The 124520-nt window shown below is 42.5% G+C and overlaps 4 protein-coding genes and 2 non-coding genes across 9 annotated transcripts in view; 4 read left to right on the top strand and 2 right to left on the bottom strand.

Annotated features, from left to right (window-relative positions):
• The window catches only part of IFI6 (interferon alpha inducible protein 6), a 3262-nt gene extending 264 nt beyond the window's left edge, over nt 1-2998 (bottom strand). Inside the window, exons 1-5 of one of the 3 annotated variants that reach the window (XM_047728428.1) lie at nt 2890-2998; nt 1835-2004; nt 1406-1489; nt 1174-1323; nt 1-66 (exon numbers count right to left, since the gene is read on the bottom strand). The exon at nt 1-66 is cut by the window's left edge and continues 264 nt beyond it. In XM_047728428.1, coding sequence (XP_047584384.1) covers nt 1-66; nt 1174-1323; nt 1406-1489; nt 1835-1904 — 370 coding nt within the window. In that variant the 5' untranslated portion in view covers nt 1905-2004; nt 2890-2998. The remainder of the gene's footprint in view (nt 67-1173; nt 1324-1405; nt 1490-1834; nt 2005-2889) is intronic. The other 2 variants (XM_047728430.1, XM_047728429.1) reach the window with 2 other exon arrangements.
• Nucleotides 2999-24734: 21736 nt separating this feature from the next.
• Nucleotides 24735-51176, top strand: FAM76A (family with sequence similarity 76 member A). Of its 2 annotated transcripts, XM_047727146.1 has the most exons (9): nt 24740-25182; nt 26417-26481; nt 30975-31029; nt 31754-31906; nt 34959-35116; nt 38431-38517; nt 45003-45138; nt 48225-48326; nt 48844-51176. In XM_047727146.1, the coding sequence occupies exons 1-9, from the start codon at nt 25102-25104 to the stop codon at nt 48928-48930; spliced, it is 924 nt and encodes a 307-aa protein (XP_047583102.1). In that variant the 5' UTR covers nt 24740-25101; the 3' UTR covers nt 48931-51176. The 2 variants fall into 2 exon arrangements, with proteins under 2 accessions (XP_047583103.1, XP_047583102.1); XM_047727147.1 differs by lacking the exon at nt 48844-51176 and having other exon boundaries at nt 24735-25182; nt 45003-45180; nt 48225-48312.
• Nucleotides 51177-59715: 8539 nt separating this feature from the next.
• STX12 (syntaxin 12) lies at nt 59716-97528 on the top strand. Its single transcript, XM_047726945.1, has 9 exons — nt 59716-59953; nt 74679-74748; nt 76276-76375; nt 81718-81855; nt 87837-87880; nt 89427-89532; nt 93427-93499; nt 94428-94510; nt 96011-97528. Exons 1-9 carry the CDS (start codon nt 59836-59838, stop codon nt 96101-96103), a joined length of 825 nt encoding a protein of 274 aa, XP_047582901.1. The 5' UTR covers nt 59716-59835; the 3' UTR covers nt 96104-97528.
• Nucleotides 74082-74225, bottom strand: LOC125099422 (U4 spliceosomal RNA). Its single transcript, XR_007127155.1, has one exon. It is a non-coding gene; the product is annotated as a U4 spliceosomal RNA (small nuclear RNA).
• Nucleotides 97529-105484: 7956 nt separating the features above from the next.
• Nucleotides 105485-124189, top strand: PPP1R8 (protein phosphatase 1 regulatory subunit 8). Its single transcript, XM_047727208.1, has 7 exons — nt 105485-105628; nt 107496-107556; nt 112711-112864; nt 114175-114395; nt 115983-116127; nt 119854-119918; nt 122734-124189. The coding sequence occupies exons 1-7, from the start codon at nt 105573-105575 to the stop codon at nt 123085-123087; spliced, it is 1056 nt and encodes a 351-aa protein (XP_047583164.1). The 5' UTR covers nt 105485-105572; the 3' UTR covers nt 123088-124189.
• Nucleotides 109019-109184, top strand: LOC125099568 (small Cajal body-specific RNA 1). Its single transcript, XR_007127278.1, has one exon. It is a non-coding gene; the product is annotated as a small Cajal body-specific RNA 1 (non-coding RNA).
• Nucleotides 124190-124520: the final 331 nt, after the last annotated feature.

The raw sequence follows: 124520 nt of genomic DNA, 5'->3' as shown, positions 1-124520 counted from the left end.
GTCTGTGGACGGTGTAGCCCAGAAAGGCACCAATCTTGCCCATGAGGGCACTGCCACCACTGGCCCCTAGGAAGCAAACATCACCAGGTCACTTGGGGCCCAGGCACCAAACCTGGGAATCCAAATGCCAGGAGACCATTAGTGAAGTCCAACCTCTTCGTTTCCAGTTCGAGAAACAGGGGCCCCGAGCCCAGACAGGACTTCTGCAAAGTGAATCCTAGTTCCCCCTTGACTTGCCATCTCAAATCAGAGATGTTTCAGAGATGGAAAATACACAAATAACAGCTCATTCCCTCCACATCTGCAGTGAGCACACTGTGTTACTAATAATGCTAACAACAGCCACCTCAGTGGAGACCTCCCTGTGGGGACTGGGGGTTCACTAGTAAGGGATTTCATCCTCCTCACAAGCCTGTGGCATGTACAAGCATCTTACAGCAGCACAGGGCTGTTCCTAGCTTTGCCCACACCCTTCACCTCCCACAGCTGGGGTGTGGCCTGATCTGTGTCTTCTCTTCTGCCCCCTCCGAGAAGGACTCCATTCTCTTTTGGGCTGGTTCTTTGAGCTTTTGTCATCCAGAATTGAGAGCAGATGGAAGATTCGGGAAGGCAGAGGGGAGTCTGCCAGGGGCAACTTTTCTCTAGGATTTTGGAGGCCTCAGAGAGTGAGTGAGGGAAAGAAAAAGAAAGAGTGAGCAGCGAATGTATTTTTTTTTAATTAAAAAATTAAAAAATTTTTTTTCAGTATAATCTCTGTGCTCAACATGGGGCTTGAACTCACAACCGAGAGATCAAAAGTCACATGCTCTACCAACTGAACCAGCCAGGCACCCCTCTCCACCACCTTTCTTTGCCAATCTGGTTCCCTGATTGAGCAGATTCATAAAATGTTATATTGAGGATGGTCATCCCTGTTAACAGATGAGGAAACTGAGGCTTGTTGTGACTTGGCCAAAGCATCAGTGAGGCACCTGGCCTTCGTGGTTAAAAGCGAGGCATAAGACGAGGTTCGAATCCTGGCTCTGGTGCTAATTCACTGGGAGAACTCAAGTAAATTACTCAGTCCCTCGGTGCCTCAGTTTCCCCACTGCAGGATGGAGATTGTAAGAACACCCGACTCCTAGAATTACCGGGCTCTGGCATCCCCACAGGAGGGCCCCGCGCCCCACTCACCGAGGCTCTGCAGCGTGGCTACCAGCCCCCCGGCGGGCACACCGCCTCCGTTTGCCACGGCCGACCAACTCATCAGGGAGGCGGCCACCGAGTTGGCGGCAATGCCAGTGCTCAGGAAGCCCAGCGCGGGCAGCCCTGCCGCCAGGAGGCCTGGAGGAAGAAGAGGTGATGAGAGATCGCCCGCGGCAGGGGTGCGCCCCACCTTCCCGGGCTTTGCGCCCTCCGGACCCACCTCCTCCGACAGCCATGCAGGTCAGCGCGCCCCATAACCCGGAGCCTTCGCCTTCCGAATCGTCTTTTTTCCGTTGTCGTTTGCCTATCGGGAGGGGACAAGGTGGAATGGGGAGCAGGGTTCCCTACTCTGTGCCGGAAGCTCAAAACCACCCCCATCCTTCCATTTCAGGGAGCATCCCTGAAGGGAAGAGACCTCCCCCGAGGCTCCGTGCCTGGCGCAGAACTGGCACCGAAGGTACCTTTCGGTGGAACGGAGGAATTGACAGGTGGGGATTCGAATCTGGGACCCTGGCTACAGCGACCCGGAGCTGGCCATCGTAATGGCCCTTCTCGTCTGGGAACCAGGGATCCTGAGACTCTCTGCCGGGACTCCGAAACTCTGTGGGCTTCTTTATCCCACAGCCCTCCCAGGTGCGGGGATCCTTACCTGCCTCCACCCCGCCGCAGGCACAGAGCAGCAGATAGCACAGGAAGAGCGATACCGCCTCTTGCCGCATGGTGGCGCCACGCGTAGACTTTGTCACTGGCCTGGAGGAGGGGGAGAGGGACCAGACGGTTTCCAGAGTCCTTTTGGACCTGCTCGGTGGTTTCCCCGTTCTATTGGGGCGAATCCATAAAAAGCAGCGATTTGCTCTGGATTGAGCCCAGGACCCTTCTAAGGAGCCGCGAGCTTTTAATCTCCTCGTGGCAACAACACAGCAAACTGTACAGCCTAGACACACACTCAAGACTGTCAGAATTCAAACATTATAGCACAGAATAGGAAAATACATATGCCCCCCCACACTCACCTCTAATGTGATCTTTGTCAGCTCAATGAATTTTCCTTCAATTAAAAACGAATAAACTCTCATATATTGAGGACTTAGCACTTTATGGCACAAGGTCATTTATACCCATAACAACCCCATGGGGCAGATACCATTGTTCTCAATCATGTGTTATAGATAAGGAAGCTGAAACTGGGAGAGGTTAAGTAATATTCCTAAGACTGCCCAGCTAGGAAGTGGCAGTTGGATTTAAACCCACAGTTGACTGATGCCCAAACCCATACTTTTAACAACCACTCCGGGTAACTTCATCTATCCTCAAAGATGAACTCACTGTCACCTTAGATCCTACATTAAAAGGGGTTTCAGGAATCGTCCAGTCCTTCGGGCAGGTAAGGTAGCTTGGTCTCCATTTTACAGATGACCAACTAAAGCCAAAGAAGTGAAGTGCCAGGGTTAATTAAGGCCACAGATTGCTGAGTTGGTACCTATGACCTAAGTCTCGTGCCTCTTAGGGTTTTGTACCCCAAGCCCCTAAAAGCCCCCAACCCATCTCCTGGGACCAGTCCTAGCCCATGGCACTACAAGGGACCCAGGGACATAGCCTCCTTGAGGAATGGGTGTCCTGGCTCTTGGGGCATGAGGCTCACAGGCAGGGAGCCTCGCAGAGTTAGGCAGCTGGATATTCACACTTCCTAGCTTCTGGGTTTACCTTGGAGGGGAAGAAGGTGAATCTTCCTTTCTTTCCCAGAGCCCGACGTTAGATGGGAACAGCAGTGAGGCAACAGCTCTCCAGCTGAAGGCTGGCTTTTTATAATCACATTTGGACTGCCTCCTCCCCCGGGCAACCAACCAATCCCAGTCCGAGTTTCCATTTCCTGGCCTCATCCTCGGTTTTCTTTTTCCTTTTCCTCCAGCTCTGTTTGCTCAGTGACGGCATCTCTGCGATATCCACAGCATCTCTGCGATATCCACGGGCAGAAACATGTAATTGAAGCCAGGGAATTTCTGAATAGCTAAGAGTGTTCAAAGCAGATTGTGCTACCGTGGGATCCACGACCCCGTTGGGCCTCATGAAGCCCAACCACTAGCTCCTCTTGGGATGCAGAAGCCTTTCACAATTCAGTACATAATAATGCCTACCCATTTATCGAGCACTTTCTGCATAGCAGGGCCTATGTAAAATACCTTATGCACATGATCTCTTTCCTGTCCCACAACAGTCCTGCAAAATATCATCTATCGTTTATAATCTTCACTCTGCAGAGCAGATTTAAGCTTGTGGAAATGAAGTCATTCGATTGCATGTTTTCTCAGGCTGGCTGCTTCCGGGTGATGGGTGTATGGTAAGACTGGCGCAGGCCATGTGCATGAGGCCATTGGCACACAACCTTTGTCATAAAATGGGTCCTCTGGTTCTGGTAATAGATTGAGAATTCTTTAAACCTTTGGATAGTAATACTTGCAGAAGCACAATGGGTAAGAAATGCAATCCATGTTTGGAGTACACAGCAGTTCTAACAAGGATGAATCATTCCCTTCTCCAAAGCGGAAGGGGGCTGGTGTAACTGACCTGCTACCAGGTGGCTGGTCATTCTCCCCGACCTATGCAGCCTACAGTTAACTGCAGCCTACTGTTCCCTGCTGGGTTATTTCTTGGCAATTGCTGGATTAACTTTGGTGAGAGGGAGCCCAAGTTTTGGGATCCATTCATAGCCTCCGTCTTTGCCACCATGGCCATTTTAAAATGGATCTTTTGCAAAGTAATAGAGTTGCTAAGTTCAGAACCTAGTTGACATCCACAATATGGGACATATTGGCTGGACAGCCTCCAGCCACATTGTCTCTGCAGGATCATGTAATCTATTGGATTTAGGCTAAACTCCATCTATCACCTGGCCTCTGTTAGTCCCCACTCTAACTGGAAAGCGATGTTGGTCTTAGTTTCTGTGTCAGGTCAGACTCCATTTCTTTAATAATCTTTTGAAAATGGTGAATATTCTTCTCTTTCCAATGCACAGTTACCCCAGCAAACAACAACAGATCCCTTTGGGAAAGGATAGGAGGAATATTTACTATATGTAACTATGGTATCACTCACTGCAGAATTGTTCCTTAATGGGGCATGACCTCTACTGCAGTCAAGGTGTTCCGTTCTGTGAACTTAGATCTCAGATCTGGATGAGGGACTGTGACTTTCCATTGTGGCAACTAATGTCAGTCTTCCACTTATCAACTCTTGATTTTTTAAAAAGATTTTATTATTTATTTGACACAGAGAGAGAGAGCACAAGCAGGTGGAGTTTCAGGCAGAAGGAGAAGCAGGCTCTCCACTGAGCCGAGAGCCCCATGCAGGACTTGATACCAGGACCCTGGGATCACGACCTGAGCCAAAGACAGACGCTTAACCAACTGAGCCACCCAGGTGTCTTTTGATTTTTTTTTAATGATATAAAAGTTGAGAGGGGGCACCTGGCAAGGAACATGTGACTATTAGTCTTGGGGTTATAAATTCAAGCTCCACGATGGGTATAGAGATTACTTACAAATAAAATCTTTTAAGCTTTTTTCTAAAAAATATTTTATTTGAAAGAGAGAGTGCACTCATGAGAGTGGGGGGAGGGAGGAGCAGAAGGAGAGAATCTCAAGCCGACTCCATGCTAAGCATAGAGCCCAATGGGGGGCTTGATCTTATGACCCTGAGATCATGACCTGAGCTGAATCCAAGAGTTGCTTAACCAACTGAGCCAGTCAGGCACCCCAAAATAAAATCTTTTAAATCAATCAATCAATCAATCAATCAAAATTGAGAATTACCCAGTCAGCTGTTCATCCATCCCATCTCCATAGTCAACTTGCCATAGATCCCTGCAGAGCAAGGCACCCTCATTTTCACTTTGGCCTTGCTGCCCATGACAGTAATCATAGTCACCTGGCCTTGGATGCCACCTCTGCCATTCTGGAATCCCAACATTACTGTTCATATTGGGAATGCCAGTTCCATGGCCACATCTTTTACTCTTCATCTCAGCCTACCAAAGACAGACACCACTAAGCTACTCAGAGATGCTGAGGTCCATTTCTCAGTGAATCCCTCATTGCTTCGGTAAAGAGAGTATCCTCTGGGCCCCTCTTAGAGAACATAGTTAGGTGCTGAGTTCTTGGATCTTATATTTCCACCTCCTCAAACTTTCTGACCCCTTCTTAAATACTCTACCATGGAAATTCTAGGATCTTGACCGGATTTATTGTAGGCCACCATCCTGCTTTAAAGAACCATCCTTGGGGCGCCTGGGTGGCTCAGTGGGTTAAGCCGCTGCCTTCAGCTCAGGTCATGATCTCAGGGTCCTGGGATCGAGTCCTGCATCGGGCTCTCTGCTCAGCGGGAAGCCTGCTTCCCTCTCTCTCTCTCTCTCTCTCTCTGCCTGCCTCTCTGTCTACTTGTGATCTCTCTCTGTCAAATAAACAAATAAAATCTTAAAAAAAAAAAAAGAACCATCCTTGCAAAGTATTAAGACCATATTTCAATTATTTATTGCTGAGTAACAACCCTCCCCCCCCAAAAAACTTAAAGGTTTCAAACAACAATTATTTAATCAAACAAATAATCAAACAATTTATTATTTCTCACAATTCTGCAATCTGGGCTAGGCTTAGTTGGGTGTCCATATGCTTCGTGTGGTATTTACAGGTGTTTTTAGGAGAAGAAATATCCAAGATGTCCTTTTCACGTACATAAATGGCACTTCAGCTGGGATGGATGGAACCCCTGTGGACTGGTCAGTCATCCTTCTTGTTTTTTAAAAAAAGATTTTATTTATTTATTTGACAGACAGAGATCACAAGTAGGCAGAGAAGCGGGCAGAGAGAGAGGAGGAAGCACGCTCCCTGCTGAGCAGAGAGCCAGATTTGGGGCTTGATCCCAGGACCCTGAGATCATGGCCTGAGCTGAAGGCAGAGGTTAACCCACTGAGCCACCCAGGTGCCCCCAGTCATCTCTTTTTGAGAAAGATTTATGTATTTGAGAGAGAGAGAGAGAGAGAGAGAAGGTGCAGAGGGAGCAGGGGCAGAGGGAGAAGGAGAGAGAATCCCAAATAGACTCCATGCTGAGCATGGAGCCCAGTGTGAGGCTTGATCTCATGACCCTGAGATCATGACCTGAGTTGAAACCAAGAGTTGGATTTGAATGATTAACTGACTGTGCCACACAGTTGCCCCAGTTATCTTGTAATATGGTGTCTCAACATGGCTAAATTGTACTTCCTCACAGTAAGAGGGTCTCAGTGTGGGTCTTACATGGTGGCTGGCTTCCAAGAGGGAGGAAATGGAAGCTGCCAGTCTTCATGAAGTTTAGGTCTGGAACTGGAACGGTGTCCTTCTACCATATTCTGTTAGTTAAGGCAAGTCACAGGACCAGTCCAGATTCAAGGAGAAGAGGAAAACAGACTCCGTCTTGCTGTGAAGTGTGGCACATATATAGAGGAAGGGAAGGAATTGATGGTGACCATCTTTGGAAACTATCTACCAGCAACAAGGTCTAGCTATCCCTTTTTCCCCTTTTCCCTTTTTTTTTTGTTGTTGTTGTTGTTGTTTAAAGATTCTATTTATTTATTTGAGAGAGAGAGAGAAGGAGAGAGAGCACAAATGGGGTGAGGGGCAGAGGGAGAAGCAGACTCCTCGCTGGGCAGGGAGCCCCATGTAGGGTTCAATTCTGGGACCCCAGGATCACGACCTGACCTGAAGGCAGATGCTTAACCAACTGAGCCACCCAGGCGCCCCTGAGATCTAGCTATCCTTGCAAGAATATTGAAGACTGTGGGGTGCCTGTCTGGCTCAGTCAGTGGAACATGAACTTTTCATCTTGGAGTTCTGGGTTTGAGCCCCACATTGGGTGTAGAGATTACTCAAAAATAAAATCTTTTTTTTTTTAAAGATTTTATTTATTTATTTGACAGAGAGAAATCACAAGTAGGCAGAGAGGCAGGCAGAGAGAGAGGAGGAAGCAGACTCCCTGCTGAGCAGAAAGCCCGATGTGGGGCTTGAACCCAGGACCTGGGATCATGACCTGAGCCGAAGGCAGCGGCTTAACCCACTGAGCCACCCAGGCGCCCTAAAAAGATTTATTTATTTATTTATTTCACAGACAGATCACAAGTAGGCAGAGAGGCAGAGAGAGATGAGGAAGCAGGCTCCCTGCTGAGCAGAGATTCCCGACTCGGGGCTCGATCCCAGGACCCTCCCTGGGCCGGAGCCGAAGGCAGAGGCTTCAACCCACTGAGCCACCCACACCCCCCTCAAAAATAAAATCTCAAAAAAAAATAATTTTGAAGCCTGAACTATGGGACAGTGGTCCACGATGATGAGATCCCTATTAGCCAGTCTTACGTTCTGCCATACCTGACCCCTCACAACCATTTCTAAAACCCCCAAGATCTCTCCCATATATATTAACTCTCCCATATGTATTAACTATATATTTTTTGATTCCTTTGATGTGTAGCTTATTTTTCCAGTTCAGGACTTAAATTTCCCCACTCAGGATTTGCTGAAAACTGACCCCGGTTATTTGAGGAGGTGATGGAAGCAGGTCTTGAGGAGAATAAATGTCATCTTATGAGGCATCTGCTTCATGTAAGATTATTGCACAGTGTGGGAAAATTGTTCTTCCTTGGCAAGAGGGTGGGATCTGCTCTACCCCCCAGGAAAACTCAGGAGAATTTGAGAGATAAAGATTCTTAGGTTTGTCTGCCCTAATGTCTCTATCCCAGGTCTCAGGGTCCAATTCTTTCCCTGTCAGGATTTTGACTCTGACATAGGAGACCTACTAAAGTTACAAATTCAGAGTCATTTCGGGGACTCCTGGGGGGCTCAGTCATTGAGATTTGCCTTCGGCTCAGGTCGTGATCCTAGGGTCCTGGGCTGGAGCCCCAAGCTGGAAGCCTGCTTCTCCCTCTCCCACTCCCCCTGCTTGTGTTCCCTCTCTGGCTGTCTCTCTCTCTCTCTCTGTCAAATAAATAAATAAAACCTTGAAAAAAAAATAGAGTCCTTTGCAACTGTGCCACTTACAATCTACCTGATCCTGGATGTGGTTTTTTGTGGGTTTTTATTTTGGTTTTGGGGTGTTTTGTTTTGTTTTTGTTTTTTTAGTCTTCCCTTCAACAGAAGAGAAAGGTTTCATCATTGTTGACAACCAAAGGCCAAGGTTATCAATCCATTTGCTACCAGCAATGAGATCCCTATTGCCTCCACATACATGAGAAAAACTATCACAGAATCATACCCTGAAGGTCTGTTTTCTAGGACCTCTTCTGGAACTAAATATCAGTATCTGTTCCCTAGAAAACGGAGCCCGAATCTAAGGGTGTATGATAATGCTTTCTCGGGAATTGCGATCCCCACAGCTAGGGAAAAAGAGAAGTGAAACAGAGAACGAAGGAAAGATACAAGCTAGTGCATTACTTTGCTGGCCAGAGTCCCACAAAAATCAAAGCCAGTTGCTCAGTCACATGGGATCGCTTCAGAGAGGTCACACAGAGCCACTGTGTCTCAGAATAGTCCATAAGAAGGATGAGGCATGAGGAATTTATCTCTCAGCAATTTTTCACTCTCTGGTCTCATGGCACCAACAGGGTCTTAACAGTCTGCATTTTGGAATTGTGTGAATTCGTTCCACTGGGCTGTTTCTGGGCAAGGCAGAGCCTTCATGGGTCCACTTGGGTCAGACATGAGTGCCAAAGCTTCTGTGCTTCCCACTACAGCAGGCTTCATTGAATTCATGCCGAGGACTAGCATTTGCCTCCTCCCCACGATGCTGAGGCATCTGGTAATGTCTGGAGATGAGGCAAGGATAGGGACTGCTGGAAGACACCCAAACTGAGTCTGGGACAGTGAGAATAAAGACTGGCATTTATGGAGTGCCTGGGTGGCTCAGTTGGTGAAGCGTCTGCTTTTGGCTCAGATCATGATCCCAGGGTCCTAGGATTGAGTCCACACCAGGCTCCTTGCTCAGCAGGGGGCCTGCTTCTCCCTCTCCCTCTGCGGCTCCCCCTGCTTGTACTCTTACTCTTCCTGTCAAATAAAAATCTTAAAAAAAAAAAAAAAAAGACTGGCATTTTCTTAGATTGAGGTGGGAAGCTTCTGGAAGGATTTGACCAGAGTGACATGGTTCTAGCAGGATTAATCTGGCTGTCCAGAAGTCGATTGCAAAAGGCCAGGTGTATCAATCGAGGTTCTATCAGAGAAACAGAACCATTAGGATCAGTATAAAATGAGGGATTTATTATAGGTATTTAACTTGATACAATTACGAGGGCTGGTTAAACAGATGACACAGGCTGCTGCTTGTGTATTTGGTGCTGGGCTAGGAGTCAACAAGACAGATCCAAGACATGGGTGTTCTGAAAGATGGACATGAAGTGGTGGATGTCAAGGTCAAACTGGACCTCTGAAGGTGAACTGGAACCAACAAGGACAAATTAGATCTCTTCTTGGTCTTTCCACACCTCCAAGCCTCCAATTTTGAGGAGTAGCAATAGAAGCTGATGCCCTTCATCGATACACACACTTCAACTTGTAGTTGGAGAAGCAGAAGGCAGAGAACCGGGGGTTGCTGGAGGAGTTGTGGGTCTGGCTACTGCCTTACACGGACAAGGGGAGAGAGCAGATCAGGGAAAACAAGCATGAGCTACAGCAGCATCTGACTCTGTATCAGCCTTCCAAGACTAGGCATGGCTACAGTCTTTCTTCTGCCAAATCCTGCCTAAATCTTCCTCTCTGGCAAATTCTCTCCCAAAGCTACACAAGAAAGGGAATTCTGGGAAACATATTTCCGGCTTGGCTAAATTGACAGAATACAAATTCCACCACACCAAGTAAGAAATTAGGGTGGCTTGACCCAGAGTATTGGCAACAGGGATGGGAGAAGGGCTTGAACTCTGGAGGTATCTTGAATATCCCTTTTCTCTGAATCTGTTTCTAAGCCTGGGTGGTGAGTTCTGATGCAAAAGTAGCATGAGTTAAGTGAAAACCATATGCCCACCACGCACATCTATAGAGCTTAGGACAAAGGTATAAATAGAGGTGCACCTATTACATCTAAATATTTTATTTTATTTTATTTTATTTTTAAGATTTTATTTATTTGACAGAGAGATCACAAGCAGGCAGAGAGGCAGGCAGAGAGAGAGGAGGAAGCAGGCTCCCTGCTGAGCGGAGAGCCCGATGCTGGGCTCGATCCCAGGACTCTGAGATCATGACCTGAGCCGAAGGCAGCGGCTTAACCCACTGAGCCACCCAGGCGCCCCACATCTAAATATTTTAAAACTCTAAATGAAGACACAGCATATAATTTAAAATATATTCTAGCTTGGGGCACCTGGGTGGCTCAGTTGGTTGGGCGTTCGGGTCTTGATCTCAGGTTCGTGGATTCAAGCCCCATCTTGGGCTCCACGTTGGACATGGACCCTACTTAAAATTAACTAAATAATAAAATAAAATATATTCTCTCTCTATACCAAAATGACAAAATAAAAAATATGTGTAGACTTATAACTTTTATGGGACCGAAAGTCTATCACAATGAAGGCATTTCATGATCACATTACATATCTGGGTGTTCTGTGATGGACTGGAAATATTTAGACAAGGGATACAAAAATATACATAATTAATAAATTGTTATATATTTATTCCATATAAAAGAGTGAGAAAAAAGGGCTGACCTGTAACTCACAGTTAGACCACATTACTGAACATAAATGATCTCACAGAATACCAATACTCAACTGGTTACATGTTTATTCTGAGACCATGATAACATTAGACAAAACAAGGACACTTCATACGTTCTTGTAGCACAGATAGCAACAAGATCACTGTGCTTCCCTCAGAATATCAAGCTACCCTTTCCCCCTTAGCTAAAATGAGTGACTGCTACTTTTTTTTTTTTTTTAAGATTTTACTTATTTATTTGACAGAGAGAGAGATCACACGTAGGCGGGGGGCGGCGGGGGCGGGGAAGCAGGCTTCCTGCTGAGCAGAGAGCGCAATGTGAGGCTCAGTCCCAGGACCCTGAGATCATGACCTGAGCCAAAGGCAGAGGCTTTAACCCACTGAGCCACCCAGGCACCCCATGACTGCTACTTCTTAACAATTAGTTTTACCCTCGTGCTAGTCTTGTCTCCCTATGGATAAGATTTGTGTATTGAGGGGCGCCTGGGTGGCTCAGTGGGTTAAAACCTCTGCCTTCGGCTCGGGTCATGATCTCGGGGTCCTGGGATCGAGCCCCCCATTGGGCTTTCTGCTCAGCAGGGAGCCTGCTTCCTCCTCTCTCTCTGCCTGCCCCTCTGCCTACTTGTGATCTCTGTCCGTCAAGTAAATAAATAAAATCTTAAAAAAAAAAGATTTGTGTATTGAGATTCCCAATCATAGAACTGCCCTTGCCTTCTGACACCCACAGAGTGAGAGCTACCCCTCATTATCTTACACTTTCCCCAAGTCATTCAACCCTAGTCCAGATCTTATAAAAGGATCTGTTTGTAACATCCATGTTTCCCCATGTGTCTATTCTCCCCCATCGCAATGGGTGATAAATCCCAATTTATTTATCTATAGGTGTGATTCCAGTGGTCTTTGGCTGAAGAGCATTAACACACTTAGAATATATTTTTCTTCACTTTTTTCACCAAAATTACTAATCTTTTTTTTTAAGATTGTATTTAAATTCCAATTAGTTCATGTACAGTGTAGTTGCACCTTTCATGCTCATGCTCAGCTCCTGTAAGGCCCCTTGCAGCCTTTCCTATTCTGTTAGCCCTTAGAGCTGGCTTTGAACGTGTGGCTGTTAATCTTCTGGGGAGGTTCCCAGGCTATGGCCGGCATCTGCTCTGGACCTTCTCTGTCACTCCTAACTGCCTAACATTAGTTTCAGGGATAAAAGATACTGATTCAGTACTTCCATACAACACCTGGTGCTCATCACAAGTGCACTCTAATATTTCTTTCTTTTTTAAAGTATTTTATTTATTTATTTGAGAGAGAGAGTGCGTGTGAGCACAAGCGGGGGAGAGGCAGAGGGAAAAGCAAGACTCCCCGCTCTCCAAAATACTTAAATCATCTATTAAAAATAAAAAGCAAATATACACATTAATATGACTTTTAAAATGAAAATTTAGGGGTGCCTGGGTGACTCAGCAGGTTAAAGCCTCTGCCTTCGGCTCAGGTCATGCTCTCGGGGTCCTGGGATAGAGCCCCGCATGGGCTCTCTGCTCAGTGGGGAGTCTGCTTCCGCCTCTCTCTTTGTCTGCCTGCCTCTCTGCCTACTTGTGATCTCTATCTGTCAAATGAATAAATAAAATCTTAAAAAAAAAATGAAAATTTAAGGGACTCCTGGGTGGCTCAGTCAGTCGAGCACCTGACTCTTGATTTTGGCTAAGGTCATGATCTCAGGGTCATGGCATCCAGCCCCGCATCCAGCTCTACACTCAGCATGGAGTCTGATTCTGCTTCGGATTCTCTCTCTCCCTCTGCCCCTCCCCACACTTGTGCTCTAAATAAATAAATAAATACCTTTTAAAAAAAAGATTTTATTTATTTATCTGACAGACAGAGACACATCGAGAGAGGGACCAAAAGCAGGGGGAGTGGGAGAGGGAGAAGCAGGCTTCCTGTGGAGCAGGGAGCCCGATGTGGGGTTTGATCACGACCTAAGCAGAAGGCAGACGCCCAACGACTGAGCCACCCAAGCGCCCCTAAATAAATACTTTAAAAAATAAAATGATAAAGTTGATACATTTTTGTTTTGAAAATTCTATCAAGTCTTACTAATTTTTTTAAAATAAAACTTTCTGCCCTTTTAGTGTTTAATATCCGTCTAGATGCCAATAGAAAGAATTGGTACTATGCCTCACACATGTTACATCTAGATCTATGCATACCCAGATGAGTAATAAGATTTGTTCAATTGGAAAACATCCCTCAGCTGCCATGTGTAACTGTTGTGAATGCCAAGGTAATTTATGAGTACCTCCCATTTGGAATTGAAACTGGAAGAGAAACAAGAAAATGGACGCTGGGCACTACTGGAAAATGATACTTTGGTGTGCCATAATTTATTACTTCATGCCATCAGAGAGGAAAGCTTTGGCAAGGCAATGAATTTGTCAGCTCCTTTGCCTGAGCTGGTTCTTTCAGCCTTCTGCAGACTCTGAAGCAGTGTCTGTTTTCTGATGTTGGCAGTGACACCACCTGTAAACTTTTACAGCGATCAACACAATTCACTTTTGTTTTGGGAACACACGACCCAAGAGTTTAGGATCATTCCCTGGGACATGAACTGTGCTAGTCCTAGATGTTTATGATTTCGGGCTGTGCTGTGCTAGCGCTGAACTTCCAAATCCTGAAGCACGGATGTATGTGGTGATGCGGGGTTCTCTAAAACACAGGGCTTGGATCTAAGCATGGTGGTAGTGTCAGGTCTCCGATATTGAAGGATATTTCAAAAATTTTATTTGTGTCTCTTCGGTTTCTGAGTTTAGATAACAGGAGTTCAACTAGTGAGTTGTTATTTCAATATTTCAACCTGTTATTTCAATAATAGAACCAATCAATAGCATTTATGGACCGACCAGAGGTGAGATATGAGGGAAAGAGAGAAGTCAAGGTTGACACTAAGATTTTTCAGCCAAACAACTGGGAAAATGGAGCTGTTGTTAATGGAAAGGGAGAGGACTGCAGAAGGAGCTGGATATTTTTTTGGGGATACCAAGTTTGAGATGCTTTCTAGACATCCAAAGAGATACTGAGACACCTAGGAGAAGGACTTAGCATAAATCGCACCATTTTTGTAAAAAGTGGGCATTTCGTAACACAGTCATGTTACTGTACCCATGTTATTGGAACCTTAGCAGAAAAAAACACAAAATACTCCAGATAAAACAATTCCCGGAAATGTACCCCTACCTTAGATATCTGCTTACCCCAGCATTTTTGCTTCTGTACTGAGCTTGGCAATTTTTAGAAACTGGCAACAGGATGTGGTTTATGCCTTTATAAGTCTACCCCTGAGCTCATTCGAGGCTGCAAGATTTTTTTTTTTAAAGATTTTATTTATTTATTTGACAGAGAGAAATCACAAGTAGGCAGAGAGGCAGGCAGAGAGAGAGGAGGAAGCAGGCTCCCCGCCGAGCAGAAAGCCCGATGTGGGGCTCGAACCCAGGACCTGGGATCATGACCTGAGCCGAAGGCAGCGGCTTAACCCACTGAGCCACCCAGGCGCCCCGAGGCTGCAAGATTTTGGAATGCATGAGTCCCCTTGCAGCCGCCGGCTTTTTAATAAAGACTCCTCAATTTGGCCTACTGAATGTGGTGTCCATCTGTACAACTCGCTGCTCTAGATATAACAACATGTCAAGTTCAGGGGAGAGGCTGCACTAAAGACAAATTTCTTTTCTTTTCTTTTCTTTTTTTTTTTTTTAAAGATCTTATTTATTTATTTGACAAAGAGAGAGACAGAGAGAGGGAACATGAGCAGGGGGAATGGGAGAGGGAGAAGCAGGCTTTGCTCAGAACAGGGAGCCCGATAGGGGGCTTGATCCCAGGACACTGGGATCATGACCTGAGCCAAAGCAGCTGCGTAACAAATGAGCCACCCAGGCGCCCCTAGAGACAAATTTCAAAGTCATCGGTGGTAAAAAAGCCAAGAGCTACATGAGATCTCATAGGATGAGTGGAGAAAGAGAAAAAAGTCCAAGGACTTTTTACATTCCCTACCAGTTGTACCCTGCATGAATTAGCCTCAACCAGGCCGGCAGTGAAGGAACTCACTGGAAGAAATCTGGGTGCCTGGATGACAACATGGAACATTAGTCCTTCGACCATTATTGTCATTTTCAGCTGCTGTAACAGAATACCATAGACTGGGTGGCTTATAAACAACAGAAATGTATTTCTCACAGTTCTAAACTGGAGAGTCCAAGATCAAGGTACCGGCTGGTTCGGTGTTTGGTGAGAACTAGCTTCCTGGTTGCTGTCCTCCCACCATGTCCTCACTTGGTGGATGGGAAGGGAGCTCTCGAGGACCTCTTTTATGAGGGCACTAATCCTATTCATGAAGGCTCAGCCCTTATGAGCTAATCATGTCTGAGCCTCCACCTCAAAATACTATCACATTCAGGATTAGGTTTCAACATGTGAATTTCAGGAGGACATAAACTTTGTGCATTGCAATTACAATAGAGAAAAATAGACATCTGTCTTGGTCGAGCCATACTGATCATTCTTGTTGCTACAGCAGCCTAGTCTTACCCTAGGTGGCAAAGCTCATGAAGGTCCCTACCCCCAACATAGTCCAGGAGCAGAAGACAGGAATGGTTAAAGGGTGTGGCTCCTCATGCTGGAGGGTGGTTCAGGGAGCAATGGAACATTTCCTTCAATCGCCTTGAGCAAAGCAGGTATGGCATGCACAGCTGGCAGACATGAAGGGGACTTATGGTCTAGTTGAGGAGGACATGGCAGCGAGACACATGGGCCAATGACTTGACACCAGATGGGAAAGAGGACATCAGTATGGACAGATGACGAAGACTAGATAATCCTTACCCTGCTCCAACCCACATGTGTTGCAGCTCAAAAACTTCCCAGAACTTAGGTATAGCTCCTGCCACTACTGTTCACAGCAACTTTCAACTTGTATCCTGGATCTCATCCCTACTCACCTACTCAAAGGCTTTGTTCCTTGAACATCCTCACACACCATCAAGTTTCCCTTTTACTGTAATAGCCCCCTTTGAGGAAATAAAAAGGTAAATCTTCTCTTGCCTCTCACAATCTTTTAAAATTATCCTTTGTTGTTGTGTTCCAAACCCTCTAAATGCTTCTCTCTATGCACTGACTCCATTTCCTCACCTCCCATTCTCTCCTTTTTTTTTCCCCTGCCCCATCTGTCTTGAACTTAGATCTCAGTCAGGCTTTTCCTCCTGCCAACCCCATGCAATTGCTCTTGTCCATCCTGCCAAAGCTCTTATAAGCCTTTACCACCAATGATCACAGCTTTATTTTTTTCCCCTTACAAGTTTACTTATTTATTCAAGCAATTTCTCCACCCAACGGGGGGCTTGAACTCACAACCCTGAGATCAAAGAGTTGTGTGCTCTTCCAACTGAGCCAGACAGGGGCCTCAGTGATCACTTCTTTCTTGAAGACCTTTCTTCACTTGGCTCCTGAGACTCAGCACTCTCCTGAGTTTCCTCCTAACCTCACTGGCTGTACCTTTCCAGTCTCCTGTTTGCTGGAAGACCCCTCCCTCCCTCCTCCACCCCATCCTTCACTCAAGTGCCCGCTGACATGCCTCCTCCTGAGGCACATTCCTGACAATTCCATTGAAAATAGAGCCTCTCCCATTATTCTCTCTCAGTTTGCCCTGCTTTATTTTTTTTATCTGAGCACTTAGCATCCCCTGAAATTATATTATACGCTTGTTTACTCCTGTATCAGTTGTCTCCCCAGCCCCTACAATGGAAGCTTCATGACAGCAGGGGACTTGGTTGTATTGGTTGCTGTACTTTTTTAAAAGTAATCTCCACGCCCAACATGGGGCTCAAATTCACAACCCCAAGATCAAGAGTTGCACACTCTACCAAATATGCCAGCCAGGCATCCCTGTGGCTGTACTTTTAAGGCCTAGCCCTGCACCTGATACTTTCTAGATGGTCAGTGCATGTTGATTGGATAAATAATAGAAATTAGATCCAGTTATATGTCACTATATCTCAATAGTCAGACAAATAATTTTTTTAAAAAGAAATTAGTTTTTAGAAGTTTTATTTCTGAATTTCTTTTTTTAAAAGATTTTATTTATTTATTTGACAGAGAGAGAGATCACAAGCAGGCAGGCAGACAGAAGGGGGGAAGCAGGCTCCCTGACGAGCAGAGAGCTCGATGTGGGGCTCCATCCCAGGATCCTGAGACCATAACGCAAGCTGAAGGCAGAGGCTCAACCCACTGAGCCACCCAGGCGCCCCTATTTCTGAATTTCTATACCGAATTCATATATGTGATAGAAGCCAGTTTTAACTTTTATCAACTCCCCTTTCTCCACCCCAGACCTCAACCATCCTTAACATGAAGATTTTCTGGAGTTGGTGGATGGGAGGTAAGCAATGACACTCTGGGAGAGCTGACCCAGTTGAAGCTAAGTGTCCCCTCTCTGGACTTCCTAAGCACAACACAATTTATTCATCCATTATTCTGTCAATAGTTATTTCTTTTTTCCCCCCTTTCCTTTTGATACTATGAACAATACTGCTAGAAAATTGTCTTCTCCTGCTCCCTCAGGGACACACCCTGCTGCTGCCAAAGACATGTGGAGGAAGCCTTGATAAGGGAAGAGGGACACACTTTGACAGGACAGACATCCAGCAAACACAGGTGTGTGTCCAGGTCAGTTCAGGAAACATCCATCATTGTCCTCACTTCAGTCCCCCAGCAGCTGATGACACTATTGACTAATGTCTCCCGCTGCTTTTCTCTCGGCTTCTGTGAAACCACTCTCTCCTCTCTGCACTCTCTTGCTCTTGGCTCCTCTGTAGACAACCCCTCCTGACTAGAGCTTTGTATTGGATGCACTTCCTTTTGATTCAGGAAGGGGGCTCTGCTCTCCTCGCTCTATGGGCTTCCGAGGTAAAAATAATACCCAGTTTGAGGGCATTAAATACTACGTATATACTGATAATGTCCCCCAAACTCTATCTTTGTCCCAGACCTCTTCTATAAGACATATACAGACTATGGCCCACTGCCTGCATAATGTCTCCCACTGGATGTCCCATAGGCATCTAGAACTTAATACATGCTCACCTTGGAGACATTGTCAGTTGGGTTCCAGACCTCCACAATAAAGCGAATATCACAATGAAGTGACTGAGATGAATTTTTTTGGTTTCCCAGTGCATTTAAAAGTTCTGTGTATACTGTGCCATAGTCTATTAAGTACATAATGGCATTATATCTAAAAATACAATGTACTTAACTTAATAAAAATATTTTGTTGCTAAAAAATGCTAACAATTGTCTGATGTTTCAGTGCGATGTAATCTTTTTGCTGGTGGAGGGTCTTGCCTTGATTTTTGTTTTAGTCTCTTATAATTTATTAAATTTTCCCTGTTTCAATAGTTATTTACCCGTTCTCACTTCCTTTTTTTTTTAAGTGAAGTATAGTCAACATACAATGTTATATTAGTTTCAGGTGTACAACATGGCAATTTGACAATTCTGTACATTACGCTCTGCTCACCACAATAAATGTTGTTACCACCTGTCACCATATTATTGTAATATTATATAATATATATTATTACAGTATTATTGACTATATTCTCTATGCTGTACCCTTCATCTCCATGATTTACTTATAACTGGAAGTTTGTACCTCTCAATCCCCTTCATCTATGTTGCCCATTCCCCTCACCCCTTCCCCTCTGGCAACAACTAGTTTGTTCTCTGAATTTGTGATTGTGTTTCTTTCTGTTTGTTTATTTGTTTTTTCTGATTCCACATATCGGTGAAATCATATGGCATTTGTCTTTCTCTGTCTAACTTATTTTACTTAGCGCAGTACCCTCTAGGTCTATCCATGTAGTCCCCAATGGTCTTGCCTTGATGTTAATAGCTGCTGACTGATCAGGACGGTGGGTGCTGAAGGTCGGGGTGGCTGTGGCAATTTCTAAAACAACGAAGTTTGCCAAATCAATTGCCTCTTCCTTTTACAGATGACTTCTCTGGAACATACGATGCTATTTGATAGCATTTTACTCACAGTAGAACTTCTTTCAAAATTGAAGTCATTTCTCTCAAAACTTACCACTGTCTTATGAACTCAGTTTCTGTACCATTCTAAACCCTTTGTATATTTCCACCGTCTTACAACAGGAGTAGACTCCATCCCTGGAGACCGTTTTCTCTGGTCATCCATAAGTATCCAGAAGTGTCTCCTCCTCTCTTCAAGTTGTACCATGAGACTATGGCCATTCAGTCCCATCTTCAGGCTCCACTTCTCATTTTACCTCTCTTACTGTTCCCACCACATCTGCACCTACTTCCCCCACTGAAGTCTTGAACCCTCAGTCATCCATGAGGGTGGGAATCAGCTTTTTTTTTTTTAAGTTTTTATTTATTTGAGAGAGACAGAGATAGAGAGAGAGCATGAGCAATGGGGAGAGGGGGAAGCTGGCTTCCCACTGGGAGCCTGATGAAGGACTCCATCCCAGGACCCTGGGACCATGACCCGAGCCAAAGGCAGACAGTTAACAGACTGAGCCACCCAGGTGCCCTGAGGGAATCAACTTTTTCTAAACTCCTATCAAAGTTGATATTTTGACTTCTTCCCCTGAATCATGAATGTTCTTAATGGCATGTAGAGAGGTGAATCCTTTCCTGAAGGTTTTCAACTTTCCCAGATCCACCAAAGGAATTACTCTCTAAGGTGGCTATACCCTTAATAAATTTATTTCTTAAATAATAACATCTGGAAGTTGAAATTACTCCTTGATCGATGGGCTGCAGCATAAAATGATATGGTAGCAGGCATGAAAACAACAATAATCTCGAAGTACATCTCCATCAGAGCTCATGGGTGACCAGGTGCATTGTCAGTGAGCAGTAATATTTGGAAAGGAATCTTATATCTAAGCAGTAGGTCTCAACCAGTGGGCTTAAAATATTCAGTAAACCACATTGTAAACTGGCATGCTTTCATTTAGGCTTTGTTTTTCCATTTATAGAGCACAGGCAGAGTAGATTTGGCATTGTTTTTAGGGAGTTTTGGAATGGAAATGAGCATTGGCTTTGACTTAAAATCACCAGCTGCTCTAGCCCCTAAGGAGAGAGTCAACCTGTCCTTTGAAGCTTTGAAGCCAGGCATTGACTTCTCCTCGCCAGCTATGGAAGTCCTGGATGGCATCTTCTTCCAGTAGAAAGCTGTTTCATCTACACTGAAAATCTGTTGTTTAGTGTAGTCACCTTCATCACTGATCTGAGCCAGATCTTCTGGAGAACTTTCTACAGCTTCTACATCAGCACCTGCTCCTTCCCCTTGCACTTTTATGCTATGGAGATGCCTTCTTTCCTTAAACCTCATGAACCAATCTCTGCTAGCTTCAGACTTTCCTTCTGCAGCTTCCTCCCCTCTCTCAGCCTTCACAGAACTGAAGAGAGTTAGGGCCTTGCTCTGCATTAGGCTTTGGCTTAAAGGAATGTTGTGACGGCTTTTATCATTTATCCAGAGCACTTGAACTTTATATCAGCAATAAGACTATTTTGCTTTCTTATTATTCATGTGTTCATTGGAGTAGCACTATTAATTTCCTTTAAGAACTGAAACTTTGGGGCACCTGGGTGGCTCGGTCTTTAGGCATCTGCCTTTGACTCTGGTCCTGATCCCAGAGTAGTGGGATCGAGCCCCAAGTCGAGCTCCCTGCTCAGGCAGGAAGTCTGCTTCTCCCCCTCCCATTTCCTCTGCTTGTGTTCCTGCTCTCGCTCTCTCTCTCTCTCTGTCAAACAAATAAATAAAATCTTAAAAAAAAAAAAAAGAACTGAAACTTGCATTTACATTTGCAACCTGGCTCTCTGGCACAAGAGGCTAGCTTTCAGCCTGTTTCAGCTTTTGACATGCCTTCCTCACTAAGCTCAATAATTTCTAGCTTTTGATTTAAAGTGAGAGACATTTGGCTCTTCCTTTCACTTGAACACTTAGAGGCCATTGTAGGGTTATAAATTGGACAATTCCAACATTGTTCTCTGTGTCTCAGGGAACGGGGAGGCCTTAAGAGAGGATGAGGGAACAGCCGGTTCATAGTGTAGTCAGAACACACATTTATTGGGGTCCTTGGGTGGTTCAGTCGGTTAAGTGTCTGACTCTGATCTTAGCTCAAGTCTTGATCTCAGAGTCACAGGTTGAAACTCTGCATGGGGTTCCATGCTGGGTATGGAGCCTACTTAAAAAAAAAAAAAAAAAAAAAAAAAAAAACAGGGGCACCTAGATGGCTCAGTGGGTTATGCCTCTGCCTTCAGCTTGGGTCCTAATCTCAGGGTCCTGGGACCGAGCCCCAAGTTGGACTCTCTGCTCAGGGGGGAGCCTGCTTCCCCCTCTCTCTCTGCCTGCTTCTCTGCCTACTTGTGATCTCTCTCTCTCTCTCTCTGTGTCAAAAAAATAAATAAAATCTTAAAACACACACACACACACACGGGCCACCAGGGTGGCTCAGTTGGTTAAGTGTCTGCCTCTGCTCAGGTCATGATCCCAGTGTTCTGGGATCGAGTTCCACATGGGGCTCCTTGCTCAGCGGGGAGCCTTCTTCTCACTCTGCCTGATGCTCCCTCTGCTTGTGCTCACTCTCTCTCTGACAAATAAATAAAAATCTTAAAAAAAAATCACACTTGCGTTTATTAATCAAATTTACCCTCTTATATGAATGTCATTTGTGGCACCCAAAACAATTACAATAATAACATCAAAGATTGCTGATCACAGACCACTGTAACAAGTATAATAATGAAAAGATTTGAAATATTGTGAGAATTACCGAAATGTGACACAGAGACGAGAAGTAAACAAATGTTGGAAAAATGGTGCATACAGACTTGCTTGACAAAGTGTTGCCATAAACGTTCAATTTGCAAAAATGCAATATCGGCAAAGTGCAATAAAGCCAAGCTCAATAAAATGATGCATGCCTGTATGTCAAAAATAAAACGCTTCATTTTGTCTCTGAAACCTGTCCCTCTTATCTTCCCTTTTGCTGGAAATGATACCACCATCCACATAACTGGGTACATTGATCATCATTTCTTCCTTTCCCTTACCACCTCCTAAATCCAATCCATCCCTAAATCCTGTTGACTCTTTCTCCAAAATATATCTTGTATTTCTCCACTTCTCTCACTGCAACATTTTAATCGCCACCTCTCACCTGGATGACTGCAATAGCCTCCTCCCGTCTCTAGGCATTTATGTTGGCCCCCCTACAGTCTATTTTCCTCATAGCAGCCAGCCCAAATCTTAAAAAATACAAATCTGTCCCTTGTGTGCTTAAAACTGCCAATGGCTTATTCCCCATTATACTCCAGACATTGTGCTTTGAAAAAAAAATCCATGTCCATATCAGGGTCTACAGATTCTATACATCTGGCCCCAGCCAAGCCCTGCCGACCTCTTTACTTGCCTCCGTCCCACTAAGCTCCAGGTATAGTGGCTTCTTCATTCTTGTACAGGCCCAGCTCTATTCTACCGCGAGATCTTCACCTTTCCCTCTGCCCAGATCTTTCTTGGCTAAGTCAAATGGCTAAGGTGTTCCTGACCTTCATGTCTTGGTACCTCCTCAGAAAATTATCCCCTGATCTTCTCTACTCAGGTGATTCCCCTTACCTTCTCCCCTATCCTAACACTCTTCTCTATCCCTGCGGTACGCCTCATCATGCAGTCCTTGCTGTTCAGCTGTCTTTGTTATTAGGCTTTCAGCTTCACAAGGACAGGATTCACATTGGTTTTCCACACCAGTGCATCCCCAATGCCTAAGCCAGAGCCTGGTACATAGTGAACACTGAATAAAGATCTGTTGGAAGAATGGATTAATTCACCCTGGCACTGGATAAAGAGGATACAGAAATGACCTAGATATGGTCCTTATATTCCATAATGCCATAGTCTGGTGGATGAAAAATGTGTAAATAGGCAATTAGAAAGCTGGTAAGTAATACACTGGAGACCAGAACTGGAACACAGAGAGACTCATACTCCAGTGTGGGGTTATAGATGTGAGTAAAAGGGAGGCTGTATTTACATGATCCAAGGCACCAGCGTCTCCCTAGTAAGAAACAGTTTTTTTCTTCTAATAATGAACATTTACCTAGTGTACCAAGTTCCATCTACTGTTTTCACTGCTTCTTGTTTTGTTTATTTTGTGTTTAATATGCCCAAAATAATACAGCTTCTAAGTGATAGAGCTGGGATTCAAAGCCACACAGTCTATCTCCCAAACCTACATCTTTTTTTTTTAATGATTTGAGGTGAAATTCACATAATATAAAATCTGCCATTTTAAAGTTGCGAAGTTTTCTTTTTTTTTTTTTAAAGATTTTTATTTATTGGACAGAGAGATCACAAGTAGGCAGAGAGGCAGGTGGAGGGGGCGGGGAGCAGGCTCCCTGCTGAGCAGAGAGCCGATGTCCACTAGATCCCAGGACCCTGAGATCATGACCTGAGCAGTGGCTTAACCCACTGAGCCACCCAGGTGTCCCAAAACCTGCCATTTTAAAGTGAACAATTCAAGGGCAGTAGTACATTCACAGTGTTATGCAGCCGCTACCTCTACCTAGTTCCAAAATATTTCCATCATTCCAAAGTAAAACTCCTTACTTACTACGTAGTTTCCCCCATTATCCTCCATGTACTGTTCTGTACTGTTTCTGATCCTCATAATGTTCCAGCTGTACAGCTGGGGAAAGTGACGTTCTGAGAAGTTCAGTGATAAATCCAAGGTCACATCACATAGCTAGGAAATGTGGAACAGTAATTTTGAACCCTAGCGTTCTGACCCCAGAGCCTAAACCTTTGATTAACACACATCTTTGGGTAAACTCCCAAGAAGGGGGCTGGATTTGGGTTTAAGAGGTTAATTTTGTTGGGCCAGGAATGTAGAAACCCTAAGGGCATCCTCAATTATAAAAAAGGCACGTTGAAATAAAGCTGCGATTAGGACTGTATATTATATAGGTGGTTGGCAGAATCTGAAATAATCTAAAGCCAAGAGCAGCTATAGGGCAGGAACTTGGAAAGGTTAGCACTGCAGGACACTTTGCCAAAGTGTCAAGAACAAGAAGTTCATATTTCCTTGGGGGCCCCTATATGTGCCAAGCTGAGAACTGAAGAGAGGCCGAGTATCCAGGAGGATGTGGCTCGCCTTGGGGTGGGGGGGGCAAGGTCAGCCAGGAGACCTCAGGTTGTTGCAAGAGAAGCTGGGGGTGCAACTGGGGAACACAAAGTAGGAAATAGGCCTCAGGCCAAATGTATCCCACTCTGAGGGAGGCCACCAGAGCAGGAGGTTTCTGAGGGGCAGAGGGCCTCGCCTTAGTATTCTTCTACAACGTCCTGTAGGGGCTGTCATCACTCTAGCAGCCTTCTTCCTCCACACAGGGGTCCTCTTTCTGAGGTTTCCCGCGTTCTCTCGGAGGTCAAGGATCCCCGAGTTACCCCCCTTTTAGGGATCTCTGACAGAGGACACTCCTCTTAGGTTGTCTCTCATGGTTTCCTCTTTTCTCTCCCTGTGTGGGCCCCTCCTGTCCCGACGATGGTGGTGTTCTTTCACAAGCCCCCCCACCTTTTTCAGGCTCGGGATCTTGTGCGAGTTCTAGTTCAACAATGCCCCGCTCTTAGCCCAACCGCGCCCCTCCTGCTCCCAGAAGGCAGCTCCATGGAAACCAAACATCACAACTCCGCAGAGATATCGCGAGAGGCGCCGTTGCCACCGCGGCCGGGGAGAGGCGGAGCGAGGGCGGGAACAAAGAGCGAAGTAGGAGGGGTCTGGGCACTTCCGAGGTCCCGGGCGGGAGATGGTACCTCCTAGTGGCGCCCCCGCGTGACTGCGCTTTACATAATCGAGGCCACGAGCGTCATAAGTGGCGTACTCCAGTCCAGACCGAATCAGAGTTGTCATAAGCTCTGTGTTCCGCCCCTTCGTGCTTGATGGACGTCGACATGAACCAGTGAACGGGCGACCAGCGCCGCCACGCCCGCCTTGATCCGCCCGCACTCGCCGGCCCTCCCGCCTTGCGCAGCCCGTAGCCTGCTGCCGCCGCCGCTGCCAGCTTGTCCCTCAGACTGTCAGATAAAGCGGCGGGCCGGGCCGGCTGGCCGGTGAGCACGGCCGGGCCGGACATGGCGGCGCTCTACGCCTGCACCAAGTGCCACCAGCGCTTCCCCTTCGAGGCGCTGTCTCAGGGGCAGCAGCTGTGCAAGGTGCGCGGGCTGGGGCGGCGGCCGGGAACTGGGACGCTAGAGGCGCGGCCCGGAGCCCCCTGTTCTGCGGGGCCGCTCGACGGGGTCCGCCGGGCAGGGCGTGGCAGGCCCGCCCAGCCGAGGCGCCTCACCCCCTCCGCTGGGCGCCAGCGGGGCACGTGGGGGAGTCCCGGGCTCAGTCCAGGCCCCCGCGGCCGGCGTGTCCGGGTGCTTAGCAACCGCGAGGGATTGTTCTCGGACCCCTTGAGGTCAGGGGAGGGGACAGTGGGTCCTCTGCTTGCCCCCAACCAGACGCACCGACACCGAGATCCCTCCTAGGCTGGCTTCCCCGCCGTTGGTTGCAGACTGAGGGACCCCCTGCCCCGCCTGGGACTGAACTCCAGAGTTGGGTGCTGCCTGTGAGGAGAGTCTCCCAACTCCGGGCGCCTCACGGGCACTTTCCAGCCAGTCTGAAAGTCGGAGGTGGCGCGCGGCTTTATAGAAAAGCCCTACAATTAAGCGCAGGAAGCAAAAGGATTTTTCAGCACTCAGTTGGTGACCTTCGGTCCCGGCCCTAACCAGCTACTGTTCAGTTTTTACTCCTGAAGTTCCAAGTTCTTTTTTTCGTTTGAGTTGCTTCATCTGCTTTGCCTATTTAAGTTAATAGAAGTGCTGTGAGGTGACAGTTAAAAGTCACCAAGCTGGCCTGGGACGGATTTTGCGATATTCCCAGATAATTAAGTTTGTGCCTCTAATATGGGTAACTCATAACTGTATGTCGCCGTTGCCTCAAATGGCCATGACTTGTCACTCTGTTTACTCTGTAGGAAAGAGCTCAGATGTTTGAGATATTTATATACATATATATCTTTTAAGGAAGTTTCATATAGGTAAGCAATAATGATTTTAATTTAGCATTTTCATTTTCCAAGTGAACCTGCTCGAAAATTAAACGGTGGAAGTAGCAGAACTAGAACCAGAATCCAGGGCTTTCGATTTCCAGTCTGAGCCTTATTCATACATACTTTGTTTTACAATTTATGACTAGTTCCTTATAAATTCCTTCTTAATTCTCACATCAATGCAGGCCAGTGATGCCAGTATTACAGAAGAGAAAAATAAGGCCCAGAAAGTTCAAGTGACTCACTCAAGCACAGTGGCTATGCTGGGAATAGTACCTAGGTCTTCTGCCTCCTACTGAAGGCTATTTCCATTTCTGACTGCCTTTTAAAATTATATCCTCATTTCATTTCAGGAATGTCGGATTGCACACCCTGTTGTGAAGTGCACCTACTGTAGAACTGAGTACCAGCAGGAGAGGTACAGTTTTTGTTGACCGTGGAAGATGTTGAATAGGCTTTTTCCTCTTAAAATCGACAGTTAATTGCTTTTCACGTTACAGATCTGTAATTGAGTGCATTATACACGGATTCTGTGTTTTTTTTTATAACACATTGACAAATACAAAACATACGTATCATTCCCTAGTTAGCCATTGATTGCTTAAATTTTTAAAGTTACTTTTTTTTTCAGATCCTTGGTCATTTTATATTGGGTTTGTAAATCTTTATGACACGAAGAAACCACAACAGTAAAACAATGAACCTCGTGTTTCAGTATGTTTGTATTCAGAGTGTCAAGAATTTATAATCCAAAAGAAGATACTTTTGGAAATGTGATAATTCTGATAAGGGTTTATTAGCCCTAGTCACATTTGAAACTCACTTGCCTTATGTAAATCTCATTTTTTTTTAAATGTGAAAAACATTTAGGTGTCAGTAAACACACATTTTTGGGAGACTTTCAATAGTAGCAAAGTAGTTTATTGGTGTAAGTTCTGTGGGACTATAGCTGTAATAGTTTCTTCAAGCAGGGTGGGGTCTGTTTGCAAGCTCACACATAGACCTAGAAACCTAATTTTAATCAGTCTTATTTCAGTTCTAGGAACATTTTCCCCAATATTTTATTATGGATATTTCCAAACCAGAAATGGTTGAAAGAATTAGATAGTAAACACTCATATATCCACCACTTGGATTCTACAATTTACATTTACTGTATTTGCATCTATGATCCATCTTACTTTAAAGTTGTGGACATCACTATATTTGATCCTAAACAGTTAAGCAGGCATATTGTTAACAAAGTTCAACATTTGTTTACGGTCCTTTATTTTTTAGAGGTAAATTTTGTGTACACTGAATGCTTGAATCTTAAGGACATCATTTGATGAGTTTTGCAAACTATGTACATCTGTATAACCCCAAACCCCTTGCAAAATATAGAACATTACCATCACCACAGAGAGTCCTCTCATGCCTCATCCTGCTCAGTCCCTACTCTTTTTGTCTCCCGCACACTACTGTTTTGATTTTCCTTTCCACCACTGATCTGTGGAAACAGATCATAGAAATAGAAGTAGAAATGGAAACATATAAAACATTCTCCGGAAGCATTATGTTTTAGCTTTTACATTTGGGTCTATGATCCATCTTGAATTATTCAAGATGGGTGTGGGGGGGAGATAATGAAGTTTGACCCTTCATTCGCACCACACATAAAAATGGATTGAAGATGGGGATGCCTGCTTGACTTAGTCTGTGGAGCATGTGACTCTTGATCTTGGGGTTGTAAATTCAAACCCCATGTTGGATGTAGAGATTACTTAAAAAAATTAAATCTAGGGGCGCCTGGGTGGCTCAGTGGGTTAAGCCGCTGCCTTCGGCTCAGGTCATGATCTCAGGGTCCTGGGATCGAGGCCCGCATCGGGCTCTCTGCTCAGCGGGGAGCCTGCTTCCCTCTCTCTCTCTCTCTCTGCCTGCCTCTCTGTCTACTTGTGATCTCTCTCTGTCAAATAAATAAATAAAATCTTTAAAAAAAAAATTAAAAAAAAATTAAAAAAAATTAAATCTAAAAAAAAATTGATTGAGGGGCACCTGGGTGGCTCAGTTGGTTGAGTGTCTGCCTTTGACTTGGGTCATGATCCCTAAGTCCTGGGATCAAGATCTGCATCGGACCCTGAGCTTAGTGGGGAATCTGCTTCTCCCTCTGCCTCTTACCCTCCTCGTGCTTTTTCTCTCTTTCTCAAATAAATAAATCTTTTAAAAAAATTGATTCAAGATGGATCATAGAAATAGTATGTTTTCTAAGTTGTCAGGAACATGTGTGTGTGTGTGTGTGTATGTGTGTGTGTGTATCCATCCCACTTCTTCAGTAATAAATCTAAACATAAACCAAAATGTTCAGTATTATAGAATTGCTGATGTGAAGCCTCTTTCTGAAAAAGTTTCCTTTAAATGCACCTTACCGGGACGCCTGGGTGGCTCAGGTGGTTAAGCAGCTGCCTTCGGCTCAGGTCATGATCCCAGCGTCCTGGGATCGAGTCCCACATTGGGCTCCTTGCTCGGCAGGGAGCCTGCTTCTCCCTCTCCCTCTGCCTGCCACTCTGTCTGCCTGTGCTCGCTCTCTCTCCCTCTCTCTCTCTGACAAATAAATAAATAAAATCTCACTTTTTTTTTTTTAAGATTTTATTTATTTATTTGACAGAAAGAGATCACAAGTAGGCAGAGAGGCAGGCAGAAAGAGAGAGGAAGGGAAGCAGCCTCCTTGCTGAGCAGAGAGCCCCATGCAGGGCTCAATCCCAGGACCCTGGGATCCTGACCTGAGCCAAAGGCAGAGGCTTTAACCCACTGAGCCACCCAGGTGCCCTTCACCTCACTTCTTGTACTGCCTCTTTAAAACGGCAGAAAATTGCCCTGGAAAATATTTTGTTTGAATATTCCATTTTTATTTTTTATTTTTTAATTTTTTATTTATTTATTTTTTATTTTTTATTTTTTTTTAAAGATTTTATTTATTTATTTGACAGACAGAGATCACAAGCAGGCAGAGAGGCAGGCAGAGAGAGAGGAAGGGAAGCAGGCTCCCCGCTGAGCAGAGAGCCCTAAGCAGGACTCGATCCCAGGACCCTGAGATCACGACCCGAGCCGAAGGCAGCGGCTCAACCCACTGAGCCACCCAGGCGCCCCCTGAATATTCCATTTTTAATTTAAATGTTTTCTACTTTGAGACTTCTCTTTATTTTAACTTTATGGTCACTTTTGTAGGACTCTATGAGAAAATAATCACAAAGGCTAATAGGCTGGATTTTTTTTTTTTTTTTAAAGATTTCATTTTTTTTTTGACAGAGAACACGAGCAGGAGGAGCAGCAAGCAGAGGGAGAGAGAGAAGTAGGCTCCCTGCTGAGCAGGGAGTGCAATGTGGGGCTTGATCCCAGGATTCTGGGATCATGACCTGAGCCGAAGGCAGCCACTTAACTGACTGAGACACCCAGGTGCCCCTAGGCTGGATTTTTATGTGATTTTATTTTCAGCCCCAGAATATAGTTTATTCTTCCACATCAAGCATTTGTTTGTACCTCCCTTTGTGAAGAATTAAACTTTATTTGAAGATGGTTTTATTCCCCCATGGTAGTTTATCAGTTTAGATATTTAGGTAATATTATGACCTCTGGACCTTCACGAGACAGAAGATGTTTTTATTTTTGTCAGTGCTTAGTTCTTAGAGAAATTGGAAGTGTTGATAAAATATTTGGTCATGGGTGCCTGGGTGGCTCAGTTGGTTAAGCAACTGCCTTCAGCTCCTGTCATGATCCCAGAGTCCCGGGATTGAGTCCCGCATTGGGCTCCCAGCTCCACAGGGAGTCTGCTTCTCCCTCTGACCTTCTTGTCTCTCATGCTCTCTCTCACTGTCTCTCTCTCAAATAAATAAATAAAATATTTTTAAAAAAACTTGGTCATGGGGCGCCTGGGTGGCTCAGTGGGTTAAGCCGCTGCCTTCGGCTCAGGTCATGATCTCAGAGTCCTGGGATCGAGCCCCGCATAGGGCTCTCTGCTCAGCAGGGAGCCTGCTTCCTCCTCTCTCTCTGCCTGCCTCTCTGCCTGCTTGTGATCTCTCTGTCAAATAAATAAATAAAATCTTTAAAAAAAAAAACAAAAAAACCCACAAAAAACATAATACTTAAAAAAAAAATAAAAAAAATAAAAAACTTGGTCATACCATCTATTTCCCCACATCTAGGATTTTCTTTTTTCTTTCCTTCTTTCTTTCTTTTTTTTTTTAAGATTTTTATTGATTTATTTCACAGAGACAGAGAGGGAACACAAGCAGGGGGATTAGGAGAGGGGAAGCAGGTTCCCTCTGAGCAGGGAGCCCGGATACGGGGCTCTATCCATGCAGGGCTTGGGACTTGATCCCAGGACCCTGGGATCATGACCCAAGCTGAAGGCAGATGCCTAACAACTGAGCCACCCAAGTGCCCAACATCTGGGATTTTCGTATGCTTTTACCTATACAGGAGAGTGTAGACAGAATATAGTCAACATGGATAGAGTCTCTTAAGTTTGTATTCCAAACACCTATACTTCATTTCTCACCTCAGGTTTCTCATATGTTCATCCGAATTGAGGAATTACTGTGAGTGCATTTCAATCTAATCTAATATTTTTTTGAGGGTCCTGTCCATATTTGATAATTTTGGTTAGTGATACTTTGAGATGTGATAATCAGAAATAACTCACTCTCTAAAGTCTCATTTAGTCTGAGCTAATAAAATTAATAACCACAAAATAATTAAAAAAGAGTTAGTGGCCAGATACTCAGCCTTCAGTTAGCCAAGTATCCAGACCACATATCACCTTGGCACTGAGCAATGAGCAAATTCTGTGGGCTTAAGGAGAGACCAATTTTCAGATGTTGTAAGTAAAACAAGTTTTTTCTTATAAAAGCCATGTGTGTCTTTTTTCCTTAACAGTAAAACCAATACAATATGCAAGAAATGTGCTCAGAATGTGCAGTTATATGGAACGGTAAGTAGGGTTTCTCTGTACCTAACAGTGAGTACTCAGGTCCTTGGAACCTTATATTCTGTGGATTATTAATGTAATTACTATATTTTTATTAGAACTTCTTATGTGTAAATACTTTATCCAGTATTTGAGCTTTCGAGCTTAGCTAATAGTATTGAGAAGGTCTGTGTTTATGGTCATGATGGCAGGATTGTCATAACTTTCCTTCAGAGCTTCAGTAACCAGTATGAAAAGAGGAGGAGAAAGATGGATCCTATGATGTGACCTCTTTGGTAGCATTTGACTTCATTTGGATGAATGGATTTTTTTTTTTTTTTTTTTTTGGTCTCTCAGTATTAGGGTTCTGGATATTATGTCCTTGCAGGGAATCTCCTAGCCTGTGATACAGTGATAATGACAAAGAGGTCTTTTGAGAAATTTGGAAGCACTTGCTGGTTTCTTCAAAGTACTGGTTCTGTTGAATTTCTCACAGAAGTCCCAGCATATACACAAATGGGCTTTTGTTATTTGTTCATTTATTTGTTTTAAAATCAGTAGTCTTGTACAGAAAAACACCTTACATAGTGTTGGGAATTGGGCTTCATTCGATTGGTGTAGAAGGAAATTTATGAAGTTGGGAATACATTTTTACAGTGACTAACGAACGATGTAATAGGAATGGTTGCTTTAAAAAATGCACTGGTATTTTATGATATACTCAGTTGACACTTTTTCTCTCTTTAAGCCCAAACCTTGTCAGTACTGCAACATAATTGCAGCGTTTATTGGCAACAAATGCCAGCGCTGCACGAATTCAGAGAAGAAGTATGGACCACCATATTCGTGTGAACAGTGTAAGCAGCAGTGCGCATTTGACAGGAAAGATGACAGAAAGAAGGTAAAGCTCTGTGTTTTTGTTGATTTTTTTTTTTTCTTTCAGAGAAATTAAGGTGGGTCACTTATGTCAAAAAGACATAAGGGGCGCCTGCTGGGCTTAGTGGGTGGGACCATATGACTCTGGATCTTGGGGTTGTGGGTTTGAGCCCCATGTTAGGGTGCAGAGATTACTTAAAAGGAAAATCTTACCAAAAAAAAAAAAAAGGTGGGGGGGGCTCCTGGGTGGCTTAGTCACTTAAGCATCCGACTCTTCATCTTGGCTCAGGTCTTCATCTCAGGGTTGTGAGTTCAAGCCCTGACTTGGACTCGGCGCTAGATGTGGAGCCTACTTTACTTTAAAAAAAAAAAAAGAGAAAAAAGAATTCTCAGTTCCTCTTCTAGATGTTATTGACCTTGAAGATTTTTAGCCTTTATTTTCTTCTTTTACTAAATGTGGACCATTTTATTCTCTTTTTTAAAAAAATAGCATATATATATTTTTAAGATTGTTTATGTAAGTGATCTCTACACCCAAGGCAGGGCCCGAACTCATGACTCCAAGATCAACAGTTGCATGTTCTTTTGACTGAGCCAGTCAGGTACTCCCGGAGCATTGTATTCTAGTATCTCATGAGTTAGTATTTCTTTTTTTTTTTTTTTTTTTTTTTTTAAGATTTTATTTATTTGACAGAGAGAGATCACAAGTAGGCAGAGGCAGGCAGAGAGAGAGGAAGGGAAGCAGGCTCCCCGCTGAGCAGAGAGCCCGATGCGGGGCTCAATCCCAGGACCCTAGGATCACAACCCGAGCCGAAAGCAGAAGCTTTAACCCACTGAGCCACCCAGGCGCCCCATGAGTTAGTATTTCATGAAAATCTGAATTACAGTGATCAGTATCCCATGTAAATGAAGTGATGACTGGCAAAAGTCTATTGAATTCTGTAAAGGAAAGATTGTGACTTAAGCAGGATGCATGACCAGTTTCACTATCTGACTAAGTGTTTTTATAGTTAAAAAATTACAAGATGACATGGAAGAGAGCCCTAGGTGGAGGGATGGGGTGTTGGTAGGATAAAAGTGGTTTAGATCTGTTCTGTTTAAAACCCAGTGGCTTCCAGCTGCACTTAGAATAAAACCCAGACCCCTTCCTTGGCCTGCATGGCCCACACCTGCCTCTCAGTCTCATCTGACCTCACACCTCCCGCCCCTCACCTTGTTTCAGCCATGTTGGCTGCCTTTCAGCCCTTTAGACATGCCTGTGTCATTCCCACCTTTGTGCTAGCTGTCGTTTTGCCTAATACATCCTTCTTCAAAGCATCTTTAACTGGTTTCTCATGCTCAGATGCCTCCTCTTCACACAGACCCTTTACTAACTCACTCACTCACCCCTTATCATATTACCCTGTTTTATTGTCTTCATAGCATGTAACATTGTGAGAAATTAATGTTTATTTGCTTATATGTTTGTCAACCTCCACTAGAACATGAGCTCTGTCTTGTTCTTTGCCACATTTCCAGTGGCCTGGCATATAGTAGGTGTCCCATCTAATATTATAATATTATAATATATATATGTGTATATGTATATATAATATATATGTTACATAAGTGTATATGTATATATTTAGATTGATAAGAGTTATACTTTATTGAGAAATATTTCCTTTCTCTTTTGTTTTACCAAATATGGCCAAAATAAGATTAGTCTGAAATATATCTCCAGCTTGCTGTTACTTACTGAGAAAAAGTTTACTTCTCATTTTCTACTGTTTTAAAGGTGACTGAAAAAGTGATTATTTTATGTATCTTTTTAAATTGAGGTGTAACATACCTTATATTAGTTTCATATGTACAGCATAATGATTAGGTATTTGTGTATATTGGAAAGTCATCAGCAGTAAATCCAATTAACATCCATCATTATGTACAGTTAACAAAATTCTTTTTCTTGTGACGAGAACTTTTAAGATTTACACTCTTGGGGCGCCTGGGTGGCTCAGGTCATGATCTCAGGGTCCTGGGATCGAGCCCCGCATCGGGCTCTCTGCTCAGCGGTGAGCCTGCTTCCCCCTCTCTCTGCCTGCCTCTCTGCCTACTTGTGATCTCTCTTTCTCTCTCTCTGTCAAATAAATAAATAAAATCTTTAGAAAAAAAAAAGATTTACACTTTTAGCAACTTTCAAATATGCAGTGTAGTATTATTAACTGTAATCATCATACTGTACATTATATCCCTGTGACTGATTTATTTTATAACTAGAGGTTTATACCTTTTGACTACTTTTACCCATTTTACCTACCCTCCACTCCCTACCTCTGGCAACTACCAATTTGTTCTCTTCAATAAATATTCTTTTTTTTTTTTAAGTTATTTATTTATTTGACAGAGAGAGATCACAAGTAGGCAGAGAGGCAGGCAGAGAGAGAGAGGATGAAGCAGGCTCCCTGCAGAACAGAAACCCGATGTGGGGCTCGATCCCAGGACCCTGGGATCATGACCTGAGCCGAAGGCAGAGGCTTTAATCCACTGAGCCGCCCAGGCACCCCCAACAAATATTCTTTTAATGAAAGAATACAGTACAGAAACTTTTTCAGGGTCCAGAGCTACTTTTTGGAGATGCTTAGGCTCACAAGAGCTAACTCTTACTAACCAAATTTCATTAATTTACAATGGGAGGATGTAACTCTTCAGTGACCAGAATACTCCTGCCTGCCAGTGAGAGCACATTTTCCCTGAATCAAGATACTGGAGAAGCTGACCTCGGAATCAGGAAGTAGCATGTAATAATAGTTGGAGTATAAGCCTCGCAGTCCCATAGACCTGTGTTAGCTGAATGATCCTGGGCAAGTTACTTAATCTTATTATGCATCAGTTTCCTCTTTCCGGTGGGAAACAACAGTAGCTGCTTCACAGGACACAGGGAGATTTAGTTGAGGTAGAAGACTTGCCTAAGTTCACACACCTCACAAATGGCAGAATTGGGACTTAACCCAGAGGTTCTAGCTCCCAGTACCTATATTCTGTAGTACCCATGTACTACATTCTCTTTTCTTTATCTTTGTCTCCTTGTCTTTCAGGTAGATGGGAAATTGCTGTGCTGGCTTTGTACACTTTCATACAAACGAGTCCTTCAGAAGACCAAAGAGCAGAGGAAACATCTGAGCAGCTCTTCCCGTGCCAGCCACCAGGAGAAGGAACAGTATAGTCGACTGAGTGGTGGCAGCCACTATAACAGGTAACCCCAAGATGCGTAAGACAGGACTGGAAGTACTGGTTGGTCCGATAGAATACACAATTAGCCACGGGAGATACCATTTAGTATACATTTTCCTGGTCTTCTCTCTCTAGTTGCTAGCCTCTACCACATTTTACAGTTCGTATATCTTCCAAGTGCCGGAGAGATTTCCGTAAGGTATCAGGATTTCCTGACTTCGTTTGTACTATCTGAAAAGTTTGTGGAACTTTCCCTGTAATGTTCTCCTCACCTTTGGAGTGGGCTATCTCCTTAGAAGTTTGGACATTTCACTTTCTTTTTTTTTTTTTTTTTTTTTTTTTTTAAAGATTTTATTTATTTATTTGACAGAGAGAGATCACAAGCAGGCAGAGAGACAGGAGGAAGCAGGCTCCCTGCTGAGCAGAGAGCCCGATGCGGGACTCGATCCCAGGACTCCGAGATCATGACCTGAGCCGAAGGCAGCCGCTTAACCCACTGAGCCACCCAGGCGCCCCTGGACATTTCACTTTCTGAGGCATGCAGCATTTTTATGCATATTTGATCAGGAGGTTGATAGATGTTCTAGGTTTGTCCTGGTGGGATCTAGTCAAAAAGACGTCCTTTCATTGTAGCCTTTGCTTTCTCTCAGAGTATCTGAAGTGTTGTTAAGAGTTCTGGGTCTGGATTGAATCCCAGCTCTGTCAGGTTCTCTGTGTGGGATCTTGGGCAAGCTTTTTTCATCTTTAAAATAGGGAAATAATAGTATTACCTCATGGAATTGTTGTGAAGATAAATTACATAGTGCATGCATAGTGATTAGTTTTATAACTGGCATGTAGGAACCATTCACTATATTTTAGTTACTGTTTGTTACTGTTACCATTATGATTTTGTTCATTTAGCAAACATTATTAAGTACTCTCATGGGCCAGCAACTCTGCTAGGAAGGCAGAGATGAATACAAGAATCAAGCTGCTCATCGAGAGTATGCAGTCTGGTAGGGAAGACAGACCTGTAATCCAATCATTGCAATATAATTCGATGAGCATGAGAAACATCAAGATACAGGCATGAGAGGCAGTAGTAATTAACTACCTTGGAAAGTCAGGCAAGAGAGCCTCGGAGAAGAGAGCTGGTGTTAGACCTGGAGCTTAGGATGAGTTGGAATCCTCACAGAGGGAATGGGCAGAGGCTTCCTAGGCTGAGGGAATAGCGTTTGCTGAGATATGGAGGGTGTGAGACCACATGGAACCCTGGGGAACTACAGGTTCTTTTATGTTGCTGGACCTTATGTTTGAGAGCCAGGAAATGGGAGAAAAGTGGGTTTTGCAGACAGGAGCATGAACCTGAGCCTGGCGTCCTTAAAAAAAATTAACCCTGATTATTGTGGAGAATACACTGGAAGAAAAAGAGACTGGGAGCTAGTTAAGAAGCTTTTCATATGAGTCCACGATAAGAGATATTAATATTAGAATCTCAACTGAGGCCATGGCACCGGAGATCAAAGAAGCAGATTCAGGAAGATAGTTTAGAGGGAGAATTATGAGAAATTTAGATAATTTGATGAACAGGTAGAAGAGCAGGAACTGGGTGAGTAAGGGATAATTCTCAGGTTTCTTACTTGGGTGAATAAGTAGATTCTTAACTGAGAGAGAATATAGGAAGAAGAGAAGTTCAGTTTTTAAAAGTTGAGTTTGTGGGGTGCCTGGGTGGCTCACTTGGTTAAGTATCTGCCTTCAACTCAGGTCCTGATCTCAAATCCTGGGATGGAGCCCTGCGTCAGGTGCCCTGCTCAGCAGGGTGTCTGCTTCTCCCTCTCGCTCAGCTTCTCCACCCACTCGTGCTCTCTCTCTCTGTCTCTCAAATAAATAAGATCTTTTTTAAAAATTAAAAAAAAATAAAAAGTTGAGTTTGCAGCATCAAGAAGAATTATTTTTTGGGAGCTTAGCCTAGAACTGAGAAGAAAGGTTCAGATGTGGCCCATTGGTAGCAAGGAAGAGTCAGTTGGAATAGAAGTTGGTATAACGTATGGATTCCTGCTGCTTGACCCCAGACTTTAATTCATTAGGATGTAGGATAGGGTCCAGGAAGCTGCATTTGGGGAATACCATTTCCAGCCCATATGATAAGTAGTTGTTAAAACCATGCTCTTGGATGATGTAATTCAAGTTGGAGGCTGAGAACAGAACTCTAGAAGCCCTCAAGTAGGATGGAGTAGGGTGCCTGAGTGGCTCAGTGAGTTAAGCCTGTGCCTTTGGCTCAGGTCATGATCTCAGGGTCCTGGGATCGATCCCCAAATTGGGCTCTTTGCTCAGCCGGGAACCTGCTTCTCCCTCTCCGTCTGCCTGCCTCTCGCCTACTTGTGATCTCTCTCTCTCTGTCAAATAAATAAATAAAAATCTTTAAAAAAAAAAAAAAGAAAGATGGAGTATTTACAAACCATGTATCTGATAAGGGGTTAATATAGAAAATATATGAAGAGTTAATACAACTCAATAATTAAAAAAGCCAATCATCCAATTTTAAAAATGGACAAAGGACCTGAATAGACATTTTTCCAAAGAAGACATACAAATGGCCAGTAGGTACATGCAAAGGTGCTAAACATCAAGGAAATGCACATCAAAACCACAATGAGCTATTACCTCACATCTTTTAGGATGGCTATTATCAAAAAGACAAGAGGGGTGACTGGCTGGCTCAGTTGGTGGAGTGTGGGATTCTTGATCTCAGGGTCATGAGTTTGAGCCCTACATTGGGGTTGGAGCCTACTTAAAATTTAAAAAATTAAGAAGATTTTTAGGAAAGTATTTTTTAAACCATAAGATGAATTATACTTCTTATTAAGATTTTATTGACTCTGTTCCCATAGTTATTAATAAAGCAGGTAATATTTAGTTAAAGCTAAGAATTTTGAGGGCCTATGAAAGAGAGCTAGCCATGCATTCAGGACCTATGAAATCAACACATTGGTCGATTTTAATAAGCAAGAATAGGGGCACCTGGGTGGCTCAGTTGGCAGAATATCTGCCTTCAGCTCAGGTAGTGATCCCAGAGTCCTGGGATCAAGCCCCACATCGGGCTCCTTGCTCGGCGGGAGGCCTCCTTCTTCCGCTCCCTCTGCCTGCCGCTCCCCCTGGTTGTGCTTTCTTTCTCTCTCTTTTGTCAAGTGAATAACTGAAATCTTAAAAAAAAAAACAAAAACCAATCAAGACCGATTAGCTCTTGTATGGAAGAGCTGCCATATCCTGTTGGTCCCATTTAACAAACTTTTATTGTGATGTTTTATAAATCTTTGATTTCTAATGTGTGTCTCTCTATTTTTGCATTCAAAGCCAGAAAACACTTTCTACATCTTCAATTCAAAATGAAATCCCAAAGAAAAAATCCAAATTTGAGTCAATCACAACCAATGGAGACAGGTAAGCCAGTTGGTGTGTGTGCGTGCTTCCGTTTGAGCTCCTGATATAGTTCCGGAAGCAGGGCATTGCAGGGTATGCCTTGGGCCCAATCCAGGGTTGTTACTGAGCCTCTGAGCATCATTACATTAGCCGCTCGGTATCTTACCAATAAGTGGTGCCGATGTTTGTTTATAACTAATCCTGTCAGTAAAAGACAAGCACATATAACTGGATTTAATAGCACATGAATTCTGTAGTCCACAAATAACTCCCCCACACTGATTTTAAGAAGTCAGGAGCTGTATGCTTTTCACTATGATCTGTGCCTGTGGCCTCCTCCAGGCAGGACAGGAGTTGGTTTTGAGAGGTGGAACAGAGACCAGTTAGAGTTAAGGCAGTATTGCTCAGTCTGTGAGGGGTAATCCACGCTTCCTTAGTATGCAGAAAGCCCAAGGCAGATACTGAATTAGCAATGAATGAGATGCATTCAGATATTTTTTACTTCTCTTAAACCTGTCTAAATACATATTTTTACTCAATATAAGCCATTTATAAAGTTTAAATGCTACAATTTTATACCAAATACTCCTGTGTTTATTTGCTAAAAATATATATATATTTTTTTATTCTTTGCTTTCTCTTCTCCTGACTGATGTGTCCTCTTGCAAGCTGCTTTGTCCTAATAATCCAGAGTGCCCCATCCGTGTTGGTACAGTGGCTGGTTTCCAGCCAAGTCTTGGGGCCACCCATTTTCCCGTTTCTGCAGGCCCAGTCATTCTGAAGTGAGACACTGACATACTCTTCTCGAGAATTCTTAGAATCATGTCCATTCTGAAAACTCCTAGTATCAGTTCTCCCTCCCAGCCAGTGGTGTGTATGGGAGTAGACTAGCACATAGGCTTACCAGGACTGAATTTTGTTTAGGGGAGCACAAAGCATCTATGAAATTTATTCTTTCCTGTTACCTTTTTTATTAACTTGATTTTAGATTCTACAAGTTGTCTAATTTTTTTTTAAGATCTATTGATTTATTTGAGAGAGAGTGTGTGTGAGGTGGGGAGGGGCAGAGGGAGAGAATATCCAAGCAGACTGCACTGAGCACTGAGCCCAACCCAGGACTCCATCCCACAACCGATGAGATCATGATCTGAGCCAAAACCAAGTCAGGTGCTTAACCGACTGAGCCACCCAGTCACCCCTACAAGGAGTCTTTTTATCAGCCAGTATCACTGATTTACACTTTTTGAATTGAACCTTCTGGAAATGTTTAACTTGAATATTCAAATTATATGGGAGAAAGAACCATAAAGACCATCTTCTCTAGTCAGCTTCACTGTTCTCTGAGCAGATATTCTGGCCATTACGAAGATTGTCCCATCACCTCTGCCAGGATGCATGATCCTGCAAAAACCATGTCAAGGGGTGAACCTTTCTGAGTTCCCTGCCTTTGTAGAGGCCTAGGCCAAGACCCACAGCCTTTAGATGCATCATTTCTGTTTTGTGCTCACTTATGACCCAGACTGTATTTGAATGACCTGGAAGAAATTCATTTATAACCCTTAGTTGAACCAACCAGTCCTTAAAGTTTACCTTCTTTTAGGTTATTTTGTTCTCGAGATACTGCCATTATTCTTGCTGTCCACTGCTATGAATATACAACGTGAAACCTAAGTTTTCTGTTTAGAGTGTTTTCTTGCATCTGGTCACCAGTAAAGATTGTTTTCTCATTGCTGATCCTAACACGGTCTTGCACAATCTCCTCTGGAAAAGATCTGAAAAGATCATTTCTTTCTTGAAATGTTGATGCTAATTTTTTAAATAACTTCCCCTAACAACTTGAAAATTTGGAAAATTTTGGGGGGCCTGGGTGGCTCAGTCATTGAGCATCTGCCTTCGGCTTGGATCCTGATCCCAGGGTCCTGGGATTGAGCCCCGCATCAGGCTCCCTGCTCAGTGGGAAACCTGCTTCTCTCTCTCCCACTCCCCCTGCTTGTGTTCCCTCTCTCTCTATGTCTCTCTCTGTCAAATAAATAAGTTAAATCTTTAAAAAAATTTAGGAAAATTTTTCTGCTTCCACAAAAATTATTTTTGTACATGTATAAGTTCTGTTGTGTTTGAATGTTTGTGCATTAACAGGTCCTAACTACCAATTCTACTTGTTTGCATTTCTTTTAAAAGTTCATAGCATAAGTTAAATTACATTTTTTCCTTTTCTTTTTACTTTTTGTGAGGTTCTTTCTTGCTTTCCTTTACTTTGAAAACATTTACTTTATTTTTTTTTAATTTAAGATTTTATTTATTTATTTGAGAGAGAGAGAGCACAAGTAGGAGGAGCAGCAGGCAGAGAGAAAAGCAGGCTTCCCTGTCGAGCAAGGAGCCCGATGTAGAACTCGATCCCAGGACCCTGAGATCATGACCTGAGTTGAAGGCAGATGCTTAACCGACTGAGCCACCCAGATGTCCTAAAAACATTTTTTTAAAAAAAGATTATTTTAGAGAGAGAGTGTGTGCATGCACATAGGGGTAGGGGCAGAGGGAGAGAATCTCGAGCAGACTCCCCTTGGAGTGGGAGCCCCACACAGGGCTGGATCTCACAACCCATGAGATCATGACCTGAGCAGAAACCAAGAGTTAGATGCCAAACCAACTGAGCCACCTAGTCACCCCTCACTTTGAAGACATTCTGATAAGGCTTTTTTTGATGGTCCTTTTGTAATGTCATGCAAACCCACAGTTCTTTTCCTGAGTATCTGTCTTGAATTCAGTTCTGGACCAGATGTTGGCAAGTCTCACTTGTGAGCTATCTGTTGTAGCTGCTTCCCCATTTTCAGTTGACTATTTTCCTGGCCCCGTGTTTAAAATATCCATGTATGCTCTTGTCCTTTCATTGTTATCCCCTCTTGTCTTCTGCAGGCTGCTCTCTAACAACTTTCCATTCATCTTGCTGTTCTACCACATTCTCCTCTCTTAGTTTTTAAGTTTTGACATATATTTGATGTTTTTTTCTCCTTTTTTCCTTTTCCATTAGCCTTCTGTATCCTGCAGAGAGAATGCATCACTTTAGGTTAGGTTTTGTGTTTTGTTTTTTCAAGATTTTATTTTTTTATTTAAGAGACAGAGCGAGAGAGAGTGCATGACCACAGGGGGAGGGGCAAAAGGAGAGAGAGACAAGCAGACTCCCTGCTGAGCAAGGAGCCTGACTTGGGACTTGATCTTGACCCCGAGATCATGACCTGAGCTGAAGTCAGATGCTTAACCAACTGAGCCACCTAGGTACACCTAGGTTTTTTATAAAACCTTTTCTCAAATAATTTTATTTTTTATTTTTAAAAAGATTTTATTTATTTATTTGAGGGGGGAGGGGGAGAGGGAGAGGGAGAGAGAGTCTTAAGCAGACTCTGTGCTGAGCGCAGAGCCTGACATGGGGCTTGATCTCACAACCCCGAGATCACAACCTCAGCCAAAATCAGATACTCAACCAACTATGCCACCCAGGTGCCCCCTCAGATAGCTTTATACTTCTAAAATGGTTTTTGTTGTTTTTTTTAAGTATCTTGCAGAATTCATAGCCTCCCTCTTGTATTTTCTAGTTTGTTGAAATTGTAGCAAAAACTTTCCAATTTGAGGAAAATCTGAGTTGATTTCTAGCTTTCCTTCCCAGAGGAAATGCACCAGCTACTTTTTGATCATATTTATTTATTGTTTTGTTGGTAATAAAAAAGTATCCTCAGTAATGGGTGATGCCCAGGCAACCTTGTGGTTTATTGTTTCTAAAGGACATTCTTTTCCTTTCCTTGTAGGTTTTTGTTTTGTTTTTTTTAAGATTTTACTCTTTTATTTTTAAAGTTTTTTTTTTATTTATTTGACAGAGAGAGAAAGATTACAAGTAGGCAGAGAGGCAGGCAGAGAGAGAGAGGGGGAAGCAGGCTCCTCGCTGAGCAGAGAGCCCGATGTGGGGCTCGGTCCCAGGACCCTGAGAGATCATGACCCAAGCCGAAGGCATAGGCTTAACCCATTGAACCATCCAAGCACCCCAAAATTTTACTTTTAAGTAATCTCTACACCCAGCATGGCTCTTGAACTCAGGACCCTCAGATCAAGAGTTGCATCTTCAACTGACTGAGCCAGCCAGGCCCCTCTCCTTGTAGTTTTATTTCATTCATCATTTGAAATATTCCTGAAAGAGTAGACTTACTTTGTGTGGCCTTTGAGGACAGACCCAGGGCCAGAGGATGGGAATGACAGGGAGGCAGGTTTTGGCTTACCCTGAGGAGGATTATTCTTATATTAAAAGGTTTAGAAATGACAAGAAGCTTCCCAGAGAAGTGTAGTGAGTTCCCTGTCATTGGAGATATTTGAAAAGAGACTGGATCTAATTTTCTGCCTTGCTAACCTAACCATCTGTTTTCATTTGATCTCTAGCAGTTCTTATTAATCAGAAGTTAGAGAGTTAGAAAGGTCAGGCCCTAACACAGGATAGACATGACTGGTTTTGTCAACAATGTATTGGAATGGGAATAATCCTCTCTTAAGAAGCAGGTAGAGAAGAGCATTAGAAACTTTGGGGACCACAAGATTTATATTAGCCCATGACACTGTTTCATTTGTCATTCTAGTTATGGGCTTACGTAAATTGTTTTGGATCAAGGGAAGACAGTCCCTTGGCAGGTATTGCGACTGGTGGAGACTTTGATGGGTTCTGTCAGTATTTTCTCCTGCTTGCCTTGTTTTATTATATGGCATTTACTTTTTGTCACCCAGTAATTCTGCGTATTCATCAGTCATGAAAGCGCAGGTCCATTCTTCTGACATGCTTCATGTAGACCAAGAGAGAATATTCTTATCAGTGGACTGTGTCTTCTAGCCATAGAAATGTTTGACTTGGGAACTGTGAGGCTGTGCAGTGATTCTGCTTGCCGTTTAGAGTTTCTGCCTGTGTGGAGGAATGCTGCTTGTTAGATGTAGTTCAAGATGGAGGAACGAACCAACAGCAAGGGGGACCTAGAGTCCCTGCCATATTGATGCAGGGAGCTGGGAATCAACATTCCGGTGTGTGCTTAGGAGAAACAGGTCTGTGTTTTACTTTAAAGGTTGCCCGGGGAAGAGTAAGAGCTTTCTTTGGGAAGTCTTTAGAGAAGGGCAGGATTTGACTCTCATGGCGATGATTCCTTAACTTGTTTTGGGTATAAGACCTCTCTGACCAACCAGGGAAAGCTATGGACCCTCACCCTAGAAACCACCCCTTGTATGTATACATTGAATTGTACATACAGTTTCAGAGGGTTACAGATTCCCTGGAGCTGGGCCTGGTTAGAAGACTCTGCTAAGAGGACAGAGTTCACCTGGCACTTGGAAAAGATGGAGTGCTCAAGTGCTGTTACTGGGAAGAATCTGTTAAAAACCCAGGTTGTGGTGTGACTGGAATTTGCTAGAGTCTTTTCCCGGAGTGCTAGGATCCAGCCCCACATCCGGCTCCCTGCCCAGTGGGGAGTCTGCTTCTCCCTCTCCCTCTGCCCCTCCCCCTACTTGTGTTTTCTCTCTTTCTCTCTCAAATAAATAAAATCTTTTTTTTTTTTTAAAGATTTTATTTATTTGACAGAGTGAGAGAGAGCACGAGCAGGGGGAGCTGTAGGCAGAGGGAGAGGGAAAAGCAGGGTCTCCGCTGAGCAAGGAGCCCTACCTGGGACTGGATCCCAGGAATCTGGGATCGTGACCTGAGCTGAAGGCAGCCGCATAACCAAATGAGCCACCTGGTGCCCCAATAAGTAAAATCTTTTTAATAACTTTCATCTTCTTATAATTTTTAAAAGGGACTGACTGCCCCCAAGATGGAATGCAGCAGTTTCTTCTTTTTTTTTTTTTTTTTTAAGATTTTATGTATTTATTTGAGAGAGAGAGAGTGGCGGTGGGGGGCAGCGGACAGAAGGAGAGGGAGAAGCAGACCCCCACCCACTAGCAGGGAGCCCAACGACAGATGCTAAACTAACTGAGCCACCCAGTCACCCCTGTGTCGCGGCTTCTTAGCAGCTGTACCACATCACAGTGCTTTGGGGCAGAAAATAAAGAACCAAAAGATGAGCTCTATGGGGAGCTTTAAAAGAAAAATACATGGGCTTACAGTTGATCATTTATCCAGATTCTGGGGAAATTAGTCACAAAAAATTGACTGTTTCACCCATAAATAATTGGGCATCTTCAGTGCACCTGAAACAAAATGTCCTTGACTCTTGGAGAATGCATTTGCTTTCACCTTGAATGTGAATGCTGCAGAAATGCCATGGGTTGTGGTTTGGTTGGTATAGTTATCTCATGATCACCTTGCCTGTGCAGTTTCGCAAATGCTATTGAATCTGGCATGTGTGGAGCATTGCGCTTACTGCTGGGAATTCAAATAGTTGTTTTTACCCTTGAGCTTGTCGTCAAGTGGCCTATGGCATGTCCTCAAGGAGAAAAAGGTTTATCCCTCCAAGTTATGATTTTTTTCGCCCCTCCATGTTTCTACTCAGCTTTTCCCCAGACCTGGCTCTGGACTCACCAGGCACTGACCACTTTGTCATCATTGCCCAACTGAAGGAAGAAGTAGCCACTCTGAAGAAGATGCTGCATCAAAAGGATCAAATGATTTTAGAGAAAGAGAAGAAGGTACAGTTTTGTTAATGCCTTTCAGGCCAGAATGATGCCAGGGTAAGCATGTGTACCGTGGGGCATGGTGCTGACTCTTGTTTAACTGGTATTTATTTGGTACTGACCACTGACGCTTTGAGAGAGCCAATGGCAAGGTTGGGCTATCCTGGAAGAGACTTACTGTCTGCCAAGATGACTCATGATCTGGTATTACTGTGGTGAAGCTACCTTGGTCAGGTGCATTTAGCAAGTTGATTTTTCTCAGCATTTGGAGGGAACTTCCGCTTTTCAGGGAGGACTTGTGTTGACCAGGCTTACAGAAGTTATGTATAAAACTACAGTGCCCCTCTTAATTCACAGTGGGGCATACCTGGCTACCACTCTTCTCAGTGTGAGCTGCTTTGGAAGGTTGTAATCAGAAGGTGCTGAATGAGCACAGAGTCAGGACAAGAGGAGGTAGTTAGGTAACTGGAATTTTAAATGCTCTCAAGCTAAAAGAACCTGATGTCTCCATCTATTATGGGGAAGGCCATGTCTGTGGGACAGTAATACTCAAAATATGTGGGCCAGGTCTTCCTCCTTCCTGGACAGTGTTCAGGTAGGCCTTCCTCCGTGACTCTTGCGTCACTTTGCTTCCATTACTTCCATTACTGACAACTCCCTTCCTGAGTGACCCATTCTTGAAACACATTAACACCTTCAGTAAAGTCTTACTCTGGTCTAACAGTTAGCCTCCCTCTTTAAGGGAACTTTTTACATCCTCCTTCTGACTCAGGTCTATTTATCTTGTTTTTAGGTTCTTAAAGAATATCTCATTTTTCTCTTAATATATTAATAACAATAATAGCTAACTTTTATCAGATACTTAAGTACCTGACTGTTCTGCATGCATTCTATGTATTAACTCATTTGTCTTTTTTTTTTTTTAAGATTTTATTTATTTATTTGACAAAGACACAGTGAGAGAGGGAACACAAGCAGAGGGAGTGGGAGAGAGAGAAGCAGGCTTCCCACTGAGCAAGGAGCCCGATGTGGGACTTGATCCCAGGACCCTGGGACCATGACCTGAGCTGAAGGCAGACGCTTAACGACTGAGCCACCCAAGCGCCCCCTCATTTGTCTTTATAATAGCTCTTTGAGAGGGGAATTACTGTTATCATTATGTCATAGTTGAACACAGCCTCCAATATTTTCCCTCTTAGGCTTCCATTCCCTTCACCTGGTTGGGGTTTTTTTTTTTTTTTTTTTCCTGAAGCTGGATGGTTTTTTGTGCCAAGTTTGGAGTGCTAGCGTTCATTGTGAATGGCTAACAAAGGCATTTATAACATTAAAATATTTATATGCATTCTTTCCATCTAATTTCAACCTCATTTTACAGATGAGTAAATGAACCCAAAGATATTAAATGATGTACCAAATCCCACAACCAGTAAATGGCAGAACAAAGTAATTAACTCAAATCTTTCTGACTCTGCTGTTCTTTCTACTAGCCTGTGCTCTCTTCTGCCGGCAAGGTGGAGATTCATGGGGAGAGACCAGTATTTACTACATGGCTATTGGAAGAAAGCAGACCCAAGTATATTTTCTTCATGGACTAGTTCAGAATGGCACATAAAAGGATTTTGCAAATTAAGATTAAATGAACACTTGTTTCTACTGCTTTGCCAAGTTTGGGCTTTAAAAGGAGCAAAAACAGGGCGCCTGGGTGGCTCAGTGGGTAAAAGCCTCTGCCTTTGGCTCAGGTCATGATCCCAGGGTCCTGGGATTGAGCCCTGAATCGAATCGGGCTCTCTGCTCAGCGGGGAGCCTGCTTCCTCCTCTCTCTCTGCCTGCTTCTCTGCCTACTTGTGATCTCTGGCAAATAAATAAATTTTTTAAAAAATTAAAAAGAACAAAAACAAATAGTAGATTGTTTTTCATCACTTTTAGGATCAAGGTCACACTTCTTGGCTTAGAACACAGGGCCTTCCACATCATGCCTGCCTATCTGTAGTATCATCTCCTGCCACTATCCATGCTCATCAGTCACTCGAACAAGCTGTCAGTTACCTCGCACTCTCTGGCTGTGTCCATACAGTTTCCTTTGCTTGGATGCTCTTCTCCCTATCTCATGTGCCAGTTGTAGCTAATGTACCTGAAAACTCAGCTCACACATCACTTCCCTCTCTGTCCTTTGAATAGTGTAGTCAGTAGAAGAAGGCCTGGGGTTTGAATTCTAGCTCTGTCACTTGCTAACATGTATGATCTTGGCCATGTTACTTAACCCTTTCTAAGCCTTGGTTTTCCCATCTATAAAATGGAAAAAATAATATTGCCCCCCCCCCCAAAGATTTGTCATAGGATTGAATGAAAAATATAATCAAATAGTTTAGGGCCCCTGGCTGGCTCAGTTGGAGGAGCATGCAACTCTTGATCTCGGGATTGTGAGTTCAAGCCCCACACTGGGTACAGAGATTACCAAAAAAGCCAGAACAAAACAAAAACAACCACAGAGAGAGAGAGATTACTAAGCAGAAACAAAACAGTTATGTATATATTCAAACATTTTGCCTGGAACAGGTTAAAAATTCAATAAATGCTTTTATTCTCCTGGCTTCTCTCAAACCGTTAGTCATATTGTATTATAATCACTGATTTATTTGGAAGATTATTGACATGTGTTAAATACATAAAATTTTTATTTTTTTAAGATTGTTTTATTTATTTGACATAGAGCGCTCACAAGTAGTTGGAGCGGCAGGCGAAGGGAAAGGGAAAAGCAGGCTTCCTGCTGGGCAGAGAGCCCAGCATGACATGGGGCTCATGACCTGAGCTGAAGACAGATGCTTAACCGACTGAGCCACCCAGGCACCCCAATACAAAAAATCTTTAAAACCTGCCAGTGATGAAGTATCAGAAATGATATGTCAGGATTTTGTATAATTTTCAAGAAATCTTCAGAAAAACTAGGATACAGAATCTCTTGGCTTTGATGTAGTTATGGATCTTCAGGAGAGCCCTGGATTTTATTCATTTGGGAAACCATTTAGTTCTTTGGTACCAGAACATTTTTCATTGCACAGATATTTCTTTTGGTCATTCTGCCTTTTTTTTCCTTCCCTCAGATCACAGAGTTGAAGGCTGATTTCCAATACCAAGAATCTCAGATGAGAGCCAAAATGAACCAGATGGAGAAAACCCACAAAGAAGTCACAGAGCAATTGCAGGTGATTCTGCTTATTTTATGTGATAACCCTGGTGTATTTAGCTGATTGTATTTTAAGTGATTGTCCCTTAGATTTCTTTGTTCTCAGGGTATTGACAAATTCACATTAATTCACCTTATAGTTGTCTTTTATTGTTTGACTGTTGGGTGTGTTCTAATCTTTTTCCCTCAAAAAAGGTGAAAGTGATAAATGTGTATTTTGATTTTTGGATAACCCAGATGTGATTCCAGATGTCTGGATTATGAATTCTGTTTATCCAGCACATTAAGGCACTCCATGGTTTGTTTGTGTTGCACAAAGCACCTTCTGTAACCGTGGATCCCAGGAGGTTGTAGTGTGCTGATTAACCTCCAGCAAACACTATCTTCCTCTGAACCAAGCCCTAGAGCTTTCTGTTGTTTTCTGCCTCAAGAGCTTGTTCTCTTCTGACCCTCTATATTGTATGCCCTAACATCTGCATGAAAAATATGTCCTGTCCTGTTAAAACATCCTTCTTGCTCTGACTTTTTTTGTTTAGGCCAAAAACCGAGAGCTCCTGAAGCAGGCAGCTGCCTTGTCCAAGAGCAAGAAGTCTGAGAAGTCAGGAGCTATAACCTCTCCATGAGAGACCATAAGGAGGCTCCCAGCCAATAGCAGCGGGATTCCTGGGTTAGGCTTGGTGACCAGGCTGTTCTCTGGGAATTGCAAGCTTTCTTAAGAAATCTCTATTTTATTATAGTTACCCTTCTTTGTGGGATTGCAGTGGGCTGAATGGAAACATCTGGTTAGTGCTGTGTCATGACTGCATGCTTGGATGTTTGGGGTTCCAAGCTCTCTGTCTCATGCTCTCACTCCTCTTCCCCCCCACACCCAACCCCCAGTACTACTCTGTCTCTCTGTCTCTCCCTTTTGGTACTACTCTTTGTGTGTGTGTGGTGGTCACTGCTCAGTGTTATGTGCAGAATGATTTTTTGTTTGTTTGTTTTTGGTTTTTTTGTCCATCATTGCATCCTGCCATACCCATGAGCAAATAGTTTGACATTAATTACATATCACTGCCACCCTCTGAACTTTGAAAACTGCCACCTTAAGACTTGGTAAATGGAAGAGGCTTTCTCTCTCCAATAAACCTTTTGCTTCAGGGTATATTCTTGGGTTTTTTTCCAGGTATATTATGTATGAACTTTGTACTATGTATAGCCAGAGTTTTATTTATTTTTTAAAAAAAGAAACTTTTTCTTGATAAAGGAATAATGGTAGCCTAGCTTGTTCTTCTTGTAAAAGTGATGCCTCTTAAAAAAAAAAAGTTCTACTCTCTACCTTTTCGTAAAGGAATAAGACCTTTTCTTGTTACCTTGGAGTCTTCAAAACTGATTGCTGAGGTGAAACAATTCAATGCAGAAGTATGGAGTTAAGTGCCTTTTGGAGGATTTCTTGGAAGAGCATTTAAGAAGAGGATACTTAAGGGAGATAGCAAAGATTTGAACAGTCTGTCTTTTTAAAGTAAGGGCAGAAAGAAAGGTTGTCCAGGTTTTACTGGACATTCCCTCCCCTATCCCTTTTTTGATTGTTTTATGTGACTGATTTTAAATTCTCACACTGCCACTTCTTTAAAAAAAAAAAAAAAAAAAAAAAGCACCCTTATATCAGTGGTTATATTGGGCCATTGTCAGAGAACATTTTTTTTTGTTTAAATGAGCAGATTCAAAATGGAATCATACTCGAACTACAGAGCATTTTGAGAGTCAGTATGAGCTGCTCAAGTACGGACTCTGAATCTGATTGCAAGAACTGATAGCACTGTACCTTCTCCCCACTCCTCCTCATCCGCCCCAGCCTGTACGCTCCCTGCTTTGAATGGAACTATATTGAAAACAGGTGCTTATCAGAAGCAGCTTGGCCTCAGCCAGAATTGTTTGTGTCCTGTTTTCCCTTCTTGACCCAACAGGCACATGGCTTTACTTTTCTAGGAGAGGAGATAGATTTGCACTTGTAGCCATTCTCTCAGGGCCTCTATGGGATGTTTGTGAAAGAAAGGGGAGATGTGTAATATGCCATGAAGCACAGTAAATTCAACTACCTTGGAATCCTTAATGGAGAGGGAGGGGTGCTGAGGCTAGAGGTAACGATGAGGGCAGATGACCTTTGCACCTCAGTGTACCAAAATTGTAAGCAGTCAGTTTAACTTGCTAGGCATTTCCTAGAGGCAGATGCTTATGATTTGTAATAACATTCTCACAAGTGGAGCCATGCACAGAATTGGACGGAGATGTGGAAATGGGTGGCTTTTTTTCTGAGAAGAGAAACAATGGACCGTGTTGCTTCTATCTCACTCTAGTAGGGGAAGTCATTTTCCCTTCTAAGCAGGGGGAACGGCAGTGCTAAATAGTTTTGTAACTTTTTGAATGAGAAACTTTTAGATAAAGATAAACTGTCAGATAATATTTTTCAGACGCATTTACATTTGACTATGGGGAAAAGACAGTGAAAGAAGTTACAGTCATGGTTTTTTGTTTTTTTTTTAATTTGGAAGACTTGAGAAATTCTGTTTCATGAAGTGATAATATAAAAACACATAGTTAGTTTTATACTAAATCTTTTTTTAAGGTCTTGGCATTTAATATAAAGCAGATTCACACATTTTCTAACTTTCCACAAGTTCCAAAAAGTAAAGGAAGAAACCTCAGTCTTAAAATTTTGGTTTTTAAAAATCATGACACTGTTTTACCATGAAATTGAGTAGCTAACTTTTGGTAACACCTTTTGTTCATTTGTATGTTTGTATAATGGACATTTTGAAACACAGGAATGTTTTGGTTTGTACAAACTTTGAAAAATGTGTGTTAATAAAAATTCAAATTGACCCAAGTATAATTGTTGGATGATTGATTGATTGATGGCTGGTTTACCAATGGACATATCCCATGGTGCCCATCAGCCTAGAAAACATTTGTCTTGCTTGTAGACTTAAACAATTAAAAGCCTAACTGTGGTAACAGGGAGTTTCATATCTCCATCATCAGAGAATAAATGCTCTTTTTACTTCCACTTTATTTTCCAGTTTAAGTGCTTATTTTGTTGTAAACACTATGCTAGACAATGAGGATACAGAAGTGAAGACGATTGACAAAGTTACTGTCCTTATGGGTTTCCATTTAGTGAAATACTGGACAACGCTAATTGTCTTGTTTCTTGATTTTGTATTTACCATTATTTTTCAAAATACAATATAGGATGAATCTTTTTAAGGTATGAGTGAAAGGATTTTGAGATACCATCTCAAGAAGGAGAGTAATGTTACTAGTTTGAAACTTTGGTACTGGTGGGTTTTATTTTTTTATTTTTATAAAGATTTTATTTATTTATTTGACAGAGTGGGAGAGACAGTGAGAGAAGGAATACAAGCAGGGGGAGTGGGAGAGGGAGAAGCAGGCTTCCCGCTGTGCAGGGAGCCGGATGCGTGGGGCTTGATCCCAAGGTCCTGGAATCATGACCTGAGCCGAAGGCAGATGCTTCACAACTGAGGCACCCCAGTACTGGTAGGTTTTAAAATTAATAACAGGTGCCTCTCCTGTACACTGGAATGTTTATAGTCCCACAGTAGCCAAACTATGGAAAGAAACTAGATGTCCATCAACAGATGAATGGATAAAGAAGATGTGGTATATATATATATATATATATACAAGGGAATATTATGCAGCCATCAAAAAACCAAAACTCTTGCCATTTGCATCGGTGTGGATAGAACTAGAGGGTATTATGCTAAGCGAAATAAGTCAATCAGAGAAAGAATTATCATATGATCTCTCTGATACGAAGAATTCGAGAGGCAGGGCAGGGGTCATAGGGGGAAGGGAGGGAAAAAAATGAAACAAGGTGGGACCTGGGAGAGAGACAAACCATAAGAGACTCTTAATCTCAGGAAACAAACTGAGGGTTCCTGGGGGGTGGGGGGCGGTTAGGGATAGGGTGGCTGGATAATGGACATTGGGGAGGGTATGTGCTATGGTGAGTGCTGTGAATTGTGTAAGAGTGATGATTCATAGACTTGTACCCCTGAAGCAAATAATACATTATATGTTAATTTAAAAAAAAAAAACATACTTTTCAGACATTGTCACTGTCTCATCCTGATCATTCTATTCCATAGACTCAATGACAACTTACTTTCCCTAAATTGAAGACTGTTTTATATTGTAGGTACCATGGTCTGAGTGTGCCTCCCGAATTGATATGTTGTAAACTTAATCCCAAAGATTATAGTGTTAGAAGGTGGGACCTTCCTTTGGAATGTGCTTAAGCTCTGCCTTCATGAATAAAATTAGAGATACCTTACCTCTACCACCATGTGAAGACTCAGCCAGAAGCCATGGAATGTAGACCAGAAAGAAGGCCATCACTAGAATGTGCCTAGAATGTAACCATGCTGGCACCTTGATCTTGAACTTCCCAGCCTCCAGAACTCCTGAGAAATAAATTTCTGTTGTTCAAAAGCAATGCAGTCTGCGATATATTGTTACAGCAGCCTGGAAAGACTAAGACAGTAGGCTATGTTTACAACCATCTTTATTGTGTGAATTAATTTATCTATTTATTCAGCCTTAAGAACAGCTTTAGGGGAAGTATACAGTATGAACAGTTCTTCAAAAAGGTCTTCAGCCTCTTGAAATAACCCTCAGAATTTAGGACTTTGCAATTTAAGATCATATGTTACCTACAGTATAGCTGTCTTCAACTGGTGGTTGGCTCAAGGGTCTTGAAGGAGGGGCCGTTTTTGGGAAGACCAAAACTGTCAGGAGTTGCAGGGTATCCCGGTTATTATTCCTACATAAGAAACTACTCCCAAATTTAAATATGCCCACAGACCCTATTGATCAAGAATTTGGAAAGGGCACTGTGTGGATGGCTGGTATTTGTTCTATAGTGTCTGGGTCCTCAGTTGGGAAGATTCAAAAGCCGAGGAACGCTTCCTGGGGCTGGAATCATCTCTAAAGACTGTTTATCTGTATATCTAGTGCCTGTGCTGGGACGACTAGAAATCCAGTAATGCTGACTAGAGCACCTTACATAGGACCCCTCCATATGTAACTTCGCCTTCCCCAGTATAGTGGGTCAAGGATATCACACTTCTTTCATGGTGGCTCTAAAACTCTAAGCACAAGTGATTCAGTGAACAAAGCTGAAGATGCAGACGTCTTCTGATGTGTCCTCAGAGGTCACATTACCTTACTCGTGCAGCAGTCTATTGGTTGAAGAGTCAGAACCCCATCCAGAGTTGAGGGGAGGGGCCATAGATCCGATCTCTTTATGAGAAGATGACAAAGTAGAAGAGCATGTTGGATGGAAGCTATTGTGGTGGCTAACTTAAGAAATAGAATCTGCCACGTAGGGAATAGATTCTGGAACCAAACCAAATCCAAGAGAGCAAGGCAGAAGCTGCAATGTCTTTCATGGTCTACCTTCAGATGTGACTCTCCGTCATTTCTGCAATTACTTACTGGTTACAGAGGTCAAATTACTGACACTATTCAAGGTAGAATGGTGCCACCCACGTGGAGGCAAGGAGGTAAGGATCACTGGGGTCTGTCTTGTAGGCTGGCTACCACATTGCCCTTTGGCCTATAGAACTGAGTAAAAATGATGTGAACCTCTAGATTTGGAAGCCAGAAATGAAAGCTGTCAGTTTGGGGGAAGTAGTTCATATTCCTCAGCTCTTTCTGGAATCAATGACTACTTTCCCTACCAGTGTCTGCCAGGTTGTTATTGCAACAGATTATCAACTCTGCTTGAAAATTGATACCTGTGCCATGCCACGGTTAACTCTGAAGTCAGATGACAGAATTTGAGTTCTGTCTCTACCTAGTTTACGGTTGTTGTGAAGATTAAGTCATATCTGTAGAAGTCATTAGAACAATGCTTGGCATATAGTATGCACTAGATTTTGTGAGCAATTTTTATGTATGACTTCTATAGAATCTACATTTTCTATTTCCTGAGAGGGAAGGTAATAGAGTCATAAATTGGAATAACCATGGATGTTCACTTGTTTTTGGTTTCTATAGTTACTGTATCCCAAGATCACATTTAGGCCCTCAGAACACTCATGCAACCCACAACTGGTATATCCTTTTTTTTACTCCAATCTACCCATCTCGTGCATGGCACTTTATCACATTGGTTCTTAGACTGTCATATTTTTTTAGTTTAATAAGATATCGTTTGCATACAGTAAAATTTACCCATCTTCGTATATAGATCAAAGAGTTTTTATGGCTGTATACCATTGTGTAATCACCATAATCAAGATATAAAACATTTCTATCAACCTCAAAACTTCCCTATGCCCTTTGGTAGTTAATCCCCTTCCCCCAACTCCAGCCCCCGGCAACCATTAATTTGATTTCTAGCCCCATAGCATTGCCTTTTCCAGAATGTGTCATAAATGGAATCCTACAGTATGAAGGCTTTCATGTCCGACTTCTTTCATTTAACACATGCTTTTGAGATTTGCCCACACTGTCGCATGTCTCAGTAATTCATTCCATGTTTCAGTAGTCTGTTCCTTTATTTTATAGCTGAATAGTTTTCCATCGCATGAATACACCACACTTTGTTTATTCAGTAGCTGATGGGACATTTGAGTTATTTCCAGCTTTTGGTTATTATGAATAAAGCTACCTTACACATTTATGTACAGATCTATATAGAAACATGTGTTTTCATTTCTCCTGGGTAAAACACCTGGGGGTGGGATTGCTGGATTGCTGGATTGTATGGCAAATTTGTTCAATTCTCCAAGAAACTACCAAACTCCTTTCTAAAGTGGCTATTTGATTTTGTGTTCCCATGAGCAATGTATGATGAGTGCTCATTCGAATACTCTTCGTTGCAACCTACATGAATATCTCCATTGACCCTTCCCTACCATTCCCAAGAAAACTTGCCATATTGGTGATAATGATACTTTATTTTTAAAATAGGAAACTTATTGGGGCACCTGGGTGGCTCGGTGGGTTAAAGCCTCTGCCCTCAGCTCAGGTCATGATCCCGAGGTCCTGGGATTGAGCCCCGAGTCGGGCTCTCTGCTCAGCGGGGAGCCTGCTTCCTCCTCTCTCTCTTTGCCTGCCTCTCTGCTTACTGGTGATCTCTGTCTGTCAAATAAATAAAATCTTTTTAAAAAATAGGAAACTTATTTACTGATGTACAGCATACTTCAGAAGAGGACACATCACATGTATATGACTTGATTAATTTTCACAAAGTAAACACACCTATGTAATAATCACCACCTGAATCAAGCAGACTGCTACCAGTATCCTAGAAGCTCACTTCATGTGCCCATATCTAGTCACTCCCTCTCTCAAAACTAACTATATACTGTCCTAACTTTTAATAATAATTTTGCTGGTTATGAATCTAGTCAAAATGGATTAATACAGAATGTACTCAATTTTTTCTTTTTCTTTTTTTTAAAGATTTATCCATTTGAGAGAGAGAGCAAGAGAGAGAAAGCATGAGAGGGGAGAAAGTCAGAGGAGGAAGAAGACTCCTGGTGGGAGCTGGGAGCCCAACGCTGGGACTCAATCCCAGGACTCCAGGATCATGACCCGAGCTGAAGGCAGTCGCTTAACCAACTGAGCCACCCAGGCACTCTATATTCAATTTTTTCTGGCTTCTTTTGCTATACATTATGTTATTTAAAAATTTTTTTTTAAGTAGGCTCTATGCCCAACATGGGACTTGAACTCATAACATCAAGATCAAGGGTCACCGACTGAGCCAGGCAGGCACCCCATAATGCATTGTTTGGATGAGTTCACCCACATTGCTCACGTAGGAGTAGGAAATTTACTTTTGTGTTTTTTTTTAAGATTTTATTTATTTATTTGACAGATAGAGATCACAAGTAGGCAGAGAGGCAGGCAGAGAGAGAGGAGGAAGCAGGCTCCCCACTGAGCAGAGAGCCCGATGCGGGGCTCGATCCCAGGACCCTGGGATCATGACCTGAGCCAAAGGCAGAGGCTTAACCCACTGAGCCACTCAGGCGCCCCTATTTTTGTGTTCTATAATACTATTTCAATTTATCCATCCTATTGTTGATGGACATTCAGATCGTTTCCAGGTTGGAATTAGTAAAAATAAATGCTGCTCTGGCTTTCATCATGATAGCCTCAAACTTGAAACAATTCAAAGGTCCGTTGATAAGAGAATGGATAATCCAGGGATGCCAGGGTGGCTTAGCTGGTTAAGCACCTGCTTTTGGCTCAGGTCATGATTCCCATCCTAGGATCCAGTTCCACGGTGGGCTCCTTGCTCAGCAGGGAGTCTGCTTTCCCTCAGCCTGCCTGCTCCCCCTGCTTGTGCTCTCTCTCTCTTTGACAAATAAATAAAATCTTAAAAAAGAGAGAGAGAGAGAATGAATAATCAAATTGTAGTATATTCATATGATAAAACAGTACTAAATGATAAAAAAAACCAAACCACTGATATATGCAACATCATGAATAAATCCCAAAAATATTATGTTAATTTAAATAAGCCAAATCCTAAACAATACATAAAATTTGATTCCATCTCTACGAAGTCTAAGAACAGGGAAAACAAATCTGCAGTGATAAAAATTGGAAAGTGATTTCTGGGGATGAGAGAAACTGATTACAAAGGAGCACAGCTTGTTAGAGCAACGTGTACAAACTTGCAGTTCACTGGTGTTTTCGTACAACCCTGACCCATTTGCTATGTTCCTTTTTTCCTCCTATAAAGTATGTGCTAGAAAGGAGCATAGCTCAAGGAAACTTCCTTGGGTGATGATTAAATGGCCTATATCTTGAGATGGGTGGTTGTTCTATGGATGTATACAAGTGTCAAATTGAACGCTTAATACCTGTACATGACACCATATTGTAAGTCAATGATAACTCCATCAAAATAATTAATATAGAAAAATGCTGCTTAGTCCTAAAAAATGCTATTATGAACACTCCTATACTTGGTTTTTGGAACACATAGGTATTCATATCAGTTGAGTATTTAGTTAGGGGTAGAATTGCCTGGTCATAGAATATGTATGAATCACGGCTTTGCAACGTAATAGCTGTAGATCACTGGGCAAGTACCCAGGACCTCTAGAGAACACCAGATTCCTTATCTGTTACCAAGGAGCTAATCTCCCAGTGATGGGTGCAAACCAAGAAAACTGTTTTTGTCGGTTAACAAAAGGACATAATGCTGAGAAAAATCACAGATTTTCAGGATATTTGCTATTCTAAATATCAGTAGGAATGGAATATTCCGCTCCTGCCTGGAGGATTTGAGTTACTTTGACACAGAGGAGCAGCCTCAATTTCCAATCCAGGTGAGAGCTTCAGATAAGGGGTTTCCAGATACAACAGTCCACATTTATCTTCACGTTGTAGTTTCCAAGGAAACAAGATCCTGAGTCCTCTTGTTAGCTCAGGCCTGATGATAATCCCCTTACATGTTAGCCTGGTGTGCTTTGAGGCTATCAAAACACTGCTTCTTTTAAATTTTACCTACACTCCATCTTTTCCCCAAATCCTAGGATAACTCTATCTCCTCCTGTGCTTGGTGAGAAACCCCAAGATTCCTCTGGCGTGCAGTTTCCCTGGCAGCCTTAAGTTAATAAACCTATGTCAGACCACAGGTGGTCTTTATCAGATAGGTTTTATCTTGGGGGATAAGGTTCATAAAATGTGTTCACATTGCCTGGATCGGCATTTAAGAAATGGTAGTTATTTTTTACTATTCTTGTATAAATATAATAAATGTTCATTTGACATCCAGTATTTGCAAGACACAAATGTATTGCTATGACAGCACAAGATAGCACAAGGCACAGATGGAAAACCACTTTTATTTTAGAATGAGAAAGAAAACAGTAACAAAACCTTATGTCTTCAATTCCTAGGAGAAAAATACCTTTACTGAATTTCACTCTAAATAGAGTCAAGTGTAAATGAAAAAATACTCAAGACTATTTTATAGGTAATAAAGTGCAACTTACATAATTAGCTAGAAGATTTGATATAAAACTATGGATTCTAAGAAATGGTAGCATTTTAATAACCAGAATGAGAGCTCCCAAATGTCATCTGTCCCTTTCTATAGAGAAAGAAATGCTCTTAAAATGCCACAACGAAAATATAAATAGCTTTGCCTACAAGATCTCTAAAGCTCTTTCCCTCATTTGGGGTCTCCTCCCAAATAGGCAAACAGCTTCCTCTCTTGCCAGTCCCCAGAGATTGCAGAGTAGGCAGGGGTGGGGTTGGGTGGAGAACACAGGAAACAAACATTGCCAGTTTCCCCTTCACTTCTCCCTATCTAGATCTCTTCCAAAACCCAAATCCTACCCACGTCTGTCCGTTTACGATAAGCTCACAAAATGCAGTCTTCTATGGGGAACATTGAGGTCATACAAATTACTTGGGGAAATTACAAATTACAAATTTGCAAATTACTTGGGGAATGATTTTTTCCCCACCCTCAAGGGAATGATTTTTAAAATTTGAGAGTGTAGTTCTCCGCGCCCCCCCCCCCCAAAATCCTGGTTTGGGATATATAGTAAAGGAAGAGGCTGTTTGGGAAGGATTTAGATGGAGAAATGAGTTTGGGAATGTGAGAATGCGTTTAGGGAAATATCGAGATGAGTATGGAGTTAGCTTAGTGTTTGGGTTTGCAGTCAAACTTCAGAAAAGCAAATTAACCACTGTGGTCTTAATTTTCCCAGTTTTGTAAAAGGGAAAATAACTCTTGTTTTGTCGAATTACTTCGCTTCAACAATTAAAAAACCGATTTTCCATTATCTATTCTGAACGTAAAAATATGGTTAGAACATTGTCATTTGCTGATAGAGCTTATGAACAAGTGAATTAAAATGAAGACTCATACATAGTATATGCTCAATAAATATTATCATCGCTTTATTGTTTAGATTAGAAGAGGAGTGGAGGGAGAAATGAAAGCGGTCTGTAAACCATAAAAGCGCTCTGCAATTACTACAAAGCCCTACTGGATGCAAGTAGAGTGAAGAATTTCAGGAGTTTGGTTACCGATCTGAGTTTCAGGGTTGTCAAATTCTCCCATATTTGGGCCTGAATTCTCAGACTAGAACAGAATAGGCTGTCGGGGCTGAGATCATCTGGTACAATTTTATGCTAATCGAAAATTCTTGCCTCCTGTCACCGTGCTCCGGCGAGAAACAACACTACCACACCAGCTCCTCCAATCCGAGCCCCGACCGTGTGACGTCACTCCCCGCCCCGTTTCCCCAAGGCCAAGGCGTCCAGTCTCTAAGCTACGGTCCGGGGCACCGGTTCCAGCGGCGCCTGCGCACTGTGGGGCGGGGCGCGTGCGCGCGGCGTGGGGGCGGGGCTAGTGCGCACGCAGCTCTAGTCCCTTCCCCCGCCCTTTCTCTTCTCGGTTTCCCCGTCAGGCTGCGGGTTCAGTCTGGCGGCTGCTTCCGGTAGGAGCTCGGTGCAGGAGGAGTAGTCGGTCCCAGTTTCTCGTCATGTCCTACGGTCCCTTAGACATGTATCGGAACCCGGGGTCCTCTGGGCCCCAGCTCCGGGACTTCAACAGCATCATACAGACGTGCAGTGGCAACATCCAGCGGATCAGCCAAGCCAGTGAGCTGGGGGACCGGGATGGGGGGCAGGGGCTGCCCCGGAGACAGGCCCGGGTGAGGTTGTCGGGATGCGGAGCCCGGCGGAGGCTATGGCCAAAGCCACACCTGAGGCCGTCTCGGGCTCAACAGTGCGGGGGCGGCGGCTGCCATCCTCGAGTCTGTCAGGCCCAGGCTCCCCGAGGGTCCCGAGCCCCAGCTGAAGCTTGAGTTTCTTCTCAGGTGTACTGTCCTCATGGTATGGGGGCCAAAGCAGCAGCCTGACAGCCTTAGGGTGGGAGGGGTATGTGTGTCATCTCGGGAGCAGTGAGTGAGTTCACTTGGCGCAGTGGTCAGCCGAGTTTTTCCTGTCATCTGCCTTACCCCCACCCACCTCTCTTTCCTCTCCGGCCAGTTTGGGTCGGGAGTTGTTTACTGATCTAGACTTTAAGTTACATTCTGCTCAGCTTTTTGCTCCTTGGAAGTCAGCAGCTTTCAATTAAGGGAAGTGGAGAGTGCATGTGTTTGGGTGACTTAATACCCAGCTCTTCCTGTAATGAATTTGGAAGTCAGATACAATGACATGTATTTGAGTGGTAGGATGATTTCTGTTTTAATAAAGAGAATTCACCAAAAACATCCCCATTTACATGGTTTTGTCTTTTGTAGCAAAAGATCTGCACATATTTTTGGATTTCAAGCTGATGAAACTTCTGCATTCCTTCCCTGTTCAGCAGCTTTTTTAAACAAATCTCTTACACAGAGAAGTTCAGGGACTTGGCCACAATCACATAGCAAGCAAGACATGGTAGAGTTGGTGGTGAATTTCAGAATGTTTTGCTCATCTTAAAACTAACCCCCACCCCATCACTAAGGTCTGAGTAAGACTGATTGAGCTGATTGAGTCAAATATAGGCAGTTTCTTGTGCCTGAAAATCATCACAGGGCCTTATAAACAGGTCAGTGGCGCAACTTTACTTGGAAAGAATGGTGACCAGCATCCTTGTTTGTTACCGTGTTTTTGTGAGCTTGGCTGTACTCTGTTAATAGGTAGAGCTCAGTTAGTCCTGAATTATAATTATGTTCTATATAAAGAGGGGGAAAGTTTCTGATGAAGTGTGGGAGACTGGGTGAATTAGAAGTGGAAGGAAGATGACGTGGCCTGCTATGTATAAAAATTAAAAAGAAAATTAATGTGACCACTGGTTTGGAAGTATAGTACTTTGTGTTCCAATATATCCTTTTGTGAGGGAACTCTAGTACCAGTTAGAAGATTCTGGTTCAAGGCTGAAAGTTTATTGTTGAGGCTAAACCTAATCTTAATGTCTGTCTGTGAAATACTCTACATGTATTTGTTTGAGTATTAAGCATATGAGTATAGGAACTGGCATGGCGTGGATTCTTTCAACAGGGATAAATAAAATCTTAAAAAAAAAAAAAGAACACTAATAGATAAGATATTGAGTACATATTGTGTGCCAGGCAATGCGGGAAGTGCTTTATATGCAGTATCTTACTTAATTTTTTAACAACTCCATTAAGTAATTACCAATATTATTTCCTTTTATGTGTTAGGAAATAGGCTGAGAAGTTTTATTTTTTATTTTTTAAAAGACTTTATTTGTTTACTTGACAGACAGATCACAAGTAGGCAGAGAGGCAGGCAGGGAGAGAGGGGGAAGCAGGCTCCCTGCTGAGCAGAGAGCCCGATGCGGGGCTCGATCCCCGGACCCTGGGATCATGACCCGAGCTGAAGGCAGAGGCTTAACCCACTGAGCCACCCAGGCGCCCCAGGCTGAGAAGTTTTAAATAATTACTGAGCAAACGGGTGCCTGGGTGGCTCAGTCAGTGAAGCATCGGCCTTTAGCTCAGGTCATGATCCCAGGGTCAAGGGATTGAGCCTGATATTGGGCTCCCTGCTCAGGGGACAGTCCGCTTCTCCCTTTCCCTCTCTCTCTGCCTCTCCCCCTGCTTGTTCTTTCCCTCTCTCTCTCAAATAAATAAATAAAATCTTTAAAAAAAAATTACTGAACAAACAAGTGGCAGTGTCTGAATTTGAAACCAGGTCTATCTCTTATACCAGTAATTAGGCTTTTTATAATTTTTATTATTTTTTTTTAAAGATTTTATTTATTTATTTGACAGACAGAGATCACAAGTAGGCAGAGAGGCAGGCAGAGAGAGAGGAAGGGAAGCAGGCTCCCTGCTGAGCAGAGAGCCCGATGTGGGACTCGATCCCAGCACCCTGAGATCATGACCTGAGCCGAAGGCAGCGGCTTAACCCACTGAGCCACCCAGGCGCCCCTAATTTTTAATTAATATTACAGTATTGTAGCACCTGGCAGTTCAAGTTAGAAGTGACTTGGTTTTTTTACTCTCCATAGGAAACTGGGGAAAACCTGAAGCTATAGAACTTTCTCATGTGGTGTGTCTAACCTCTGCTGCTAGATTGTTAGCTCCTTTCATGAAGCATGGGGCATGAATTACTCATTTTTATATTTCTAGTACTTATCTCAGTCCCAAATATATGATAGATTCATACATTTACTGTTGTTAACAGATACTCTTTGAGCACCCTCTGTACACTGGGGTTGGAGTCATGACTAAGAGACAAAATGACTGCCGTGAGAGTGTGTGTGAACATACGTGTTTGTATACAGATGTGTGTGTGTGTGTGTGTGTGTGTGTGTGTATCTCCAGTAGTAACAAGTGCTGTGAAGAAAATGGCAGGGTAAGGGGATGGAGGTGAGGAGAGAAAGAGGGGGTGGGTATGTTATATTTTAGATCAGATGGTTAAGGAAGGGCTCTGTGAGGAGACATTTGAGTAGACACCTGAGTGAAGTGAGGGAGAGAGCCGTGTGAGTAGCTGGGGGAAGCCATTCTGGGCAGAGGGAATAGCAAAAGCAAAGATCTTAGTGTGTTCTTCTTCTTCTTTTTTTTTTTTTTTTTTTTAAAGTCGGCTCAGTGCCCAGTGTGGAGCCCAACTCAGGGCTTGAACTCACAACCCTGAGATCAAGATCTGACCCGAGACCAATCATCAGAGGCTTAACCAACGGAGCCACCCAGACGCCCCTGAAAGTTTATTTTTAAGTAATCTGTACACCTGATAGGGGGCTTGAACTCACAACCCTGAGATCAAGAGCTGCGTGTTTTCACCAACTGAGTCAGCCAGGTGCCCCCTCTAGGGTGTTCAAAGAATAGCAAGGAAGCTAGTGTGGCTAGACTGCAGTTAAAGACAGGGAGCATAGTAAGAAAAGAAATCAGGGAGGTAGCCAGGGGTCATATCATTTAGGGTCTTGATGCTTACTAAATGGTACATTTGAATGCATGAGGCTTTTCTACCATCTTTGGAGTCTTCCTGCCACACTCTCCCTATACTATGTGGTGGCTGCCACATCTTAGGACCTTCGGTGGTGTCAGTTGGAATTCTTCCCTGAGGGTTGTTTGGTGAGGAATTAGGAGTTTGCAGTTAGCAGGGTTACACTGTTTCCACCGTGTTATCAGGTTAATGACTTTCCCCACATCTCTCCGAGAGCTGGTTGGTGGTCATACTAAGTATCCACTCTGAATGTGAGCTCACAGACATATACCTGCATGGAGTATGTATCCGTTGAGAATTTGAGAGGATAGTTGTTCTTTTTTCCCAGCTGTTCAGCCACAGATGTGGGTTTGAAATTGCTGAGCGTATCAGCTGAAATACAGCAGGCCACCACTTGGGTTGTTACGGGTACAGCTAGGGTCGATTGCCTGGTACAAAAAGGGCTGTTATCAGTATGGGTGGGGTACAGAAGAAATATACTTGACTCTGCCTATTACGGAGTGGAGATCTGGGCAAGTATTACTGTGTCAGATGTAGGAAAAAAACTAATAGCCTCCAAGTTATCTCTGAAGAGATTAAAGAACAGCATTTCTCTTCTTTAATGTTGCTTATTTATTGCTATGTTTTTTTTTTTAACTAAAAAAAAAAATGAAAGGGAGTTGAATTTTTAAAACCAATTATCATGAAGTCCCATAGGCTGTTTTTTCAAAGTTATTTTCACATTTGCGATTTGCTTTTTATTTCATTGCCACCTCTTAAATCTTCCTGATCTCAGCATCTGTATCACAGCAGCAAACTCTCAGTGTCTCTGTTTCCATTCTTATTCATCCCGATAACGCTCTCAGTAGTAGTACGTCTAAAATCCTGTTTTCATTATACCACTCACCTTCTCAAGAGCCTGCCATGGCTCTCTCTTGTCTGCTGCATCACTTTCTACCTTGTTTTCATTCTCTGTCATCTTTTTTTTCCTCCCTAATATTTTATTTTTAGCCAATCTGTATGCCCAGTGAGGGGCTCAAACCTACAACCCTGAGATCCAGTCACACACTCTACTGCCTGAGCCAGCCAGGAGCCCCTCACTCTCTGCCATTTTAACCCAGATTAGCCCGATTGTCTCTATTTCTCTGCACCCTTTGCCCCAGGCAGGCAATTTTTCTTAACATCCTTAAACACTGGTTTTTGCTCATTCTGTTCCTCCTTTAATATCTTTCACTAACTCACTAGCTATCTAAATTATACAAATCCTCTGAGCTGTGCTTCAATCCTGCCCTTTGTAACTATCTAAGGTCTGTAGATAGTTGTGTATACACAATAAGCATTGTGTAGATACAATGTGTAGATTTGATTTTGAAAGAAAGTCAAGTCAGAAAGAGCATGGGTTTTAGGGTCAGCAGTTCTGTGACTGAGTCCTTGCCCCTATATGCATTGTTAACCTTGGGCAGGTCATTTCCCCTTTTTATCTATAACGCTATCTGTAAAATGAATAGAATTGTCCGTTGTTGTTTTTAAGATTTATTTGTGTATCAGAGAGGGAGAGAGAGAGAGCGCTAGCGAGTAGGTGAAGGGCAGAGGGAGAGAGAATCACAAGTAGAGTCCCTGCTGAGCGAGGAGCCCCATGTGGGGCTCAATCCCAGGACCCTGAGATCATGACCTGAGCCAAAATCAAGAGTTGGCCACTTAACTGCCTAAGCCACCCAGGTGCCCCATGAGTAGAATTATTAAAGTGGGGTGGTTGAAAGTAGAGTGACTGGCACATAGTAGATATTCAGTTAATGGTGATATTATTGTTTGAGTCTCTTGCCCTACTATGGTTGAGTAATTAGGTGAGCGGGCTCGGGAGTCAGACTATCTGGGTTTGAATCCTAATCTGCTTCTTACTCCCTGTGTAAACATACAGCTTTACCTCTGTAATTCTCAATTTCCTCATCTATAAAGTAGAGGTAAAAATAATATCTACTTCATAGGGTTTTGAGAATTAAATGATGTAATTGTGTAAAGTGCTTAAAACAGTGCCTGCAACATAGTAGATGTTTAAGAAATGTTGGTTATCCTTTTGTTGTTGTTTCTTTGAATTTGCAAGCACTTTTCATTCACAGTTTAGCACTTTTCCGGTATTCTTTAATTAATTTTTTTTTACCTTGTCATTCTGACCAGGGAGATTATTTTTCGTTTTCTGGGGCTAGAGTCCGCGTGCATTGTATGGTTAGTTCTCTTTAATTCCAGTGCCTGGCACAGCAATGGATATGTAGTTGGCATTCAGTATGTACTTAATTGATGTTATCATTGCTAAATATATTGTTCTTGGTCTTGAGTTTGATAATTATACCTATCCTTAATTGAGTTCTTTTATGTGCCAGACACTGTTCTAAATTTAGCTGCATATTATCTCATTTTATCTGCTCAAAAACTATATGAGAGTTCTCTTGTTACTCCCATTTTTTAGGTGAGGAAACTGAGGCACAGAGGAGTGAAGGCTTTTGCTCAAGATCATAAAGCTAATTTGGATGCCTGGCTGGCTCAGTTGTTAGGAGTATGCAACTCTTGATTGTGGCGTTGTGAGTTCAAGCCCACATTGGGTTTAGAGCTTACTAAAAAAGGATCATAAAGTTAAGAAGTGGTAGAACCAGGAAAAACACATAGGCAGTCTTAATTCAGAGTATGCTCTTCACCATTACATATGCCGTCACTGGTACAGTAAATGGAAGATTGTGCCTTTGATATTTAGTGCTCATGTTTAGTTTAGAGCCTTAATATTGTAATATAGTGACTACATTTTTCAAGTCAGGCGTTTTCATTGTAGCTATATGAAAACAGAATATAGACCTGGTTTTCAGAGTAAGACACTGAGATAACTTCATTGTCATAATCACCACATAGGCTAGCCTTTTCCCATTTGGAAATTTTCATTTGGTGTAAATAAAGTTTTTTTCCTTTGAAAAAGAAACACTGTGATGGTGGTTACTTTGATGTGACTAGACTTCGATTTGGATTAAGGTTCATTTGGAGATTCAGGGGTGCCTCGGTGGCTTAGTCGGTTATGCATTCAACTCTTGATTTCAGCTCAGGTCATGATCTCAGGATCCTGATCTTAGGGTTGTGAGATCAAGCCCTGCATTAGGTTCTGTGCTCAGTGCAGAGTCTGCTTGAGATTCTCTCCCTCTATACTACCCGCCCCAATAAATAAATAAATAAATAAATAAATAAATAAAATCTTTTAAAAATTTTTTAATTTAATTATTTTCAGTGTTCAAAGTTCATTGTTTATGCACCACACCCAGTGCTCCATGCAATATGTGTCCTCCTTAATACCTACCACCAGGATCATCCAATCCCCCACCAAATAAATAAATAAAATCTTAAAAAAAAAAGTTCATTTGGAGATTCAGATTCTACTTGAAGCTGGTATCAGCTAAAAGCACATAAAGAGTGTTCAATTTAGAGTAGTTCATAGTGTGGATATCAGCTGTAATGTACAACAAATTGATTTGTTTTGTAGTCTTAAAAGTTCTAGCCAGGACATGCTTTTAAAAATAAGAGGTCAATGATAGAAATTGAGGTCTAGTTTTAAAAATAACAAAATTGCTTACATAGAACTTAAGGACTTGTCTTTATATTTGGCCTAGTCATCTGGTTTCCAGGATTATGTAGCATTTCATAGACTCTTATTTTCATCCAAAATGTTGTAACAAGTCTACCTAAGGTAAAATTTTTATTTACCAGAGTGCTTAGAAAAGGAGTTTTCTCACTAACCAAGTTGACCAGAAAATCCTTATAGATTCAACCCATTTTTATAAAAATCTTTCCAAAAAGTATCACTTTACTTCATTGTAAGTACACTCCAGTGAAAATAACTGTGTATAGGAACATCCTATTCCTTTCTGGGCTTTATGTTTACTAAGGGATAATATTCTTAGATATAAAATAGATGGGTCATTGAGTCACTATTTTTTAATAGATCTCTGATGTTGGTGGTTATGGAGGGTAGTATATAAAAAATTCTGCTTCTTTGGATTCTAGTAAAGTAAGACACTACTGTCCTTACGATTTGAGTTTTGGGGTATCTGTTACCTGAGTCTTGCTGGAAACTTTTAGGAAAATATCTTAATATTCAGAAATTTAGTAGGAGTTGATGGAGGCTTGGATTAATTCTGGTGCTTAGTTAGGAAATGACTCTGTAAATCCCCCTTCCCCGAACTTTTGTAATTGGCACCCCCACAAATTCAGGTAACCTCAACAAACAAAAGAAGTCAGAAAAGTCTAGATGAAAAAAGTTCTCAGTTGAGAATACACGAAGAATAGCTGATTTTTAATAGATTTTTTTTCCATGTCCTATAAAATACCCATTGCTCTCTAGGGTATTTACTAATTTTATTATTATTTTTTTAAGATTTTTTTATTTTATGTATTTGACGGAGAGAGATCACAAGTAGGCAGAGAGGCAGGCAAAGAGAGAGGGGGAAGCAGGTTCCCTGCTGAGCAGGGAGCCTGATGCGGTGTTCGATCCCAGGACTCTAAGATCATGACCTGAGCCGAAGGCAGAGGCTTAAGCCACTGAGCCACCTAGGCGCCCCTCTAGGGTATTTAATACAAAAAATTTTTAGGTTTAGGGACGCCTGGGTGGCTCAGTTGGTTAAGCAGCTGCCTTCGGCTCAGGTCATGATCCCAGCGTCCTGGGATCGAGTCCCACATCGGGCTCCTTGCTCAGCGGGAGCCTCCTTCTCCATCTGCCTCTGTCTGCCACTCTGTCTGCTTGTGCTCACTCTGAAAAATAAATAAAATCTTTAAAAAAAAAATTTTTTTTTAGGTTTATTTTTTAGTTTATCTCTATACCCAGTGTGGGGACTGAACTCACAACCCTGAGTTCAAGAGTCACATGTTCAGAGTTTCTGGGTGGCTCAATAGGTTAAGGGTTCATTTTCAGCTCAGGTCGTGATCCCAGGGTCCTGGGATCTAGTCCAGCATCCCGCTCCCTGCTCAGCCGGGGGAGTCTGCTTCTTCCTTTTCCTCTGCCCCTCCCCTAGCTTGTGCTTGCTCTTGCTCACTCTCTCTCTCAAATAAATAAATAAAATCTTAAAAAATAAAAAAGTCACATGCTCTTCCAATTGAGCCAGCCAGGTGCCCTGGGTATTTAATAAGTTTTGATAGATGATTATTGAAACCTTGATACTTTGACATGTCTCTAGAGTTTCTAAGGAGGGTACTCTGTAAAGACAGTCAATAAGATGAGATCTGTTTCCTTAAACTTTTTGTGCGACCTGCCTTAATATGTCTTCATATAGTCAACCAGCTATTTTCTGGAGGTGTATATGTGTATGTTGTTATGCAAATTCAGAAATGAGTAGAATGTGGCCCCTGCCCTCTTGGATGGGAGGATGGAGCACATACTTCATCCACTCCCATTTGTATGTAGGTGGAGCCTCTCTAAACCAAACTCTGGCTTGCAAAATACACTCCTTGATTACACAGCATCATTCTGGGACTAGAGCTTATTTATTATCGTTTTAGCACCGAGCAGGATGGGAGGTTCTTTGAGTCCTTCACACAGTTGTAAAGATTTAATGAGGAAAAAATACTATAGATGGTAAGTATTGTAACAAGAGTAAGTGCTCAGTATGTGTTAGTTAAACCTGATTATCACATACAATTGGTGAAAAGAGACCCAGCAACATGAAATTACTTGCTCGGCACCATGCGTCGAGTTAGCGGTCAAGTGTGGCGTAGAGGTCAGGTCTCACTATTCCCAGCTCATGTTCTCTCATATCTTCTGCCTTAAAGAAAGTGTCATGATATAAAAGGGAGGTTAACTCAACCAACAATGACTTATGTACCCACTGGGTGCCTGGCACTTGGCTGGATTCTGGGGAGTACACAGGAATGTTCCCAAAGGTGGGAGGGAGTTGGGGAAGAGAGCAGGTTAGAGCAAGGACATCGGCCTACCTGGGCCAGAGAGCTATTGAGTTAGGGAGGTATCAGATAAGCGGGGTGGGGCTAAGTGGAACACTGGAATTGTGGCCTGCCCTGTGTCACTCCATTCTGTTTCCTTTAAGCCTTAGCCTTTTGAGAAAACATAATGTGGCACAAAGAATATAGCCATTGGAATTTGCCCTGGGTTTGAATTCCGGTTATTATGATACTATGTGGCTTCCCATTTCATTCCAGTTTGAAGTTCTTGCTCTAGTTAAGAAGGCCCTATAATATGATCTGGCCTTTACCTCTTTGGCCACTTCTCTTACCCCTCTCTTGCTTGCTCTACTGGAGCCTCATTGGCCTTCTCACTGTTCCTCCTTCACAAGAAGCACTTTGCCTTGGGGGTTCACTTCATACTCTGTTAGAAAGCTGCCCCACGCCCCCCCCCCAAAAAAAAAAAAACACAAGCAAGCAAGCTGCTTCCCCATGTCTTTGTATGGCTTGATCTTTGACTTCCTTTCTATCTCTTCTCTGTGTCACCTTCTCAGAGAGGTTTTCTCTAACCACACTGTGGAAGCTAGTATACTCTCCCCACCCTGTCTTTCTAGCCCTTACCTGAATTTCTTTTTCTTTTTCATTTTTTAAAAGATTTTATTTATTTATTTGACAGAGAGAGAGCATAAGCAGAGGGAGCAGCAGACAGAGGCAGAGGGAGAGGGAGAAGCAGGCATCCCGCTGGACAAGGAGCCTGATGTGGCACTGGATCCCAGGACGCTGGGATTATGACCTAAGCCAAAGGTAGACGTTTAATGGACTAAGCCACCCAGGCGCCATTATTTATCTTTATAGTACTTAATCAACCACCAGAGATACATGCTTACTGTCTGTCTCTTTTCTTTAAAATGTTAGCTTCTTGGGTGCCCAGGTGGCTCAGTTGGTTAAGCAACTGCCTTCAGCTCAGGTCATGATCCTGGAGTCCTAGGATCGAGTCCCACATTGGGCTCCCTACTTGGTGGGGAGTCTGCTTCTCCCACTGACCTCTCTCCTTTCATGCTTTTTCTCTCTCTCTCTCAAATAAATAAAAATCTTTAAAATGTTAGCTTCTTAAGAGCAGTTGTCTTCTAGAGCATAGGACATAAAGAGTAGGTACTCTGAATGAATGAATGGATGAATGAATGAATGAGTGAGTGAACTAACGAATGAATTCTGTCTCAGTCATGAGCCTCAGTCTACCCATCTATAATACTGAGATAATAATGTTTATTTAAAGGGTTGTTAGGATCAAATAAAATCATGCTTATCAAGTATAAAGGAAGAATACTCCTGTTGTTCTTCTACTTCAATACTTCTGACACTAGATGTGTTGGTTTTCCACACACCAAACAATTCTGAGATTCTCCAAACACCAGTTAGATATCCTGCAACTTAACCCAATTCTGACACTTCTACCTGGAGTTAGTATCAGATGCCACAAGGGCTGAGTCCCATGTAACTATTCCCCTTCAGACACCAGTTGCATCCGGTGGTCACTTGTCCTTCTGACTATTGGACTCTAAATCAGAGATTCCCATGAACCACCCCTTGGGTTTGAGTAATTTGATGGAGCAGCTCACAGAATTCAGGAAAACATTTACTTATTACAATATCAATTTATTATAAGAGGACATAATTCAGGAACAGCCGGATGGAAGAGATGCCCAGGGCAAGGTATGTAGGAACTAGCTTGGACACCCTCCAACACCCTCCCCGTATATTCGCCTGTTGACCCGCCCAGAAGCTCATCAAACAGTGTTCCCAAGTGTGTTTATAATGCTTTGTCTCAATCTGCAGCGCCTATCATCCCCGCCCCCTACCGCCATTTCCCTGAAGTCAGTGGGTGGGGCTAAAAGTTCCAGCGTAATCACTTGGTAGTTCTGGTGACTAGCTCCACCCAACCTAAGGCTGTCTAGTTCTTCCTCACCCTAGGAGCATAAACTCAGTGTGCTCAGAAGGGGCTCTTTATGGGGTACCTAGATGGTTCAGTCCCTTAAGAAGCTGACTTTTCACGTTGGCTCAGGTGGTGATCTCAGGGTCCTGGGATCGAGCCCTGCACAGAGCTGTGCACTCAGCGAGGAGTCTACTCGAAGAATCTTCTCTCTCTCCCTCTGCCCCACCCCCTGGCGCTCTCTCTCTTTCTCAAATAAATGAATAAATCTTAAAAAAAAAAAAGGAATCTTTATGAATAACAAAAGACCCTCCTATTACACACAAAATTTCAAGGGTTTTAGGTGCTTTGTGCCAGGAACCAGGGACAATGACCAAATATATATATATATATATATATATATATATATATATATTTAAGATTTTATTTATTTATTTGACGAGACACAGCAAGAGAGGAAACACAAGCAGGGGGAGTGGGAGAGGGAGAAGCAGTAGGCTGCCTGCTGAGCAGGGATCCTGATGCAGGGATCGATCTCAGGACCACCTGAGCTCAAGGCAGACGCTTAACCAACTGAGCCACCCAGGCCCCCCCACAAATATATTTTTTATTATAGCATGTCAAGTACCTAGCCGCATGTCTGGCACATAATAAGTGCTCAATTAATGCTAATGTCAGCCCTCTTATAAATTATTTGTATGGCTATCCAGCTGATAGCTCTGTTGGTATCCTGATTCTAATTTGACTGAGATAAGAGGGGAAATTACACATGTTAATAACGAAAAATTTATTTATATCTTACAGAATGTTGTCTTAGCAAAATACATTAATTATAGTGCTTGCTTTTTCCTGTGGAACCATTAAGCTAAAAGTAACACTTAATAGGATAATTATTTTAGGAAAGTTGGTCAAAAGGCAAAATTTAAATCACTTGAACACTATATTTCCATTATAAAATTGAAGTTACATTTTTGCTAAACAAAACAAAAACATGGTCTCAAAGTAAGATAAAATCATAATTTGAAGTGCTACAAGTTTATATATTCTTGACTGGGATTTTTTGCTTCAACACACATGATATAGTGATTTTGGCTAGACAGAAATAACTTGTACGTATTTCTAAGGACTAGGTTGTTCATTTTCTGCTTATGAGTAGAGAGTCACCAGCAATCAATTAGATTTTGCTTCATCATTGTTTCTTATCAGACTTAGAGGCTATTAATTCATCTGTGTTTGTGTAAGGTAACTTGGTATTTAATAAACTTCAGCTTGCCTTTTTACTACTCTCTCTCTCTCTCTCTCTTAAAGATTTGTGTATTTGTTTTAGAGAGAGAGCATGGGGGCGGGGCAGAGGGAGAGGGAAATAGAAGCAGATACCCCGCTTAGTTCAGAGCCGGTCTACAATCCTGGGACCCTAAGATCATGACCTGAGTCAAAATCAAAAGTTGGACTTTTAACTGGCTGAACCACCCAGGTGCCCACTTCTTTGTTACTCTTGGTGACCAGATTAAGAGCAAGATTATGATTGACCCTCAAATTTTATTATTTTAAGGAACACCCTATCATAAGTTTGAATAAGTGAAGGTTTTTTTTCTTAGTGGACATGGAAGCACTGTATGTACGTTGTCCCTGTAATATATACAAGTGATGATTGATTTCCTCCTCATCTTCCACTAAGCCAGTCATTTAGCAGTCTGATTTCTCACAAGTGAAACTTTGGCATTAATGCTGAGAGAATAGGAAAGGCCTTCACAAAGGAGACTATGTTTTGGCTGGAAGAGTCATGTACCTATTGTGTCCTGTTATCTCTTGAAGTTCTGGTGAAACTTGAAGATAATCGTGTTTCCTCTGGGCAGGGAGTACTCTGTTATTATGTTCTGTACTCCAGCAACTTGGAATAGAAGACAGTAAATGCTCTTCAGAAGCAAGTAAGCAGGGGCGCCTGGGTAGTGCAGTCAGTTGAACATCTGATTTGGTTTTGGCTCAGGTCATGATCTCAGGGATGTGAGATCGAGCTCAGCATCAAGCCCCATGTCAGGCTCTGGGCTCTGCATTCCTCAGAGTCTGCTTGGAATTCTCTCACCCTCTCCCTCTGCTCCCCTCCACCCCCTCCACCATTGCACACGTTCTCTCTCTCAAATAAATCTTAAAAAAAAAAAAAAAAAAAGCAAACAACAAAAAAGAAATAAAAGAAAATTCCAACCTCTACAAATGAATGAATGAAGAATCTAACTCCTTCATCCTCCCCACCAGTCAGGAGAAGAACAGAAAGCAGGACACAAAAGAAATCAAAAGGTCAACAGCACTTCAAAAAAAACCCACCCCAAACCCAAAAATATTTAGAATAAGAGAAAAAAAAAAAAATCAGGGCTCTATTTCTGGTGCACAAATCCGTGAGGTCCAGGGCTATTCACATTCCCAGGCAAGCTGATGTTGGAGTGTTTTTCCTTATAGGTAGATGATCAGTTTCTCTGGACCTCTGCTTTCCTAGTCCAGGGCTAGAGGCCTAAATATCTAGAATTCAAACATGACCGTCTTAGCAAAATATCTAGGACATTATCTGAACAAAACCATATATTTGACTGTAGACAACATAGTTTAAAGGACATAGGCCTGGGAGTACAATGTATCTGGGATTGAATTTTTTGCCCTGTTACTTAACCATTGTGTACCCTTGCATAATTAACTTATATCAATTTAACTTATATAACTTAGCTAAATATATTTCCTCATCGGCAAGATGAAGATACCTACTTTAGACCGTTGCTGTGAAAATTAATAAAATAATGTATATGGAACTCCTAATATAAAAGCTCCTGGCACATGGAGGTGCTCAGTTAGTGGTAATTTATTATTATTTTTTTTCTCTCTCTTTTTTTAAAAGATTTTATTTATTTATTTGACAGACAGAGATCATAAGTAGGCAGAGAGGCAGGCAGAGAGCGAGAGAGAGGAGGAAGCAGGCTCCCCCTCTAAGCAGAGAGCCCGATGTGGGGCTCGATCCCAGGACCCTGGGATCATGACCTGAGCCGAAGGCAGAGGCTTTAGCCCACTGAGCCGCCCAGGTGCCCCTATTATCTTTTCAATTAGCAATAATCGCACCTTGGATAAACCTCATTGGCTACGATACTGCCACTGCACAAAGCTTATTATAATTACTTTTTAATGGTAATTTTTTATTAACAACAAATGTACATTGTCTTTCCAAAAATGTTTGCTATAAAAAAATTATTGTGAAAAGAAAAATTATTGTGTATTATGAATTTAAATTTTAATTGTTGCAAGTTGATATTTGGTAGTAAGGCCCTTGCAAAGGTGTTGAAATTTTAAACCAGCACCATGGGAAATCTGGAAAATTTTGGAAGTTCTTTGGGAATGATGAACAAAGCTGCCACTCTCTACTTGTTGACATAGTTATCTATAGGAGAAAGGTGAACCTCATGATTAGTTTTAGAAGGAATAGACATGCCGAAGTTTCGATCATAGCATGCTTTCTGTTAGTTGCATGAACTTATTCAGGATGTGGACAGAGAGACCAGTGATCTGAGAAGTAGGATGCTCATGATGAATGTATTTTTCTCCCCCCCCCCCACTCCCCAGCTGCTCAGATAAAGAATTTGATGAGCCAACTAGGAACTAAGCAGGACTCAAGCAAGCTACAGGAAAATCTGTGAGTAGCTTCCTAATGTGGTTGGGTTCTGTGAGGCCCTGTGAGAACCCTTTTGAGGACACACCCACTGTCCTTGCTGCATGGCAGCTTAGATTTCCAGGAAAGCCTGTGGAGTCAGCATGACAGGCAGTGGGATTCGAAGTAATGGCTGGATCTAGAGGAGGGACAACAAAATATATTCATGGGTTGTGATCTCTGCTGCCTTTCAAAATCCTTGAACACAGATTCTTTCTTCCCTTGGGCTGTTTAGCAGAACCCTCTGAGGAAGTAGGGAAGCGAACTTTGACCACTATTAATCTGTAGTCTGCCAAAATGAGCCTCCTTGTTGACCCAGGACTGCCGCTGATCTGCAGAGCTCATCTAGTCTAGTGGAATTTCCAACCGTAAAAATTAGAAAAACGTATTCACAATGATCTGAGGGGTGTCTGAAGGAGAGGAGAATGGACTGGTAGTAGGGACTCACGATTCTTTTTATCACATCCTTCTTGACCCCATTTCTGCTTTTAGAAGTTCTTTTCTTCATCTTTAAAATATACTGAGCGATATTCTTTGTTTTTTGTCCTCGACAGTATGAAGTGAGAGAATGACTTACTACTTTGAGCTTTTTCCAGGGAGATGTGAAAAACACATCTTTGGATGTGTTAGTAATGTCTAGGAGGTACAGGCTCCTGACTGCCTCCTTCTTGTTTTTGACTCCCTCGTTTTTTTATCTTGGAGGCCCCTTTGCAATGAAAAAATAGTAATGATTGAGTAGTATGGTTTCTCTGTCCTCCCTTAAAACCTCTGTAGAAATGGCCATAGAGTAGAGGAAAATCATGACCAAAAGGGGCTCTTTCTGTGTTTCCACTGCTTTCCAATCCCACTTAATACTATGCATATTCCTCCTTTTTTAATATTCTTCCTCTTAAACTCCTTATATGTTTTTATGCAGTACAGGGCTTCTTTGTTTTGGAGGGAGGACCCAGAAAGTCAAGCATGAAGGACAATAAGGAGCCAAGAATAAAGCTGAAAAAGTACCAGCTTTAAGCAGGAACAAGGGAGTAGATTCCGTAGGGTAGAAGCTGTGCTTTTAATGCATGTTTCATCCAACCCCCAGCGTCTGGATCCCATCTCCAATCAGTGCCTGTGACAGACAGCAGCTAGGCAGAACTGCCGGGCGATGGACGGGAGAGTTCTGTGAGACCTTGGTGTGTTCAGACTATCAGATTTAGATGTGGGGGCAGTTGCTCTTATATTTCTATCAGAACTGCTGATAGGCCTTTCTTTTCTTCCCAAAGACTTAAAATACCTATCAGCAGGTTTCACTGAGGTAGCTTCTTTCTTCTCAGTAACATGGAGATTCCTTGTAGTGGGTCTGACTGAGTAGTATTTCTGGAAATTTTTTTTTGTGAACCTGGGCCTCTGGGAACCCATTCCTTCAAACACCCCCTCTATTCCTTGTACTGGGGCACTCTGAGAACTAACTGTACTAACTGTAACAGCTCTCGAGCCATGGAAATATCCTGAAACATGTCTTTTCTCTCATAGGCAACAGTTACAGCATTCCACAAATCAGCTCGCCAAGGAAACGAATGAATTGCTGAAGGAATTAGGGTCCTTGCCCCTTCCCTTATCTGCTTCAGAACAGGTTGGTATTTTCTGGTGTGTGTGTTCGTTTAATAGGAAAGGACTTTGTTTTAATGGGAAGACAGTGTGTGAAACAAAAATAACTTGGCCTTTGGTGCTAGGTAGACCTTCTCTGCCCCTCAGTTTCCTTATCTGTAAAATTGGGCTATGTGACTATTGTGACAATATAAAGAATGTATGCACCGGGTCTTGCAAAGTGCTCAGCATTCAGTAGCTACTCAGTATCAGCTGTTATTATTCATAATAACATACTGTTATGGGTGCCTGGGTGGCTCAGTTGTTAAGGATCTGCCTTTGGCTCAGGTCTCCTGGGATTGAGCCCCACATTGGGCTCCCTGCTTGGCGGGAAGCCTGCTTCTCCCTCTTCCACTCCCCCTGCTTGTGTTCTCTCTCTCCCTGCATCTCTCTCTCTCTGTCAAATAAATAAATAAAATCTAAGAAAAAAAAAAAAAACAAAACCCATACTTACATATTGATAAAATTAATTTAACTGGTAAAGAACCTCAGTGTTTGCATCTCTAGGGTTTGGCCAGCAGCTTTATGTTGCAGGTTAGGTCCTAGTTTGTCTTGTAGTCAGTTTCTATAAATCTCAATCAGATGTTTTTGCCTTCTATTTTGCAGTCACTTTCATGTCCCATCATGAGTCATTCATAGGTCTCAGGTTGAAGAAATGCCCAGGGGAAAAGATTTCTCTTTTCAAGTCATTTTATTCAGTGGTCATTGAAATCCTTTAAAAAACACAATTTTTAACTGGAGTTCATTGTTCCCTTGATGTTCCAGGCCTTTTCTTCACACATTCCAGAAGTCAGTGTGCCTCTGCCTTTATTGTGGCTTCACCTGTTTTAATTATCATTCATAGTTCTACCTCAAATCCTCTCTCTTCCAGGGAAAAAATCAAAAACCTTCTCCATCTATATTAGCCTACCATGATTCCATTTTTCTTTAGCTTCTCTACCATTGCTAGGAGGACTTGACTTGTTTTCCTTTTTATTATCGAATTTTTTTCTGATGATGTCCTATCTCTGATGGCTATAAAGACAAAGCCTACAACTTCCCCATTCTGGGTTATTTTTCACTCTTTGAGTTGTGCCTGGTTGGAACATGAAATAATTTTAGTGTGCTGTGATCATCATTTAGAAAATAAAATAGAGGGGCGCCTGGGTGGCTCAGTGGGTTAAACCTCTGCCTTCGGCTCAGGTCATGATCTCAGGGTCCTGGGATCAAGCCCCGAATTGGGCTCTCTGCTCAGCAGGGAGCCTGCTTCCTCCTTTCTCTCTGCCTGCCTCTCTGCCTACTTGTGGTCTCTCTCTCTCTGTCAAATAAATAAATACAATCTTTAAAAAATAATAATAAAATAGAGTAGGAGTATCTGAATGTATACCATGTAATAAAGGAAACTATTCTTACAGGAAACCTTCACTTCATACATATGTGTATATATGGTACTAGGTCAAGATGTCACATTATTTCTGCATGTCTCCATCAAAAAAGTTTAAAAATGTTAGTTTAACCCATACATGGCAAGCTGTTTAATGGAGCACATGTTTAGTTGTGGAGTTTTGGCACCCCCTTGCACAAAAGAGAGGAACCAATACTAGATGGTTTGTCATCATACTACAAAGTAGCTCTGATAAAAAGTAATCTTAATGTAATCACCTTTGGTTGTCCATAGGTGTGCTGTTACTCATGCTAAAATTTCACTTAGAGACCAGTTCCCCTTGCCGTCCAGTATCTCCAATAAACATCACCCCTTTTGTCCTCCCAGCTGGGCACTTAGGGAATACACACTTGTGAATGGTTTTAGTTAGTAACAAAAAAGGAGTCTAAGGATCTTGATGAAAGCAGAGTATTAGGAGTACTTAAGAGTTAATAGTAGCCTAAGCAAAAATAAATAGAAAGTTAAATCTGCTACCAAAAAGAGAGAGAGAGAGAGAAGGATTTAATTAGTCCAGAATCAAATAGAAGTTATTTTTGGGTCATGCATGCTATTGTTCCCTACCATTATCTTGGATCATTAAGAACATGAAATAGATCTGCAAATAATTTCTTTTCTTTCTTTCTTTTTTTTTTTTTTTAAGATTTTATTTATTTATTTGACAGAGAGAGATCACAAGTAGGCAGAGAGGCAGGCAGAGTGAGGGGGGCGGGGAAACAGGCTCACCGCTGAGCAGAGAGCCCGATGCAGGGCTCAATCCCAGGACCCTGGGATCATGACCTGAGCTGAAGGCAGAGGCTTTAACCCATTGAGCCACCTAGGCGCCCCTGCAAATAATTTCTTGGTCCCTGCCCTGTTGTGCTGAATACCGTTTGCCCGTTCAATTCTTTCTTCATCTAGTCAATCTTAGTCTTACCACCATCTTTTTGCTGCTGTCCTGTATATCAGATCATATATCCTCCTTTCAGTCTTTCGTACTTATGTGCTATCATCAGTGATCTTCTCGCTGCCAAATCCAGTGGGCTTTTTTGAGCTTTAATTCATTTTCTGTCTCATTTGAAACAGCCCATCCCATCTGCTGAAACTATCTTCTTTCCATGATTCCCTTTCAGTATGTCTTCCAACTCTGGGATCCCTTACTGGCCTCTTTTCTCTTTCCCCAGGTAGAGTCTCAGCCTCCTTCTCTGACTCTTGGTTGTCCTAGGAGTAAACATGTCCCAAGGCTGTGCCATTGACCTCTCATTTTCTTAGTCTCTGCTTTTTCCCTCGGGAGGCTTATCTATTTTTATGAGTTTGCCTTTATGAACATGACCCCAAGATCTTTTCCTGGCTCTAGCCTCTAACCTCTTTAAGTACTGGGCCGATATTGTCATTTCCTACTCTAATATCTCTTCTTGAATATATTGCCTTCATCTAAAATTTTATGCATTGTCTTATACAGGATTTCTCCCATTTCATTCATATCCCTTAACTAAGCTGATTGATATTACTGATTGTCTTAAAAAAAAAAAAAGTTTGTGCCTTTTGATCTAATATTCCCATTCATGAAAATTTGTCCTAAGGAAAAAAAGTTGGAAGAAAAAAAAACCTGTAGTCTGGAGCTGGATTTCCTGTATTTAAATTGTACCCCTTCCACTTACTGACTGTGTGATCCTAGGCAAGTTACTAACTTCTTCGTGCCTTGGTTTTCTGATCTGTAAAGTAGGGACTGTAATATAGGTTGTTTAGGTTAAAGTGAGTTATTATGTTGAAGTACTTATAACCGTATTGGTACATGGTAAGTACTGTATTAATATTAGCAATTACAGTGGGGCTTCCATTAGCTTTCTTTATGATAGTTAAGTAGTTAAAACCTGGGCATAATCTAAAAGGAATGTTTACATAAAATTTCCTAGATCAAATTTTCCTTGATAAGATATTATGTAACAAAAACCATAATTGTGAAGAGGATGATAACATGGAAAATGTTTATGATATACTTAAAGATAGCATTTTTTGTGGGGCACCTATCTGGATTAGTTGACAGAGCATGCAACTCTTGATCTCAAGGTTGTGAGTTCAAGCCCCATGTAGTGCCTACTCAAAAAAAAAAAAAAAAAAAAGTGTTTTTGAATAGTGAGATTAGGGAATGATGGTTTTTCCCTCTTATTGTTATAATGTTAATGTGAAATTAAAAAAAAAAAAATTCCAGAAAAAGGGGGAAATGTTCCTGATGTAAATTTGCTCTCAGGGGCACCTGAGTGGCTCAGTCAGTTAAGCGTCTGCCTTAGGCTCAGGTTATGATCCTAGAATCCCTGGATTGAGCCCCACACTGGGCTACCTGCTCAGCGGGGAGTCTCCTTCTCCCTCTGCCCTTTACCCTGCTTGTGCATGCGCTCACTCTCTCTCTCTCTCTCTCTCTCTCTCAAATAAGTAAATAAAATCTTAAAAAAAAATAAACAAATTTTCTTTCAGGGCGCCTAAGTGGCTCAGTTAAGCATCTACCTTTGGCTCAGGTCATGATTCCAAGTTCCCAGGATCAAGTCCCCCATTGGACTCCTGGCTCAGTGGGGAGCCCGCTTCTCTCTCTCTCTGCCCCTCCCCCCTGTTCGTTCACTCACTCTCTGTCTTTCAAATAAATAAAATCTTAAAAAAAATATATTTGCTTTTAGTATTACCATAATTCTCCCAGGTGTGATATTTGAGTCATTCTTGACTTTAGCCCCCTTGCAGCCCTATAGGCAGTTGCTAAGTCATAATGTTTCTTAAATTCATGTCTTTGGGATTCCCATTATTGACACAATGTCCTCCTGACCTTTAACCTAGAATATTGCAATAGTCTTTTTGACATGTTTCTTTTTTCCATCCTATCCTGTATACCATGGCAGACTACTTTTTCTAAATTATCATTTTGTACCCATCATGTTTCCTGCTCAGGAATCTTTGTTGCTTTTTGTTCCTTAGGGATTGAATCCCAAACTCATTAGCTTAGCATTTAAAACCTGCTCTGGTCAGCCCCTTCTCTGTCTTTCCAGTTCTGTCTTTTAGCTAGTCTTATGAAAAAAGCTTTGGTTCCATCCGAACTATCTCCTTGTAGATCCTCTTCAAATATTTACTGCCATGCCTTTGCTCACACTGTTTCTTTGACAAATTTGCCTTACTCCTTCCATCTGCTTATTCAGACCTTTCTCTTCCTTCAGTGTTCACTTTCTCTTGGCCTTTATGGCTACTTGAGTTCTTACTGATTATACCTGCCTCCAAACTCCTATAGTATAATAGGATATAGCAGTTATTTATAATGACTTGTAATTTGTGTGTCTATATCCCTTATCTATAAGTAGTTGGTAAGCTGTTTGAGGTCAGGGATGAGTTTTTACTTCTGTGTTCGCAGCACATAGCAGGTGCTCTCTGCATGTGTTTTTTGAGACGCAGAATGAGTAAGCTTAGTAAAAATAGCCTATAATAGTTTTCAGGTTCTCAAAGATTTTAAATCTCATTACAGTATAAAGGAAAATGATTCTGTAGTTTTCAGGGACACTATGAACTCAGTGTGGATGAATATTTTTTAATATTTTAACATAAAACAATCTCTTTTGGGGTTCAGTCTGAGTCTAAAGTTATTTATTCTGCTTTTAGATTCTCCAGGGAACCAAAATTCTCAATTGCAGTTCCCTCTGAGATTACCTTACAAGGTAAATGACACACAGTTCCCAAGTTTGTCAGAATGAAAGAAGGAAAATTCAGACTCGGTCTATGGCATTAATGAGGGATTTGAGTTAGCAAAGAACAAATTTATTAAGGAAGAGCCTGTTTTATAGTAATTTTCCTGGTTAGAAATCTTTAGGGGGAATAATTTTGTTTTTAATGGGAATTAAAACCAAATGATTCAGGGTTAATATGAAATTTCAAGTCCTTGTTTATTTCCGTAGCGCCAGCAGAAACTTCAGAAAGAACGCCTCATGAATGACTTCTCTGCAGCCTTAAATAATTTCCAGGTTGTGCAGAGAAGGGTATCTGAAAAGGAAAAGGAGAGCATTGCCAGAGCAAGAGCTGGATCTCGTCTCTCGGTGAGTTGATTCTGCAAAGAAGACCCTTGCAATTGCAGGATGTTCTTTCCCACCTTGTTGGGTTGTTTTTTTTTCCCCTCCTATTTCTGACCATTTTGACCCTTAGCTTTTGTTGTTATCTGCCCCCCTTAATAATAATAAATATGGTCATTAGCTGTTGTGAAAATACCAGATTGGCACAACTGATATAAAAAATATGTATGCAGGGTACCTGCCTGGTTCAGTTGGTAGAGCATGTGATTCTTGATCTCAGGGTCATAAGTTCAAGCCCCACGTTGGGTGAGGAGCCTACTTAAAAAAATTTTTTTTTAATAAAGATAAATTTTAAAAATATGTATGCCTGTGGTCTAAGACTAGAAAAGAATATGCACAAAGATTTGGAAAAGTGACAATTATGTGTAATTTCTTTTCTGTTATTTTATTTGTCTTATATTAAAAATTTTAAAAAAAGAAACAATGAATCTATTTCCTAGAATAGGGCAGGCTAGATTATTTGCACTAGATCTCTCTGTGAAACAAATTAACAAATATTAAATTTTAACAACCCAACTTCTCAAAAGTATCAAAGAGCTATGAAAATATTAAGGTCAAAATCTAAGAGAAGATGAGAACCCATAGAGAGGTAAGCTGAGCACTGAAACTGCTTGTGCATGGAGTACATTTACTGAGGGCAAACTTGAACTTCAGTTTTGATGTCCTTATGGTATGAGGGGGAAGAAAAGCCCAGAGTCAACACAAAGTGGGAAATCTCAAAGAAGGTGCTCCTCCAATCAAACTGGACCCCAAAAGACTATATCCTTCAGGTATGGGTAAACCAAAAGTAAACCCTTCTTTCCTACAAAAAGATTGCATTAGCACTGAACTGAGTAGGAGGTAGAGGACAGCAGGAGAGAGGGGAAATCCCGACACTAACTTGTATCACAGAGGAACTTTGGGGCAAATTTACTGCCCAAATTCATACTACATTAATGATCCAAAAGCATCAAGCTAGGTGCCAGACAGAAGCAATTACAAATAAATCCTCTCTGGTTAGACACATTTATCCTAGCCCTGAAAGAATACCCTCAAACAGTTTATGAAGTGTTACGAGCAGTACAGGGTTAAAAATACCCAAGTAGGGGCTCCTGGGTGGCTCAGTGGGTTAAAGCCTCTGCCTCCGGCTCAGGTCATGATCTCAGGGTCCTGGGATCGAACCCCACATCGGGTTCTCTGCTCAGCGGGGAGCCTACTTCCCCTCTTTCTCTGCCTGCCTCTCTGCCTACTTGTAATCTCTGTCTGTCAAATAAATAAATAAAATCTTTAAAAAAAAATAACCAAGTACACAAAGAAACAAATAACTTTTTTTTTTTAAAGATTTTATTTATTTATTTGACACTCAGAGATCACAAGTAGGCAGAGAGGCAAGCAGAGAGAGAGAGGAGGAAGCAGGCTCCCTGCTGAGCAGAGAGCGCGATGTGGGGCTCGATCCCAGGACCCTGGGATCATGACCTGAGCCGAAGGCAGAGGCCTTAACCCACTGAGCCACTCAGGCGCCCCAAGAAACAAATAACTCTTAAGGAAGAGCGAATAGAAACAACAGTGAGGTGAAATGGACCTACCTCATGTATTAGAATATAAGACAACTGTCCTTATTTTATTTAAAGAAAATCTTGAAAACATCTGCAGGAAGCAGAAAGCTACAAAAAAAACTTTGGAAAAGAGTCACAATACTTTCTAGAATTGAAAAATATAATATGAAACTAAAAACTTAATGGGTAGGTGATTTAACTAGAAAATAGAAAATATTTTATATCTCACGATATTATGTATCAACATGTAAGACAGAGGGTTAAGAAGTTCAATAGGAAGAAAGCTTATGAGAAAGGGAGAATGAAGAGAAAGGATCTGACCTAGTTTTTATTGGAGTTTCAGAATAAGAGTGGAGCAAACATAGAATAGAGGGGAATGACTGGTAATATTTTAGAACTTATGAGAGGCACTCATTTGCAGTTTCAAGAAGCCCAACAAATCCCAAAAAGAATAAATAAAAGACTCTTATCTAGATACATCAGAGAGAAAGTTCAGAACACCAAAGACAAAGAGAAAATCATAAAAATAGCCAGGGAAACAAGATACTACCTTCAGAGACACAGTAGTTGGATTGGCAATTGACTTCTCAGCAGCAACAGGGGAAATCAGTCAAGGGCCATCTGTAATATTCTAATAACTGCCTACCTGGGAATCTAAACCCAGTGAAAGAAGATATACGGAATGAGAATTAAAGACATTTTCAGTCAAAAGTGAGTTAGCTGTCAGCACACCTTACTTAAGAACATTCTAGAAAATGTACTTCAGGCAGAAGGAAGATGATCCCAGATGGGAAGTCTGAAAAGCAGAAAAGAATGAAGAGCAAAGAAGGTGGTTAATATGTGAAAAAATAAACTAGAAACAGGGAGAAGATACTGTTATATGTATAATTAGCAAGGGACTAGTAACCAGAATAGATACAGAACATATAAAGAATTCCTGTGAATCATTATGAAAAATATACAACCCAATATAACATGAGTTTCTCAGACTTTTTGATCTCAGGACCCTGTTACACTTAAAATTATTAGAGACCCCAGTGAGCTTTTTATTTATATGAATGGTATATATTGATATATGTTAGAAATTAAAACTGTGAGGTTTTAAAAATGTTTATTCATTTATAAATAATAACCCAATATATAGTAATATAAATATAAATGACATTTTAATTAAAAATAACTTCTTTTCCAAAACAAAAAAGAAATTAGTGGGAAGAGTGGCATTGTTTTCATTTTTGCAAATCTTTTTAATATTTGACTTAACAGAAGGAAGCTGGATTTTCACACCTGCTTCTGTATTCAGTCTGTTGTGATAAGTTGTTTTGGTTGAGGTATCTGAAGAAAATCAGCCTTACAGGGATATGCAATTAGAAAAGGAAGGAGTATTTTATTTTATTTTATTTTATTTTTTAAGATTTTATTTATTTATTTGACAGAGAGAGATCACAAGTAGACGGAGAGGCAGGCAGAGAGAGAGAGAGAGGGAAGCAGGCTCCCCGCTGAGCAGAGAGCCCGATGTGGGACTCGATCCCAGGACCCTGAGATCATGACCTGAGCCAAAGGCAGCAGCTTAACCCACTGAGCCACCCAGGCGCCCCAGAAAAGGAAGGAGTATTTTAATTAATCTTTTCAGGTCATTGTTGATATTATTCTTTGATACTACATCAAAACTTGACAGAAGTTAGTGGAATTGTGGAGTCTAAAACTGTATTAATGACTTTTTCAGACTCTGCTACATCCAAATCTGTTGGTCTTATGTTTTGATTGGATCTTTTTTCCATGTATGATTTTTATATCATATATTTATCTTCTGGAAAATATTGATTTCCTGAGTTATGCAGGTCTTCCAAATGTTAATATATTTCATTATACAATATCAAAAGGTAATGTAGTATCTTTAGTTTTATCAGAAAAGTCTTTAGATATTTTAAGGGGGGTTGGAATCTTTTAAGTTCACAAGTGGTGCCACCCAGGTGCCCCTTATTTTTTATTTTTATTTTTTAAAGATTTTATTCATTTATTTGAGAGGGAGAGAGAGAGAGAGAGCAAATGAGAACAAGCAGGGGAGGGGCAAAGGGAGAGGGAGAAGCAGACTTCCTTGCTGAGCAGGGAGCCCCACTTAGGTAGGGCTCAATCCCAGGACCCCAGGGTTATGACCTCAACCAAAGGCGGACACTTAACCAACTGAGCCATCCAGGCACCCTGAAAGCTAGATTTTTATCACTGGCAACATACACTGTCCATTGTTTTCCTTGATGTGACAGGCTTACACTGTTTATCTTCAAGAGCTTATCTGCCAGGGGTGCCTGCGTGGCTCAGTCTGTTAAGCGTCTACCTTTAGTTCAGGTCCTGATCCCGGGGTCCTGGGATTGAGCCCCCGACCGGGCTCCCTGCTCAGCAGGGAGTCTGCTTCTCCCTCTGCCTTCTACTCCCTCTTCTTTTACTCTTTCTCTCTCTCTCTCTCAAATAAATAAATAAAATCTTAAAAAAAAAGTAGGCTTACATGGAGCCCAATTGGGGGGCTTGACCTCACAACTCTGAGATCAAGTTCTGAGCTGAGATCAAGAGTTGGATACTCAGTGGTCTGAGCCCCCTGTGTTTTTGCTCCATGAGTATAAACGTCAGCACAGTGAAAATGGCAAGTAACATCTTTGTATTATTTTGAATAATGGTCAAATAAATGGAAAAGTGCCCAACTTCTTTAATCACCAGGAAACTGCAGATTGAAACCACAGTGAGGTAGTATTTCATGTCCAGATGTGGGGCAAAAATGTAAAATTCTGTGAACACTGAAGGTGATTGTTATAGATATGATGCAACAGAAACTTCCCTACCTGGCCAGTTAGAGTATGAATTGGAAGACATTTTGCCTGTGAACTCCCGAATATATCAGTTCTACCCTAGAGAAAACTGGAAATGTTTGTATCAGAATATATGTATAAGAATGTTTATAGCAGAGTGCCCGGGTGGCTCAGTGGTTAAGCCTCTCCCTTCAGCTCAGGTCATGGTCTCAGGGTCCTGGGATCGAGGCCCACATCGGACTCTGCTCAGCAAGGAGCCTGCTTCCCTCCTTCTCTCTGCCTGCCTCTCTGCCTACTCATGATCTCTCTCTCCCTCTGTCAAATAAATAAATAAATAATCTTAAAAAAAAAAAAAAAAAAGAATGTTTATAGCAGAGGTGCCTGGGTGGCTCAGTGGGTTAAGCTGTTGCCTTTGGCTCAGGTCATGATCTCAGGGACCTGGCATCGAGGGCCCCATCGGGCTCTCTGCTCAGCAGGGATTCTCTCCCTCTGCCTGCCTCTCTGCCTACAGCGACAGAGAGTGATCTCTCTCTCTCTGTCAAATAAATAAAATCTTTAAAACAAAATGTTTATAGCAGCATTATTTGTTGGAAACATCTGAATGTCTGTTGGTAGTTGAATAGGTAAATGCATTAAGGTATATTCACATAATATCATACAGCAGAGAGAATTAATGAACAACAGTTACATTCAGCATCAGGGATCTGGCACAATCTGGCATGATCCAATGAAAGCACGGAAGAGTACAAACAGTGTAATTCCGTTCATGTGAGGTAAAATGATATTAAATAAGGTAAAATATTAAGTGATATTACATAAGCAGGTAAAATGATATTAAATAAGGATACATGTCTATATTGAAAATACGAGAAAATGATCATTGGAAAGTCAGGATAGTGGTTACTTTAAGGTCAAGGGGGGTGTGTTGTAATTGGAGAAGGGGATAGAGGTAGGTTGGAGGGCACTACCAGTGTTCTGTTTCTTGAAAAAGTAAAAATTTCAAACAACAACAGTAACAACAAAATAACCTCACAGTGTTCCTCTGGGTGGGTAGAACTTTGACATTTTCCTCATTTTGCTTGTTCTGTTAATTACTGCCATTATAAAAAGGGAAAGACTTGTTTTTTAATGGGAATCTATTGCTCTTTTAACATTTTTTCTTAACTTTTTTTAATACAGGCATTAGACTGATTTTTTGAAATGAGTCTGTCTCTTTAGCGTCTGATGTGCCATACATGTCCATTTTTTAAAAATCTTTACATGTTCTGAAGATTTGTTTCCCTGCAGGTTTTCCACTTGTCCCCTTATTCTGCCTCCCTTTGTAGGGAGATTGTAAATAGGTTGTCACTATGACTGTTGTTTACTCCTCTCTCCGACCCTTCCTCCACCCTATTCAGTAAGTTTACCATTCTGAGCCCAGATTTGCTTTAAACTACTTCACACCCATTTTATAGTCGAGACAGATTGCCAGAGCCCTGTGTCGTCTTACAGATCCCGTTGGAGCCAAGGGATGTTGCTTCTTTATACTGTAGCGACAGGAAGCCATTGTTTTGTGTGTCTGTCTGTGACATGTTTCTGGATAACAGCAGCAATAATGCCATCTGCTTTCTAGGCGGAGGAGAGGCAAAGAGAGGAACAGCTCGTCTCATTTGATGGGTAAGGAGTTATCCATCCAACCCGCTGGCTTGTTGAGATGGGATTCTGTACTTTCTACTTAATTCTAATTTTAAACATCAGTGCGGAGAAGAAGGAAAAATAAAGGCAGACCTGGGGTGGGTGACTTATAATCTACCAAGTAAAATAAAACAGTCAAAACCTTGTGCTTTTCCAAGATCTTTGAATTAGAGAAGAGACAATTTCAAGGTAAATAAAAAAGCCAGAGAAATCCCTGATGTCTTTGTGTTGGGGAGAGGGCTTGGCTCGCTAGGAATAAGTACGAATCTATGAATCTACAGATTAGGACTTTATCTCTAATACAGATTTAAGTTTTTCTAAGTTCTTGGGTGTCCGTTTACCCATCTGTAAAACAGAGGCAACTCATTCTTTTAGGAATAGTATAAGAAAAAGCAGACAATTTGCATCTGAAAGACATCTTCTTCACTTCTCCACACTGAGTTAACTGATTCCATAGAAATGTGTTGGTGTTATTAATTCAGAACTTAGAATGCTTTATTATAGTTATGTATCTCTCTGTGAGCACCTCAAAGGGGTGCCTGATGGGCTCTACCCTACTCCATTTTGTGTCTCCAACGTGTGGAAGAAACTCTTTAAATACTGTGAAGATGATGTCTGATTTATGCATACTGTTGGAAAAATGCTTAATACTGGAGTTTCAAAATGTTTTATGTCTAGCATCATATGTAGTATACCTTTCTTCTAAACGTGGTACCTGAAAAGAAGAGTTACAGCATTTCACTAGCTTTTTTACTTTAGTTTTCTCTTAAGAGGCATTTAACCCAGGAGCTCCTGGGTGGCTCCGGTGGTTAAGCATCTGCCTTTGACTCAGGTCCTGACCCAGGGTCCTAGAATGGGGCTCCCCAGGGCAGGCTCCCTGCTCAGCGGGGAGTCTGCTTCTCCCTCTTGCTCTGACCCTTCTCCTGCTCATGCTCTTGCACTCTCTCTCTTTCTCTCTTAAATGAATAAATTAAAAAAACCTTAAAAGTACTTTTTTATAAAAGAGGCATTTAACCCAAAATATAATCTCAAGGAATGTTTTGAAAACCAGAAGATGTGATTCTGTTAGATTAATTGGAGAAGCACTGACAGGTCACTTAGCTTGCTTTCCTCCACCCACTTAGTACCCAAGAGACCAACACAGCTTACTCTCTGAGAGTGCTCTAGAAAAGGATGGGTCAGTGTGCTTCATTGACTTGAAGTCTCTGTCTGCTTTCCTTGTCTGGCAAGCCCTAGCAGGATTGCAGAGTGTACCCCTAACTAGAAACCAGCAAGGAGGCCCATCCCTTATAGCCCTGCTTCATCTCAGTTTTGCCCAGGGAAGCTGAGACTTTGTTTTCTCGTGATATTATCAACTCTTTGCCTCCAGGTATGAAGAATGTGGCCCTTAAGGACTTTGTATCGATGCCAGAGGTGTTGGAGCCCTGGTAATGGCCTTGGATAGGCTCTGCTGGTAGTAGAAATGTTGTGGGTGTCTTGTGCACACCTTAGAGGGGAGGAATCAACTAGTGTGCTTGTCTCCTTGCAGCCATGAGGAGTGGAACCAGATGCAAAGCCAGGAGGATGAGGTGGCCATCACCGAACAGGATCTGGAACTTATTAAAGAGAGAGAAACAGCAATTCGGCAGCTGGAGGTAAGAGCCAGGTCGTGTCTTTTGTTTGACTCAATATATCTGCCACTCTAGTCCACCTGGATTTTCTCTCAGCCATTAGGAAAAAGTATGAGATGGGTCCTTATGTGATTTTCATATTATGTCTCAGAGTAATCATGGTGAATTTGAACTACTTTTATGATGGTATTAGTCATGGTGCCCAAGAAGATTCAAATCCTTTCCTCCATTACTATATCTTACATGGTCTCTGGGAGAATAGGAATGAAGAACAGAGCAAGGTAAACAAATATTTTATTCCTCATTAAGGCTCAGTCAGTTGGGCATCTGCCTTTGGCTCAGGTCATGATCCCAGGGTCCACAGCAGTCTCCCTGCTTAGCGGGGAGCCTGCTTCTCCTCTTCTCTCTCTGCCCCTCCCCTGCACTCATGCTCTCTCTCCCACTCTCTCTCTCTCTCTTTGCCCCCAGACTTTGCCCCCAGACCTCAATGCCAACTTCTAGATCGGGTGGGATTCTGTGGAGAGAGCCCCTTTGGGGCGCCTGTGTGGCCCAGTTGGTTAAATGTCTGCCTTCAGCTCAGATCATGATCCTGGGGTCCTGGGATCAAGCCCCATGGCAGGCTTCCTGGTCATTGGGGAGTCTGCTTCTCCCTCTGCCCTGTGTCCCCACCCCACCCCACCCCCCACTCATGCTCTCATTTCTCTCTTTCAAATAATAAAAGAAGAAGAGAGAGCGCCCCTTTGCTTAGTACCTCAGAATAAAAGCAGGCCAAAAAGTTTGCTTATCCCAAAGTCTAATCCCAGGTTGTGGATATGACTTCACTACAGGGAAACAGGAGCAGTTTTTGAGGTGGGGGTTGAGGTAAAGGTCTCGAGGCCTTTCTTACCTGATTTTCCAACTTTAACTTTACATAATGACCAGCATATTCTAAACCTGAGTAGTTTTCTCCTCCATGCAGCCAGAAGACTGCCATCCCTGGGGGGGCAGTGAGGAGGGTGGGGTTGTAGAGAGAGAAACTTGGAGCTCCTCCATGACCTTCGTCTGTGGCAGTGGCTCTGAACTCTAACGCATTCAGGATAGAGACCATCAGTGTCTAGGTTTAGATGGAACAATTCATCCTCAAATTTGATGATTTTATTGCCTTCAAAGATACCGTATCTTTCTTTTTCACTTACTGCGACTAACCATTGACTTGGTTCTCTAACATTAAAATTCTGTTCTGGCAGAGAGCAGAGTGAAACACAGAGCTAAGGAAAGGATTCTCTCCATAGAATCCCACCCTATCTAGAAGTTGGCATTGAGGTCTGGGGGCAAAGTCTTTTTTTCCCCTTTTTAAAGATTTTATTTATTTACCTGAGAGAGTGAGAGAGAGAGAGCGTGGGAAAGAGCGAGCATGAGTGCTCTTAGCTCCTTAGCCCAGGAACATAATGGGCGCATCAGAAATTTAGCATTAAGTCCAAATGGTTAGCTGGGACTGGATTTTCATATCCAGTCATTTCCTACATCTAATATACAAGCCCTGTTCTAATGGAAGAACAACATACTGTTGTGTCTCCTTGACTCTCACATTGTGCATCTGACATTTCTGGCTACCAAATGTGTGGGCCTTTTCCACATCAAGCAATCCTTCGATACCAGCGAGGTGTTTTATAACTTAACCCAATTTAGATACTGTCTACCTGGAATTAGCTTCAGATCCCACAGGTTAAGGGCTCAGTCCCACAAGACTGTACCCTCCCCCCAACTTGGGAAGCCCGCTAAGTCTAGGTTGTTACCTACACTTCTGACTGACAGGCTATCAATTGGAGGTTTCCATGACCCCCCTCACTGGATTTGATTAATTTGCTAGAGCAACTCAGAACTTAGGAAAACAGTTTATTTACTAGGTTACTGGTTTATTATAAAAGGATACAACTCAAGAACAGCCAGATGGAAGAGATACACAGAGCAAAGTATGTGGGAAGGGGTGTGGACCTTCCATGCCCTCTCCACCTGTACCACTCTCCTCGACCTCCATGTTCACCAGCCCGAAAGCGCTCTCAGTCCTGCCATTTAGGATTTTTATGGAGGCTTCATTATGTAGACACAATTGATTAAATCATTGGCTCTGGATGGTTGATTCAGCCTCCAGCCCTCTGATAACAAGGTTGGTTCCCCTGGCAACCAGCCCCCATCCTGAGGGGTTGTTCTTTAAGCTCAGGTGTGGTTGAAAGGAGTTTGTTATAAGTAACAAAACCTAATTTTCTCTCTTCACCACTTAGGAAATTTCGAGCATTTTAGGAGCTCTACTCTAGGAATGGGATGAAGACTAAATATATATTTCTTATTATAAATCACAGTTTCACACTCATGTTATAACCAATCTAAGCTATTTGCCCTTTAACTCAATTAACTTTTTATTTGGCTTCTCTTTCGCTTTAAGGTACAACTCAAGTCTTGCGGCTTCTGCAAGCCTTCCTCTGCACACCATTTACTAGTCACTTCCTCTGTAATGACTTTTCTTACTTATCTTGCTGTGTGCTCATCCCGCCCCCGTTAGCTAGTAAGCCTTTTTGTATCCACAGCAACTAGCAGACTGTCCCAACTACAGAAGACTCTTAGCAAGTAATTAAGGTTTTGATGTGCTGGTAAGAACTAGTCTTGCCAAGCTATGATTCGGAAGTCATGGCTTTCAAGGCATTGTTTCTGACTGTAGCATTCTGAGAGGCAGTGTATTGTAATCCAGAGAGCATGGGCTTCGGAGCTATTCTGGCTGCAATGCTTAGTTTCCTAATGGACCAGCTTTGTAACTGGACAGTTAAATAACCTCTCTGAGCCTTATTATCCTCAGAGATACTTGACTTCATGGAGTGACTGAATGATTAATATAAATATCAAAGAGGCATAGTAACATTATAAAAACATCATGAACTTTATTTTTTTATTTTTTTTAAAGATTTTATTTATTTATTTGACAGAGAGAGATCACAAGTAGGCAGAGAGGCCGACAGAGAGAGAAGGGGAAGCAGGCTCCCTGCTGAGCAGAATGCCGGATGCGGGACTTGATCCCAGGACCCTGAGATCATGACCCGAGCCGAAGGCAGAGGCTTAACCCACTGAGCCACCCAGGCGCCCCATCATGAACTTTTAATTCTCAGCTCTGCCACTTGCTAGCTTTGAGACCTTGGGACAGGTCATCAAACCTTCCTGAGCCCCAGTCTTCTCTTCTGTATGATGGGGATGATACATGTCTCATTGTGTTGTCATGAGAACCAACTAAATAATGATTAATCATAGCTGACACATGAAGTGCTTATTACACAGTTCCAAGAACTTTACATATATCAGCTTACTTAGTGCTTCTGCACTTTAGTATGAGGTGGGTACTATCATTGTCCACATTTCAGAGGCAACAGGCCAGAGGGGTTCTTTTTTTGTTTGTTTGTTTGTTTGTTTATTTGTTTATTTGACAGAGATCACAAGTAGGCAGAGAGGCAGGCAGAGAGAGAGGGGGAAGCAGGCTCCCCAATGAGCAGAGAGCCCAACGTGGGGCTCGATCCCAGGACCCTGGGATCATGATCTGAGCTGAAGGTAGAGGTTTAACCCACTGAGCCACCCAGGTGCCCCAGGCCAAAGGGGTTCTTAACCTACAATGGTACAACAAGACTGTGGAGGATTAACCTCACACAGCAAGACTATCCTCTCTAGCTGACTCTCAGGCTCTAAGAGTCTGTTTAATTACCTACTTGGTATAGTTCTTGGCACATAGTAGGCATTTAGTAGATATTAGTTAACTTTATTTTCATTTTCAGTTTATGGAGAAAGCATGATTTATAAGCCTTAGAAACACACGTGTTATGTTTACAGCCAAAATTTTAGCTAAGTAGAGGGATCGTCTAACATGTTGCTTTATGTTTGTTATTTTTTTGTGTTCCCTAGGCTGACATTTTGGATGTCAATCAAATATTTAAAGATTTGGCCATGATGATCCACGATCAAGGGGATCTAATTGGTATGTATCATTGATACCGTAAACCTCGAGGTGAGTTGATAGCAATACTTGTGTGTGAACAAGTCAGTAAGACATATCTGAAGAAATTAGACATTTAAAAATTATTAAATTCTTGGGGCGCCTGGGTGGCTCAGTGGGTTAAGCCGCTGCCTTCGGCTCGGGTCATGATCTCGGAGTCCTGGGATCGAGTCCCGCGTTGGGCTCTCTGCTCAGCAGGGAGCCTGCTTCCTCCTGTCTCTCTGCCTGCCTCTCTGCCTACTTGTGATCTCTGTCTGTCAAATAAATAAATAAAAATCTTTAAAAAAAAAAATTATTAAATTCTTTTTTTAGCCCCCTTTTTATATTGTCAAATGTAAAAACTGAAATGAGACCTCTGTGATTGCTCAGCTCCCTTGCCATTAGCCTCCTGCTAAGTCTTTGGCTGTTGAGGGAAATAGCTGTTGGCTTCCCAGCTTTTATCTCCAGAAACTTACCCAATTTGGGGATTAGTAACCTCCTTTTTTAAGCTTTTTATTTGGAAATGATTTCAAGTTTAGAAAAGTTGCAAAAATAAAAAGACTACAAGGAATTCCTTTGTAACCTTTACACAGATTTACCTCTTGTTAACATTCTACCCCATTTGCTTTAGACTTGCTCCCTTTCTCTCTAAATATACGTGTGTATGCATAATTTTTTCTGACCCATTCATGGATAAGTTGCATACTTCACAGCACTTTGCCGCTAAAATAGTTCAGTGCTTATTTCCAAAGAATAGAGTTATTGTCTTACCCAGTTAGTATCTTTGGATTCCATGGCTGGATAGTTGGAATGGTGGTAGTAAAACAAGGGCCAGCATCATCAAGAGTGTGTTTAATTTGCAATCTTGAAACATCTGATTTGGTAAAAATATCCACTGCCCTCCTTTTTTTTTTTTTTTTTTTTTTTGCAGATAGCATAGAAGCCAATGTGGAAAGCTCAGAGGTACATGTAGAGAGAGCAACTGACCAGTTACAGCGAGCTGCTTACTATCAGGTAAGAGCACGTACCCAAAAAAGTCACTGGGCTGCCGACTTCACGAGCCATCACAGCTCATTGACACACTGAGAACAGCTGCAGCCTTTGGCTTAGGTTTAAGCTGGAGGCCCGTGGTCGCAGTTGCTGTGGTGGTCCATTTGTAATATTTTCCTCTGTAGAGAAATCTACAAAAAGACATCAGTCCTTGAATAAACTAATACAGAAGCCTTTTAGCTACAAAGCTAACCCCATTAGCTGGCATGCTACCTAAATCTGGTATAAAGCTAATTTTATATTATGAACAGCTAAAATTTGTTTCAATTAGTATAGTAATAGGTACAAAGTAAGACTTTGTGGATACTTTATGTTGACTGTGGCCACAGAGGATGGACATAAAATCAGTTCTAACTGCTAGTTGTGAATAAAGAGGGGTTTCTCATTTTTCTATGAATAAATGGGAGTTAATTGTTCTACTTTGTATGAAGTGATTTTTTTTTTTTTTACATATTAGCTGAAATGCTGGTTTTATGACTTTTACCTGAGTCTTTATCTCAAGTGTACAAATACTGTAAATGAGGTCCTTTTCATTTCCTCTCCATTTGGTGCTGTATGATTTTTTAGGTGTAAACAGCATTTCAGTCATTTTCCATGTTCCTAGGATAGTTGTATTTTACCTGGAAATGTTCTTAAAGAAATTTGTATTTAATAATAGTGTTTCCTTTTAAAAACCGAGTGATGATGTTAGTGTCAGACAGTAAAGGAAATATGAAGTAAATTATATGCATCCACTCAATATTATGTGGGAATTAAAAGAGATGTTTATAATAACAACAATTTTATGCTAAAATAGTAAGTGAGAAAAATGTCAAACATCATACAGTGTGATCCCAGTTCTGTCAGATAACAATATGCATAGATAAAAGATCATGAGAAAATACAATAAAAATGTCAGCAATTTTATCTGTAGGTAATTATTTTCTTTGTATTTTTTAAGATGAACACAGAATTTTATAATTGGTATAAAATCTTTATTAAAATACATGTGCACAATGGGGTGCCTGGATGGCTCAGTGGGTTAAAGCCTCTGCCTTTGGCTCGGGTCATGATCCTGGGGTCCTGGGATTGAGCCCCACATCGGGCCCTCTGCCTGGAGGGGAGCCTGCTTCCTCCTCTCTCTCTGCCTGCCTCTCTGCCTACTTGTGATCTCTGTCAAATAAATAAAATCTTAAAAAAAAAAAAACCACATATGCACAAATAACTTATTTTATTACAAATAATGCCTAGCAGCATAGGTATAAACAATCCCTTTGCAGAAATGTATTAGGGGATCTGGAATTAAAACTGGCACTACTGCCTTGTGCTGATAACTGGTGAGATTTGGGGAAGGTCTCTGAATATTCATGCACATATAGAGTTAATGCTGGATTATGGGGAGGCAGATTTATGAAGCACTCTTGGAGTCTCAGCAAAAATTTTACTTGTCTCATGAGTGTCTTCTTTGTATATTTTTCTCCTCAGAAAAAATCTCGCAAGAAGATCTGTATCCTGGTGCTTGTCCTGTCTGTGATTATCGTAATCTTGGTACTTATTATCTGGCGAATTTATAAATGAAGTGATTGCCTCTGAGCCGCCTTCTGCTGAGCTGTTTTCAAGGGCACCTGCTTCCTGGAGTCTTGCCAGAACAAACTGATCACAAGAAGAGAGCATACACCAGAATGTCCTGTAATAATTTAGTTAGAAAATAACTACTAACTAGTCCTTTGGAATTAGTGACCCATGGAGACAGTATTTATCAATTTATGTATACATTTTATTGATTTCTCAAATTAGTAATTAATTTATGTGGATTTTGCTTTCTCTTGTATTCTGATTGCCCTTCATCTCCAAGTGTTTACTGAAAATTCCATTCTAGATATTCTTGTTTTGACAGGTGACACTACAGTCTTGTAATATTGTCATTTTATGTGTATACTAGATTCACCTTTTTCTAGTCGCTGAAATAGAATTACTTTCTGACAGCCAGCACATTTGTCAGAAACCATATAATAAGCTGATACTTTTTATTATTTAACATTTTAATTTGAATTTCGAAGAAGCCTATTCTCTATCTGCTTTAAAAGATTTTGGCAACGTATTTAACGAGAAAGTAAAAAAAAAAGGCACATTTAATCCCAAATAAAAGTATCTATTTGAGCTGGCCAGTCGTCAAGGTACCCATTAACGGGGTTTGAATTTTACCTTATTATCTGCCAGTGTCATCCATGGCCGTTCATCTGCACACACACTAAACCATCTTGTTCACTTTTTTAAGAGGTTAATTTAATTTAACATTATGCTCTCTGGGGTCCCTCTCCCCCTGTCTGTATAGAAAGGGAGAATTAGATAAAGCATGCTTTTGGAAAGCAAATAGGAACTGTTTGGAATGATTTAAACTTTTTGTTATTGTTCACTTGTGGTTCTGCATTCCTGGTGAATGATGAATATTGCTGTCAAAAGGCTGCTCCTTCCCCATAAGGGTTGCTGGGCATTTGATGGCAGGAAGATTTTAAAAGCTAGACTGAAGTTGGTTTAAAATTTAGTTCTGTGAACCTGTGATAAAGCGAAGAAAAGGTTCATTTTTGTAAATACTGATGGTTTGGAATAGTGATGTTAGACTTATCCTGATTTATGAACAAGAGATTAATCTCCGTGCATAGTTTTAGACAAAAAAAATGTTTCAATAAAAGATTGCTGTCTTGTAATAGAAATGTTGTCCACTTCCCTTTTTCACACAGGTCTAGAGCCATTAAAGGGAATATAATTTCTGGCTCACACATAAGTGTGAATTGGGCCAATGATTTCAGTTCATCCTTTAGTGAATTAGAGGACTGGGCTACCCTGGATATATTTATGTTCATTTCTTCCATCTGTTCAGTGTCAATCTCCTTTTTACCAAACTAATGTGAATAGTAGGGAAACAAGGGCCCAGATGCCCAAGTTTCTTTGTACTCTTACACCATTCCACTCCTTAATACAAATAAACATTTTAAAAGCTTTTGTAGTAAGTTTTTATGAGTTAACTTGTGGTAGCTATTAGGTAATTTGCTGTCCTGAGAAAAATTGAACCTGGCAAGAAGACTGGAGGTCAGTTGATTGGTTTGGGGGTGGAATAAGGGCTGCTGCTGCCCCTGTCCTTGAAAAACAGGATGACACCCAATTGGGGTGTCACAGTGGCCCAAGCAGCAGCTTCAGGGCTCATTCCTTATTAGTTCCACAATCATGGCCCCTTCAGCTCCAAAATTACAGCTGGACTTGGGTACGTCATTTGTAACGTTTCAGACAAAAAATTCCTGATTGTGAAAAATGGTTTCAGTTTGGGTTAAATGAAGCTATTCATAGTTCTATTCTATAATACTGTGTAATCCAGTGGTGGTGGTGGTAATAGTGGTTGTGAATAGCAAATTTGACCTTGGCTTAGAATTCGAATGGCCTAGAATTTAGGGTAGTTGCCATGAGGTTCTGCTAGATGATCTTAATAAACCTGTTCACAGAATCCTCCTTATCTGTGCTTTGTTTGTCTTTGGGGGGAAGGGGCACCATGGTCGAGGACAGTGGTTTTTAACCATGGCTTCACATTAGAAACTAAAAAAATACTGATACCTCGGTGCCCCACCACAAGATTTTAATTCAATTAGTCTGGAGTATAGACTGGGCATTTAAAAGCTCTAGATAATTCTCAGGTATAACCATGGTTGAGAGCCATTAGTTTGGAGGTCAAAAGCCAGACCGGAGCACAGAAGACTGAAGAATCTTGGCTCTGCCATTAACTTGCCATAGGTATTTGGGTAAGTCATTTAACCTATAGGCCCTAAGTTTTCCCAGTAACTCTCTTCTAGCTATAACATTTTTTTTTTAAGATTTTATTTATTTATTTGACAGATCACAAGTAGGCTGAGAGGCATGCAGAGAGAGGGGAAGGCAGGCTCCCCGCTGAGCAGAAATCCCGATGTGGGGCTCAATCCCAGGACCCTGAGATCATGACCTGAGGTGGAGGCAGTGACTTAACCCACTGAGCCACCCAGGGACTCCTCTATAACATTTTCTGACTATAAGGATCCACAGGGGTTTGGTCTGAGCATACGGATTCTATTTGCCTTGGTATTTCTTTCCTTTTCTCTTCCCCTTTCTCCTTCCTTTATGGAATGTTCTGGAAGCACTAAGCAGATCTACCATTCTTTTCAAGTAAATTAAAACTATAGTATTATATAGGGTAAAGTAGAAATGTCATTGTGGGCCTTTCTTCTGGGAATGTTCTAGAACAAGAAATTGTAGCTGCTAGACTGATGCTCCCAGGGCAGGTTTTGTCTTACCTGCTAAGGGGTGGTGATACACACTGCCTTATACCATTGGGCAACAATATCAAATTGGAATTACCATTGCATCAGTGCAAAGTTAAACACCCTAAGCCGCCTCCATTTATTTTTTCAATTGAAGTATAACCGGCATACAGTATTCAGGTATACAACATAGTGATTTGATATCTATATACAATATGAAATGGTCACCACAGAAGTCCTGTCACCATCTGTCACCAAAGTTTTTACATTATTGATGATATTACCTATGCTGTTACATAATATCCCCATGAGTTATTTTATAACTGGAAGTTTGTACCTCTGAATCCCCTTCACGTATTTTGCCTGCCGCTGACCCCTCCGCACTCGTAACCAGTAGTTTGTCTCCTGTATATATGAGTCTGTTTCTGTTTTATTTTCTTTGTTCATTTGTTTTGTTTTCTAGATTCCATATAAGTGAAATCATATAGCATTTGTCTTTTCCGACCTATTTTATCTAGCATAATACCCTCTAGGTCTGTCTATGTTGTTGCAAATAACAATATTTCTTTCTTTTTTATGGCTGAGAAATATTATATATATATCCCATTTTCTTCATCCATTCATCTATCTGGACATTTGGGGTGCTTCCATGCCTTGGCTATTGTAAATAATGCAGTGAACATCGGAGTGCATATGTCTTTTTGAATTAGTATTTCCATTTTCTTCAGATAAATACCCAGAAGTGGAATTGCTGGATCATGTGGTAGTTCTATTTTTTTTTTTTTTTTATTTTCAATTTTTCAAGGAAACTCCATACTGTTTTCCATAGAGGCGGTACCAATTTACATTTCACCAACAGTGCACAAGTGTTCCCTTTTCTCCACATTCTCACCAACACTTGTTATTTCTTGTCTTTTTGATACTGGCCGTTCTGACAGCTGTAAGGTGCTATCTCATTGTGGTTTTGCTTTGTATTTCCCTGATGATGAGTGACATTGAGTATCTTTTCATGTGTCTATTGGCCATCTGGATGTCTTGGAAAAATGTCTACTCAGGTCCTCTGCCAATTTTTTAATTGAATTTTTATATTGAGTTGCATGAGTTCTTTAAGTTAACTCCTTATTGGATATATCATTAGCAAATATCTTCTCTCATTCAGTAACTTGCCTTTCCATTTTATTGATGGTTTCCTTCACTGAACAAAAGCCTTTTAGTTCAATATAGTGCCATTTGTTTATTTTTGCTTTTGTTGTCTTTGCCTGAGGAGACAGATCCAAAAAAACTATTGCTAAGGTCAGTGTCAAAAAGCTTCCTGGGCGCCTGGGTGGCTCAGTGGGTTAAGCCACTGCCTTCGGCTCAGGTCATGATCCCGGAGTCCTGGGATCGAGCCCCACATCGGGCTCTCTGCTCAGCGGGGAGCCTGCTTCCTCCTCTCTCTATGCCTGCTTATGATCTCTCTGTCAAATAAATGAATAAAATCTTTAAAAAAGAAAAAAAAAAAAGCTTCCTGCCTGTTTTCTTCTAGGAGTTTTATGGTTTCAGGTCTTATATTTAAGTCTTTAACCACTTTGGCTTAGTGTGTGTGGGTTTTGGTTTTTTTTTTCTGCCCGCAACGTGGACTTTTTTTTTTTTTAATATTGTTTTATTTTTTTTCAGTGTTCCAAGATTCATTGTTTATGCACCGCACCCAGTGCTTCATGCAATATGTGCCCTCCTTAATACCCACCACCAGCCTTACCCAACCCCCAACCCCTCTCCCCTCCAAAACCCTCAGTTTGTTTCTCCGAGTCCACAGTCTATAACTTAAAAGAGTGATTCAGTTTCATTGTTTTGTATGTAGCTGTCCCGTTTTGCCTACATTTATTGAAGAGACTCTTTTCCCCTACTATATATTGCCTCTTTTGTCATAGATTAATTGACCATATGAGAGTTAGTTTATCTTTGGGCTCTCTACTCTGTTACATTGATTCATGTGTCTATTTTTGTGCCAGTAACATACTGTTTCACTTACTATAGCTCTGTAGTATAGTTTGGAATCTAGGAGTATGATATTTCCAACTTTGTTCTTTTTGTTCTTAAAACTCCGTTCTTTTTTACGGGTGCCTGGCTGGCTCAGTTGGTGGACTGTGTGACTCTTGACCTTGGGCTCATGAGTTTGAGCCCCATACTGAGTGTAGAGATTACTTAAAAATAAAGTCTTTTAGAAAATCCAAACAACTCCATTCTTTTTTTTTTTTTAAGATTTTATTTATTTAGGGGCGCCTGGGTGGCTCAGTGGGTTAAGCCGCTGCCTTCGGCTCAGGTCATGATCCCAGGTCCTGGGTTCGAGCCCCATATAGGGCTTTCTGCTCAGCAGGGAGCCTGCTTCCTCCTCTCTCTCTGCCTGCCTCTATGCTTACTTGTGATTTCTGTCAAATAAATAAATAAAATCTTTAAAAAAAAAAAAAGAAGACAGGGAGGTTTCTTTAAAAAAAAAAAAGATTTTATTTATTTATTTGACACAGAGAGAGAGATCACAATTACACAGAGAGAGAGGCAGAGAGAGAGAGAGGGAAGCAGGCTCCCCGCTGAGCAGAGAGCCCAGATGTGGGGCTCAATCCCAGGACACTGAGATCATGACCTGAGCTAAAGGCAGAGGCTTAAGCCACTGAGCCACCCAGGCGCCCCTTTTTTTTTCTTTTTTCCCCCCTTCCTATTAAGAGGTTATCCTTAGTCACAGGATTGAAGTCTTCGCTTTTGATCGCTAAATGCAGACCAAAACCCAACTCAGATTTCATTCTATCCTATTTCCTAGGGCTAGGAATCACCCGCTTCTCCCTGCTTTTCTAAACATGTTAAGTGTATCCCTAAATTTCACGGGATTTTTCAGTACTGTTTTTCAGTGCTATGAAATACAACTATTTTAGACTCTCCATTTAACCAGGATATAGTGTGAAGGGTTTTGATACCCAATCCCTGATCGTACTTACAGGCCGTTTAAGTAATTCATTTTAATACTTATCCAAAATGAAATTTGACTGACAATGTGGTACTTGATTTTTAAGGGATAAACTTGAAATAATAGAATTTTTAATGTTGGACTCTGATTATGGACCAAGTTTTTACCAGCCAGTGATGAGAAAAATGATGTAGTGGGCTTTTTATTTTTATTTGAGAGAGCACAAGCAGGGGTAACTGCAGAGGGAGACGGAGAAGCAGGCTGCTTGCTGAGTAGGGAGCCCAACACAGGGCTCCAGGGGATCATGACCTGAGCTGAAGGCAAAAGCTTAGCCAACTGAGCCACCCAGGTGCCCCTGTAGTAGTGGGCTTTTTAAAGTACCATCTTTGAGTCTGAGATAATGACCTTCCACCTTTTTTTTTTTTTTTAAGATTTTATTCATTTCTTTGACAGAGAGAAAAATCCTAAGTAGGCAGAGAGGGGGCGGGGGAAGCAGGCTCCCCACTAAGCAGAGAGCCCGATGCAGGGCTTGACCCCAGGACCCTGAGATCATGACCTGAGGTGGAGGCAGAGGCTTAACCCACTGAGCCACCCAGGCACCCCAACCTTCCACCTTTTTAAAAAGGATATTTCAAAACTATAAACATAAGAGGTGATGTCAGTTGGAAATCTTCATTTTTAAATCTCCTTAGTTGACAAAAGTTGACATCCCTGTATTACTTTTTTCCCCCTGGTCCACGACATCTCTAATGTCTGTGAAACACTCGTCTAGACTAGCCCCATCACTTTACAACTGAAGAAGCTGAGGCTGGGAATGGCAGCCTAATACAGGAATTTAAAGCTACAGGAAGTGTTCTACGTGTGCATGGTCATTTGTGGGATAACATTTGAACCCTTACTACCTTACTATGCTAAATGTAAAATTTTTTGTATATTTCTTGTCACCTTTTTATGGATAAGGAAACTGAAGCAGAGTAAACTGAAGCATTGTCTGCCCGTGGGCACAGAATTTAGGAATGACAGAGCCAGGATTTGATCTCAAGCACTCAGACTTAAAACCACACCTTGAGACATTCTATACTGTCTTTTGCTCACCTCCTCTTTCATGTAGCGGTCTCTAAAAATCTGGAGTAGGGGGCGCCTGGGTGGCTCAGTGGGTTAAAGCCTCTGCCTTTGGCTCAGGTCATGATCCCAGGGTCCTGGGATCGAGCCCCACATCGGGCTCTCTCCTCAGCGGGAAGCCTGCTTCTCCCTCTCTCTCTCTGCCTGCCTCTCTGCCTACTTGTGATTTCTGTCTGTCAAATAAATAAATAAGATCTTTAAAAAAATAAAAATAAAAATCTGGAGTAGTGACAATTTCTGCCCATCTTTTCTTTGGCCAGCACCTTGTGAAAAACTTTTCATTCACCACCCTGCTATTTGTAGTATCTATTCACAGAGAAATTTTTTGTGTCTCCATTCATTCACTCATAAATCAAAAAGGTCTTAAGAAAGCTTTCTGACATCAATATGCTCCTAATGTCTTTAGGTTCTATTCTAAGGGGTCTCAAAGTTGAAAAAAATCAATCTTAGTTGAGACACCAGATCCCAAGGCAGCTGGCCCATCAGTCTTTCCAATTCAGGGACTGCTGCCTTTCAGTTTGCTGATCTATACTGACATCATTGGCGCCCAAACAAAGAGCATTTTGCTTTATAAGGCCTAGGTAAATGTAAGGTGCCATTATATCAGAAGCCAGTATGTCTATCAGCTGTGTTGGAAACAAGAAACATGGCCAAGGAGTAAAGAATCATAAGGGTAAGAATGTAGCTTTAGATTTCTTGGGTGTATAGTCAGCACTAGAAGGGATCAAATAATGGACTACACACAGAAGCTGAGAAATTGAAAGGCAAAGTTGACATTTGTTATCAGGTCACTGTTAGCTAGAAATGGTTTCAACACCACCTTATGCCTGAAAAGGGCATGGACACTTGAAGGCCTGGACAATCTCTGTAGATAAAAGTACATTGTTCTTTTCTGTTACACTCAAAACACTTGAGAATAATTCCTTCTCAGGAATCACGTACTCATCATGCTCAAAGGAGGCTCAAAGGAGGAGCCGTAGCCTGTTTCCTTGAAACTAAGTTCAGAATTTGTATTTTCCCCATCAGCCTGGTCTTTGGAATCCCATGTCTGGAAAAGAGGATATTAACAGGTCATTTGATAAGTGTTCCAATCAGTTAGCATCCTTGCCGTATAAGTTGACTGTGCTTTTGAAGGCCAGAGGAAAAGGTGATTCTCCTGCCTGCCTAAGAGTTGGTAATTTAAAAATCCAAGTTAATATTATGCTGCAGTTAAATTTTGATGCCTTGGAAATGTCAAAAGGGCAAACACCAGGCGGATGTCTGATTTAAAAATCTAAAGCACTAGCAGCAGGGAACGAAGAAAAGAAGTAACCCCACTATAGAGATAACTTGCTATGCAGGGCCTGTTTTAGGCTGAACAATAATTTTGCAGTTGGTTTCTTTTTTTTTTTTTTAAAGATTTTATTTATTTATTTGGCAGACAGAGATCACAAGTAGGCAGAGAGGCAGGCAGAGAGAGAGAGAGGAAGGGAAGCAGGCTCCCTGCTGAGCAGAGAGCCTGATTCGGGGCTCGATTCCAGGACCCTGGGATCATGACCTGAGCTGAAGGCAGAGGCTTTAACCCACTGAGCCACCCAGGCGCCCCTGCAGTTGGTTTCTTTAAAAATGGCCAGATAATCCTCTCCCGTTTTCTACAAAAATGAAAAAGTGTCGGGAATCAACTGTGTGCTAATAATAAATGTAATTGTACTAACATCTAAGTATGAGAGACAGCGGTGATTTAAGAACATGGCCTTTGACATCAGGCAGATTTAGGTTCGAATCCCACTCACCACTTGTTCTAGGGTGAGACTGGGTAACTCAATCTCCGAGTCTCCCCTCAGGAATCATTATACTTATCTCAACAGAGTTGTGAGGATTAAATGAGATGACCCATATAGAACACATACTTGCACAGACAAGTAAGCATTCAATAAAGCCATTACAATCAGAGGCCCTGCTATTTTTTGGTCTCTTTCAGCCCGCCGTAGGCCTAGGGCAGGCCTGAATCCTGACGCTTCCTCGCACTATTTTACTACCATGACCAAAATTTTAAAATCCAAAGGGGCCACAGCTAGACTATTTCATTCATGCACACTTAAGATTTGGACGCCTGCCTTCAAATTGGATCCGCCCCCTGCTGCAGTTTGTCCAGTTTTCATAAACAAACTAGAGGATCCCCTAAAGCAGCCTCCCAGATAATCTACAGAAATCCTCTGACCCAGATTTGGATTAGGAAGGTGATGTAGTAGCATGCATGCGGCTCTGCGGAGAAGGGCCGTTAGAAAAGAAACTGAGCACTCCATGCTCTGAATTCTGCTCTCTAGCTTCTCTCCAGATTGGGGTGGAAAGGCTGATGGCGCAAGCCCAGCACAAGGACAGGGTCCCAAGACTTTAGAGCCCAGCGGCATGTCTGGAAGAGAACACAGGGTAGACCGATACCTCTCCTTACAAGCCTCTTTCCTCAGACACTCCCCAGCCAAGGAAAGCCCTACCCTCCGAGACTCTTCCAGAGAAGGCCAGCTGTTTCAAAACACCGAAAAGGAACTTAAAAACCACATCCCAGTCTCCACGGCGGCTAGACACGTCCTACGCGTGCGTAGATGTACGTGCGCGCACCCGCGCACGTGCGTACGCATGGACTGCTGGGATGCCGCCTCTCCTCTCGGGTCTTCCAGTTTCCCGGCGTGCTTAGGGCCCGCCAAATGGGAGGGGGAGACGCAAGATGGCGGCAGCCGCGAACTCCGGCTCCAGCCTCCCGCTGTTCGACTGCCCGACCTGGTGAGTGGCGGGGCGGCCAGGGCCGGAGTCGCCTGGCCCGGCCCAGCTTGGCTCGGCCTGGCAGGGCGGCTCATTTCTCGCAGCAAGCCGAACGGCTCAGAGACGCTGGAACTGATTGAGGGAGAACTGCCCGTCGGGCCGGGCGGCGTGTGGAGGAACCGGGAGCCTGGAGCCCGGGCCCAGAAACTGAGGAAACCCAGACTTGGGGGGCTCTGAGGTGCTCGCTTAGGCAGTCCCTTGGGCGATCACCCGGTTGCCGGGGCGCTTCGGGGCCTTGGTCCCGAACTTACCTCAACTCCTGACTGAGTGCCTGGTGCTCTTGTGGAGCACCGTACCTGCCCCCCTGCTTTCTGTCCCGAGCGCGCACGAGCCCGCTTCCCGGCCTCAGCCCAAGCTCAGTGCCCCGCATCCCTCTGTCGTTGCTGCATCTCTTTTGCGGTACTTGTCTGTCTCCCGCAGACTGGAAGCGCCCTGAGGGCAGGGACGGCTCAGACCCACCTCGAAGCCGGCAGGCAGTAGTTGTTGGGATGAACCCCTTTCAACCCTTCCCAAGCTCTTGGGAACAATGGAGTAATTTAATTTAGTCTTTGAGCAGGGTACAAGATGAATACATATGAATTGCCTTGCAAGGAGACCCATCCGAGGGAGAAATGTTTCTGCTGTAGCTCATCACAGTTTATGTATTATTTCTCTTTCCCTTTATAGTGAGGTCCTCAAGGGCAAGGGCTGTCTGATTCATCTTCCTGTTCCTAGCTCCTGGGCCTAAGCCAGGCACATAGTAGGAGTTCAGAAAGGATGTTGTGGATATAACATTTAACACTCCTTTCTCTGTTTTCCGTACAAAATGAGCTTTTGTCCAATACACTGTCTTTCAGCTACGGTAGAGGAGTTGGGGGCAGGATTGTGAGATGACTGTGTTGCATCTTCAGTTAGATGGACGAGGATGTATTGTGTGTGTGCGCGCGTACAAATGTAGGGGCTCTGGCAAGATTGTTTTTTCTTCAAACTTAAAAGGAGCAAAGACCAGAAGCAAGTGAAAGGGTGGCCGTTTACTGGGTCCCTCTGCATTTTTGTAGCACCCAGTTGTTTCAGTCTACAAATTGTATGCCTATTTTGGTCCCTTGCTGCACTGATTTGGACCAGGACTTAAACTTAGAGTTAGAAGAGACTAATTGAGATCACCTACCATTTCCTCGGAGTCTGGTATGCACCAGGCACTGTTCGGTGTTTTGACGTGTATGTATCCCCCAAGAATGGTGTTAAAAGAAATATAGAGAACAGTTCCTTAAACATGCCATTATAGGAAGACCTGTTCAAAAGTGACAAACCTCTTTTGTATTTATTGGTACCTGGTTTTATGGGCATGCTTTTGGATTGCCCTAGCTCCCTATAATTATATACCCCTGATTTGGTCTCAAGAGCTCAGGACAGTGCCCTCTGTTTATTCTGTGATGAGACTAATCTTGATCAGACCCAATCACCAACTGATTTATTCTACCTTTATAGGGTATTAGTGGTAGTGGTAAATCTTAGATTCAAACTCCCAAGTAACCACACTACCCTAGCTGTAGTACTTGGGCTCTCTGTGCTGCTTTTTCTCTGAGGTTGATATCCAGTGTTAAAATATAGGTTTCTTTGGTGCTGCTCTAAATACAGATCCAGTAAAGTCTGTTTTAGAGCAATTGAATCACTGGGGAAGTGTCAAATGTAGAAAGGAGCTGTAATAACAGTGAAGTAGATGACATTTCTGCTTGAACATGAACTAATTATAGGCTGGTAGAAGGGCTGCATTGTTGAATGGGACGGTGATTGTAAATGGCATTTACAAACTCATCCTGAAAATGCTGTTCTCACTCTTATTTTTCAGGGCAGGTAAACCCCCACCTGGTTTACATCTGGATGTAGTCAAAGGAGACAAGCTAATTGAGGTATGGAAATACTTGTCTTCCCTTTTTTTCTCATCACACTAAACATTTTTGCCAATGACTCACTTTTCCACCCCCTCTCCTGTGCTTTGTTTTCCACCAATGCTACTTTCGTTCATCCTGATTTTTTTTTTCCTATTAAAAGCACATGGTGATATAACACATTCAAACCTGGTATCTCCCACAGACACTCATTTTTTTGTGACTTCTCTCACCTTCCAAATGAAGGGTTTTAATTGATCATAAGCTTATGGGTCCCTATGAAACTGGGCTTGGGGAATTCTGTCTTTCTGAGTACATGGAGTTGTGTGGAAGTTGCAAGATAAAAAGTAACTGTAGAAGAAAGTGAATGATGTAGATTGCATTTCACTTTTAAGTTCCTTTTATGCTGAAAATTCAAGCCCAAGCCCTTGCTAAGATGATTGCTCAGAAAAGAGAATGGCATGGTGATGAAACTCATTCATTCATTCAAAACATTTATTGAATGCTTACTGTACGCCAGTCATTGTGCTCAGCAGAGGAGGGACTACAATAGTGAACAAAACAAACATGGTAGGAAACACAATCACACAAAAATTACATGACTATAATTGAAATAAGTACTATACCGGAAAAGTTTAGCAGAATTCCAGCTTTTATACAAGTCTTTAGAATGGACACCACATGGAACTTCAAGAGAACATGAATTTTGATTAGCTCTTAGGTTCTGTAAGTTTTTGTAATCCTTATGGTGCCATTTACTTACCAAGAAATGGAGATTATGCCCCCTATGACCATGGAGTTGTGAGTCTCCATGTCTTAAGACAATTTTATGTTTGCTTACTTAGGTAGAATTTAGGTTCAAGGCCCCATTATTGAATGTATTTGGTTTTCTTTGGTGTGTGTAGTAAAGATCAAGATGTTCCGTGGTTGAAAGGCATCTGAGATCTGAAGGAGACCCAGGTGTTTTGCAAAGTATTAAGGCATGAGTTGTGATGAATTCTGTTAATTCATCATGCCCTTAGCCAGTCACTGATAGAGGCCTTTTGTCTTGAGTTCTTCTATCTTAGAGGTTACAAAACACCCAGATTATTCAAGGAAATAATTTAGCTAAAATGTCTGTCTTTTTTACTACAGACTGTTCCATAGATGTAAAATATTGTTGCTAAATAGCATGAAGCTGTGAAGACATAAAGGAATTTATTTTCATACTAGAATTTAGTAAATCTTTAGTTGGTAGTAGAAACCATGAGGCATAGCCTTAAAGCTAATATCACATTCCTTTGTGACATAATTTATATTTTCAAAGCACTAATTTGTCAAACATCCCTCTGATTACTGGTTTCTAACTGATCATCTTCTCTGTCTTTCAGTGCTCTTAGGTATGCTGAGTTGCCACACAATTGTCAAGTTACAATCCTTAGGCGTCACTGTATTGTTTCTGAGGGGAACAGACCTAAGATGTGCTTATTTTTAAGGGTTTAGGCGGCACTTGATACTAACCGGGCTATCTGTATCCTGGCCTTGTGTCAAAGGCTTGTGATGTGTTGTGATAGCTGGGTTTAAGAAGTGCAATATTAAAACAAAAGCCATGAGTCTTTTAAGCCCAGTGTGTAAAGACACACTCTGAGTTATAACTCAGAGGCACAACTGAATAGTGTTACTAGCGATAGCTAGGCAAGAAATTGTGGTGTTAGTTACTATTGAAAGAGCAATGCATTATTTTGTTCAGTTGGTATCGTTCAAGAATTAACACATTTCCTTGATTCTAAGACATACTATTACCCCCATATATTTGAATGTTCCTGTAATTGAGATACTTTTTTTTTTTTTAAGATTTTATTTGTTTACTTGACAGAGAGAGAGAGGGAAAGAGCACAAGCAGGGGAAACGGCAGGCAGAGGGAGAGGGAGAAGCAGGCTTCACCACTGCACAGGGAGCCCATTGGGGGGCTCAATCCCAGGACCCTGGGATCATGACTGAGCCAAAGGCAAACACTTAACCCACAGAGCCACCCAGGCATCCCTTGAGATACCTTTACTAATGAATGTATATCTTTTTAATTTGGAGACCCTTTCTCCTTCCCCACCCCCACCCCGCCAGGTTACCAGGAGATAACCTGGTATCTCCTTCCCCACCTGGAGATACAGGTTAGGTGACCAGACACCTAAATCTGGTCAGTGTTACATTAGAACCCAGGAGTGGGTGATCTTACATATTACTTCCTTGAGACCAGCCTGTGGGCACTGTAGTTAGCAAATTGAAGTTTTGTGCATACATAATCTGTGTACATGTAAATATAAATGAAAAATGCTGTGAGATTCAGCCTGCATAGACAGTACCTGGAAAGAACAAGAAGTTGAAATTTCAAGGATCTCTCAGTTCTAAATCAATGTCCTATTTTTAACCTAAACCTTAAAACTTGGTGGTGACGTGGGATGGTTGATTGAGCTGGCAGGCTGTGGTTCAGTCTCAGTGCTCCATAGCGGTATGGACCTTGCACAGGCTCTGCCAGCAGCAGATGGGTGCTGCTGGACAGAGTTTCCCAGAGGTGACCCACATACCTAGACTAGCTTGAACCAATTGAGCCTTAAGACTAAGCTTGGAAGAGACTGGGTAAGTGATAGTTAAAAGAAAAATTAACAATGTGACCCATAGTACTTGTTCACTTCTTGAAATGTTCCTTGCCTTATGGTGCATTTTTTTGATGTAGGTAGAGTGAAGAAAATATATAATGTAGTGGCTAAAAAAGCTTGGACTCTGAAGTAAGATGGACCTGGATCTCTAATCCAGCTTACAAATCAGTAGTATCCCCCCTTATCCATGGTTTTGCTTCCCACCATTTCAGTTACTGGCACAGCTGATCCTCCTGACATGTTGTCAGAGGTCAGTAGTGGCCTGATGCTGTGTCACAGTGTCTCTGTCATTCACCTCACTTCATCTCATCATATAGGCATTTTATCATCTCACATCATCACCAGAAGGGTGAGTATAGTACAATAAAATATTCTGAGAGAGTTGCCAATTCACATTCACTTTTATTGCAGTATATTGTTACAGCTTTTCTTTTATTGTTAATCTCTTACTGTGCCTAATTAATAAATTAAAACTTTATCACAGGCATGTATGTATAGGAAAAGACACAGGATGTAAGGTTTGGTGTTATAGGAGGTTTCAGGCATCCGCTGGTGGTCTTGGAATGTGTCCCCTGCATATAAGGAGGCAACTACTGTGTTTAGTTGCCTGAACTTGAATATGTTAATTACTTTCATTGGCTCAACTTCATCATCACAAAAATAAGAATAAAAGTATCTGCCCCCTGCACAGAGTGGTTGTGGAGATGAAGGGACACAGCAGGAAACCTAGCACAGTGCATGGCACTGAAGTGCTGTGCAGTTGCTGCAGTATCCGTGGGGGATATATTTCTGGATTCACAAGGGGAACACTAAAGCACGGGGGAGAATGGTGGCCCACTGTGCGTTCAGTGATACAGCCAGGAATGAAATCTAAGCCTCTTGGGTCCTACCTGGTACCATACTAACTTGACTATTTCTCTACTCAGCTTCGTGCTATCTTCTCTTGGGGATTTTAGGAGGAGTGTAGTATGAAATGTGAACTAGAGCTTAAGGAGACCTTGTGTGTAAAGGAAAAACACAAACATTTTCTTGAGCGGTCAAGTTACAGACTTCTGGAACTGGGAGAAGTATAATTCATCTAGAGTCCTTCACCTATAACCACCCAGGTCTACAGCCAACCAGCAAAGGCTTTACTGATTCAGGGTTAAAAGAAAGATAAGGATTGGGAGCCTGGCTGGCTCCGTTGGTAGAGTGTGCCACTCTTGATCTCGGGGTCATGAGTTTAAGCCCCACATTGGGTGTAGGGATTACTTAAATAAAGATTTAAAAAAGTAAATAAAAGTAAGGATAATGTGAGTGTTCCATAAAGCTAAAATGGGCTCAAACAATGTCCTTTATCCTTATCCTTCCTTCTTATTTGATGTTGAAATGACCTTCTTTTATAAAATGATTACAATGATACTAATTGGTGACAGGTTGTTTTTTTTTTAATGTCCTTATTTGGCAAAGTCAAAAGTTAACAGTGCTACATCAGCTCCTACTCTCCTCATAGCTTTTTTTAAATAGTTTGCTGGTCTGTGACATCTCCTTTTATGGTATTATATTGGGTCATTCTATAGTTTTGGGTTCTTTTTCGTGCCATAGCAGTGTCTACAAATGTTCTAGAGCTCGTCTCTTAGAATTGTTTCAGACAATGGCACATTCTTTACAATATTGGCATTGCAGGTCATTCTCACCTGAGTTCAAATCCCAGCTCTGCTACTTAACCAGCTGGGCCACCTTGGATGAGTGACTTCATCTCTTTCCATCTGTGTTCTTGTCTTTAACAATAGAGGTGATACTTGTTTCACAGAGTTGTTTTGAGAATTAGATGAGCTCATGCTTAAAATGCCTAGCAGTAAATGGTCTGTCAGTCAGTGTTAATCCCCATACCCTTCTAACCCAGACTTAGAAAATCTTTGCCCCATGAAGTAGTTCTATGTTTGGACATAGCAAATAATTATTTAGAGTTAACTTAGAGTAATAATTTTTTTGGCCAATGAAGTTGGATTTAAATACCCATACCATGGTATGTAATGTAATTGTACTTCCTAAAGAGGGTTCCGAAAATACTTTGGGGTATGGCAGCACGATTAAAATACCCATAGGTGTTTACACCCCTTTCCTTTCCTCACCAGTTGTTAATATTCATCTGAATGTAGGTTTTCTGAATAGCATTCTCATTACTTTGTAGTCATGCTTTATACTTCTTGTTTCCTGGTTGACCTAAAATTAAGATCTAGTAAATCTTAAATTTCCAATGGGTGGAAGACAGCCACTCCCACGGGCTACATTCATCTAATAGAATTTAAAAAAGTTCTTTTCGTACCAACACAAGATATTTAACCACTGCATTTGGGGAGATTAATTACAATCCACCCCCCAAAAATGCTAGTATATTATTCTGAGCTTTTTATCTTGAAGAATAGTGGGAAGTAATTTTGTTTTCACCGCGGCAAGGAATTTTATCTACTCAAGAGTCTCTGTTTACTAGATTGGAAGAATTTTTGCTGAACCCTGTTGAAACAAGATTTAAGTAATATTTAATTTAATATTTATTTAGAAACTGATTATTGATGAGAAGAAGTATTACTTATTTGGGAGAAACCCTGATTTGTGTGACTTTACCATTGACCACCAGTCTTGCTCTCGGGTCCACGCTGCCTTGGTCTACCACAAGCATCTGAAGAGAGTTTTCCTAATAGATCTCAACAGTAGTAAGTAACTCACATCCCATCCTGTTTCACACATTCCCTTTGGGGCAATGTGCAAATGCTCTTTGGGTTCTTCAGTTTTGAAATCATGTTTTATTGCTCATCAAGGAAGAAGCTTATGTTTGGTTTTTAAATCAGCTCTTTCTTTCTGTGATAGCTCTCATTTTCCTGAAATAATTGATGACTAGAGAGAGAAGAGGGTTTTGGGGAATCATTTCCTGGAATGGCAATAGGTATATACAGAGAACAAAAAAACGTACCCAGGAACCAGGGGCTCTGGGTATTCAGGTGTTCATAGGACTGCGATAAAATTGTGGTCTGGTTTAAGCAGAAGCCGTGGAAAGTTACGTTAATGTATTAGAGTAGTATTGCAGGACATTAAAAAATACTTATTTGAGCAAAATTTAATTTTTTATAGTGGGTTCTTTATTCCAGCTGCATTTTGCTCTGACTACTAATAATACCAATTTTAATTCCGTGAGCACACTCCGAGTAAGATTTTCATCTTTGCCAAAGATAATCCCAGAAATGCACTTGAGACTTAACTGCATGGGGCTCTGAAGTTTGTTCATTTTTCCCACCTATCAATATAGTGTAAAATGTAAAGTCTGCTCCTGGGCTGATCATGTGCTACTCTTTCTTCCCTCCCCTAACACACACACACACACACACACACACACACACACACCAGTGTGCTTATATAATGGCCTTGGAGAGCCCTGTCTCCTAAGTACTTACTTGCAAATTTATCGCATCTTTTCTCTCCATTTTGTAACATGCAGAATGCTGACATGAGAAAACACTGAGTCTCTCCAGTAGAATTTTGGCTTATCTTGGCATACATATTGCACCTGTTTCAGCCAATGTCCTTTGTTGCCCTGGAAAAACCCAAACATAACTGCTACCAGGCCAGAAGTTCTTATTTTCCTTATACTTGGGGCTGGAGAGGTCAGACCACAGCAGCGCCTGTCTTCTGCCTTGTGGGGCATGGCTGTTGCTGGGTTAGCGCCATGCCTGCTGGACCCAGAATGAAGCCAAACCTATCTGGCAGCAGAGAGCAAGCCGTGGTCTTTGTTCTATGGGGTAATGACAGGTTTGGAGATGTGTAAGAAATCCACTGAAGAGATTCAAGATTCAGTGAAGAGTGTCCTTTTCATTGTGACCCATGACAAGGGATGCAAAGTGGACCCAGTGCCATTTTCATTTTAAAAAGCAAAAATGATGTGCTGGGAGGAGCTACTTGCCCTTCTACAACTCAGATTGGTTTTTGTTTCTGTTTTTCTCTCTTATATTTCTGATTTGGTTATTCCCAGCACACGGCACTTTCTTGGGTCACATTCGGTTGGAACCTCACAAGCCTCAGCAGATTCCCATCGATTCCACAGTCTCGTTTGGCGCATCTACAAGGGCCTACACTCTACGTGAGAAGCCTCAGACACTGCCATCAGCTGTGAAGGGAGATGAGAAGATGGGTGGAGAGGACGATGAGCTCAAGGGCTTACTGGGGCTTCCAGAGGAGGAGACTGAGCTTGATGTAATTCTGCGTCCATCTATGGTGGTGTTTTGTCTTTGGGGATTCTGGTTTTTGCAGTATGTAGCTGTTCTGTGCAGCTCGAAATGCCAGTGACTTAGCATGGGGAAGTTTTCTTGAGCGCAGTAGTGGGCCTCTGCCATTTTGCCATACAGAGTGGCTAGATAGGATGTACCTGGGACGGCTGCGCTGTGTGGGCTTGGTTCTGTCCAGCTGGGCCTTGAGAGGAGTTCCTGTCAGACCTTCATGGTAGTCTGTGCCCCATCACTGGATGTTAGAAGCCAAGGCTGGGAGTTGGACTTTTCTAGAGCTGCCCTGTCCAGTGTGGTAGCTACTAACCACGTTTCTGGTCCTCAGTAGTCAACATGTGGCTAGCGACTACCATATTGAATGACAATGATATAGAACATTTCTGTCACTCAGAAAGTTCTGTTAGACAGCACAGGCTTAGAGAGACTGAAGCTTTTGTTCACTTACATTGCTTTTTTTGATATGGTTAAAAAGGCCTAAGAATCTCTGAGTAGAACTAGATTGCTTTTGGTCTTATGGACCTAGCTGCCCCCCAAAGGCCATGAATTTACAGGATGTGATTTTAAAGAGCTAAAGTTGTCCTTTTCTAGAGGCTAGCCCCAGTGGTTTATGATGTGGCTGTTGTCCTTAACATGTCCGTCACTGCACTGGTGTGACCGGTCTATTCACGTAGACCAAATGCCAGGATGTCCTCAGCCATCCTCATGCATTTACCTCTTGTTCATCAGGGCAGCTTCCCGGCCCTTAGGAAAAAAAGCACAACAAAAATCTTATCATTTAGAAGTTATTTGTTCTAAAAAAGTAGCCTCGTAGCTGGGCACCTTGCTGAGAGTCACTCTTGCCCATCTCTCCTCCAGGTTGCTTCCCTGCTTCCCTTTTAAGTTTAGTTTGCTAGGTCTGACCTGGGTGTTCCTTCTCAGGACTTTTGGAGTGTCTCAGACTGCAGTGCAGATTGGAATAAGTCCAGGGAATTGGGAAGAGGCAGGCAGCAGTGCTGAGGCCAAGTTAATCATTGAAATAGATGGGTGGTTATGAATAGAAATGGGGCCATACACAGGGCCGGGTTGCAACAAACTATTACTGCCAAATATTAAGTGCTCTGGCCCTGTCCTTCTGAGCTTCAGTGGGGAGCTCCTGGGAAAGATGCTGTCGGTTGCCCTCGCTCATCTCTTTGTTTCATTACTTTAAGGCAGTTCGTAGAGTTCCTCCCAGTCACGTTCTTTGATTCTCAGCATGAAGACATGATAGTCTTTTCCCCCCAAAACAGAACCTCACCTCAGGGATATTTGCACAGATGACCTGTTCTCAATTCAAGGTTCTTCACCTCCTTTTACCATCACTGCCCCACTAGTCAGGATGTTCCGTATTTTGTCGAAAGAGGCTTGTTAATAGTAGCAGTCTAAGGCCAGTAATGAGTTTTTTCTGAATACAAAAGAGAAACTTGTTTGCCTAGAGAAGTTAATGTTCGCTCCTAAAGCTTTCTTGCCCTTTATTTAGCTCTATATTCTTCAGATTCCCTGTGTACTGACTCTTATCTGTCTTGTGTGAACCCTGGCCTAGAACCTGACAGAGTTCAACACTGCCCACAACAAGCGGATTTCCACCCTGACCATTGAGGAGGGGAATCTTGACATTCAGAGACCAAAGAGGAAGAGGAAGAACTCGCGGGTGACTTTCAGTGAGGATGATGAGATCATTAACCCAGGTGAGGTGTCTTCCTAGCTTCTTCGGATGACAAAGCTGTGACCTCTGAGAATAGTGTGCACGATGTGTAAGCTGGTTGTAATGTTTCTCAATAAGGTGTAGGATAACCAGTGCTATATTAAGGAATGAGAATTCTTACAGGTCACTGATGGTGTGCCCTCCAGCCCTCAAGCATCCTGCAGTTGCAGTGTGAGAGAAATAGCGGAAGGGCCTATGTAATTTAGTAAACAGAGCTAGGCTCTAATTCCCACCTGATCCAGTAGGTCGGTGTCAAAGTAGAGGCTGAAATAGAGTTGTTTGTTGTGTTTTACCTCAGAGTAGAGCATTACTTTCTTTGTGGAATTCTTAGTGTGAGTGGTAACTCTAAGATTGGAGAGCCTTCTGCTACCACCATTAGGTGTGCTAAAGACTTGCTTCTCTGTAAGGAAGTAATGTGTAGAGAGTTTGTACGGCAGTGTCAGCAAGATGAGAGCATCTTGTTTATGGGAAGCCACCACTTCCACCAGTTTGTTCCATCATTCAACGTCCATTTCTTGGGCTCAAATTGTACGTCAAGTACCTGGTAGGTAGATGACATCGAGCCAGGAGGTATCGTTTGTATAATGAGGATGAATTTGAGATTCTGAAAACCTTGTTAGAAATCAGTCTCAATGGATAGAAACAAGGATCCCAAACTAATAAGTTGCTTTTACTTCCCAAAGGAAATACAGTGAGAATAACTTTCAGGTCCTGCATTTAGGTTCAAAAATACCAGTTATTTCAGTGGAGAGGATCCATCCCAGTGACAGCTCATGAAAAAGATCTAGCGAGTTCAGTTGATTGAATGAGTCATCAGGGGCATCTGGAAACTAAGCAAGTGCTTAGTTCATAGAAGAGTAGGGGACAGTAACCCCACTCATCTGCGTTCTGAGCAGAACTCACCCAGACAGGTTACCAAATGCAAGCACAGCCTCAACCCTCGAACGTGTTGTGTAGTTCTTGAGGGAGGAGGAGATGCAGAGCTGTGGAAGACTGTCCCCCAAATGCTGGGAATGGGGGGGATCCATGCTTGAGGAGGCACGGCCGCCGTAGTTGGATATTGCGGGGCTGACCTTAGGAAGGAAGGAGTAGGCAAACCTAGAGCCAGTGAATAGCAAGTATTTGGCTCAGCATAAAAAGAAACAACAAATCCTTCTTATATTTAGAAGAAGAGTCACAAAGAGCCGTATGAGAGATCCAGGCATCTGTTTGGTGTGTGAAGTAGAGGGTTACTATCCAAGCAGTGGGTGCCCAGTGGAAGTGTTCAGGCAGGGGCTGAGTGACCAGTTGGGAAAACTTACTTCTGGGCCCCAGAACCTATTGAATAAGAATTCCTAGGGGTTGGACCTAGAAATTTTATAGTTTTAAACAAGCTCTTTTTTGTACTGATGAACAGCCAGCAATTTGGGAATCACTGGACTAGTCAGTCTTTTTTTTTTTTTTTTTTAGATTTTATTTATTTGACAGAGGGATCACAAGCAGGCAGAGAGTTAACCCACTGAGCCACCCAGGTGCCCCTGGACTAGTCAGTCTTTTAAATCCCCTTTAGAACTCAGGGTCTGGTCTGCTCTGTTTTTCTCCTTGAAAATTACTGCCCTGGGGGGCACCTGAGTGGCTCAGTCAGTTAAGCATCCCATTCTTGGATTTGGCTCAGGTTGTGTTCTCAGGATTGTGGGATCAAGCCCCTTGTTGGGCTCTATGCTGAGCGTGGAGTCTGCTGGAGTTTCTTTCTCTGTCTCTCTGTCTGCCCTTCCCCTCGTATGTTTATGCTGTCACTCCCTCTTCCTCTCAAATAAATAAATCGTTTTTAAAAATTTTTTTAAAAAGAAGAAATCATTTCCGTGGAGTGAAATGTATATTCAGACAGAGCCCAGCATAACAGTTAAGAGGACCTGGGTTTGAAATGGACCTCTTCACTTAGTATAAGCTCTGTGACCTTGACCAAGTGACTTAACAGATATCAGCCTCACAGGATTGGTGGGGAGGCTGAATGATTAATCCATGTATAAATACTTTAGATCAGCGCTCAGCACTCAGTAAGCCACTGACAAATGTTAGCCATGATCCTCACTGTCATCAAGCCCTGCTTTTGCATTTTATCCATGCCACTGTTTCTGTACCAGAGGTAGATGTAGTAGCAGAGAGCTTCGAGGAGCAGAGATCTCATGGAATGGGTGTATCCTCTTTCTTGGAGTGGAGTGGCCAGAGATGAGGAGAGGGTGAGAGGCCCTAGCGCTGTTCAGCCAGCGCAGCACAGGACGGGGTCCCCCAGAGAGCGAGTCTGCCCCTCTGCAGGCCTGTTGCACACGTGGGGTGCATTCCCCATGAGCCAGCCCAAGCTGCTCTTCTGCTTCATGTCGCTTGCCTTGCTGAAGGGATGGTTGGAACAGGGCTCCCATGGGGATGAGGAAAAAGGTAAGGAAGAATGCTTTTCTTAGAAACCTTATCTCTTTCCTAATGAGCCTGGGTATCTTTCCTTCTTTCCTCTATATAGAAGTCATTCATTTGTTCGTTCACTGAGCAGACTGGTTGTGAATGCAGTTTCAGGGTCTCTTGTTTGGAGGCATTGTAATATGTGAAAAACCAGACTTATTAAATAAACCAGGGATTAATTACTCAAATACTGAATCTTTGTTCAAAGGGATTCATAGGAGTGTTTTCTTTGAATAGCAGACACCCTCTTTGCATTTAAAATAAGCTGTACAGCCCCTATTAGGGAAACCGTTCCTTTCCCATCCATATATTAAGACAAAGGGCACATGGAGTTATTTTTTCAGTAATGATAGTAAGTCTGCCCGCCTTTTTCTACACCCTCAGCCTTTGGTGAGAAAGGTCCTGTTCATCCAAGGTGATCCAGGCCAGTCGTCCCTTGTGTGCTCCAGGAACGCTATCTTGCACCCTTCCGTTATGTTGTAGCCTATGTTTTTCAGCTGTGAACTTCTTAAAGGCAGGAGAGTATCTTGCTCTTTATTTCTATGCTTGATGTCCAGTAAATGAGGCATGAGAGAGTTACTGCAGGCATGTCCCTTCCTTGGTCTTAGCACTTTCTTCCTGCAGTGAATGAGGCTAGAGCCAGTAGTGTGTGTGTGTACCCTGTGAAAAGGGGGCTGTTCTCCACCCTGCCTGAATACTGGGCTTCAGCTCCTTTAGTAAGTCTTGATTGTATACAGTTGTTCAGGTCCCAAGGCCGGGTTAACTTGGAAGCCCTGAGCCTGAATCCTATTTCTGGTGTTTGCTAAGAGCAGGCACTGGCAAGGTATATGGTGTGTGATCCCTTCCCATGTGTCACGTGTCATTGTGTTATCACTAGCATGGGATTGACAAATCTGCTCTTTGGTTTCTCCCTTCAAAGAGGGATGTATATGGAATGGAAAAGAATTTGGGAAAGGCAGTACAGCACAGTGGTCCAGAGCCCAGGCCTATTTCTGGTCGCTTGGACGCGAACCTGTCCCTCCACTCCCAGCAGGGTGACTGGACCAGGCACTTCACCCCTGCAGGCCCAAGCATGTCTGTTAGGTGCTAACTGGTAGTGCCCGCCTCGTAGGGTTGTGAGGGTTTAACACAGTGCCAGCACTGAGTAAGCACTTGAAGTGTTCATTGTGTTTTACTGTTTTGATACGAGTTGTGATTACTTTGTTTGCAGTGGGTCCTGTTCCCTTAATCTTTCCAGCAGAGCATCACACTAACCCAGTCTTGTTATCTTCTGCAGAGGATGTGGATCCCTCAGTCGGTCGCTTCCGGAACATGGTGCAGACTGCAGTGGTCCCAGTCAAGGTAGGAAGCATGTTGTAACAGTATTTGAAATGCCATACAGTCTGGTTTAAAAACCCACTCTTTTATGCATAGGTAAGTGTTCATTGTGTGCTTAATTTTAAAACACATTCTTTGCTTTTCATCATCTGGAAATACTTTCATTCCACCTGAATCTGGGGGATCCGGGAGTGCTATAGAAAGACTGCAGGTAACTGGCTAGTTTGATGCTGCGTGTAAATTGGGGTACACTGGGAATCTGTAAATTTACCTCCCAGCAGGGTGCAAAGAGACCCACTTTTCTTTAGCTTTGCCCTTCTGACTCCAAGTAAGCTAATCGGTGAGGAAGAGGTATTGTTGCATTTCTGTATGGCCTCTCCAGCTTTGGCCGTGCCTTTGTTTTGTGATTGGAAATGGTGTGGATAGGAAAGACAGCCCAGATGTGGATTAGGCTGAAAGGTCGGATATGTTGAAGAGCCAGGAGATAGAAGTTACAGAGATGATCTCATTGGTCAACACATGGAGGAACTATGTGACTGCTCGGACTGTCCAAAGGGAGCAGATGGCCCCTTGAAGTAGTGAGATGTTAGAGATGTTCAAGGAGTGATTGGAAGATGGTCGGAGGTGTGATAGAAAGTTTTATTTAAAAAGTTTTATTTAAAAAAAGATCTTTAGGGGCGCCTGGGTGGCTCAGTCAGTTCTAAGTGTCCAGCTCTTGCTCTCAGCTCAGGTCTTGATCTCACGATTGGTTGTGAGTTCAAGCCCTGAGTTGGTTCCATGTTGGGTGTGGAGCCTGCTTTTATTTATTTTATTTATTAAGATTTTATTTATTATTTGACAGACAGAGATCACAAGTAGGCAGAGAGGCAGGCAGAGAGGGGAAGCAGGCTCCCTGCTGAGCAGAGAGCCCGATGCGGGGCTCGATCCCAGGACCCTGGGATCATGACCTGAGCCGAAGGCAGCGGCTTAACCCACTGAGCCACCCAGGAGCCCCTGGAGGCCGCTTTAAAAAAAAAAAAAAAAATCTTGGGGCACCTAGGTGGCTTAGTTGGTTGGGTGTCTGCCTTTGGCTCAGGTCATGATCCCAGGGTCCTGGCTGAGTGGGGAATCTGCATCTCCCTATCCCTCTGCTGCTCCCCCTCCTTGTGCACGTGCACTCTCTCTTTTTTTGTCTCTCTCCCGGTGTCAAATAAAATCTTTAAAAAATAAAAAAATCTTCAGACTGCAATAGACTATATGATTACCTATGTCAGGTTTTTGGTTAGTCTTTTTTAATCCAAAGGGGTAGAGGGTTGAGGGGGATGTTTCGTGAATGTTCATAAATGTGAAAAAGTACTAGAGGGAATGTTTCTCTGCATCTCCATAGCATTTTTTTTTTTAAGATTTTATTTATTTATTTGACAGAGATCACAAGTAGGCAGAGAGACAGGCAGAGAGAGGAGGAAGCAGGCTCCCTGCTGAGCAGAGAGCCCGATGCGGGGCTTGATCCCAGGACCCCGGGATCATGACCTGAGCCGAAGGCAGAGGCTTTAACCCACTGAACCACCCAGGCGCCCCTCTCCATAGCATTTATGTCACATTTCTCCTAGAGCTCTCTTCTCTCTTTTTGCTTCTTCCTTTGGAATGTTCTCTTATCATTCCAGTATAAAACCAGGGGCTCCTGGGGCTCCTGGGTGGCTCAGTGGGTTAAGCCTCTGCCTTCAGCCCAGGTCATGATCTCAGAGTCCTGGGGTCGAGCCCCGAATCAGGCTCTCTGCTCAGCGGGGAGCCTGCTTCCCCCTCTCTCTCTGCCTGCCTCTCTGCCTACTTGTGGTCTCTCTCTCTCACTGTCCAATAAAAGTAAATTAAAAAAAAACAAACAAACAAACAGGGGCTCCTGGGTGGCTCATTTGGTTAAGAGTACTCTTGATTGTGGCTCAGATCGTGATCTTAGGGCTGTGGAATTGAGCCCTGCGTCCGGCTCCGTGCAGGCATGGAGCCTGCTTAAGATTCCTTCTCTCCCTGTACCCCTCCCCCGCTAAGAAAAAAATACAAAACCAGCAAGGGGCACCTGGCTGACTCAGTCAGTAGAGCATGTGACTCAATCTTGGGGTTGTGAGTTTTGAGCCCCACTTTGGATGTAGAGATTACTTTAAAAAAAAGGCGTAAAACCAGCAGATATTTTTACTTCTTTGTCAGTTTTATTATAATTTACATACAATAAAATACACACATTTTAAGTGTATAGTTTGTTTTGACAAATGTGTGCACATGGGTAGCCACCATTATTCTAATTATATAGATTAGAAACCCCAGAAAGTTCCCCTCTGTCCCCCTTGCTGTCAGTTTCCCCCACTCCCAGTCCCAGGCATGCAGTAGACTACTTTCCATCACTACAGATTTGTTTTGCTCTCAGAGTAATGTTCAAAAATCGGGCTGTCAGTATGAAGATACTAGCTTTTTACTTAAATTCTTATTACCACCTAATAACACCTCTGCTTCCTAAAAGGGTATTTTAACATCAAAAGAGAGGAAGGCTATGACTATAGAAGAAAGAGTAGTCGCTTAAACTGGATAGGTTTGCTTTATGAAAAGCTCACACATTGTCTTCATTTTCTCAGCGTGATGTAGGATGGTGAACCCTTTGTGGGCAGTGGTGTTCGGGAACCATCGTGTTATGGTGACCGCCTGGTCTCTTCAAATCCTGAGACTTTAGGACAGTGAAATAAGTTGTCTGGGAAACAAAACAAGCTAGAGGGTTGGGGGCCTTCTCCCTGTTTTCTAGGGCTGGGATAGAAAAGGCTAACTAACACCCTCTTGTGCCTCACCTCTCGCTTCCTCTGTTCCTTATGAACCACAGAAGAAGCGGGTGGAAGGCCCTGGCTCCCTGGGCCTGGAGGAGTCGGGGAGCAGGCGCATGCAGAACTTTGCCTTCAGTGGAGGACTCTACGGGGGCCTGCCCCCCACGCACAGTGAAGCCGGCTCCCAGCCACATGGCATCCACGGGACAGCACTCATCGGGGGCTTGCCCATGCCGTACCCGAACCTCGCCCCTGACGTGGACTTGACTCCCGTCGTGCCGTCAGCAGTGAACATGAACCCTGCACCCAACCCTGCGGTCTATAACCCCGAAGCTGTCAACGAACCCAAGAAGAAGAAATATGCAAAAGAGGCTTGGCCAGGCAAGAAGCCCACACCTTCCTTACTGATTTGATATTTTTGGTCACGGAGAAGGGTGGGATTGGGTGGGAATTGGGTAAGGGTGAGGGGGGAGCTAATGAACTAGGGAGAAAACTTTCCATGTGTGCGGTCTCGTCTTTCAGAATGTCTCCTGGGGCCCTAACCATGTACTATTAAAGCTGGGGAGTAGCCCATAAAGACCTGTCTTCAGAACACTTCAAGTGTAGAGCAGTGTTTAGTATTTCCTGCCAAGTAGGCTGCCCTGGCTCTTTCCCAGGCCTTCCATGACCTCCTTTTTCTGTTCTCCCTCGTTTTAGGGTCATTTTGATTTAAAAGTCCTGTACCCTGAGGGGAGATTCCAGGCCCTCGGGTGGGATCTCAAGCCATGGCGCTGGCAATGGCATCAGCAGCCTGTGGTCCAGCAGCCTGATTTCTGTTGACTTTCCTTGCAAGTCCCAGATAGCAAAGGGGTTGCCATGGATTCCAGGTCGATCAGAAGCAGGTTTAGAATTCTTCGGTTAAGCTAAGGTTTCAACTCAGAAATGTTTGCCTAGGTCACTGGTTTTGAGATCCAATAGTTAGGCTTTTTTCTCTTTTGTCCTTTCTGTTGGAATGAGAACATTCTGATTTTCCTTCATCTGTGACCAGTGCCATAGACACGGATGGGTAGTTAAACTTACAGTATTGTTGGAACTTTATCTGTTTCTCTCGTCACACCTGAGTGAGTACTCTACTTCCCGAAGTTTCTCGTTTGATTCCAGAGTACTGTCCTCCACTCGCTAAAGCCTTTCTTTCCTTTTCAAGTGTGTTGTGAAGGTAATTTTTTAAGGATATGACCAGTCAGAGCAGCAATTCCATTAAAAAGGAAAAGATCACTTTGCAAATAACTGGTGTCTTTAAGAGGACATTTTTAAATGTTGGTTCAGCGGCTCTCCCCTCCTTCACTGAGAGCTCTCATAACCCAGAGCTCCAGGACTGGGCCCAGCTAACAAACCTAGGAGACGAAGGTAGCAAACAGTGATACGAGCTTTGTACAGAGATTTGTACATTTGTGTAATAGGCCTTTTCACGCTTTATGTGTAGCTTTTTACCTGTAACCTTTATTACATTGTAAATTAAACGTACCTTTTGTCATTCGTGCCGGCTGTGACTGGGTCGCCGATGGAATTCTGGAATTCTGGCTACTGTCGGAGCAGCAGAGGATGGGCTTGGGAAGCACTGCTCTGGCCCTGTTTTATGACCACAGATAAAGATCCCCCCTGCCGAGATTCTCATTAGAGATTCCAGTTCCCTGACTGGAGCCTCACTGAGTAAAGTGGGGTAAGAGGTGCCTGCTGCCCTTCTTCGGGAGGCAGAATTGCGTGACGGACGCGGGGAGACCTGGCCTCAGGCCACCAGTGCGTGGTGGGCACTGCTCCAGCCTGGCTGCCCGTGCTCTGGCTCCAGCCACTCGCCTGGGGAGGAGGT

The sequence above is a fragment of the Lutra lutra genome, chromosome 4, assembly GCF_902655055.1.
Source record: "Lutra lutra chromosome 4, mLutLut1.2, whole genome shotgun sequence".
Classification (NCBI taxonomy): Eukaryota; Metazoa; Chordata; class Mammalia; order Carnivora; family Mustelidae; genus Lutra; species Lutra lutra.
The sequence above is the reverse complement of the archived record's forward strand: the minus strand, read 5'-3'. Positions and strand labels throughout refer to the sequence as shown.

Bases quoted from the DNA above. Each gene is read 5' to 3' on its own strand.
- FAM76A (XM_047727146.1), top strand. From the start codon at position 25,102: ATGGCGGCGCTCTACGCCTGCACCAAGTGCCACCAGCGCTTCCCCTTC. The intron at 25,183-26,416 runs GTGCGCGGGCTG...ATTTCATTTCAG, and splicing joins AGGGGCAGCAGCTGTGCAAG to GAATGTCGGATTGCACACCC. The intron at 35,117-38,430 runs GTAACCCCAAGA...TTGCATTCAAAG, and splicing joins GGTGGCAGCCACTATAACAG to CCAGAAAACACTTTCTACAT.
- PPP1R8 (XM_047727208.1), top strand. From the start codon at position 105,573: ATGGCGGCAGCCGCGAACTCCGGCTCCAGCCTCCCGCTGTTCGACTGC. The intron at 114,396-115,982 runs GTAATTCTGCGT...ACCCTGGCCTAG, and splicing joins AGGAGGAGACTGAGCTTGAT to AACCTGACAGAGTTCAACAC. The intron at 116,128-119,853 runs GTGAGGTGTCTT...TATCTTCTGCAG, and splicing joins TGATGAGATCATTAACCCAG to AGGATGTGGATCCCTCAGTC.
- STX12 (XM_047726945.1), top strand. From the start codon at position 59,836: ATGTCCTACGGTCCCTTAGACATGTATCGGAACCCGGGGTCCTCTGGG. The intron at 74,749-76,275 runs GTGAGTAGCTTC...TTTCTCTCATAG, and splicing joins AGCAAGCTACAGGAAAATCT to GCAACAGTTACAGCATTCCA. The intron at 76,376-81,717 runs GTTGGTATTTTC...TTATTTCCGTAG, and splicing joins CCTTATCTGCTTCAGAACAG to CGCCAGCAGAAACTTCAGAA.